Source organism: Cricetulus griseus, chromosome 6 (assembly GCF_003668045.3).
Source record: "Cricetulus griseus strain 17A/GY chromosome 6, alternate assembly CriGri-PICRH-1.0, whole genome shotgun sequence".
NCBI lineage: Eukaryota > Metazoa > Chordata > Mammalia > Rodentia > Cricetidae > Cricetulus > Cricetulus griseus.
This window is the reverse complement of record NC_048599.1, coordinates 57,027,742-57,133,403: the sequence shown is the minus strand read 5'-3', so window position 1 is coordinate 57,133,403 and position 105,662 is coordinate 57,027,742. Positions and strand designations below refer to the sequence as shown.

General features: G+C 47.5%; 4 protein-coding genes across 23 annotated transcripts; 2 read left to right on the top strand and 2 right to left on the bottom strand.

Annotated features, from left to right (window-relative positions):
* The first annotated feature begins 2,256 nt into the window (after positions 1–2,256).
* On the top strand, positions 2,257–22,370 carry Map1a (microtubule associated protein 1A). Its single transcript, XM_027422059.2, has 7 exons — positions 2,257–2,522; positions 3,381–3,482; positions 11,485–11,567; positions 11,777–11,917; positions 12,114–20,220; positions 20,509–20,729; positions 20,924–22,370. The coding sequence occupies exons 1-7, from the start codon at positions 2,285–2,287 to the stop codon at positions 21,077–21,079; spliced, it is 9,048 nt and encodes a 3,015-aa protein (XP_027277860.1). The 5' UTR covers positions 2,257–2,284; the 3' UTR covers positions 21,080–22,370.
* A 1,054-nt stretch (positions 22,371–23,424) lies between these two features.
* Ppip5k1 (diphosphoinositol pentakisphosphate kinase 1) lies at positions 23,425–64,997 on the bottom strand. 19 transcript variants are annotated; one of them, XM_035446896.1, is made up of 33 exons: positions 64,592–64,651; positions 60,999–61,060; positions 60,794–60,890; positions 60,360–60,534; positions 59,784–59,979; positions 59,295–59,385; positions 59,005–59,090; positions 58,526–58,680; positions 58,291–58,392; positions 57,208–57,369; positions 56,990–57,111; positions 52,970–53,071; positions 52,650–52,736; positions 52,467–52,542; positions 52,229–52,338; positions 52,071–52,153; positions 51,455–51,586; positions 51,164–51,285; positions 50,744–50,926; positions 47,909–48,050; positions 47,534–47,757; positions 47,164–47,291; positions 46,846–46,960; positions 46,572–46,679; positions 45,309–45,422; positions 44,985–45,149; positions 42,938–43,087; positions 42,215–42,305; positions 39,138–39,263; positions 38,351–38,413; positions 33,075–33,212; positions 27,085–27,198; positions 23,425–25,431 (listed from the first exon to the last, which is right to left on the bottom strand). In XM_035446896.1, the coding sequence occupies exons 4-33, from the start codon at positions 60,504–60,506 to the stop codon at positions 24,533–24,535; spliced, it is 4,533 nt and encodes a 1,510-aa protein (XP_035302787.1). In that variant the 5' UTR covers positions 60,507–60,534; positions 60,794–60,890; positions 60,999–61,060; positions 64,592–64,651; the 3' UTR covers positions 23,425–24,532. The 19 variants fall into 19 exon arrangements, with proteins under 19 accessions (XP_035302787.1, XP_035302786.1, XP_035302788.1 ...); XM_035446895.1 differs by lacking the exon at positions 64,592–64,651 and adding an exon at positions 62,821–64,441; XM_035446897.1 differs by lacking the exons at positions 60,999–61,060; positions 64,592–64,651 and adding an exon at positions 64,869–64,997.
* A 2,706-nt stretch (positions 64,998–67,703) lies between these two features.
* Positions 67,704–73,874, top strand: Ckmt1b (creatine kinase, mitochondrial 1B). 2 transcript variants are annotated; one of them, XM_027422037.2, is made up of 10 exons: positions 67,704–67,846; positions 68,799–69,000; positions 69,588–69,786; positions 69,999–70,094; positions 70,598–70,819; positions 70,967–71,052; positions 71,204–71,327; positions 72,839–72,973; positions 73,142–73,267; positions 73,633–73,874. In XM_027422037.2, the coding sequence occupies exons 2-10, from the start codon at positions 68,852–68,854 to the stop codon at positions 73,747–73,749; spliced, it is 1,254 nt and encodes a 417-aa protein (XP_027277838.1). In that variant the 5' UTR covers positions 67,704–67,846; positions 68,799–68,851; the 3' UTR covers positions 73,750–73,874. The 2 variants fall into 2 exon arrangements, with proteins under 2 accessions (XP_027277838.1, XP_027277837.1); XM_027422036.2 differs by lacking the exon at positions 67,704–67,846 and having other exon boundaries at positions 68,624–69,000.
* On the bottom strand, positions 72,629–91,037 carry Strc (stereocilin). The gene is given in 30 exon segments (XM_027422035.2): positions 72,629–74,178; positions 74,379–74,526; positions 74,622–74,719; positions 74,820–74,968; positions 75,137–75,279; positions 75,794–75,949; positions 76,509–76,678; positions 77,501–77,657; positions 77,982–78,072; positions 78,242–78,438; positions 78,840–78,975; positions 80,628–80,746; positions 80,848–80,971; positions 81,744–81,802; positions 82,071–82,196; positions 82,787–82,852; positions 83,069–83,236; positions 83,423–83,461; positions 83,725–83,907; positions 84,247–84,379; positions 84,609–84,724; positions 84,849–85,035; positions 85,172–85,338; positions 85,508–85,618; positions 85,720–85,782; positions 86,683–87,709; positions 87,711–88,046; positions 88,896–88,920; positions 89,003–89,788; positions 90,490–91,037. Coding segments are annotated over 30 exon segments (5,421 nt in total). The 5' UTR covers positions 90,542–91,037; the 3' UTR covers positions 72,629–74,089.
* Between the last annotated feature and the right edge of the window lie 14,625 nt (positions 91,038–105,662).

The window sequence follows — 105,662 nt, the reverse complement described above, 5'->3', positions numbered from 1 at the left end:
CTCAGAGGTTAAGAGCACTGACCGCTCTTCCAGAGGTCCTGAGTTCAATTCCCAGCAACCACATGGTGGCTCACAACCATCTGTTATGAGATCTGGAGCCCTCTTCTAGTGTGCAGATATACATGGAAGCAGAATGTTGTATACATAATAAATAAATAAAATATTTTTAAAAAGATATCTTTTTGTTGATGGAGTTTTGCTTGTTTGCGACAGGGCCTCACTATGCAGCCCAGTCTGGCCCTGACTTTAGCAATCCTTTTGCTTTGTCTTCCTGCATTTCGATCAGCAGATATGGGCCACCACTACACCCAGCTTTTAAAACATCTTCTGGTACTGTAATGATGATAATGGAAACATCACCCAGATGTGGATGACGAAGAGGTACCTGGAGCCAATCTTTCTGAGGTATTGTCTGCCTTTGGCAAAGGGACTCACTCAGTACTTACCTCGAACATGTGCTTTTAGCACCATCACAGTTTGCCTTTGCAGGCATAATTACTAAGACTTGATTCTAGCAGGGTCTGAAATCAGAGTCCGAAGTGTCATCCCCTAATATCTAATCTGATTGAAATCCCTCCTGTACCATTTGCGTCTATTGTCTAACCTCTGTTAGACTTAATGGAAGCCGACTCTGTACTTAACTGCTGCTGGCCCTTATATAGAGACCCTCTGCTAGCTAAAAGCCTCATCTCTACAGTTGCTATGGAAACTGTCCCCTTCCTCTCCCCACAATCCCCCATTCTGGCTCCCTGCTCCATGTGCTACTCTTTATGATTGTAGTAGAAAAAGACTGCACATTTTTCTACGCTGTTTTCCAGATTCAGGTCTGCAACTGGCTGTGTGTGTGAAGAGCCACCCTACCATCTGATATCCTGACAGTACTGTTTTCATGTCTCTGCTACATAAAAGGATTTTCACAGCTATGTCTAAAGATTTGCAGTATGGACTGGCTGGTTAGCTATAATGTTTCCTGATAGGGCCAGGATTTTCTGTGAGGTACTTCACAATCAGAGCATGGCTCGCTGGCAGCCTTGTTGTATCAGGTATTTTCACTCTTTTCTATCTTTGTGGGGAGTGGGATTTCATGTGTGTACGTGGACAGCTTGGAGTCAGGCACCCTCTACTTCATTAAGACAGCAGGATCTCTCATTGGCCTGCAACTTCACCAAGTAGGCTAGACCAGGGGGGCCAGCAAGCTCCCAGGGACCCATCTGTCTCTCCCTCCCACTTCACCATCTCTGGCATTATACGCACACACCACTGTGCTTGGCCCTTTAGAGTCCTGTGAATCTGAACTCGGGTCCTCATGCTTGCAAGGGGAGGACTTTACCAACTGAACCATCTCACCAGCCCTCTTTTCTTTTACCATCTCCAAAGTGCAAGGTAAATGGAAGAAAAAAAAAAAAGTATTGAGGGAGCCTAGAGACAGGCCTTCTGTCTGATTCAACAAAATGAATCAGGAAAAGAGATGCTGTAGTGGTGGAGACATTTTGAAGAATGGGGGTGGGAAGGAAGGGAGAGGGAGAGATGGAGAGGGAAAGAGAGAGAATATTAATTCATTTCTGTACAGGAACTGCACCGCCTCCTAAGGTTATCCACTGTGTCACATCACTAGCAGTTGGGAAGATCTTTCCTGGGTTTTACTCAAATCTCCTTACTGCAGTCTGAGCTCATTGCACTCAGCAGAGATGGAGACTAGCCAACTACTATCCTTGGAATAACAACTCACTAGGGACTCAGGGCAGGAAGGTCATTCTGTCCCCTTCGCTACTGCGCAGCCTGCCTGACCACGCCCAGAACTCGGGGCAAGGACAGGAAACCCAGGTTGGCGACCTGGCAGGCAGCGAAGTGGGGAGTGGGGAGGTGGAATCCAGACAACGGTAATACCCACATAGAGACCACTATAGAAACTGCGAGACAGCAAGGGGCAAGATGGCTCCCCGCGGTTGGGGACGAGGCTGCGGAACTGCCACACAGTGCTCATTGCAGACACAGCCTAACTAGATTGTGTTCTGGCGCGGAGGCCGTGGACTCCGCCCTCTGCTGGGCCCCGCAGAGCCGGTACCCCAGCTCAAGTCGGAGGGAGAAACTTGGTCTGGAAAACTGCAGGTGGATGACTGCGGCCGCCACCCAGAGACTGTGTCCCGGCCCCGCCCCTGCGGCGCTTTGGCTCCGCCCCCAGACAGACAGTGGCCAATGAGCTGCTCCTGCCGCCGGCCTTTAAGAACCACGCGCACTCTCCCTGCAGCGGATGCAGCTAGCCTAGCACTCCGCGGGAGTTTCCATGGCGACCGAGGCCCGGACCGCGCGGCCTGGCAGTGTTGCCATGGAGACAACTCGGGAGCTGGGGCTTCCGAGCTCCGGCGCATCTCCGGCTCAGAACCCCGCGGAGCCACTGTGCGAAGCCGGTGCCGCGGTAGCGGCGGCGCGCTGGGATCTGCGGAAATACTCCTTGCTCATCGTTATCGGCGACATTGGTACAGAAAGTCAGCTGAGGGCCGTGAGGGCCCACCTTGAACAAGGTGAGCCGCTATCCTGGCTGTCCTGCAGCACTCCATCCGTACCTTTCCGCCACCTGCATTCATCTCCCAGTGCACGCTTCTGTAGTTTCCATTTCTATGTGCACTTCCCGAGACCTGTGCCCCTGTCACCTGCATGATTTCCACGCGCCTGTGTCCTCTCAAGCTGCCAACATCTTGTTTGCCCATCCTTCCCGCATACCCCATGCTGTTCTGCAATCTCCCCAAGCAGGAGCTCAGGGCAGACCCTGGAGTCTCTCTGGTCACACCCCTTTCCCTGCAGTGTCTCAACCAGACCCTGAAAAGTCCAAATCCCTACCTTACAGTTTCTTCTTAAGGGGAGCTTTCAGAACGCAGGGTACACATCACAAATCTCTGAATGCTGGCAGTCAAGTTGAGAGAGTGAGTGACCTTCGTGGCTCCTCGGTTCATCTCCTTCAGCTGTGCCTGTGGTGCAGTGCTGCGGAGCCACCTGCGGGTGAAAGCAAGCCTCTTAGGAGCGGTGGAGGTGGGGCGGGGGCGGGGGAGAGAAAGAGAAAATAGAATCTAATTTAGCTGGAGGAATCATTATGAAAACTAACTGTATGTGAGAATAGACCCTTGGCTGTCACTTCTACCACAACTGGACAGCCTTGCAAAACAAAACAAAAACTCCAAGCTCATTTATTACTAAGTTCAGTCTAAACCCTGCTCTTTGCCCTCTGGCTCCCACAAAGGAGAAAGAGCAGTTGAGAGATACGCACAGGTACTAGCCATCCTCCTCAGAGGGTAGCTCCTCCTCTTCCAGGAGCTCGACAGTGCTCTCTGCAGTCCCACCAGATGACTTTGCCTAGAACCCTCTCTCTCTTTTTTCTTCCACAGGGATTCTCTCCTGGAACATTGACTTGTCATCCTTTGACTTGAACCAACAGTTGAGACTCTTCATTACCCGGCACCTAGCTCACTTCTCCTCAGAGGTTAAAGGTTAGGACTAGGGTCATTTGTCTCAGTCCTTTGGGTGTGGGCTGGAAGAGGAGAAGTCCAGGATCCAGGGCAGACCTGGCTTTGTGGGAGGTTTGGGCAGCAGAGAAGGGAGGGACTTTTTATGGCTCCACAGCTATCCCTACCTGTGCTCTTCAAACACACAGTATATGTCAGAACATAATTTTTCCAAAAAGAGCATTGTTTGTACACAGGAGATGACAAGTGCTGCTAAGAAAGTGATCAGATCACTTGCAGGCAAAATCCCAGGCTTCTCTTTTGTGTTTCCCTTTCTTCATACCTCAGCCTCCATGTTCCCCCTTATAAACATCCCAGAATGCCTCACTTACCTTCCTAGTCCCTTGTTTCTCACAGCCCACCCTTCAGGATTGTTTGTGTTTCCTCTTTGCTTAGTCAGCAGATCTGCAGAGCAGAATGATGCTACCAAAGGCTGAGCAGGTCAGCACCATCAGATCAAGGCTGAGACAAAAGTTTCCTGGATTTCTTGGGGCTTGGTTCTGAGATTAGTTCTGCTCGGTGGGAGGAATAGTCTAGAAATGTGAGATAAGATTTTAGGAATTAACATTCTATGACAGATGCCTACTGCGTACAGGAAGTCCTACATCCCTTGATAAAGGTGTTGGACATCTGGTCATATTATTGTAAATGTTGATATGCCAATCCATGCAACTTTCTTTTTTTAAAAACAGGGTCTCACTATATAGTCCTAGATGACCTTGAGCTTGATATATAGTCTAGGATGGCATCAAACTTGTGCTGTCTCTACCTCCTGAGTGCTAGGATTATAGGCAAGCACCACCAGACCTGCTTCCTGCTTCCATGTATAGTATGTGAATTCCATTTAGCTCAGTCATCATTGTCATCAAGTAACAGAATTCGTACATCAATAATTCTCATCTGTCTAGTACAGCAGATAGTTGCCTCTTGCTGCTACTCCAGCCTGGCAGATTCTTGTTCATTTCCTCATTGATAATTTTTCATGAGCTGTTGAGAAATTGGAGGAAACTAGGTTAACATAACTAAAAACAAACAGACAAAAAAACCCATGAAGCTGAATCTTCCTGATGGGACTGGCTTCCTGTCAAACTAGCCACTCGTTCTTTTGAGAATGCCTTCCATTGAGAATTGCCCACGCCATGACATCCTCCACTATTCCCAGTGACCAAAGACAATTTTACCACGTAACACTCCTAGAAGCAAGACTGAATAAAGGGATGGCAGAGGATTAAACAATACTGATGTTTGGGGTTATTTTCCTATTAGGAATTCACACCAAATTCTCTAGCCTTGTCCTTTTGGCCATGGAGACTTTGAGTAATGTAAGAAATGAATGGAATGTAAGACAAGATCCTTAGATGTTCTTAAGATTAAGGTGCAGGGAATGCTTGGGAAGTGGTTTGCAGGGAGATGCATCCTCAGGCACTTCTTCGAAACACCTACTGAACTCTTCATTCAGAGTTTTGCTATGGTGCCCTCCAGAGGCTTGGACCCATCCACCCAAGAACAGGGCTTACTTTAGCATACAGATTTTGTTTTAGATTTAGACATTTTCATGGTGGTTTCTATCCCTGGAGAACAGTAGAGAATTTCCTGGAAAAAAAACAAAAACCCGCAGAACTTAAGACAGCCACAGCCCCACCCCTGCTGGCTTCTCTTTCAGCTGTCCCTGCACAGTCTGCCCAAAGCAGCTGCAGACACTGCCTTCTTCAGCCTCCCTTGGTTGACTAGGCTAAGATAACCAGGAGCTGGGGTAAACTCAAGGAGATACACTAAATACCTCATGGCTTGACCTTTTTGGCCTACTCCATAGGGGAGACAACCATTTCTTCACACTCTAGGCCAAAATCATGAAGGAACAAAGTATATCTTAGAGTGACAGGAAGAGTGCAAATTATTACCAGGGTTCACCCTCTCTACATTTACAATCCCAGCCCCCTCCCAACCACCACCACCACACATACAGAAAAAATGAGACCCTCAGATAGTCAGTGGCCCAGCTCCTTCTAGTGGTCAAGTCTGGTAAAACGCTTTAAAGGGTAGTTTTCATATCATGTAATCTTCAGCAGAGATTTTGGGGGCCTTCCTTTACAGTTTCTACTCCTTCCCCTAAAAATCCTTGAAGATTCTAAGCATTGTTTTTTTTGCATGCTGTAAATTTATTTTCAAACATCAGGAAGCATTTCCCTTTCCGAGGTAGATTGGTAGACCTCTATAAATGAAAGCATTTTTAACGCTTAGAAAAAATTAGGATAACTGAACACTTAGCTTAAGGCTTGGGGTGCTTGTTGGTGGTAGAGTACCTACCTAGCATGTACCTTGGCAGCAGAGTGCCCACCTAATGTAGTTCGACAGTAGAGTGCCCACTTAATATGTACCTTGGCAGCAGAGTGCCCACATAGCATACAGAAGGTCTGGACCCACAGAGGATAGGGATAGGGAAAGAGATAAGGCACGATGGACCAACACACTGACACATCACTATTGAGTTTCAACAAAACTCTGATCTGTCTGCTGCTGAGCTCCTATAAGAAAGGGAGGATTGATAATCTAAGACTTGAAGACTACAGGCTAGCCTGGTGTGGTGGTGCAGTCCTATAATCCCAACACTGGGGACGTGGAGGCAGAGGATCATCCTTGGCTACATGGCAAGTCCACGTCCAGTCTAGGCTACTCAAGATTCCGGAGAGCTGGAAAGAGGTGAACGGGTAGAGAGGGGAAGGCTGAGGAACCCCTTTGAGTCCTTCTGTCTGATTCAGTTTCCATTCGTGTGCTCCGAGGACCCTGAAGTAGAGGTTTTCATTGTTAGCTGAAATCGGAAAGCAGAGAGAGATGAATAGAAGCCAAGCCTCATTCTGTAAGCATCTCCAGTTTGGGCTCTGCCTGAGACTTACCCCAGTTTACCTAGTTTACCCCAGTACCAGTCTGGTCTGGGATTCCGGTTTAGGGTCTGAAATCTTCTACAAAGAGAGAAATATCCAGTCATATTTGTGCATCTCAATGTTAGGGGGGAAAAGGAACTTCCTCAGGCGACGTAGTCCTCACAGCATGGCTGAAGGAGGTGCTAATCTACTCATTTGCTAGTCCAGAAAGCAAACTCCAAGACTGTTTAACTGACTCCATTAGTGGCGTGGTTCAGAGAGTGGCATCAGGTGTGAAATCAGGGGCTGCTCAAGCCTCCCTCTCACCGTTTCGCTGCCGGAGAGAGGGTTAAGGGTTAAGGGTTCACTGTGGCTGCTTAGAGATGGGGAGAGAAGGAAAACCAACTGTGACTTGGACCCCCCCCACACACACACACCAAGGTTCGGTGTAGGGGTATGTGGCTTAGAACAGAGGTAGACTCTGCTTTCAGTTGGGAAATGTTAATTTGTTCTCAAGTCGAATGTCTACTAAAGTGCCCCCCCAACACTGAGAGAGCCCTAAAAAGCAGAGAGGAGACAGGAGGTTGGAGTCAGGATGAAATAAGAGCAGTGAAGTTGCAGAAGGGGTGTGGGCACTACTCCATGGTGCTCAGGACTGAGCCTGGTTTATACAGAGTGTGTGTCTGTCTATACAGATGGCCTCTCCTATCCAAATGGGGATATGGCCATGTTGCTGCTTTGCATTCCGGATCTGAGCAAGGGTTCTTCTCCTTCTGTTCCCCTGTTCCCCAGAGTACCGGTGACTCAGCTACTCCTCTCCTCTGGCTGTAGCTAAAGGGAGGTGGGGGGTGCTGAGAGCAGAGACTATTTTGGCTTTTCTGACCTTCAAAAGCAGTCCTTGGCAGCCTGGAGCAAGGGTGGGGCTGGGGCTGGCCAGTGAGTGGGCGGAAGGAGCTGACCACACCCAGGGATGGTTAATGAAGAGAGGGCAGGGATGTAACAGTAAGAACATCGAGTGATGGGCAAAACAAGTGTTTGCTCCGGCCCTCTGGATCTTTCCTTTGAATCCAGAGCACTTAGCTGAGTCTGAGGCAGAGGCTGAGACTAAGGGTACAAGGTCAACATACGAAGGTTCAAGATCAAGTAAGATAGACACAGTGAAGTGACAGAGAGAGGAACAGAGACAAGGAGGAATCCAGACCAAACACACGACAAAGAGTAGCTTATATTAGCCTGGCCTATAGCAAGAAAGCTTTGATTGAGCCTGGGCTCTGGGTGATGCTCCTTGGTCCTTCACTGAAAGGCAGAAGCCTCCGTTACCCTTCAGAGACTGCCTCCCTGACAGCCAGGACTCAGAAACCTGCTTGTGTGGGTGCTCGAAGCCATGCTGCATTAGCAGGGACCTGTAGGCAGCTCCCAGGGTCCTTGTGCCCCACCCCAGTGGGTTGGGGACTGTGTCTGCTCCAGAATCTCACACTAGCCTCATTTTTGTCCTCCCCAGTTTTCTACTGATGTGGTCAGAAGAGCGTCCAGCTTACCCAGGGTCCAGCTTACCACACCACTCACCACCCCCACACTGCTCGCATCCACTTATGCCGCCCCCCCCCCCCCCGAGCCTCTGTCTCCTGCTCTTGCAGTGACTGAAGGTCACTCTCTGGGTCCTTCTGAGGGGAGAGGCAGCAGATGGTTTCTAAGAGGAAGGGGGAGGGCCCATGCGGCCCTTGCCTCCTATAGCTGGCTCTGTTTCCCAGTGAGGCTCTGGTCCTTTGGTTGATGCTGAGAGAGTATTTCTTAACTAAACAGGATTTGGGGAGAAGGTACTCAGAGCTGCAGGAGAGATCCATCTGGCTCTTTGAACTGCTAGACAACATCTTAGATCTCTCCCCTTCCCTGTAGCCAAGCAGAAGCACCAGGACGCTGACACTGTGAAGGCTAAGAAACAGTTAAGTCTCCAGTGCCTCGTCACAGACCAGCCCCTCTTCCCCGCCCTGGCACCGCCCTCCCCGGCAAGCAGCCCCCCCTCACTCCCACCCCAAGTGCCGCAGACTCTTCTCTGAAGCCACCCGGCTAAGGCCGGAGCTGATGCCTCCATGAGGGGCTCCCTCCCACACCCCAGGGTAAGAGCCTAAGACATGGCAGAGGGATGGGGGTGCTGTGATAGGGACTTAGGATGGGGAGCAGCTGATACCTTGTAAATATGATGCATCTGGACCTAGGGGAGCCTGGTGCGAAGGCTGCCTGAGATGGAGAGAGGAGGTGACCATTACTGAATGGGTTTCAGCCTGGATCCTGAGCCGGTGGAACCAAGAGAGGCTATGACAGTTCACCTCTGTACTAGGTGGGGGTGGGGACCGTCAGCTGAGAGGCAGCAACAGAGGGTGGTGCCACAGGCTTTTCCTGGCAGCCAGGGCACAGGAGGAATTTGGGGGCTATGTCTTTGAGGAAAAACAGAATCTGAAAAGAAGGGGGCTATTATGGAATGTACCTACTGGGAGGGTTCTTGGGTTATCAGCTAGATTGGTCCTATTCTGGGGTGAGTGGGGCAGCTGAGTTTTTGCCAAGTAAGGGAAGGTGGGTAACACGCTGGAAGACAGGGAGGAATGGTTCACTAAGATGTGGCATGTGCCTCCTCACAGGCTAACTGGTTTGTTTTAAACTGGCTTGTTTTTTGGCTTCCCTCACCCCATTCCCTGTGGCCAGTTTGAGTGAGCCCCAGGCTTTAAGCCCCCCTTTGTGGCCTCTCTGAGGCCACTCAGGAGCTTGAGAGCATTGGCAGCTGCCTTACATTCCGGGTCCTGTCAACCCCATGGGCTCCCTGTCTCGGCCCCACCCGCACCTCATCTATGCTTTTCTTCCCAAGATGGGGGCTCTCCAACAGAGAAGCCAGTCTCTTCTCTGTATGCACCCCGTCCCCACCCCACCCCCCATGCAGAGGCAGCCAAGAAAATGACTTGTCATGCTGGGGTGGGGGGTGGGGGCGGAGCTGGAGGCTGAGCTCAGCGCGCACACTCACACACTGCGGCAAACTGCAGCTGCCTGAGCACCCCCCTTCTGCCTCACTGCAGAGACACCTGCCCTCCTGCCCACTCAGCTTCACACCCAAAGCCCATCCCCGACCCTAGAACTGGTCATGGGAAGCATGCCACCTCTTAAGATGGTCCTCTGCAAAGATAAAGGGAAAACAAGGTGGCCCCCTTCATCGGCAGAGCTGGGGGAGAAGAAAAGGGAAACAGGGCTGTCCCCTAGGCCGGAGGGGATTCGAGACATAATGGACTTACTCCCCAGGGCTAGGGCTGGGGTCTTGTGTCAGGTCAGGGAGAGGGATCAGAGGTCTTGTGAGGATACACTAGGGACCATTAAGCTATTGGAGTGGAGATGTCGCTGGAGAGGAAATCGCTTTCTGTTCCATCTAGATTGAATGCGTGACCTTGTTTGTGTTGGGGGAGTTCTGGCTTTCCTAAATCTGAACTACTTAAGACTGGCAAAGGATGTTGACACCCCTAGCTGCTTAAGCCCTGCCCCTGCCTGCCTCTCAGGTGGTGCTCATCCTTGGAAGTGACCTCAACTGCATTCTCCAACTCCCAAGTTCATAGAAAAGGACCCTTGAACTCCTCGGCCCAATATGCTTGGTATAAGATTTGAGTCTCCAACACCCTCGTCCGTCCCCTGCCCCTGCCCACCCCCCACCATGCATTGCAGCCCTCTGCTGCCTAAGTCTGCCTGATCCTTGGCACCAGGCTCTTCCTCTTAACAAAAGCCCTGGCCCCAGTCACCCTGTCCCCACCTCAGAAAAGGGCTCAAGGAACAGACTATGAGCCTCCCCTCCCCTTCCCAGTGTCCTCCAGCTGTTTGAGTCTCAGCCTCTAAGATTAACCCTACCATGGCTGCAACTGAGATGGAGTTGGAGGAGGGCAGGGGCCTGGAAGGTTACACCCTCATTTAATCTGTCTCACCCACCACTTTCTTACTTTACTGCTTACTGTTTTGTGTGAGTCTGGAGAAATAGTACTGGAGGAAGATCTGGGGTGTCATCCTTTTCCTATCCTGAGCAATACCTTGACTCTCTCTTTGTTTCTTGGTTGTTGTTGGTGGTGGTGTTTTTTGTTTGCCTTGGTTTTTTGGAACAGAATTCTTTATATAGCTCTGGCTGTCCTGGAACTTAGTGGGTCTTTAATTCACAGAAATTCACCTGCCTTTGCCTTCTGATTAAAGGTATATACCACCATGGTCATTTGCTGTTTTTATTTTGGGGGTATATGTGAACATGCATGCATGTATAGGTGGATCAAAGAACAGCTTGCAGGAGTCGGTTCTCTCCCCACCTCTAGTCTTGGGAAAGCATCACTGGCCCTGTGTCTTGTTTTTGAACCAACCCAAGCACTTTCTTCCAGTATCCACAGGATGAGACAAACAAGGGATAATCTGGTAGTGAGCTGGGCGGCTCTGACACCTGGGCACAGGAAGGTGCAGTGGGAAAGGGTGCTGTGAAACTCTCGGGAATGGTTTGCATGGGTCTGACTGAAGGTTTGGCAGAGTCAGAAAACAGAATGGCAAGTTAGAATTCTCTGTCCACTCCTTAAATTATAAAATTCTAAGAACCAAGTTGACACATGTCTCCCGAATCTTCTGCAACAGGAATTTTGTCCTTGGATAGGGCAGAGGGTGTGTGGAAAGGATGGGGAAATCTGCAGAGACGGAAGCTACTGTCTCCTCACTAGTAGTCAAGGGCAACAGCAGAGAGAGAGCTCTGTGAAGATGGCATCTCAAGAGCCCTCCCTCCAGCCCCCCCCCCCATTCCCCAGGCAGCACCAGGAACTTAGTGCTCCAGAGGGGACAAAAGCTTCTTGTCAACAGGGCAGTCTGGGGCTGAAGTTCTAGGCAAAGAGGCAGGGCCTGGGCAGCAGAGGGTGTGGTTAGTGTGGAGGACAGAAAGGCTGGAGGAAGCAGTTCCCATCCTTACTTAGTGGTATCTTATAGATGGCCAGGTCTAAGGCTAGCCAAGATTCATTTCCCAGATACCCTACTTTCTGATCATTTGTTTTTTTCCTCTCCTGCCCCTCACAGTACTTCTCACTTTAAGTTAATGCCTACTAATTTTAGTACAAATGCCTACATCTCTCCCTCAGGCCAGAGGACCCTCTGCCACCAGAGTGAGATCCTAGAGACCATCATCCTAGTCAACCCCAGTGCAGACAGCATCAACTCAGAGGTAAGGCCAGGGCAGATGCCTTGCTCCAACTTACCCTTGCGGTGCCACTGCATCTTGTGTGCTATCCCAGCTGGCATGATCCTCAGCCCCACTCTGGGGCACACCAGTAAGGAACGCGTCCATATATTACTGAAGTAGGGACCAGGGATTTCAGTGCCGTCCCCTGGGTCCCCCATATCTGTGACCACCCTGCCCTCCTTCCATTTCAGGTTCACCATCTTCTTAGTACCCCATCAGCTCACAAACTACTCATCTTGAGTGGACAAACTTTAGAGCCTGAGGGAGACCTTATCCTACAGAGTGGTACTTACTCCTACCAGAACTTTGTTCGGGTCCTTCATAGTCCTGAGGTAAGCCTCCTGCTGGGTGTCTGGGAAGAAGGGGACAAGGGGCAGGAGTTAAACTGTGGTGAGAAAGGCAAGGAAGGGGAACCCTGACAGGAGCTAGGCATTTACCTCAGAAACAGGCAAAGATTAGGGGGCTGAATCCGAGTCAGACTAAGATAACCTCAGTGACCTGATTGGCTTCTATCTCCCATTCCTCTAGATTGCCCAATTGCTCAGCAATAGAGACCCTGGGATCCAGGCCTCCCTCACTGTTTCCTGCTTAGGGGAGGGTGACTGGAGCCACCTGGGACTGTCCAGTTCCAAAGAGACCTTGCACCTCCAGCTAAATCCTGAGCCTGTGTTACCCACCATGGATGGTGTAGCTGAGTTCTCCGAGTATGTCTCTGAGACCGTGGATGTGCCATCCCCCTTTGACCTGCTTGAACCCCCCACCTCAGGAGGCTTCCTCAAGCTCTCCAAGCCTTGCTGCTACATCTTTCCTGGTGGCCGTGGGGACTCTGCCCTCTTTGCTGTCAATGGTTTTAACATCCTGGTGGATGGTGGTTCTGATCGCAAGTCCTGCTTCTGGAAGCTGGTGCGGCATTTGGACCGCATCGACTCAGTGCTGCTCACACACATTGGGGCTGACAATCTGCCAGGCATCAATGGACTCCTGCAGCGCAAAGTGGCAGAGCTGGAGGAGGAGCAGTCCCAGGGCTCCAGCAGCTATAGCGACTGGGTGAAGAACCTCATCTCCCCTGAGCTTGGAGTTGTGTTCTTCAATGTGCCCGATAAGCTTCGGCTGCCAGATGCCTCCCGGAAGGCCAAGCGCAGCATTGAGGAGGCCTGTCTCACTCTTCAGCACCTAAACCGCCTAGGCATCCAGGCTGAGCCTCTGTATCGTGTGGTCAGCAACACCATTGAGCCGCTGACCCTCTTCCACAAAATGGGTGTGGGTCGATTGGACATGTATGTCCTCAACCCTGTCAAGGACAGTAAGGAGATGCAGTTCCTCATGCAGAAGTGGGCAGGTAATAGTAAGGCCAAGACGGGCATTGTGCTGGCCAATGGGAAGGAGGCGGAGATCTCTGTCCCCTACCTGACCTCTATCACCGCTCTGGTGGTCTGGCTCCCAGCCAACCCTACAGAGAAGATTGTGCGTGTGCTTTTCCCAGGAAATGCTCCCCAGAATAAGATCTTGGAGGGCTTGGAAAAGCTCCGGCACCTGGACTTCCTGCGCTACCCTGTGGCAACACAGAGGGACCTGGCTGCTGGGGCTGTGCCTGCCAACTTGAAACCCAGCAAAATCAAACATCGGGCCGACAGCAAGGAGAGCCTCAAAGCTGCTCCCAAGACAGCAGTGAGCAAGCTGGCTAAACGTGAGGAAGTGTTAGAGGAGGGAGCCAAGGAGGCCCGCTCAGAGCTGGCCAAGGAGTTAGCCAAGACAGAAAAGAAAGCAAAAGAATCATCTGAGAAGCCCCCAGAAAAGCCCTCCAAGCCCGAGAGGGTGAGGATGGAGTCAAGTGAGGCGCTGAAGGCTGAGAAGCGAAAGCTGATCAAAGACAAAGTGGGGAAGAAGCACCTGAAAGAAAAGATATCAAAGCTGGAGGAGAAAAAGGACAAGGAGAAAAAGGAGATCAAGAAGGAAAGGAAGGAATTCAAGAAGGAGGAGGGAAGGAAGGAAGAGAAAAAGGATGCCAAGAAGGATGAGAAGAGGAAAGATAACAAAACGGAAGTAAAGAAATTTTCCAAACCAGACCTGAAGCCTTTCACCCCCGAGGTCCGCAAGACCCTCTATAAAGCCAAGGCCCCTGGGAGAATCAAGACCGACAAAGGCCGAGTTGCCCGTGGGGAAAAAGAGTCTTCTGGTGAGCCCCGGACACCCCCAGCCCAGAGGGGGCCCATGCCACTCCCAACTGTCAGTGGACACAGAGAGTTGGCCTTGTCCTCACCAGAGGACCTCACACAGGACTTTGAGGAGTTGAAGCGTGAGGAGAGAGAACAAAGGGACACAGGACTAGGCGAGAAACCACTCCATGTAGATACTACAGAACAGGGACATCCAAGCACAGCTATCCAGGAAGGACATCCCTCTGTCCCAGGGCTGGACCAAGGACATGTGATAATGGAGAAGGAGGTTGTCCCGGACTTTCTTGAGGACAAAGGGAGCAAGAACAGAGGCCTGGACTCAGAGGCTGAGACAGAGACAGAGAAAGAAACTTGGGAGGAGAAGAAACAGAGGGAAGTCGAGAAGATGCCAGAGAATGCTGAGACCAGGGAGGAAAGTGAACCTGAGGTAAAGGAGGATGTGATAGAGAAGGCTGAGTTAGAAGAAATGGAGGAGGCCCACCCTTCAGATGAGGATGAGGAGGAAACAAAAGCTGAGAGTTTTTATCAAAAACATATGCAGGAAGCCCTAAAGGTAATCCCAAAGAACAGAGAGGCTCTGGGGGGCCGGGAGCTGGGATTCCAGGGCAAGGCACCTGAGAAGGAGACCTCATCGCTCCTCAGCAGCTTGGCCACACCTGCAGGAGCCATTGAGCACGTCTCTTACATCCAGGATGAGACGATCCCTGGCTACTCAGAGACAGAGCAGACTATCTCAGATGAGGAGATCCACGATGAGCCAGAGGAACGCCCAGCCCCACCCAGATTTCCTACAAGTACCTATGACCTCTCTGGGCCTGAAGGTCCTGGCCCCTTTGAAGCCAGCCAGCCTACAGATAGCACTGTTCCTGCCACCTCGAGCAAAACTTATGGGGCATCTGAGCCTGAACTCACCTACCCTCCCAACATGGTGGCCGCCCCTTTGGCTGAAGAGGAACATGTATCTTCGGCTACATCAATCACCGAATGTGACAAACTCTCTTCCTTTGCCACCTCGGTGGCTGAGGACCAATCTGTGGCTTCACTCACAGCTCCCCAGACAGAGGAGACAGGCAAGAGCTCTTTGTTACTTGACACGGTCACAAGTATCCCCTCCTCCCGCACCGAAGCCACTCAGGGCTTGGACTATGTGCCATCAGCTGGTACCATCTCACCCACCTCTTCATTGGAAGAAGATAAGGGCTTCAAGTCCCCACCCTGTGAGGATTTCTCGGTGACTGGAGAGTTGGAGAAGAAAGGAGAGGCTGTGGGGAGGGGCTTGACTGGGGAGAAAGCTGTGGAAAAGAAACAGGAGACAGATGTAAGAGCATCTGAGAAACTTCCCAGTCAGTATGCTGCTGTGTTTGGTGCCCCTGGCCATGTCCTACATCCAGGGGAACCAGCCCTCGGAGAAGTGGAGGAACGGTGCCTCAGCCCAGATGACAGCACAGTGAAGATGGCATCTCCTCCACCATCTGGCCCACCCAGTGCCACCCACACACCCTTTCACCAGTCCCCAGTGGAAGAAAAGTCTGAGCCTCAAGACTTTCAAGAAGATTCCTGGGGAGACAAGCATACTCCAGGTGCGGACAAGGCAGATGCAGAAAAGCAGACAGTCAAGCCGGGGCCTGAAAAGGGCATACTAGGAGAGGGGACAGTACCTCTTCCCAGGAGCCCCCAAGCCCAGGAAGCTCCTGTCAGCATTGTCGGGGGTCAGACTGGCTGCACCATTCAACTGTTGCCAGAACAAGACAAAGCAATAGTGTTTGAGACAGGAGAGGCAGGTTCAATTCTAGGAGCAGAAGCCCTTCCTAGAGAGGTGAAGGAACTGCGTGAAGAACACCAGGAACTGCAGAGAGATGAGGTGCTTCGGCTTACTGACCAAAGCCTTTCCCCTGAAGATGCAGAGTCCCTGTCTGTCCTCAGCGTGGTCTCCCCAGACATTGCCAAACAAGAGGCCACCCCCAGGTCTCCCTGTAGCCCGAAAGAGCAGCACCTACACAAAGACCTTTGGCCAATGGTGTCTCCAGAGGACACCCAGTCACTGTCTTTCTCAGAAGAGAGTCCTAGCAAGGAGACTTCTCTGGATATCTCTTCTAAGCAGCTCTCTCCTGAAAGCCTTGGCACCCTCCAGTTTGGAGAACTAAGCCTAGGAAAGGAAGAAAGGGGGCCTCTGATAAAGGCTGAAGACCCTTCCTGCCACCTAGCTCCTGTGTCTATTCCAGATTCCCACATAGCCACAGTGTCACCAACCACAGATGAAACTGCTGGAGAGGCAAGTGTCACAGATGAGAGCCCTGCTGGAAAATTACCCAGCAGTTCTTTCTCTCACTCTGCACTGTCAGGTGACAGGAAACACTCACCGGGGGAGGTCACTGGCCCTGGTGAACACATGACATCTGACAGCTCCCTCACCAAGAGTCCTGAGTCTTTGTCAAGCCCGGCTATGGAGGACCTTGGCATGCAGTGGGAAGGTAAAGCTCCAGGGTTGAAAGATAGAGCTGCGGAGCAGAGGGAAGAGGAAGTCGTGCTCAAGGATGAAAACCTACAGCAGAACAGAATTCTGCACGAGAAGGTTGCTGTTGTCCAGCAGGGTACAGCCATGCATCAGATAGACAAGGCTCTAGATGAGAAGAACAAGCTTGGAGAACAGCTGGATAAGACTTCAGAAAAGAAGGGCAGAGACTTGGATCAAAAGGATGCAGCCATAGGGCTGGCTAAGACTCCAGAACCCAAAGACAAAGACTTGGAACAGAAGGACCAGGTCCCAGCAGAGAAGGACAAGGCCTCAGAACAAAAGGGCACAGCCCTGCAACAGTCCCAGGCCCCTGAACCAAAAGACAGAGAACAAAAGCACAGAGATTTAGAACAAAAAGACAAGGTCTTAGAGCCGAAAGACAAGACCCCAGAAGAGAAAGACAGAACCTTAGGACAGAAAGACAGGGCTCCAGAGCACAGTGTCCCTGAACCAAGACAGACAGATAGTACCCCTGAACAGAAAAGCAAGGCTAATAAAGAACAGAAGGATGAGGCCTCAGAAGAGAAAGACCTGACCTTAGAACTGAAAGACTGGGCCCTGGGAAAGAAGAGTGGTACCCTGGACCAAGACATCAGGGCTGCTGAACAGAAAGACAGGACCCTAAAAGAGGAGGACAAAGCTCAGGAGCAAAAGAGCTCTTTCCTGGAAGATAAAACCACAACACTAACAGAGACAATCCTTGACCAAAAATCTCCAGAAGAGGCCAAGGCTGTGGAACAGAAGGATGATGCTGTTGTAGAGAAGACCAGAGCCCCAGGGGTGGAAGAGAGCACAGCACAGGAGGGCAAGGCCCAAGAGCAAGATAAGAAATACTGGAAGGAGCAGGATGTGGTCCAGGGATGGCGAGAAACATCTCCAACCAGAGGAGAGCCTGTTGGAGAACAGAAAGAGCCTGTCCCAGCCTGGGAGGGCAAGTCCCCTGAACAAGAAGTTAGGGCTTGGAGAGACAGAGACACGACCCTGCAGCAGGACGCATACTGGAGGGAGCTAAGCTGTGATAGGAAGGTCTGGTTCCCTCATGAGCTAGATGGCCAAGGAGCCCATTCAAGGTACTGTGAGGAACGTGAAAGCACTTTTCTCGATGAGGGGACAGACGAACAAGCGATGACCCCACTGCAGCACACTCCCCGGAATCCCTGGGCCTCAGATTTCAAGGATTTCCAGGAGCCCCTGCCACAGAAGGGGCTGGAGGTGGAGCGCTGGCTTGCAGAGTCACCAGTTGGCCTGCCACCAGAGGAAGAGGACAAGCTGACTCGTTCTCCTTTTGAGATCATCTCTCCTCCATCCTCCCCACCTGAGATGACTGGACAGAGGGTTCCTCCAGCCCCAGGGCAAGAAAGCCCTGTCCCAGACACTAAGCCAGCACCACCCTCAAGGAATGAACCTACCACCCCTTCATGGCTAGCTGAGATCCCACCATGGGTACCTAAGGATAGACCCCTGCCCCCTGCACCTCTCTCTCCAGCTCCGGCTCCTCCCACACCGGCCCCAGAACCACAGACTCCTGTACCCTTCTCCTGGGGAATAGCTGAGTATGACAGTGTGGTGGCCGCAGTGCAGGAGGGGGCAGCTGAGTTGGAAGGTGGACCGTACTCCCCTCTGGGGAAGGACTATCGAAAAGCTGAAGGGGAACGGGAAGGAGAGGGTGGGGCCCCTGACCGCAGCCCCTGCAGTTCAAAGGTCCCAGAAGCGGGCCAGAGCCACACCCCCAGGGATACTGAGCAGACTGAGCCAGAGCAAAGAGAGCCCACACCCTATCCTGACGAGAGGAGCTTTCAGTATGCAGACATCTATGAGCAGATGATGCTTACTGGGCTGGGCCCGTCTTGCCCCACTCGGGAGCCTCCGCTGGGGGCATCCGGGGATTGGCCCCCAAGCCTCTCAAGCAAGGAGGAGGCTGCTGGCCGCAATACGTCTGCAGAGAAGGAGTCTTTCTCTCCTGTCTCACCCTCAAACCTCCAATCAGACACTTCAACTTTCAGCTATGCATCTCTGGCAGGACCCGCTGTACCCCCCAGGCAAGAGCCTGAGCCAGGACCCAAGGTGGAGCCCAGCCTCACCCCGCCGGCAGTGCCGCCCCGTGCTCCTATCTCCCTGAGCAAAGGCCCAAGCCCCGCTCTTAATGGAAGCACAGTGAGCTGTAGCCCAGACAGGAGGACCCCATCCCCAAAAGAATTGGGCCGAGGTCACTGGGATGACAGCACTAGCGACTCAGACCTGGAGAAGGGGGCTCGAGAACAGCCGGAGAAAGAGGCCCAGTCCCCAAGTCCCCATCACCCCATGCCTGTGGGCCACCCCTCAATGTGGCCTGAAACTGAGGCACATACCAGCCTTTCCTCAGACTCACATCTAGGACCTGCCCGACCAAGTCTGGACTTCCCTGCTTCAGCCTTCGGCTTCTCCTCCTTGCAGCCTGCTCCCCCTCAGCTGCCCTCTCCAGCTGAACCCCGATCTGCACCCTGTGGCTCTCTTGCCTTCTCTGGGGACCGAGCACTGGCCCTGGTTCCAGGAACTCCAACCAGACCCCGACATGATGAGTACCTGGAAGTGACCAAGGCGCCCAGCCTGGACTCCTCACTACCCCAACTTCCATCACCCAGCTCTCCTGGGGCCCCTCTCCTCTCCAATCTGCCACGACCTGCCTCACCAGCCCTGTCTGAAGGGTCCTCTTCTGAGGCTACCACACCTGTAATTTCAAGTGTGGCCGAACGCTTCCCTCCTGGCTTAGCAGCTGCTGAACAGAGCGCTGGAGAATTGGGCCCAGGAATGGAGCCAGCTCCCCACAGCCTCTGGGACCTCGCTCCCCTGAGCCCAGCACCCTTACCCTCACTGGACTTGGCTCCAGCTCCAGCTCCTAGCCTGCTTGGAGATATGGATGATGGTACACTGCCCTGCCGCCTGGAGTGCTCCGGGGAACTCACCAAGAAGCCAAGCCCCTTCCAGAGCCCCTCTGGAGATCAGGCAGCCAATGGCCTAGCAGAAACCAGTCCCAATCCGCCAGGGCTTGCCACAGCCAAGGCAGAAAAAGAAGAGGCCGAGGCCTGTACTGCTTGGGAACGAGGGTCCTGGCCCGAGGGAGCTGAGAGGAGCTCCCAGCCGGACACACTTCTCTCCTCTGAGCAGCTGCACGCTGGGAAGAGTCCCGGGGGCCCACCCTGCAGCCTTTCTCCTGAAGTTGAAGCTGGACCTCAGGGATGTGCTACAGAACCCCGCCCCCACTGTGGGGAGCTTTCTCCCTCATTCCTGAACCCACCTCTGCCCCCATTCACAGATGACTGTGACCTTTCAACTGAAGAAGCTCAGCTGGTAGGAAAAGGGGGGCGGCGCCGCACAGGGAAGCCAGGGGCCACAGGGGGCCCCTGCCCTATGGCTGATGAGACACCCCCCACATCAGCCAGTGACTCGGGCTCCTCACAGTCAGATTCTGATGTCCCACCAGAAACTGAGGAGTGTCCCTCCATCACAGCCGAGGCAGTCCTCGACTCAGATGAAGATGGGGACTTCTTGCCTGTGGACAAAGCTGGGGGAGTTAGTGGAACTCACCACCCCAGGCCTGGCCATGACCCACCCCCAGCACCCCAGCCAGACCCCCGCCCATCCCCTCCCCGACCGGATGTTTGCATGGCCGACCCTGAGGGTCTCAGCTCAGAGTCTGGGAGAGTTGAGAGACTACGTGAAAAGGAGAAGGTGCAGGGGCGACTAGGGCGAAGGACCCCAAGCCGGGCCAAGCCAGCATCTCCTGCACGGCGTCTGGATATTCGGGGAAAACGGTCACCTACCCCTGGAAAAGGGCCTGCAGACCGAACATCTCGGACCCTACCCCGACCACGCAGCACTCCAAGCCAGGTCACCCCAGCAGAAGAGAAGGATGGACACAGCCCCATGTCCAAAGGCTTGGTCAACGGACTCAAGGCGGGACCCAGTGAGTCTATCAGGAGAGTGGGAATAGGAACACTGGGTTGGAGAAAGTGTGGGCTAGCTAAAGACTCCAGTGTTCAAGCAGTGGGGAGGGGGCCAGATAGTCTTTTTGTTTTGTGTTTGTTTGATTTTTGAGACAGGGTTTGTGTTGTCCTGGAACTTACTTTGTAGACCAGCTGGCCTTGAACTCACAGAGATCCACTGCCTCTGCCTCCTGAGTGTTGGGATTAAAAAGGTGTGCAGCACTGTTGCTGAGCTCTTTTTAACCAATGCATTCTGCTTGTCTCTACAGCGGCCTTGGGCTCCAAGGGCGGTTCTGGCCCTCCTGTGTATGTGGATCTTGCCTATATCCCAAACCATTGCAGCGGCAAGACTGCTGATCTGGACTTCTTCCGCCGAGTGCGTGCATCCTACTATGTGGTCAGTGGGAATGACCCTGCCAATGGCGAGCCAAGCCGGGCTGTGCTGGACGCCCTGCTGGAAGGCAAGGCCCAGTGGGGGGAGAACCTTCAGGTAAGTACCAAGAGACACGAAGGAAGGAGTCTGGTCAAAGCTCTGTCAGAGGTAACCGTAGGACAACCCCTATTCACAAAAGGACAAGGCCCTTCCTGTGGCAGCAGGTTCATGTATGAGACCATCAGGTGTCCCTTCCCCTTCATTTGTCTTTCCTTCACAGTCTCACCTCGGGCCTGTTTTCTTCCACTCAGGTGACTCTGATCCCCACTCATGACACGGAGGTTACTCGTGAGTGGTACCAGCAGACGCATGAGCAACAGCAGCAGCTGAATGTCCTGGTCCTGGCTAGCAGCAGCACCGTGGTGATGCAGGACGAGTCCTTTCCAGCCTGCAAGATCGAGTTCTGAATAGACCCGCCCTCCCTTCCCCAAGGATCCACTCCTCCAACTCATTTAGAGAATGTCTATTGCTGAGTCCTTTGGGGTTGAGGGAAATGGAGCTGGGTAGGGGGCAAGGTCATGTGTGTGGACCTGGGCTAAGTGGGAGGTGCTGTCCTTCCCCTCATCTGTTCCTGGGCTCTCAAAACCAAAGGTAATGGGGGGATACAAAATTATGAAAATTCACCGATGCCTGAAACCCTCTCCTAGCACTGCCGAATGTTGGTCTCGGATGAGGAGGATGGGTTTCAGAGAGCACACTGCTCCCTCCTAGAGGGAGATTAACACCCCGCCCCCAACCTCGTTATTTATTTGGCATGCCAGAAAGGATTGCCAATAATTTATGTGATGTAGGGAAGGCCACTGTTAGTGAGGTAGCCAGAGCTGCGCCCTTTCCTCCATCTCCATGCCCTAGCCACCAGGGTCTGGGTTCCAGCAGGGACCTGGGGGCGGGTGGCTGCTATACTGTCTTATTGCTTCCCGCAATATCTGAATGTCTCAATCCAAAACTTGAAGCTCTTTAGACCGAGAACTAGGGAGAGGAAAAAGGATCTCATCTCCCAGCCCCAGCTTCATACCATTTACGACCTAGGGCTGTGCCCAGACCTGGCCACCTGGGCAGCACAAAGGGCAAGAAGAGCCCCAACTCCAATTCCTCCAAGCTCCCTGATCATTTAGTCTTCACCTAACCCATTCCAACAGTCCAGATGGATCCCTTCTCGTCCCCTGCTTGGCTTCTCTGCATGTGGTCATCTGCTATGGCCTGGTGTGTTATGGGTTAAAAATAAGCCACTGCCTGACACCCTTACATCTGACATTTTAGCCGTGTGACTCCCCCAACATTCCAATCCTCTACCACCCTGCAGCTGAAATGGGAATGCTGGCTGCCTCTCTAAACCCAAACTCTTGGACAGAGGTTCCGGGAGATGGAGGCTGGTCTACAGAACTTGGGGAAAATAGGAGAGGAGGGGAAAGAAGTGAAGACAGGCTGAGCGTTCCACAACAGGACAAGACCTCGCCCCAAGCAAACCAGTGAGCAGCCCTGCGAGACCCTGCTGGACTGAGAAACCCAGAGGCTGGTAGTCCCCAAGGCTTGCTTTCTTTGCCAAGCCAATGGGAAGTCAAAAGGAGCCTGCCCCATGTTCTTCCTAGCTCCCTTCTCCCGCGGCTGTGCTCTGCTCCCCCCACACTTCCCTGCTACAGTTCCCAGCTGCTGTAACAGAGCCACCTTCAAGTCTAACAATAAATCAAGTTCATTGCAGATGGTGTAGTACTGCTTAGGCTTTTCCAGATTCCACACATAACCTAGTTGTCCTGGTTTTCATCTCCGCTTCAGTCAACATTTTCATTTATCTTGGAAGGCTCTTGATTAGCCACACCCACTTCAGGACTCAGGGGAGCCAGAGAACACATGGGTGAAAGGAGGAAGGGATGTGGGAACCAGCACCATTTCTGCAAAGCAGAGTGTGATGGAATGTGCCTGTGATTTTAACATTCAGGGTAGAGGTAGGAGAATCAGGAGTTTGAGGGCAGCCTGAGCTACATAGCTAATTCTGGGCTAGCCTGAGCTATATAGTGAGTCAGGCCTTGTCTTAAAAACAAAAACAACAACAACAACAACAACAAAAACAAACCAAGGGGCTGGAGAGGTTGCTCAGTGGCTAGAACACTGGCTCTTCTTCCAGAGGACTAAAGCATATCCTAACACCCACATAGCAGCTCACAACTTTCAAAAACTCCAGTTCCAGTTACTCCAATGCCCTTTCTGGCCTCTGTGGGCACCAGGCATGCATACAAGCAAAACACCCATATACATAAAGCAAAAATAAAAATTTAAAAACCAAAAAAAACAAGCACGCAAAATAATCTGAAAATGGTTTTAAAATATGGGTATATACATTTGTTTAGGGAACGAGATCTGCATTCTATGGGGTGGAAAGTAGCCACTATATTCCCCAGAAAACTCTGGGCCTTTTCATTTACCATCCAATGGGTAAAAGCTAGATTTACCCACTACCCCAGTAAAACCCTCTATAGTTTTGCATATGTCCTGAGTGATCAGGTTATAAATGTATATATGGAAAAGAAACATTCTAGTCTTCCCAGTGTCCTGAGTTTTCCTAATGTAAAGATGTCAGTGGAGCAGAGGCCAGGCATCACCCCTTCATGTCAGTCCCCCTCCAAGACATTAGGGTGTGTTTCTTGGAAGCTAGTGAGAAGGCAGATGGTACCTGCTGCTTCACAGAGCCCAGATCTCTAATCACACTGCCCAACACTCTTCTCATTAAAGACATTTGAGACAACAGACTGACCACTACAGGGAGAAGCCAGACTTATATATTTTTAAAGCCAATCCCTGCTCAACTACAATAGTTTTTTACAGATTCAGTCACAGACACGATTGACTTACATATTCACTATTGGGTTCACAAAGGCAACACCTGTCAGCGTTCTCATTATTTTGTATTTATTGAGCACTCGTCATGTTCCGGCCCCTGACTCCCAATGACTGCATTACCCACGCCCACTCCCATCCCTGGATCTTTGGGAAAAGCTTCATAATCACATACGGTCCTAAAGACACATGATATAAGGACACACCTCTTGGGGACCCTGGAGTGTTTGATCTTTGGCCAGTCTGTCCCTGGCAAACTACAGAAATATATATGTTTATATATATATATATATATATTAAATCTTTGCTCATGTCTGTACAACATTGATCTCTGCTAATTGCTTAAAATAGAACTTGATTCTCTCTACTACAGCATTTTCTGAGCCCAACAGCCTCACAACAACCGGAGGCCTAGCTTCATAGACTGATCCAAATCTCCAAAGCGTTCTAAGTAGTCACTCTGAGGTTGCATGGCAATCTAATATCTACTTTTCTCTGGAGTCACTGTCCAGAGGGGCAGGACTAGGGCAGAGGGAACACTTGGCAATTACAAGGAAACACCCACAAGCCCAGTCTAAACCATGAGCGGCCACAACAGCTGTTTATGAGAAGGGAACACTATTTTGCAGACACCTGAGGTAGCTATCCTGGGCCTGCCTGTGATAGTGAAGACTAGAGCTTCCTTGAATGCACATATGGTCTGGGGATACCTTCAACAAGTAGAGACCTGCTGCCTTCCATTTTATATTTGCTGTTCCCTCAATAGTATCTACAACAGTTCAGTGACATTTCATTGAACAATCTACAATTTCCCACCCCACGGCTAAGTGAAGAGCTAATAGCTGCTTTGAACATAAATTAGCTCTTCCTTAGGCATAAGCTCTGGCAGAAGCATGTTTCCTGCCAGAAGGCCTACTTCCTCAGATACCCCTAGTGCGAGCCTAGGCCTTGCTCGGGCTAGTGTATTAGCCAACAGAAGGGCTACTGGTTCAAATGGCTGGTAGAATGTGACACCAATGAGAAAGCAACTAATTAAACATTGCTGGTGGAAGGGAAGAGTGCTGGTCATGGGCCAGAGACTGGCTTTCAGTGTTTACATCACTAGACAGACACTGGCCTTGGGGGACATCCTCACTGGGAAGCTCATCAACCACCTCAGGGACCACCTTGGAGTCCTGATCAATCTCCTCAGAGATCTCCTGAGCCTGAAGACCAGCCTCCACAGCAGTGAGCTCTTGGGATGGACTGTCAGCCTCAAGGATGTCTTGAGACAACTCGATGTTGGCAGGGACCTCCTGAGCCAGCATGCCAACCTCCACAGGGAACTCTTGGAATGGTGGGCCCATCTCTTCAGAGATCTCTTGAGTTGGTCTGCCAGTTTCTATAAAGGTTTCCTGGACCATGCTATCAATGTTTACTGAGAATCCATGGGCCATCCTGCCCAGCTCCACAGGAACTTCCTGGCACACCTGATTACTCTCCTCAGGGTTATCTTGACAAAGTTGGAAAACTTCCTGAGACAGTTGGCTAGCCTTCTGGCATGGCTGACAAGTGTTGGTAGCAGTGTCATGGTTCTTCAGGAACAGCTGGCTGATGTCAGGAACTTCCTGGTTAGGCTGGCTAACCTTCTCAAGGATGTCATGGCATGTCTGGCTGACCTCAGCGACATCCTGACCTAGAGCGCTGATTTCCACAGGTGGTTCTTGAGGGGACTGATTTGGCTCAATAAGCTCTTGTTGCCTTTCTATAGGGAACTCTTGTATTCCATCTCCAGGAACCTCCTGGAGCAACCCAAGGCCTTGGTTTTCTTCAGTCACATGTGTATTTACAGAGGACTGATCACTGAAGCCAAAATGTGAGTTTCCATCCACTGCAGTAGGAGAGGAAGGGCCAGCACTGGACACGGTGCTGGAAGGGCCACTGCTGTCTATAAAGCAAAGTTAGGAGGTCAGGTCAAAACGAGCTGGAGGAGGAGGCTCTGCCCGTATGTGTACATCAAATGCTAGAACACATCTGCTTTGCTGCTCATGGTTAGGAGAAAGAAGGTCTAAATTCTTCCTAAGTATGGCAGACATACGAGCTTGTTCGGCTCAGGAACTGTCACACTAGCCTAATGGAGACTATAAGAATGCTGCTAAGGCTCATCAAAGGCCTACTTCATCTAGTTTCTCGCAGGCACTCTCTGATCCCAACTCCAAATTTCTATGGCTGCTCCTTCACACTTTGGATGCATGTGAACATTTTGTCCCAATGGTTCACAATTACTGTTACACATCAAAAGTGTGGGGCTAATTACATACTGATTATCAGGTTCCGTCTCCAGAGTTTCTAATTCTATAGGTGTAGTGTAAAGATATTGATAGGAAGAAGGGGAGCAAATGAGGAGAATATTATTCTGTTGAAATGGTCCCAGTTGAGGGGACTCTGGGTGTGTGGCTCAGTGGTAGTGTCAACCTGTTATGCACAAAGCCCTGGCTTCAGTATGCAGCGCTGCACATATTGGTGCAGATACCTATAACCTTAGCACCTGGTAGGGAGGAGGGTCAGAAGCTCGAGGTCATCCTCAGCTATACATAGCTAGGCAAAGTGCAGAAGAGTTCTGTAACTGCTGAGCCCAGAACAGAAACGCAAAGCTCCACTTCATTCTATCCATGAAGGGCTTGTGTGGGCTCAGTCACTCCTGCAGGCAGGGTGATAATGGGAGGGTCTGCTCCTCACTGGTGTCTGCCTACCACGGGTGTCTCCCTCCTAAGAACTCCTTGTAGTCCACTGCTCATATTGTTCCCAAGAACAGTGACAGGCTAAAGACAACAGAGACAGAGGAGAAGCAGCCCCTCCCATGAGGGGATGGGTGAGAGCAGACACCCAGGAGGTCACTGGAGCAGCAGGCTCTAGTTGCTTTCTTCTATTTGTTGGTGCTGTTTGGTTTTGTGCTTTGAGACTGGGTCTTGCTCCATGTAGCCCCTTTCTGGCCTCAAACCTTCAGTGACCTTCAGCCTCTGCCCCCATGTACTGGAGTTACAGCATGTGTCAAGCCTGCTTGCCACTTGGGTTTCTTGCTCTCAGCTTTTCTATGTATGACTATATATTTAGGCTGTTGTCTAGTTGACATCAGCAAGAAGCTTAATATATAACTCAAGCTGGCCTAAAATTCACAATCCTATCTCTGCCTTCTCAATGAACCACAGTTCCCAACCACTCATGGTCTTTTTTTCTTTAAGATCTATTTTTATTATGGGTAATCGTGCGCGCACTCATGCACACACAAACGCACAGGTGTCTATAGAAGGCAGAGGTCTCAGGTTCCCTTGGAGCTGAAGTTACAGGCACTTGTGAGCCACATGATGTGGGTGCTAGGAATCAAACCTGTGTGCTTATATTGTTCTTGTGCTCAATATGAGCACAAGAAAACAAGAACATTGTTTGCTTGTAACTGCTAAAACTACTGAGCCACCTCTCCAGTCCCATTCCTAGTCCTTTAACCCTCAGCTTCCTAGCTCTCATGGGATAGGTCTCTTATCTACCAACCCCTCCATCCCATTCAGTTTTTGATTAGGCAACTAAAAAAAGGTTTACTTACACCAAGGTGGCTTTTCAGAGCGATGCCGAAGTTGCAAGGGTGGTGAATGAAGAGCACGGGGTGGGGAAAATGGGCTATCTGAGGCCTGGTTGCTGTGCATAGAGTCAAAGAGGGCTGTGTGGTGGAGGGGAGAAACTCATGAACAAGAAGCACAAGACAAAGAGTCTAGGCGGCAAAGGCTGTCAACCTAAGTCAAGGTCACTTTACCCTCCCCCAGCTGAGAAGAAACATACCCTAGGAGCCTTGACCCAAACCCTTGTCATGTTTTTGATTATTTCCAAACATACAATTATTAATTTGTTTTTATACAAAATAATGGGTTTCATTATGACATTTGCCTATGCATTCCTAAACTTTGTTCACATCTATCTGCTCCCCCCTGTTCCTCTCCCTCAGAATCCCACTCTCCAACAAAAAGTCACCCTTCTGTATTCCTGCCACAAACACATTCACATTTTTCTATTCCACATGAAAGAAAATATGATTATCAAATCTGTTTTCTAAGAAGTAGATGATGGCTCAGAGGGTTAAGGCACCTGCTGCCTGGACTGATGACCAGAGTTTGATCCCCAGGACCCACACAGTGGAAGGAAGGAAAGAACTAATTCCTACAAGCTGTCCTCTGCCTTCTACAGGTGCATCATTGTGCCTCATGCCACAAATAGATACATGTAAAAACAAATTTTTGAAGTTGCTTTGAAAATGAAAACTTGATTCTCTCTTGCTGCTTTCAAATTTTTCTGTCTTCTGCCAGCTGCAGTGGCAAATGCCTTTATGGGAAGCAGAAACAGGAGGGTCTCTGTGAGTTCCAGGATAGCCAGGACTACACAGAGTTTCTATCTCCAAACAAACAAACAAACAAAACATTTTCTGTCTGTCTTCTGACAATCTGAATATTATCGCCTCAGTATGGATCACTTGCATATATCCTGTAGAAACTGGTTAAACTATTTGGAAATAAAAATTCAAGTCTTTTATTAAATTGAAAAGGTTTTGTCTAATACTTTTCTAAGTTTGTTTTATTCCTCTTTGTCTTTTCCTTTGAGACTAAGAGCTGCTTGCTGTGCTTCTCTGGAATCAGAAACTATGGTCCCACAGCATGGGTTGTCATCTTTAAAATTACCACCAGGGGCTGAAGAGATGGCTCAGCAATTAAGAGCTCTTGCTGCTCTTCCAGATGACTCAAGGTCTATTCCTAGCTCACAACCACTGTACCTCCAGCTCCAGGGGATCTGATGCATATAACACCCCCAACCCACATATAATTGAAACAACAACAAAACTACAACAAACTAGGGAGTGGAGGGTGAGCAAGAACAACAAAAGAGCTGCAACCCTTTTCATCCATTTCAGGTTACTATTCAATTTTTTTTTAATTAATAATTAATCAGTTCTGTATGTGCTACAAGGGGCCCACATGTTAAACACAGGCTTTACTACTTAGCTGCAGCCCAGTCTCCAGGTCACCTCTTTCTTAATGTAGCACTTCCCTGCTGCCCATGAGCCTTTGACTATTTTCTAGAGTATTGAGAAAAGTTAATTGTAACAGTTTTTGCTGTGTGTGCATATGCAAATAAGTATGTATGTTTGTGTGTATGCACTCATGTGAAGGTCAGAGGTTGAGGTCAAGTGTGCTGTTAGATTGCTCTCCAACTTTTAAATTTAATTTTGTGTGTTTTGGTGTTTTGTCTGCATGTATCTCTGTGCACCACACACATGCCTAGTGCCCCAAGAGACTTTTAAAGGGCTCCAGATTTCCTGGAACTGGAGTTACAGACAGTTGTACTGCCATGTGGGTGCTGGAAATCAAACTTAGGTCCTCTGAAAGAACAGCCAGTGTTCTTAACTGCTGAAGTATTTGTGTGTGTGTGTGTGTGTGTGTGTGTGTGTGTGTGTGTGTGTGTGTGTGCGCACACGTGTGCATACATAACCCAGAGCAAGTGGGTGAAGGCCAGGAAACAACTTAGGGGAGCTGGTTTTCTCATATCATGTAGGTCCTAGGGATCAAATTCACATCATCAGGCATGACAGCAAGTACCTTTACCTATTAAGCCATCTCATCAGCCTCAATTGTTGTTAAGAGTCATTTCTATGTCTCTGAGGTTACCTAACTATGGTTTTTATCTTTTTTTCTCACAAACTATTATTTACTTTCCTATACTTAAGTATCATGGAAAAATAACAGCGAAGAAGTTCTGCCCCCTCCCATCAATATCAACTATGTGGCTGATGCACAGTAGGAAGAGTGGCATATTAGGGCCAAGACCCATGCTATGGTCCATCTCCAAGAATATGACATACAAGCCAGCACCAGCCTTCAGTCATGGAGCCTTTAAACCTGGGCAGGTTCAGACTTCTCCCGAAGCTAGAAAACTAAGGAAATTAGCGGCTGGGTGGATTTTTTGGGTTTTGTTTGTTTGTATTTTAAGGGTTCAAAATGAAGCCTGGATGATTTTGAAAACCATCCTCTTAACCCATACTCCATCAAAAAGTTATATAGAACACATTCTTCCACTGCAATGGCTGCAACTATTTCCTCATAAAGCTCACTGTGTAGCTGCAAGAGGCTCTTCTGCCTCAAGATGTAAACAAAGGGGAGACATTAGTGCCATCTGCAAAATAATATTGTGTCTATAAACTGCTGCTGGATGGAAACACAGATTTCCAAGAATGAAGGAGGAGGGAAAGAGGGATAATTCAACTCTCACACTAAGCTTTATAAGCTGTTTTTGCTGTTGTTGTTGTTGTTTTCAGTGAAGAGCTGGGAAAAGATGAATTTACTGTTTTATTTCAAGAAGTCGCAAGTGGGGGTGGGAAAGAAGGTTCAGTGGGTAAAGAACTTGCTGCCAAGCCTGACAATCAAAGAATTTGATCTCTACAACCCACATGGTGGAACAAAAGAACCAAGCAAGGTCAAGTTATCCTTTAACCTTGACATGAGTACCATAGCACACATAAACCTTCCTCCAACTCATAAAATAAATAATAAAACTATCAGATGGTATGTGCTCTCAAAGCTCTCTCTCTCCAGGATCACATGGTCTCTTAAAATGCAGGCTGTTTTCAATGGCAAATTCAATGATTCAAATTGAACCACGTGGCAGCCATGAGTCCAACTGTATCATGAATTTCAATACACTGCAAGTTAACTGCTTGTTAAAGAGAAATGCTTCACGAGCGGCACCAATGAACTGAGGAGAGATGAGTCAGGATCTGTTGCTTAGTTTCCTGTCAACTTGAAAGAGCTATGGTCATCTGGGAAGAGGGAACCTTAACTGAGAAAATGTCTCCGTCTGATGGCCTGTAGGAAAGTCTGTGGGGCCTTTTCTTGATTAATGACTGGTGTGGGAGGGCTCAGCTCACATGGGCAGCACCACCTCAGGGCAGGAGTCCTAGGAGGTATATGGGTATCTAAGGGATGGAGAGATAGAGGGTTCAGTGCTTAAGAGCACTTGTGGCTCTTGCAGAGGACGTGGGTTCTGTTCTCAGCATCCATATGGTGACTCACACCCATCTGTGACTCCAGTTCCAGAGGTCTGACCCCCTCTTCTGGCCTCTACAGGCACACATAAGGTGCACCTACATACATGCAGGCAAGCACTCATAATATAAAAAAATATAAATAAATAAAAGAAAGGTAGCGGATTGTGAACCCAGAGAACAAGCCAATAATCAGTATCCTCTGATTTGTTCCTGCTTCCAGGTTCCAGCCTTGACTTCCTGCCCTGATCCCCTTCATGATACAAGATAAACTCTTTCTCTTCAGGTTCCTTTTCATGGTGTTTACTGAAACAGAAAGCAATCTAGGGTAAGATCATGTTACACCTTACATAGGAAAACAGATGGAGGCCTCCAAAATGATCAAGAAAATTCTGCCTATTTTGCTAGCTGAAGTTTTTTGTTGTTGTTAAGATTTTATTTAATTTTATTTTATGTGCATTGGTGTTTTGTCTGCATTCAAGTCTGTGTGAGGGTGTTGGGTCCCCTGGAATTATAGTTACTGACAGTTATGAGCTGTCATGTGGGTGCTGGGAATTGAACCTAGGTCCTCTGGAAGAACAGTCAGTGCTCTTACTGCCCACCCTCCCTCCAGCCATCATCCTAGCCCCAATACCTGAAGTTCTAAAAGCCAAGTGGCCATGCGATTTCTACTGCTGACAGCTTGGGTCAATGTCCCTTGGCTTCCTAGCTATCCATATGTGTGAGTGTGCGTGTGTATACATACATGTTTTTATGTATGTATGTGTTCATGTTGAGACCAGAAGACAACCTTGGGTGTCCTTCTGTAAGTACCATTAGCATCTCTACTTTTTTTTTCTTTTTTAAGACAGTTTTTTCACTGGTTTGGAACTAGCTAAGTAGGCTGGCTGGCTGGCTGGCTTAATGACCCCAGGACATGTGTGTATCTGCCTACCTTGTGCTGGGTCTGTAGGTATGCCACCAGCACCTAGCATATTCTTAATATTATTATTTTTTTAATTAAAAATGTGTCACTAGGCAGTAGTGGAGCATACCTTTAATCTCAGCACTCAGGAGGCAGTGGCGGTGGATCTCTGAGTTTGAGGCCACCCTGGTCTACAGAGTGAGTTCAGGACAGTCAGATCTACACAGAGAAACCTTGTCTTGGAAAAAAAAATTATGTGTATGTGTACCTGCTAATCTATATGTTCACCATGTGCATGAAACAGTCTGGGAGGCCACAAGGGGAGCCCATGGAACAGGAGTTATAGGAAGCCATGAGATACTTGATGTGGGTGCTGGGAATTGAACCTGGGTCTTGTACAAAAGCAGCAACTGCTCTTAACCACTAAGCCATTTCTTCAGCCCCTTATTTTGTTTTGTTTTTTTTTTGTTGTTGTTGTTGTTTTTGTTTGAGCCAGGGTTTCTCTGTGTAGTTTTGGAGCCTGTCCTGGAACTTGTTTTGTGCTTCTGCCTCCTGAGTGCTGGGATTAAAGGCATGCACCACCACTGACTGGCCCCTTATTTTATCTTTAAATTGTGTGTGTGTGTGTGTGTGTGTGTGTGTGTGTGTGTGTGTGTGTGTGTGTGTGTACTGGTTATGCAGGAGTGCTGGTGCCCACTGAGGCCAAAGAAGGATGTCAGATTCCAAGGAGCTGGAGTAACAGGCAGTTATGAGCCATCGTACATGAACGCTGGCAAGTGACTTTGGCTCCTCTGCAAAAGCCATTGGTTTTTTGAGACAGGGTTTCTCTGTGTATCTCTGGCTGTCCTTGAACTTGCTCTGTAGATCAGGCTGGCCTTGAACTCAGAGAGATCTGTCTGCTTCTTACTCCCAAGTGCTGGGATTAAAGGTGTGGGCCATCAGGCTGGCTCAGTGTTTTAAACTATGGGTCCTTGTCCTTACTATACAAGCGCTTTACTCACTGACATATCTTCCCAAGTCTCTCTTTCTCTATCTCTCATTTCTGGTGCTAAGGAAAGATCATAGGGCATTGTGTTTGCTAAGCAAGTGCTCTATCACTTGAGTTAAATTCCCAACTTCCTAACTTTTAAGTTTATTTTACTTAGTCTTTATGTATGTGTATGTGTGTATGTTCATCTGTGGTTTTTTTTGTTTTTTTGGTTTTTCGAGACAGGGTTTCTCTGAGGCTTTGGAGGCTGTCCTGGAAATAGCTCTTGTAGACCAGGCTGGTCTCGCACTCACAGAGATCCCTGCCTGCCTCTGCCTCCCGAGTGCTGGGATTAAAGGTGTGCACCAACCATGCCAGACACATCTCAGTTTATATGTGCAGATGCATTTCAGTGCCCATGGAGGCTGGAGTGCATGTCAGATTCCCTGGAGCTGGAGCTACAGGTGACTGTGAATCACCTGATGTGGTTGCTGCAAAGAGAGCTCTGGTCCTCTGTCAGAGCAGCAAGTGCTCTTACCTGCTAAACCACCACCATCCCATTTTAAATTCACTATTCCTCATATTCTACAATTATGGGTATGGAGGTCAGGATAGAGACACAAACAGTACTTCCCATACCTGCAGATGCCTGTGCGTGGGCATCAGTGTGGCGCTGGCAGACTTTAGTCAAGAATTCACTCACTTGACGCAAGGAAAGGGCATTATGTAGTGTTTCCAGGGGGTAGATGGTAGGTACCATGGAGCACCCTTCAAATCCTGTTGGGAAAAGAAATGAACAAAATCAGTGTTATTCCCACCAGATGTACTCCAATTGGTCAAAGAAGGTTGGAGAGTCCCTGAGAGCCATCAGGAGAGTCTATGGCTTTTTGAGTATGGGATATCCAAGGTTTCCAGGAGAAGGAACTCTTTAGAGCCCTTCAGGAAGTCTATTTATCTCATCTCCAATTTTCCTAAAATGTCCACCTGCTAAGCCTCCAGGTAGTCAAATCACCTTCACCTATGGAGAGTACACAGTGTCCGTGGACAAACAAGAGCACTAACACTGCTCTTGTACTTTCTGGGGCAAATAAAACAGGGATCAAGAGGCAAGGGGTTAAAATTGTAGATCTAACATGATGCAGCGGGTCATGAAGCTTGGAAGGAACAGCAGATTTCAGGTATCATGAAGAAAAGAAAAAAAAAAAAAAACAGATTAAGGAGAAGGGCATGGAATCCGAGGAGAGAGGTTCATGCAAATTTGGGGTGTGGGTAGAAGGGCTAGAGTACTTGGATGCAGACTGGAGAGCATGCGATACATGAGCTCAGCTGAGGAAAACCACATGCATGAACAGGGTGGGGGAGGGAAGTTCTTTCTTGGTCATTTCCATCACATCAAAGCTTTTTCCTTATGCTCTACCTGTGACATCCTGAGCTTGCTAGGTTTTCTCTATTCCACCAAGAAAATGAGACAACCCCCCCCCAAAAAAAATTTACCATATAATACAGCTTTACAAGTCTTGGTAGCACCAAAGGTAAACATCAGTGAATAACCCTACTCCTAGGATTATTAATGGGAAAAAATGTTCCCACTGAAGGATCAAGAACACATCCTAAGCACTGTCTCAGTCCCCAAGCGTTCCAATGCTTCTTCTCCTCAAAGGAACCAAGAACAGGGAAGGCAGCACCATCTACAAAAGACTGGGCCTCTTCCTCATCAATGAATAAGAGTGCTCGCTCAAAATTACCATACCTGATCAGCCTCTAACTTCCAGCTTTGTCTGTCTTCATGTTTAGTTGATGCCCCGTGCCTTGCTTTCCCCTTATAATCTAGTGGCAGGAGGGCAGAGGAGTCTCTAGCTCATCAGAGTGGTTAGAAAAACGTGTTTTGGATTTGAAGATGATGGTAGTATAAGATTAGAGATATAAGAACACATTAAAAAAATAAGTAAAACAAAACATCAGATTCCAGGGCAAGAGATTAAGCCTATGCTGAACAGAATGGGGGACATTAGAGGGAAGTAAGAAAGGAGACTAGAAGGGGGATGAGCAGCCAACGCTACAGCTATCAGGCAGCCTGGCCCCAATCCCCATCAAGCAACTAATGCAAGTCACATAACCTCAGGGGCTGGATAGGCTCTCCAGCCAGAAACGCAATAAGCAAAGCAGTCAGTCCCAGCCAGGGTAGTGGCAGCGGCCAGCCTGTGGCAGGGGGTACCGTAGAGGCACTCGGGGTCATCCTGGCCTGAGCGCAGCCAGTTCCGGAAGAGGCGCAGGTGGTACGAGCACTGGTGCAGGTGGTGCGCCAGCGTGGCATCCAAGGAGACTGGCCAGCCCCTCGGGCAGTCAGAGGAAAAAGCGCGCAGCAGCCGGACCACAGGGTGCTGGTCATCCAGCAGCTCTGCAGGGGACAGAGGGACCACGATAGGAAGCACAGAGATAGAGAAAGACAAGAGGGAGAGACAATGAGGGGGGCACTGACTGACAACGTTACTGGGAATGGGGGCCACTTAGACCCAAGGTAAGCTAAGGAAGAAAGAAAGACGGTCAGAGTGACTGGTCATCCCTTACTTGAAAGAAGAGCATTGGCACCACACAGTGAGACTCAAAGAAGCCATTAATGAGACCCCAGGCCCTACCCTTCCTCAAGCACAATTTAGTTGGTGCTTGAGGAACATTCTGGATAAAGGTGAGCTGCAAATTCTACAGCCAGAGCCTTGACTAGAGCCCCCGTCTCTGATCTATCTTAGATAAACCCTAGGGTCTGCTTCTTAGACAAATGGATTTATGACACTGGGACCGAGATGAAGAGATTCAAAGTCACTCAGAGAAGAAGGTCAAAATGATATTAGATGTTTAGATAACTCCAAACTGAAAACATTCCAGAAGGCTAAGGCCCGCTGCGACGCAGATTCTAGGATAGCCACAGATGGGACTGGTGCCAGGTGGCTGGCACAAAATGTTGGCGGGAAACCAGGAGTAGGACTCCTTTGAAACAGTGCAGGTAAAAAAAAAAAAAAAATCAGACTTGCTCTTTATAATACAAATATGACTAACTGCCCTTTACCTTACTCTTGTACAAATAAACACTTTAGTTTCAGGATATGGGTGGTGGTGGTGGTGATATGTCCCTCACTCAGGCCAAGAGTTATATCTCTTTATGTTCTCTTTCCACGGGTGAACAGTCTAACTGCTCTTTGTCCAGCTGGTGTGTGGAAGAGCTTTAATTCAGAATCCCTCATTGCTTTAGCCACTTGGGACATTCTGTGGATGTCTGGGATTCAGCAGCAAGACAGTTGAAGGCATCCAAAGGCATCGACGAGGGATACAAGAGGAACAGCAGTGTCAGGCCTTGGAGGGAATATATGGGGACGAGGACTGACGTGAGGACGAGCCAGGGCTTGATACAGCAAAGGCAGGAGAATCAAAGTGGGTGAAGATGACTGCTCAGAACTCCCAGATCAGAACCGTTTCACCTGCTGGTCCCATGAGACCACAGCTTCCAAAAAGAGCTTGGTTTTTAGTTCCTCTTGGACTAGTAGTGAGGCCTGACTGTGGCAACAGTCACACAGCTGTGTGGGGTGACACAACATAAAGAGGCTGATAAATCCACTGGGCACTCTGACATTCTGGATGACCACTGTCTTTTTCCCACTAGATTAATTTGCTTTTGTGACTTCAGCATATATAGAGATGTACCACACCCGTATCATGGTTGTAGTAACAGGATATAAGAGCTCATCAGGAACAGGAGCCGGATGTACAAGGGGCTGTTCTTCCATCAAAGTATGAACACAGCATTGCCTTGTCTCTTTTCCAAAGCCAGGTCCAGTTTTAGGGGGCTTTGTTTGTTTGTTTTTCAGCTGCCGTGTCAAAGCCAGACATCATGCAAGGAGATGGGGATATTAGATAGTAGGCTCACTCGGCACACCGTTACAAAGAATCTGCCATAGACAACTGCAGACAGAGCAACTGCTCTGAATTGCTGAGTCAGTAAAGCAGGACCTTGGCCATGGGGTAGAGCTCTCATGTCCTAAGTGCTAAATGCCATCAAGATGATCTTCTCTGTCAAATACAATAGTTCCAAATTTCTTGTTACAAACGGTAGATCCCAGGTCCTGGCTTTGCAAGAATATTAAGCTCCTGGCTCAAACACAAGAGAAGTGAGGAGGCTAGAAGAACCCAGGGCAAGTGTGCAAGATGTCAGAGACCTGGGTTGTTCTCCTACACTATACTTGAATTGCCAGGTCTTTCTTCCTTTCCTCCTTACAGCAAAATTAATTCTTGTTTCTTCAGCTGCTGAGTCTGTCAACCAAGGCTTCTGAGAGCTAGAGATAAAGGTTTGAGGATTTGTTTGTATGAACCTGGGTTTTTCTCTAATGGCACCCAAGAAACTGGGAGATACATGATTTGTCTCTTATTTCAGGGACCCAAGCTCCTGTTTCTATATTATAGACTAAGTCCAAGTCCCAGGCTTGGGGTTTGGGCATCAAGTTCTCCTCTACGACAACCATGGTATGTGAGACTATATGAGTTAGCACAGACAAATCACTACAGCTGGGGACTTTGGCCACAGGCAGAAAAGAGAGCCTGGAGGTGGAGATGAACTGAACGAATACAGGGTCAACCTAGAGAGAGACTCCAGCAGTGTCTAGAGGATATGCATGACCTGACCAGGCTAAAATCTAACACCTGCCACTGGTGAGGCAACTGATGGGGGGTGGGGTAGGAAATCAGAATAATTTAACTTCCTCTGAGAGTCTCAGCTCTTGAATAGAAGAAAACCATTATCTAATAAAGGTGGCTTTACTTAGGGGACAAGATACAACACAGAGAGAAAAAAAAAAAAGTTCAATAGGGAATAGGTCTTAGATTCTCTTGTCATAACCCACAAAGAGACCATAACTTTTCAGGGTGCAATGTATACAGACTTAGTTCTTCTATATTCTTAAAATATTGCTTATTCCTGAGTTCTCCCAGGGCTCCTATCTCATCCCGTCACTCCCAGCTCCTCTGACTCAGTGTTTCCATAGGTATACCTGGCCTCACGGAAAGTCAAGACTCAAGATGAAGAGGCTGGAGCCTAGCTCAATGTCAGAGCACATGGCTAGTACACACAAATACCAGGGTTCACTTTCGAGCACTGACCACTCAGCCAATGAGGAAAAAGGAAAAAGAGAAAGAAAGAAAGAAACCTGAAGGCACAGTCCTTTCTCCTTACCTAACACCTCCCATTCCTTTCTATTGTTTTCCTTTTATCCCAAAGCAATCTGGGCTCCTGTTCTCTAGGCCCAGGCACTAGGTTAGTAAAACATAAAGCAGATGTCAGGAACACAAGAGCCACACAAAGTACATGAAATGGCGGGAGACCGGACTATGGAGATGGGAGGTCACATGTCCAAACCAAAGCCCTAATAAGTAACTGTCGAGCTGTTCCAGAAGAGAACACACTCTGCATCCACCCCATCAAGAGCTGGAGAGTGAAACAGAAGATCAAAATCACGTAAGCTGAGACAGCAGGGAGAGAGTGAGCCCTATCTAGGCGATGCTATTCTCAGCTGAGAAGGAAACCCTGGTATGTCTGCACACAGCCCAGCAGTTATGTGATAGGAAAGGGACAGTTGTGACTGATGTTTTGGTGGTGATGCTGACAAAAGTTATGGAATGGTGATGATGGTGATTATGGAAATCAGACCCTGAGTTGCAACAGGAATAGGTCAGCCTATCCAGGCTACAGCCATGACTATGGCTATCACCAGGAAAATGTCCCAGGAAGGACACTTAGTGAGGGGCTCATTCAGAGAAAGCAGGGTGTCAAAATAGTGGAAGGAGAGGCAAAGTCAGTGTCAGAACTCAGGGTTAAGTGTCTGGAGGTGACATGAGGAGGAGGAATGACGCTGAGTCAGAAGCAAACGTACCGTTAGTCGGATGCTTTGCAAACGACACAGAAAATCGTTTTACGGCCGGGACAAACAAGAGCTCTGGGGAGAAAAGACATCACGGGGATTATACCCACCCCTGTGCCCACCCTTGGCTTTGGAACCTGCCCACTATGTACTTGCTTCTTTACCTTGTTATATAACCTGGTCCCATTCCCGACCCTTGGACCTTAGCTACAACACTTCATGTATTTCCTCTGCTGTAATCTCTAAGTAGTTGGTGTCACCTTTACCACAACATGGTCCCACAAAAACAACCCTGATTTCACCACCACGTTCTCTTCCTAGCCATTTGGAAAACAAAGTCTGTATAGAAACTTCCTTCCCTTCCCCCAGTATCTTTTCATTTCATCTTGTCATCTAGCAACCTCCACGTCCCTAACACTGATTCCCTGGAACCTAACCAAGACTCCACTGCATTCCTCCTGACCATGGGTCATCCTCTCGGTCCTCACCCTACAGGCCAGAATCCAGGAAAGAGTACAAATTGATGCAGCCAGGCTGTGTGTGGGAGATTATGAAGGGATAAGCATAAATAGGTAGTATTTGTATGGTGAGAGGGAATGCAAATGGAGGAGTGGGGGGGGCCCTGGCTCCTTCTCCCATCTACTGTCCATGAAGAAAGCTTGGTGTAAGGCCACCACCAGGGCCATCTTAAGCATGAACAGTTCTGGAGCTGTATGCTTGCTGGGAGACAAGTTTTTTTGTTTTGTTTTGTTTTTTAAAAAGAGAGAGAGAGTTGCCCCCCCAAGACCCACCCACATACCATCTCGGTGCTTTAAACTGGCAGGCGGGAGCTTTTTGCCATGGCTGCGGGCGTAGTCCTGAAGATTCGGAGCGCTGGAGGAGCCGCCCAGCACTGTGGTGCTGAACAGCCCTGTGCACTGTGAGCCTGCAAGGCCGGGAGCTCGTTAGTAGCCACACACAGCTGCATACAGAACACAGAACTTCACAGTACAACATTAAGACACACACAGCCATTCAGTGCCACCACAATGCAGCTACTCCAAGTAACCACAAAGAGTGTCCACTACTGTCTATAGCCACACCAGGCAAGCAAAGTAGCAACTCTCCAGAAGATCTACACGGCAGAGACAAAAGGCCACTACAAAAATGCTATTAGTCTTATTAGGTATTCAATAGACTGAGGTGGGTGGGCTTTCCAAGGTAACTGTCAGCAGCACTACAAGACTAGGTAAGTCTCCCTAAACTTTTAAAACCTGTATTACTTTGTGTAGGAGGGGAGAATGCAGCCATGACATGCACGTGGAGTACTCAGTCCTCTCCTTCCATCATGACGGTTCCAGGGGTTAAACTCAAGTCATCAAGTTTGGCAGCAAGTGAGTATCTTTACTGCTGAACCACCTCACCGGAGCGCGCTCCCCTAACTCTGGATGGAGGAGTTGAGAAGCCTAGAAATCTAGCCCCTGAGAGTTTTGAAAGGGAAAAGCTTCCCCTGAAACTAGAGACTGGGTTTGGGTACTTGGTCGGCACACAGTTACTTCCATGCCCTTCATCCAACATCCTATCCTGCAGATCTTTCACTTACAAGTATGAGCCGTGTGCCTTTAAAGCTGAAGGGGACTCAGAGACCATCTAGCTTAACCTTTTCATTTTACGTAACAGGTGAAGAAACAAATCCAAAAGGGGTCTCCTTTGCTTAAGGTCACATTACAGGAGCCAAGGAGGACCAGAATCTAGGTCTCCTTCCTCCAGGGACTAACTGCATTTGGTTAGAAGAGAAGGGTTTTTGTCACAGTGCAACAGCACAGATCCTGAAGTCAAGATAAACACAAACCAGAAGACATCTGAAAAGCCAGTCGCTTATAAAGTAGGACATGCCAATTATGTGCTAGGCACCCTACTAAGACAGAAAGCAGGAAACAACAACAACAAAAACTTTCTTTTCCTGTTCTGAAAAGTTTATTGTCTTGCAAGCCCTGTGATCAAAACCAGCTGCTCATATGTATAAGTTCAGAGAAAGCAAAAAGAAGTCCCAGTTTGAGGAGTAAATGAAACTTGAAGAACCTCTGGAAAGGGTAAGTCGGGTCAGAAACGTCCCCAGGCGGTCTAGAGTAGGGTTGGACTCCCCAGTCCTCCTATAGCCCCGATGACACAGTAACTGGGAAGTCATAAGACTGGCATTCCTGAGTTAAGTGTGGTGGTGCACATCTTTAATCCCAGCACTTGGGAGGCAGAGGCAAGAGGATCTCTGTGAGTTTAAAGCCAGCCTGGTCTATATAGTGAGTTTCAGGACAGCCAGGGCTACATAGAGAGACCCTGTCTCAAAAACAAAAAAACAAAACAAAAAACCAAAAAAACAAAACAAAAAAACCAAAAAAACAAAACAAACAAACAAACAAAAAAAAAAAACAAGACTGAGATTCGGATTCTTGGGATTTGCCCTTCTACTACTTCCAAATCCATCATAACCATGACCCTGGGTTTGGCTGGGGAGGTCATACTCATATTCAGACTAGAGAAGAGGACAGTTCCCCTTGAAACTACAGAGAAGACCAGGGTCTCAGTATTTCAGGGATACCACAAAAATCAGAAAGCTCAGGTGGGCAATGGAATTCGGGACCCCTCTATGCAGCCAACTTCCATGTTCAGTCAGGCTTTAGACTGAAGTTCCACAGAGTGACACACGGTAAAAGATGTCTGCTCTTCTTCAAAGAAAAGAGAAGGGAGCTGGCTCTATCCTGGACCACATCAAGCTCTGTCCTACATTAACTTCCTCTATGAGTACTTTCCTGGTACAATCATGCCAGCCCTCAGATATCTCAGAGGGAGTCTCTATCTTACCATCTGTCACTAGTTCTGTGTATCCCAGGTTCTGCCTTACTCCGCTTGTTGTTTCTGACATAGGAGTCTCCCTATGTTGTCCATGCTAGCTAGCCTCCAACCCCTGAGTTTTAGGGAACTTCCCAGTTCATCCCCCGAAGTGCTTTGGTCTACAGGCACATTCCACTACACTATATACCCAGCTCCTATACCTTATTCTCTTTTCTCTTTTCTTTCTTCTTCTTTTGTTTTGTTTTGGTTTTGGTTTTCAAGACAAGGTTCATCTGTGTAGCCTGAGTGCTAGCATTAAAAGTGTACTACCATGTCTAGCTCCTATGTCTTATTCTTTTTCTTTTCTTTTTTCGTTTTTTGAGACAGGGTCCATCTCAAGGACTGCCCCAAAGAATCCCATACCCTCTGAGGCTTGGTGCTTCCTCAAGGCTGTGTCCTTAGAAAAAGGCTGAAGGATGTTCTCCATCCCTTTCCAGGGCTCAAAAACATCAAGAGATATCCCCTCAATGTCCTGAGGGGGGCCTCTGCCACCTCACCCGTCTCAGATTTGTGTCCCTCAAGCTTCCGGGAAGAAAGGAAAAAGTTAGAGGATTAGGAAAGCAGGGCGTGAAAACCAAATTTCAGAAGAAGACGTGGCCCAAGGTCTCACATGGAAATATGTCGACTGCAGTTCACAAGGGCCTCTCGTTTTACCTGTCACTGATAACTCTGAAGGGTCAAAGCCTCCACGGCCCCTTACAGTCTGGGCTAGACTGGAGCGACAGATAAGGAATGAGAAGGAAAGCCAGAAAAATACCCTTCAGCTAGGGAAATGGGGGTTGGTGGGGAAAATCAAAAGGCAAACAATCTTCTGGGATGAAAACAATCACCTAGATCCATCCACACATAACTCCAGCCTCCTCCATTTTATTTTCCCTTCCCACATCTGACAGTGCCACTGACTGGATGGTCTCAGTTTCTGAGATAAAGATTTCCCACAATAAAACTCTGGATAACAGACAGACAACCCGTTCCAACAACAAAGGTGAGAGATGCTGGAAAACTTACCTAGGCCGCTCTGCTTCATCTCTGTTGGTTGCCGTGAAGATGAAAACAGCCGGTAGCCACCAGGTCTTGAAGATGAAGTTTCAGACAGCACCTGAAGAAAAAGGACTCTATATTAATCCCCTTGTCATCTCAAAGTATAAGACCCAGGTTCTGAATTCCTGCCCCTACAAAGCCAAGCAGTATCAAAAAGATTAGATGAGCCTGAAGATTTTTATGGTGAAAGAAGAATAAGAAGGGAACAGAGTGCACGCTGCAGAGGTGAGGTGTCCTGGGAGTCCATCTATGTTAGAAGGCATTTCTACTGCCAAAACACTGGTCCTCGCAGCCTCCCACCCCCACCCCATATCCGATGAACCATGGTCCAAATTATTGGTCATCCCCAACAGAGTAGGCACTTCAGTCTTACCTGTTTCTTCCTAGGAATCAGAAAGCCAATCACTGTGACTCAGCCACAAATAAAGTATGGCCTGCCCTCTCTTTTTTCCAGGGACAGCTGAGGTGAATACAGCCATCCTCAGTTTCTTATTTAAGCCAAGAAGCCCCCTCTCCAATTATAGTATTCCTGGAATCATGATACTGATTTATTTTCCCTCAAAATACCCATGAGGGCCAATCACACAATCCCCAACATACAATACATCCCACCTAGACAATGAGCAGTTTCCCTAGAACCCAAAAGCAAAGACAGAAGGCAAGAAAGGAAGTCAAGGCAGGAAGAGACACCTGTGTGCAGGAAGCCAGGTGAGTGGTGGACACAGCCCGGGGCTGTAGGCCGATGGCTGGGGAGAGCCGGGGGAGGTCTCCTGACCTCCTTCGGCGCCGTCCCCTCAAGGGGATCAGGTCCAGGTTCCCTGTGCACTGCATGTTCATGACCTGCAATCAGACCGGGTAGAAAGCCGGTCAAGGCTCCTTTAGCCTCCAAGCTCCCAAAGCCCCAGTATCCCTAGGGCAGAGCCAATAAGAGAGCCGGAGAGGATGGCCAGCTATGACATAGCTGCTATTAGGGTCATATGTTTTTATAATCTAAAACAGTTCAAAAATATGAGATGACAAGAGAAGAAGCAGGGATGAGATGTCATTGATGATAATAGGACGTCCAATCCTGACCTACAGAGCAAGGAGAGAAAGCATTAATAATAAAAGGCTGTGTGACCAAGGAGCTTGCTAAGGAACACATGCTGGGTAGTCATCACACTGAACAAGCCAGGATCTACGCAACACCCATAACTCAAAGGAAGAAATGCAATTGCAACAGGAATTGTAGACAGGTCTAGTGGCTCAGGCCTGTGATCCCAGCTACTCGGGAGGAGAAGGCAAGAAGATCACCAGTTCAAAGTCTGTGTGTGCTACAGAGTGAGTTCAGAACCAGCCTTGGTAACTGAGCAAAGCTCAGTCTCGAAATGAAAAATAACAGAAAGGGATGGGGATGTCACTCAGTGGTAGAACACTTGCCGGGCACGTGTGAGGCTCTGGGTTCAAGTCCCAATACCACAAAGAAAAAAACGTGATCGTATTCAAGGAAGCTTCCAGAAAGAAGACAATCTTAGTAAGCCTGAAAGGGGATGTCACAGAATTCTCCTTTGTTTATGCTCTTCGTGCTGACATAAAGGGACAAAGGGACAGCCAAGGACAGACGATTACACACCATCCTGTCCATGGGATCTACTGCACAAGGGTGAGAGTGTGTGCAGAGTGCTGGCACCACGTTCTACCTGCACCTCAAGAGAAACTAAGGCACATCTCATCTCTCCTAAAGGAACCGCATGTTCAACACAGCATTTCCCCCCTAAAATAATCAGGAAGCAAGGGATAAGTCTGGATAGAGACTGTAGTTTATTTTCTTGGCCTTCTCCAAAATCTGAAATGTAAATCTCTGTATTAACCTATGAAAGCTTATTGTAGATTCTTCTGAGATATCTCTAAAACAGAAAAACCAAATCCCACAAGACAGAGACTTGTAAAAAGCCAGTTGAATAGATCCAGGAGTCCAGAGCAGTATCCAGAGCAGGCAGTCTCTGAGACAGGGATAAGTCATGGCATTGAAAGGAGTGTCGTGGAGGAAATGAAAGTATTACTGGGCCAAAGAAGAAAACTGGGTTACCAAGAAAGACAAAGCAAAACCTGGAGGACAGTAAGGAGATGCAGTGACAAGTCTAGATTGGAAAACCAGAAGTGAGATTTGGGACAAAAATCTAAAAATAGCAAAACACAGACCCAGGCAGATAAACCATCTCAACAGGAGAGACACACACAACTCTAGATGGTCAACATCCTTCCGGCGTGACAGTATAGATAATCCTAATGGCACTCAAGTGCCAGGAATCTGCTCAAGTCTGAACAAACAGAAGAGGGCCTAGCCTCTAACATCAACCGCACTGTTCCTGTAGCTACGTTTAATGCATCTATAAGGTAAGGTAGATATTACTCATATCGCACAGATGGAAAAAGAAGTGAGGCTTGAGAAGCTACCTGGACAAGGTCACACAGCTTCTGGGAATCAAACGGTGATGTCAGCCCAGAGTTCATGCTGCCTCTACTTTATCTTAAAATCCTTTTCTCTTAGGTACCGCTCACTGGCAAGTCTTTACCATCACAAGTAGTAACCAGCTTAAAGAAGTTCTACTGGGGACCAGCTGTGAAAGGAATATTAGGTAAACATAAAACTGTTGCAAGGGGACTCTGCTTCAGGTCTCAAGAAGATTCAGAGGAAACATGGATATTTTCTTATGAGTACTTGTACCCCATCATCCTCTTGTATCCATCTCATTACCTCCATGGAGCCAGCTTTGCGATTCCGAATGAGGGGTGATCTCCTTGGGAGGCCAGTGCCCTCAATAGGTTGGGGTGAGGTCTGTAATGCTCGGTCTGGTTCATCTGATGCCTTCCCTGGGCAAAGGTTCTCTATGCTGCCTTGATCTGGTTTCATCTCCTCGTTCTGTAATAACAGACAAATGGAGAGGCATTAATGATTTCCATCTTCTTAATACCAAACTCCTCAACCTTCTGAATCACCCTGGATTACTTCCCAGTTTCCCACCACCTGGTCCCCTGATGCCTAAGTCCTAGAGTCCCAAATCCCAGTCCTCTGACCCACCTCCGACGAGGCTGGACGGAATCCACAGCCAGCCGGGGCACTGCCTTCTTCAATACCTTTCACTCCAGGGCTGAAATGTAGCTCCACATGGAACCGCTCCTCTGACAATGGGTCCTATAGGGTGTCACCATATGAAGGGTAACTGGGAGAATCTGGACGTGGTGACAAATATGAGGGCACAGCAGAGAGGAACTCAAAAGGGTACAACCACTCAGGAAAGCCACGACTGAGGTTTCTGGGTCTTGCCCTCAGTCTGGGGCTCACCTATTATAGGAGCTCACACCTCACCTCCAGTTCTACAATCCTTCCCTGCCACCTCTCCCAGGAACAGCTTGCCTGTGATATACACAGCAGAACTTTAGAGATGTCTTTGCTAAGCCTGATGCAGAAGGCATGCGTATGTACACACACACACACACACACACACACACACAGACAGAGAGACAGAGAGAGGTCTACAGATATTAGCAAAAATAAGAATCATAAAACACTGTCCCAAATTCTACAGTTGTGTTCTAAGTTATCTCTCTGGCTCAACATCACCCCAGAACATGGGATCTGTTTCAGTAGGACTCTTGTAGGTGCTCTGTGCCATGCTGTACCTACACACTGCATCTAGCTGGATTCTATAAATTCTTTTTTTTTTCAAAGATGAAACCCAAACTTATCGAGTACAATTCAAAGACAGCAACAGATATGGCAGTTGAAGAAAAACCACTGCCCAAAGTCTATACAAATCTAAGAATAAGAAAGTTTTTGTGCCAGGCAATAGAGGCACACGCCTTGAATCTAAGCACTTGGGAGGCACAGGCAGGTGGATCTCTGTGACTTCAAGCCAGCCTGGTACTGTTACACAGAGAAACTCTGTCTCAAAAAAACAAACAAAAAAAAAAAACAAAAAAAAAGAAAGAAAGAAAGAAAGAAAGAAAGAAAGAAAGAAAGAAAGAAAGAAAAAAAGAAGAGAAAAGAAAAGAATCTTTTGTGGGCCAGTGGGACAGACAGCTCAGCAGGTAGAGGTGTCTGTCTGCCACTAACCCCAGTGATCTGAGTTTGATCTCCAGGAACCATGAAGTGAAGAAGACAGTCAACTCCTACAAGTTGTTCTATGATCTCTACACATGTACAGTGCATGCATGCACACACACACACACACACACACACACACACACACACACACACACACACACACACTTAAAAATAAAAGGGAAGCTGGAAGAAGGGCCCTTCCCTCATCCCGCCTTGCTGGCCCTGCTGGCTCCTCACCCGAGTGTTGTCCTCATAAAGCATGATAACAATCTGGGTCATGTAGTTGAGCTCTGAGATGGCACTAAGATAAGCCAAAGCTCGCTGCCATTGTGCATCCTGCGTCTCCTACCAAACACAAACAAAGGTAAGCCAGCGCCCAAGGACAAGTAAGAGGAGTTGGCAGGGGACAGAGGAGAATGGCAAATGTTCACAGGAAAAACAAATACGGGAAGGACAAGTGATGACTGCTAGAAAATAAATGCTCAGAGGTCCAAAGGAGGAGGAAGCTTACGTCCAGAAGTCCCCCGTAACGGAAGACACTGAGTAGGGAGTGAACGTGACTCTCACTGGTGAAATAGAGGCGTGTTCGAACATGGCGGCCTGGAGAGAGCACTCCACGGGAGTACCTGACATAAAAGGTAAATCAGACACCAGTCAGATGACCCTTTTCTGAGCCTCTGAAAACTCCTCCTCCCACCCACAGACTTCTCTCTTCCCGGTCCCAGATCCTTTCTCTTCTTGGCTCCCCACCTGTCTCAGCCTTGACTCCCCCAGGGTTCCCAATGTCCCTCCCTCCCTCCATCCGGTTCCCCTCCCAGCCCTCCCTCACAGGGGATGCAGCTTGTTGACAGACTCATCCTCGTGGGTTCTCTGCAGGTCAAGTAGGATCTTCCGCAGTAGTGGAAGACAGAAGCCCACAGCAATTTCCATTTTCTCCTCTCGACTGATCCCATACTCCTGGTCACAGGCCAGGAAGAAGAGGCTCAGTTAGTCTTGTCCCACATCTGTTTCCCTCAGGTCTGGAGTTTCTTTCCTGTCCATCACATCCCCTCCAAAAGTCTCCTCAGTCTGTCTTGATGCACAGACTAGTCCTGGGAACTGTAAAAACTGAATTCCTTCTCCAAGCTTCCTTTCTAGTTTCCTTTCCTTCCTTCCTTCTCAGTATTCCCACCCTACTGGATCCATTATATGAGACACACCTGGGGAATGACCACATCGGCCAGAGCTTTTGAGAGATGTAGCAACTCAGCTGTGCCTTGAAGTCCCAGACTCCCATTGTGTTGTACATCATACTTGACACAGTCATAGATATCAGGGATCTTACTGATGTCATAGCGCCCACTCTTTTGTCGAAAGTCTCGCTCTAGTTTGCTCCAGCGCTGCAGCATTAGCTCTAGTGTCTCACTGTGATAGAGCTGCAGGTCTGAGAAGAAGTCAGACAGTCAAAAGGGGCCAGATTTTACTTCCGACAGAAGACCCTGACAACTCTGGAGTAGACCCAGAAGGATCAGGAGTTCCTGAGGAATGCATCCGTGCCTGGGCTTTAGCGGGCAGACAGTAGTATTCACACCCACCTACAGAGCTGGGGTCCTGCATCCGTTCCCGAATCTGGCGGGTAAGGTTTTCAATCAGGGAAAACACCTGATCGCAGACTTTCACAGGATTCTGGATTACAGACATGGAATTGAGCAGAGAAGTGCTTCCAGTTGGAGCCAGCTGTGAGGAACATAGTGCAGAAAAGCAGGCTGGGCTCAGACTACTTCCCCAGACTCTGGCTTACTACAAAGAAACGGGCTGCAATCCAGATCTGCCTGCTTTTTCACTTCCGAAGGTTCTTAAGTTCCTGGGCATCCTGGCAGTTCTGGCCCTTCAGATGAGGACACTGCTCCAATAAATGATCATCCATGAGGGACCCATCTTAAAAATCTCAGAGTCCAGAAAAATTCAAGTATACTTACACTTTATTTGGCGGCTGTAAAATACACATAGAAAATGCTGGAGAATAAAGAATAAATTCCTTACAGTCTCTGTGGAATGTTCTGATGAGAAATAGAGAGGCCTGTCTCATACTGACTTACATTACAGTACCAGTGTCACTTCTAACTAGGTTTCAGCTCAAGGTTTTTGGGTTTTTCATTTGTTTGGTTTGTTTTTGAGATAAGGTCTTACTATGTAGCCTTGGCTGGCCTGGAACTTGCCCTGTAGACCAGCCTGGCCTCAAGTGCTGGGATTAGTGTGCACCATTACACCTGGCTTCCAATTCAAGCCTTTAAGACAGTTACCATCAATACAAAATGAGGAGAGCTGGAGAGATGGTTCAATAGGTAAGAGCACTTACTGCTTTTGCAGAGGACCAGAGTCTGGTTCCCAGAACCCACATTGGGTGGTTCACAGCTACTTATACCTCCAGTTCCAGGAGCCCTAACACCCTCTTCTGGGCTCCATAGGCACCTAGACTCAAGTGCACAAGCCACACACAGGTATACATGCACATATACACTCAAAAATAAAATACTAAAAGGAAAAAGAAATGGGGAGAGATAAATATAGGTGGAATAGAGTTCCAGTGAAGGCCTCATAAGTTTCATTCTTACTAGCAGAAGGAGGCATGAACAAAGGGAGAGTACCCTGGATTTTCTGTTTGGCAGTGAACACTAGGTAGGAAAATAAGAGAAGTGTTCCCCTTAGTAAGTCATTCAAGAACCTATCAGAGGGGCCAGAGAAGTGGCACTACTGTTAAGAGTGAGTCTGCTCTTCCAGGGGACCTGAGTTTGTTTTCCAGCACCCACATGACAGCTCACAATTGTCTGTAACTCCAGTTTCAAGGTATCTGATGCCCTCTTTTGACCTCAGGGGCATTGCATAAATGTGGTGTTCATACATACATGAAGGCAAAACAATCATTCACATAAATTTTTTAAAAAAATTTAAAAATACATACTTAAACAAACAAACAAAAAGAACCTGAGTTGGAGAGATGGCTCAGTAGTTAAGAGCACTGACTGCTCTTCCAGAGGACCTGAGTTCAATTCCTAGCACCCAAATGGTGGTTCACAGCTGTCTATAACTCCAGTACTCCAGTTCCAGGGGACTTGACACCCTCACCTAAATATACATGAAATGAAGGCAAAACACCAATGCACATAAAATAAAAAATATTTAAAAAGAAAAAAAAAGAACCTATCAAAATGAGGTGTGGAACAGTTAAAAACAAACTACTGCCTGGCTAGCTGTGGCCTAGATAGCCAGGAAAAAAGAAGACTACACTGGCAATGGCTACAGCTGTAATCAACACAACAAGCACTTAGCAGCCAGGGGTCCAGACCTACATCATCTTGAAAGGGATGCTTGAGTCCCTCAGAACCTGGCTTCCTCCTCTGTAAGATGGAAGAGGGTAGGCAGTTCTAACAGTTTCTCAGGTGGGTTAAAGGAGACCATTAACTCTGTGTCTCTCCCTGTCCGTGAATCAGGGCTGGCTTTGTGACTGCTTCACCAATATAAAATAACAAACATGTGTTGTGTTAATTGTGGGCTCCTGCTTTAAGACAGCTAAGAAGCTTCACAGCCAGGAGGCAGAGCAGGGGAGGGGGGTGGTCATGGCAAATTCAAGACCAACCTGGGCTCTATAGCAATAGCCTGCCTCAAAAAAAAAAAAAAAAAAAAAAAAAAGGAAGAAGAAAACTTGGGAAGTTTCTGCTTTGGGTGAGTCCTAAGCTTCACCTGAGATATTAGACCAATCACATGACAAGTTCTTGTGAAGGGAATAGGTCCTGCAGCTGCAGGGAGAGGATAAAGTAAAGAGCCAGCCACCCCAGAATTCTAGTTAAATCTCTAGATTCAACTAGATTCCAGCCCCAGTCAACACTGCACTACGACTTTAGGAGAACACAACTAAGGCCAGCTGAGCCCAAGACGGAGACAATGAACTGATGCCCTAAGTTATAATCCTGGAGGCAGTTCTTACATAGATCACTGAAACAGTCCTCCAACCTTAAGACCCCAAGTCAGCTGAAACTGACAACTAAGGTTTTTGTTTGTTTGTTTGTTTTAGATTACAGGATTTAAAACAATGCATAAACCACATGGTATATGATACCTCTAGCAGGGCCTAAGGCACAGCCAAACACATTAATATTAATGAAGCAAAATATATAACATTTACACTGAATGAGATATACAAGGATTCTAAATAGTCTTGTGATGGGTCTGCCAAGTGAACCCTGATGCCAGACTTAGAAAAATATTTTTAATCTTTGAATTTGTGGATAATGAAAACTGTGGACACCAGTTTTGCTGTAAGGATTAAACAAAATACTGTAGCTAAATATCCTAACACAGTGCCTGGCATATAGTGGGTACTATTATTTAGAGTTTTAGGAATTAGGTTCAGGAGAGGGGGAGCATGGTACCTGATCATAGTCCTCTGGGCCAAAGGGTGCATCCTGCTGCAAAATGTGGTGCAGCCGTGCCTTCACACGGTGCTGGCAGCTGCTCAACGAGTCACTGTCACTGTCCAGCAGCCCGTTCATGTTAGCACTCTTCACCATTTGCACCAAAATGGGTGTAAGCTCTCCTTCTAGAGCCAGGAGGCCCTGGAAGGAAAGTACAAGGTCTATTAGCTTCTCTTCCTGGTAGACATCCCAGATACGGGATGGAGAGATGGCCTCAGGAGGCCGACTCCGCCCATTCCCAGCTCCTTTTCAGCAGTACAGAATGGAGATGGACACAAACTTCTCTGAATTAGTATACCAGCACTTTCCATCTGGTCCTCCGAACTCTTCATCTCTACCTAAGGGAAGCTGGGGCAGTGGAAGAACCAGAGGGTTTACCTTTGCAAAGGCAGCAGCAGTCATCTGGACTCGGCCCTCATCAGAGGCATAGATCTTGAGGTCATGACGGAAAGTGCTATGGAGACGTAGCAGCCCACAGCCAGGGAAGCCAGCGTAGTCACCTGGAGCAAAAGGAAATTCCAAGCATAGACTGTTACAAAGCTGTGTGGGGAACAAATACTAATTGTCTCTTTATTATCCTCATAGCATCTGCTCCTTCAATCCCCTCTCCCCACCTAAGACTAATGATCTTATCCCAGTCTTGCTAGGTGTTTACTCTCCAACACTCACCCTGGCCTCCAGGGTACATGCAACGAAAAGCTCGACCCAGCTCCTCGGCCTGAACTCGGCCATCAGGAGTCAGCTCTCCACCCCATTTCAGCACTAGCAAGAGAGACGGTGCCAGGGCTTCTCTCTGCGGATCTGAAGGAAGAAGGTGCAGTGGACAGGCCTTATCCAGGGGTTATGATGGGAACACATAAACATCAGGATTTCTGACGAGAGCATAGGTAATTACAGGTAGAGACCATGCACAAGGTTGAGAGATCTGAAAGCTAGGTATGGTGTCACATGCCTATAATACTAGCTCTTGGAAAACTGAGGCAGAAGGATTGCTGGGAACTTGGCGTCAGCTTGGGTTACATAGCAAGACTCTATCTTAAAAAATAATAATAAAAAAAATGCCGGTGAGATGGCTCAGCTGGTAAAGGCATTTGCCACCAAGCCTAAATACCCAAGTTCCATCCCCAGGACCAACAGGGTAGAAAGAAGGAACTGACCCCCACAGTTGTCCTCTGAGCTCCACAACTGCTCTGTGGCATGTGTGTCCCACCACCACTAAATAAATATAGTTTTTAGAATGTTAAAGAAGAAGAGGAGGATGAGGAGGAAGAAGAGAGCTGCTCACCTTGGCCCTCATTTGAAGCTTTCACTCCGTGGGGATAGTAAGTCAGCTGCACCTTCCGGTTGATACCTGAGAAGTGACCATACCTGCAGGGAACAGGCACAGGTTACTTCCTGCCCCACACCTCAGTTAGTAGCTCCCTGCCGCTGTCCCTCTCTCACATCTCCAACACGGATTTCAGCTGCTCCAGTTTCCCCGTCTTCTCCTCAATCTCAATGCCTGGTTCTTTCTCCAGTTCAGCCAACAGCAGCCGCGTAATGTCCAGCACCTCCTAGAGACCACAGGGAACCGTGTAGTCCTTCCTTCTCTCCATTTCACCCTTCCATCCACCCCTTCTCAGTCCCACTGGGGCTCTCTTTCTTCTTAGACCAGGGCTCCCATCCAGATCCACCACCTTACCTGGAGCTGCTCAGGTCGCTTAAGTTTTAATTTTCCCGTCTTATATCCACCATGTTTTTCAAATAGAGCAAAAAACCTGAAGAAGTAAAATGTAAGAAAAAAAAAATCAGACCTCCTGGGAAGTGTGCTCTATCCATATCCCTCGAGAAGAACTATCCATCTAAATTAGGACATTCTTCCTACCTCGAGTGTGTCACCTCCATCTTCATCTTCTGCTTTGGGGTTCGATCTCCATGACGGATAATGGCAATGACACAGCGGAGTTCCATCCTAAGATTGGGAGTGTCCTCAGAGCCATTCTCCCACCCCAGACCTCAACTTATCTCCTACTATCACATTCTATTTGAGATATCAAAGAACAAAGGGGTCTGAGAGTAGACACAGTGTGGACTCACAGAGACTGTAACTAGTAAAGGTCAGGCACTACTAGTTAGATAGCATGGAGTCGGGAAAGCAATCCTAGATTTTATGCAGGTCACCACAGACTTTTAACTTCTGCTTACATGGTGCCAGAAGTGGTAGGGACAATGGGAATGTCCTCGGCTTCTGTGGGGATGGACCATGGTATCTGGAACTGTGGGGCAAGCTCCCGCATAATGGTGTTCCTAGGAGGCAAAACATAACAAAGCTGAATGAAAATAAATGAACAATTGTATGACAGAAGGTCATAACATATATGCAATCATGTAGCAAAGAAAGCATTAATATAAGGCCTGAAATAACTCCTTTAAAAAAAAAGAGAGAGAGAGAGAGAGAGGGCAGTGAGATGACTCAGCTGCTAAAGGCAACAGATGCATGGAACAAATGCATGGCAGTGAAAAACCAGGGAAGGCTAGTAGTCAGGGAAGGCTAGTAGTCCCTTTGGGTGTGGGGAGAGGATTTAACCTCAGCACTATATAGGGATTTCAACTACACTCCTTTATTTTTGTTTTCAGACAAGATCTCATGTAGCCCAAGCTAGCCTCCAGACCACTAGGCTAGCCTTGAACTAATCTCCTAACCCTACTAGTCTCCTAAACCTACTTCCCACAATCCCAATGGGATTACAGCATACATAACCAGGCTTAACTCATTTATTCTTTTCCTTTTTTGTTTACTTTATGAGTGTTTATTCTGCATGTATGAGCACACGTGTGTACTTGGTGACCACCAAGATCTGAAGGCGGCAATGATCCCCTAAAACTGGAATTACAGATGGTTGTGAGCTACCATGTTGGTACTAGGAACCAGGTTCTTTGCAAAAACAGCAGTGCTCTTGACCCCTGAGTCTTCTCTCTAGCTCTTCTTTCATTTTTCTTATACATGTGTCAAAAAATATTTTTTTCAATACAGAGTCTTGCCGGGCGTTGGTGGCACACGTCTTTAATCCCAGCACTCGGGAGGCAGAGGCAGGCAGATCTCTGTGAGTTCGAGACCAGCCTGGTCTACAAGAGCTAGTTCCCGGACATCCTCCAAAGCCACAGAGAAACCCTGTCTCGAAAAACCAAAAAAAAAAAAAAAAAAAACAAAAAACAAAAAACCCAAAACAAGACAGAGTCTCACTATGTATCCCTAGCTGGGCTGGAACTAATTATATAGAGTAGGCTGGTCTTGAATGCCAAGAAATCCTCCTGCCTCTGCCTCTCAAGTGCTGGGATTGCAGGTGTGTGCTACCATATCCATCTTGAAATTTTTTTTATTAATTGATTGTTTGTGTGATGTGTATGTGTAGGCACGGGTGTATGTGTAAATTGTATATAATGTATATGTGTGGGCATGGTATATATGTAAGATGTATGTGTGTGTGTGATGTATATGTGTGAGCATGAGTGTATGTGATATATATGTGTGAGCATGGGTATGGGTGTGTGTGTGTGTGTGTGAGAGAGAGAGAGAGAGAGAGAGAGAGAGAGAGAGAGAGAGGTATATGTGTGGACATGGGGTATATATATGAGATGTATATGTGTGATCATGTGTGTGTATGGTGTGTGTGTGTGTGTGTGTGTGGGCACGGGAATGTGGCAGTCAAAGGACAACTTTCAGTAGTCAGGTCTTTCCAACTTTTACATGGGTTCCAGGGTCATCAAGTTTGCAGAGCAAGCTCTTTTACCATCTAAACCATATCTCAAGCCCTCAAATACTCTGTTTTAGAAAGAGTCTCACACTGTAACCCTGGCTTGTCTCGAACTCACAGAAATCTCTTACCTCTGCCTCCCAAGCACCAAAATTAAAGGATGGGCCCTCACACCCAGCCTTCACATATTCTTAATAGTATATTTCTTCTCATGTATCCCAGGCTGGCCTCATGTAGTAGATGACCTTAAAGTTCTATTTTGTATTTGTGTAGGTGGGTGGGTGGGATTATATTATATTCATGTGTACAGATGTATATATCAGTCTATGTGAGCCTGTGGAGATTAGAGGTCAAAGTCAGGTGTCTTCCTTGACCACTCTCCACTTTGTGTTTTAAGACGGGCTCTCTCGTTGGTTGACCTGGAGTTCACCAATCATCTACACTGGCTGGCCAGTGAGCCCTTAGGATCATCTTGTTTCTGTCTCCTTACGTTGGGATTACAGGCTACTCCTGACTTTTGACATGGGTGCTAGGATCTAAACTTCAGTCTTCACTATTGCAGTTGCTGTGGAATAATCCCTCTGTACACTGAAAATGTGTTGTTCTCATTGTTAATACAAAGTTGATTGGCTGATAGCTAGGCAGGATTTTAGAGACAGAGAGAATGCTGGGAAGAGGAAGGGCAGTCTCTCAGGAGCCACTATGAGACAAAGAACGAGCAGGATGGGAAGTATGTCCATGAGGTAAATGAGCCTCGGGGTAGCACATAGATTAATAGAAATGGGTTACTAGGCCCGGCGTTGGTGGCCCACGCCTTTAATCCCAGCACTTGGGAGGCAGAGGCAGGTGGATCTCTGTGAGTTTGAGACCAGCCTGGTCTAAAAGAGCTAGTTCCAGGATAGCATCCAAAGCCACAGAGAAACCTTGTCTCAAAAAAACCAAAAAAAAAAAGAAAGAAAGAAAGAAAGAAAGAAATGGGTTAGTTATAAGAGCAATCAGCTGAGCATATTAAGTTTCTGTGTGGTTATCTGGGAGTGGCTGTAGGGACAGAGAAAAACTCCACCTACATACAGTAAACACTTTATTGACTGAGCCATCTTCTCAACCTTGAAGTTAAATTTCTGATTCTTCCCCTGTCTCCACACTGCCTTCACCTCCCAAATGCTGGTATGTACGTACCACCATGGCTTTTATGAGGGGCTGGGGATTGAACCCGGGGCTTCAGGCAGCCATTCTACTACATCTCCAGCTTCTTCCAGACAGGGTCTTGCTATGTAGCATAGGCTTGCCTCAGACTTGAAATTCTCAGTCTCTTGAACGTGAAATTGTATGTGTGTACCATCATATCTGGCCCTAATAATATTTATTTATCTATTTGTTTTTGAGACAGGGTTTCTCTGTGTAGCTATGGCTGTCCTGGAACTCACTATGCAGACCAGGATGGCATGGAACTCACAGACATACACCTACCTCTGCCTCCTGAGTGTTGATTTTAGGAATGTGCCATGACACCCAGACCAACTCTTAATAGTGTGGGGTTTTTTTCATTAATTATCGTGTGCATAAATGTGTATGATATGTTTGTATGTATGTATGCTATGGCATGTGTGTGGAGGTCAGAAGACAAATTTGTAGAATTAGTTCTCTCTTCCCACCTTTACATAGGTTCTAGGGATCAAATTCATATAGCTTGGTTTATGCAGTACACACACACACACACACACACACACACACACACACACACACACACACACACACACACGAACGCGCACACACACACACACACACACACACACACATTTTATCCTCTGAGCCATCTTGCTGGCTCTCAACAATGTTTTTGTTTGTTTTGGGATAGGCCTCTCACTATGTAGCTCTGACTGGCCTGGAATTCACAGAGATCCGTTTGCCTCTGGCTCCCGAATGCTGGGATGAAGGTATGTACCACCACATCTGGCCTAATGGTGTATTTCTTAAGGTAGATAGTGTTTGGCTAGAACTACCATAGTCATGGATACTCACTATATTCATCATTCCTTATGCTTTTTGAATGGTTTAAGTATTACATGCTATTTTAAAAGCAAAATCATGGTATTATCACATCCAGTGAACTAAATATAGTTATGTACACATGGGAGAGAAAGACAATCCGTTTTAGCTAAGACTGTTAATAGCAATCTTCTCTGAGGAACGCAGTGCTGGGGCAGCAGAGGGCTGAGAAGTCCCTTCTCCTTTTTTGTTTTTGACTTTTGAATCATTTTTAAAATGGCTAAAATAAAGCAAAAGCTTTATTTATTTATTTATCTGTTTGTTTGTTTTATTTATTGGTACAGCCTCAAGTATCCCAGGATAGTTTCAAACTGCTTCTACCTCCCAGCTGCTGGGGTAACAGGCACAGACCATCACACCCAGCTTAGGAAGAGAACTCTCCTGGTCCCACCTCCCCAAACCCCAGCCCGAGGTCTCTTACCCAAGAATCTTGGCACAGTCATCATAATATTTCATTGAGTTCTTGACAAAGCTGAAGCCATTGACGTCACACACAAAGGAGTGACCATTGGCACGAAGAAGGTCAAATCCACAAACTGTTTGCTGCAAAAACAAAAAGGCAAGATGAATCACAGACAAGTTCCCAGACCCCGCCCCAGTTTCTTTCCTTCATCCCACAGCCCCATGAGCACACTCTACCTTAAAAGCTACGCAGACCTTCCTGGCCACCAGTTTTTCCATGGCAGTCAACATGACTGGATATCGAACCTCTTTGCCCTCACTGTCTCGTTCAACCTTCCCATCCAAAGCTGGAGATTTTCTAGCTTCAGCATGGGCATAATCTGGCCCCACTGTATACACCTGCAGGTACATAGCATCACTGAGTATGCCCACAGCTCACCCTGTATGTGAGAAGACAATATGAGCACTAGGTCTGTAGACTATTCTAGAATAAAAAAAAAAACAAAAAAACTCTGCACAGCCAAGGGTGGTGGCACCCGCCTTTAATCCCAGCACTCAGGAGTCAGAGGCAGGACTTCATGAGTTCAATGACAACCTGGTCTAAAACAGTAAGTCCCAGGTCAGCCAGAGCTACATAGTGAGACCCTGTCTTAAAACAAAAACAAGACAAACAAAAACCCCTCCAAATGTTAAGAATACAAAGACTGGGGTCATGAGATGACTCAGCAGGTAAAGATGTTGGCTGACAAGTCTGATCTCCAGGATTCATATGGATGAAGGAGAGAAGTGACTGCCCCAGGTTGTCCCCTGACTCCACATGCATGCTATGGTGCACACGCGTGCACACACACACACACACACACACACACACACACACACACACACACGCACACGCACACGCACATACACCATACACACCTACACACACACACACACACACACACACACACACACACACACACACACAAATGTAGTAAGATAATTTTTAAAAAAGAATACAGAGACTGATATTTTTGGTAATGAGCCTTATTCCTGTGATATTACACAGGTTTCTCCTTAGGAGTTTGGCACTATTGTCTAGTCCTTATCAAATAATAATTTACCAATGTTTTAAAATGTACTATGACACCTTGTTCTTGCTCTGATCGAGGAAATGAGAACATTTATATCTCATTTGTTATCTTCACTTGAATGTGAAAGCCAGTTGACATCGTGTTTCATTTTCTAAGATCCTATCCACATACACTACCACTTGCTTCCCAAGCACCTCATTCCCACCCAGATGTTTATAACATTTTAAATCTCTGTATCCACCATAACCTTAACATCTGTGCCATCTGTTGGCATAAACTCCTCATAGATGTATGATCCTGTCTTCCGGACGCTGCTCTCGGGAGAGTAAACACTACTCCGGCTGCCAATCTTTAGGAGGAAAGGAAAGGGAAACAACATTGCTTCAATCTCCAGGCTTTGTCCTCAAATCACCTCTCCATTACCAATAACCTCACTGCCCTTCTACTCTCTGACCTCCCAGATGCTCAGCTATCTCCTGTACCTTACGGAAGAGGCGCTGGCTTCCTCCTCCAGCAGAGCTGGGGTAGTAGATGTAAACGTTGTGGTCCTCTGCACTCACTGGCTTCTCCACAAAGGGCTTGGGAAAGACGGCTCCGTTGACCTCCACCTGGTCTTCACCTTCTATCAAGTTGCACTCTGAAAAATGGGTGTGTGATCGTTCTTATGGCCTAAGGTTGGAGAGTATTTCCAACTCCTATTTCCCTGGGGTTTTAATCTATACAACTTTCCAAATTTTATGACCATGTCCTATAACAGATATGGCAATTCTCATATACGGCATTTAGATATGATAATATCTATATAAAAGTTCAAAGGCTGTCTAAAGACCCATAACTCTACCTATAATCCAACAGTCAAAGGCACACACAGATATGTACAGAGGAGGTGTTTAAGGGACAAATATTGGGCTAAATCATGGAAATCAAGGCAGGGAATGACCAGACACAGCCGGTTACTCACCCTCGGGACAGGCAGGGTCACGGTTGAGCACAGCGTATCTCGGCAGATCAATACCCTCCTCCTGCAGGATGCGGTACACCTCCCTCCTGTCACCCCCAAACAAATTAGCCAGGTAGGAAAGGTAGGGATAACAAAGGGGTATAGGAATTTTATTTGCACTGGGAAGCATAACTCAATACAAGATAGTACAAAAAATGAAGCATGTTTGTTTGACTCAGCCCATCCCAGAATAGGCTTCCTAAACGGGCATTTCAGGGTCACCCTCCCCTCTGGTCCATAGGAAGCTATACCTATCTTGGATGTAATACTGCATGGCCAGATCATTGATAAGGAAGGGGTTTCGAAGTTTGGAGTAGGCAACAGCTTTATCCAGAGGAAAGCCTGTGATGGAGAAAGAAATGGGGAGACCAAAAAAGTAAAAGAGACAGAGTGAGAAATAGCAGGACAGACCGTGATCCCCTAGAGCTAGCACCTGCCACTGAGTTCCTCCAAACATCTAACCCGGCTGCCCAGAACCCCAAGTCCAGGATATTCATTGCAATAATAAACACAATCACATGTAGGATCCTCCCAGAGACCCACTTTAAGTGCCTTGGAGTTGTCTTGTGTGGCTGGGATACGGGCTTAAACCTTCACCCAGCAAACCTGAAACAGAAGGCAAACCCCCTTCACTATTGCCTTGTGTGTTGAGAAGCTGGCATTCTCTTATTAATGGGATAATAAGAATTCTATTCTCAAACCAGCATCCCCACCACCATCCTTCCTTCCCAGCCCCTAACCTTTGGAGTGGAAAGAAATGAGGCAGTGGCAGGATGGCCAGTTCTCCACAGGTTCATTGAGGATCACGTCTTCTCCCAGGATGACAACAGTCAGGTAGTCAAACCTGCAGAGTCGCTCAAGGATTTGGGTCATTGGCTTGGACTTGGATTTCTTGGTCATGGCACAGATGCCAACAATAATTTGAGGTTCTGGAGGCTAGAGAAAAGAAGTGCTATAAGGAACTCCAGGTTCCCACATATATCACCTTCAACATGGTCACGATTTTCCAAGGCAGTTTCTTGCCAGGACTTTGGAGCTAAGGGATAAAGGATGCCTACTACAGAAGAAAGCCTATAGGAAAAGTGCGTCTTCAAAAGAAGAAGCAGTGACCATAAGACAACAGGAGGAGAACCTTTGAGCAGGAGTTTCGGAGACAGGTAACTGACCAATCTCTATTTGCCCCTCCCCTAGTCAAGATAGAGCCTGTTTACAACAGTCTGTGCTTGCAAAGAACAGAGGTGTCTCCATCCAACAGAATATCAATTCTCTAGGGCAGGGGCCCCAACACCGAGCTATATCCCTTTCCCTAGACTTACCACTTCATCCTCCTCGTCCTCAAGGAGTTCACTGTCACTCTCTTCCATCCTCATGCCTATTTCACAGGTGCCCAACCCCTCATCTCCAGCTCCGAGGAAGAAGTGGGCTGTAGTGTTCTCGTCCTCATTGGCCGTCAATGACCACATCCCCGCCGGAGCACCCACTCATCCCGCTCTGCAGAAGTGGGTACTTCAGCTTAGAATCCAGTACCCTCACAGTGGGTAGGGATAGGGTACAGGGAACTAGACAATGAGAGGGAACTACAAGGGTACAAGAGGAAACAGAAACAAAGCTATGGAAAGGACCAATGAGGAAGGAAACTGCACTACAAGCTGACATGACTACAAAGAAGAGCAAAGCAAGGACTCTGTTTCCTCCCCACATAATCCACCCCAGCCAGGAACTGTAAGAAGATCCGAAGATGAAGCCTTACAGTGCTGGCATCTCCCTGATTCTGCCAGCAGGAAACAATGTTAACTCCAGGCAGCAAATAGAAGAGGCAGTTCTTCAAGGAAGGCTACTGTTGACTCCTACCAAGAGAAGGTTAGGGTGACATTTATTTCAAACTCTGGATTCATTCCACAATGTTCCCAGCTCTCTCCACCTCCCCACAGCACTGCTAGAGTCAAGGTACTGACCCGAGGGCAGAGGGATGCTGCAACTCCAAAGTTCTGCCTTTAAACTCCATCCTTGCTACTACCTGCAATCAGCTCAAGAAACCTTTATTGAGGACACTTCCACTCTAAGCATTGTCTCAGGACAGTAACATCTGTGCTCTCCCTTTTTCCTTCACCCACACCACCTTAAAAAATCAGGTCAAGGAAAGAAGTCTGGTGCTAGTTGGAGGTTGAAACTGTAAACATTCACACAGCAGTTTTCAATCCATTCTCAAACTGCAGTCTCAGTGGTCCATCCACTGTCCTCTAGCACTGCAAGACAGACAAGGTCCTTTGTAGCAGCAGCTACACTGGGAAAGTCCTAAGGCCATATTGGTAAAAATGAATTTGGATCAGAGAAAGCTGGCAGTTCCACTTCTGCGAACATAAGCCTAGAGTTTAGGTGGAAAACTCTATTGTGATTTTGCCGTACCAGAGAGAGATCTGTCAGGGGCATTCCTGGTTACCAGAACCGGAAGGGTGTGATAGTGGTTTCTAGTAAGCAGACGAAGGGAATGCCATGAGAAATTCTAAAATGTATATGCTATCTCAAGATCTACCCAGCCCAAACTGTTAGCAGCACCAAGATGGATAGACAGCTGTGGCAAGACTCTCCTACACATGTGGGCACACACAAGGACATTCTTGCCTTCTCTATGTCATTGTTGCCTAAGGGGAAAACTAAGAACAATCCAGATGCCATAAGGAGAATGGTAAATTGTGATGCAGTATATATAGAAAAAATACCAGATTTTAAAAATGAATGAAGGTCAGGAAGATGGATCAGATGGAGGCACCTGCTGCCAAGTCTAACAATTTTAGTTTGAACCCTAGGCCCTATTTGGCGGAGGGAGAGGACTGACTTCCACAGGTTGTCCTTTAACCTCCACATGTGTGCGTTCTGTGGGTCCACAAACATACACACTAAATATGTAAGTTATATGCAACAGTTTTCAACTACAAACTGCCAAGGTAAACACACCCATTTGCATAAATAAACATCATGCACTGTTTATGACTGCATAGGCAATTACAAGTTTGTTGTTGTCGTTGTTAAGCATTTCTTTTATATGCATGGGTGTTCTGCCTGCAGGAACCTCCGTACACATTGGTGCTGGGAACAGAACCCAGGTCCTCTGAAAGAACAGCCAGGGATCACTAAGCCATCTTTCCAGCCCCCAGTTAGTACCCCTTTAAAAGCAGACTAAATCTGGGTGTAATGGTGCCTGCCTCCAGTACCTGAACTAGGGAGGAAGAAGCAGGCAGATCCCTGTGAGTTCAGGGCTGTCCTGGTCTACATTGTGAGTTCCAGGCCAGCCAGGGCTACACAATGAGATGGATCCCTCAAAACAAAATAAAATTACATAATTTTCAAGAAACGGACTGAAAAGACAACAAATCTGTAAGAGAAGTTACATTTGAAGAAAAAAAGAGAATGGCGCTAAGAGTTTCCAATGATATCTATACAACCTTGCCTATAAATATGTCTATTTTCAAAACTCAAAAAGATCAGAAGGCTAATATCTGCTAATCGTAAGTTGTAAGGGTATGAACAACTATAATTATTTTCCAAAAATAAAATGGAGTCACTCAATAGAAATTTTCCATGTTCCATAGAAGTTCTCAGAAACACTGCCAACCCTAATGAAGCCAAGAACTCCTTGAGTAAATTAGTTAACTTACTCTTACAGAGTTTTAAAGTCTTCAATAATTCCTCTCTCTATTTTAGTTTAAAATTCTTCCATTACAACTAGGGTTGCCGCTTTGACTAGAAAATTATAGATGACCTTTATATAGACCTTACCCGTCTCAGTCTTCCTCATCTGATGCCTCTATTGCTCAACCACAAGACAGAACATTCTTCTACTTGACGTCTCCAGTTATGCACTGCAGTTTGCACACACAAACTCCTCCTGACTGACAGACCTTCCTTTGAATTCCCTTTTAGTGACCTAACTGTGGCATTCCCAAAGATATCTCACAATTTCCCCAATTAGAATTTCATCACACTCTTTGTGCCTTTTCTGAAATAGATTTCCCTGTGTCTAAGATTCCTTCACCAATTGCCCTTTCCTTAGGTATTCCCTGTTTTTTTTGTTTTTTTTTTTTTGTTGTTGTTGTTTTTAAACACTATCCAGCCATGTTCTTGGAATTCTACTGCAACCCTGTGATGGGAGATCATAGGATGGAGAAGTCTGTTCACAAGCAAGGACTGAAAGGAGATGAAGGTCCAAATTCATAGTTAACAAAGCAAAAATAGAAGCCTGGCAGGAATAGCTACGACAAAGCCAGGGTTTATTTGGATGTGCTTCTGGGAGAGGCTGGGGTTTTAATGTGGTATTCCCAAAACCACTTTGCAGTTTTTTGTGCTCTTTCCCCTTCATCTTCTCCCCAAACTTTGTTGCACAAGAAAATGGCAGATTCTACTCTGGGCTAAAGGGCAGTCTTACTATGGAAGGAAGAGAGGGAAGGGGGTGGGGGAAACAAGGAGGCAATCTAGGGAGCACCTATGCTAAATTAAATCTGGGGAAGGGCTACGGCAACAGGGAACTGTAACTTCTTTAGCTCCTAGAGTTGAGGGTAGTTTCATGGACCTCTAATTTCTTGACATCACCTTGCATTTGATAGAGGCTCCAACAGCAGTAAAGGAAGTCATCAAGGAAACTCTTCATACCACCACCAATATTGGATTTTTCCCACCTTCAAAAGTGAGCCCCTCCCCGCTTCTTTTGAGACAATGTCTCCTGTAGCTCAAGCTGGCCTTAAACTCACAGAACCCTCCTCCCTCAGTCTCCCAAATGTTGGGATTACAGGCGTGGGCCACTCTGCCTGCTTCCCACTTCCTTCCTAAGGCAAGTTTAATGTTTCCGACATATCCCTTATTCTGACACCAGTCAACCATCTGCTGCCTGTTGTCAGTGTTAGCTAACTCATCCTCCCCGATAAAGGCTCTTCACTGATTTCCCTAGCCTTTCTCCCACAGACTGCTGCATCCCAACCACAGGTCAATTAACGCAACCAATCCAGCCAATTTTCCCACTTGGTGACTCCCAGAAGTAAACAACACTTCAAACCTGCACATGAGTCATCACACTTGCTAACACTTTTTTTTTTTTTTTTTTTTTTTGAGACAGACTCTATGTAGCCCAGGATAGTGTTGAACTCAGGATCTGCCTGCCTCAGTCTCCAGGGTACACTAATTAGCAAGCATCTTTCCGTTAACGATGAGCACTTAATGATCCCCCCTACAACTAGGAACCCCTATAACAAGAGCGTCCTTGCTCACACCTGGCCTTTCTGGAGGTTCACCTCTCCACAGAACGCATTCCTCAGCAGACCCTGTCCCCTGGCCAGCGAGTCCCTTCCCTCACTCCGCCAGCATCCAGCGCCGGCTGGTCCTCCCTTCTTCCCTCGGCTTCTCGCGCACGACCCTCTACCTCGGTCCCCTCCCCTGCAAACCCAGCCCCGCCCCTCCTCCCAGAGTCCCCAGCTCTGTCCCTGAAAGCCCTCCATCCCCCGGGGGTCCCCTAATTCCTCCCGCAGACCCCTCCACACCAGTCTCTTCTCCCACTGACCCGCTCGGCCGTCCTCTCTCTCTCTCTCTCTCGGCGTCAGGTCACGAATCCCGCCCTCCCATCCTGACTGCACTCGCCTCTGCCCGCCCCCGCCGTCCCCGCCTCGCTCTCCCTACGCTGACATTGAGGCCTCCCGGCCGCGCCTCCCTCCTAAACTGTCCCCACCCGGGACTACCCACGGCCCCGGGCGCAGGCTGAGCCCCTCGCCGAGCCCACCCTCCCCGATACCGCCCCCAGCCCCAGCCACTCTCCCCACCGCCCCCGCCCGCACTCACACCCGCCTCCCTCCGCTCGCGCAGCCGAACCTGCCGGCAGCGACACCTGACAGCGGCCCAATCAGAGCGCGACTTCTTTGCGGTCCCGCCAATCCGCAGAGGGCGCGCACCGGCAACAGTCAGGCTGCGTTGGCCGGAGCTTCAGGGTGGAGGAGGGTGGCTCCTAGTGGCTGTCCAGGGAAATGCAACCTGATGCCCCTCTGCCTCTTGATTTCCTACTGCGTCGCCAGTCCCCATCCTAGACGCAGAGGCTAACCAGTGAGACCATTGGAAGAGAGGAGATAAACGAAGAAGAGGCAAAGTTTGTGACATTGCAGTTCCCTGAGGGCAAAACCGAGACTTTTTTTGTTTTTGTGTTTTGGGGTTTTTTTTCTCTGTAAAGCAAATCCAGATGTGATATAGTTAGACATTGAGCCAGAAGGTGGAAAGAGAAGAGGTAGGCACGCTGGAGACAGACAGAAGCAGATGGGGAAAGTTAATTGGAAGAACAAAGAGACTGATTTATAGAAGAAAACGGTGGACATGGAAAACTGAGCAAACTGATGTCTGTCTCCACACTCTACTTATCTGTTCTCCAGCCTTGGAATCTGAAAAGCCGGTCATGAATCCTCTTAACTTTGGGGAAGTTACTTTACTTCCTGGAGCTTCCACCGTGTTTATTTGTAAGGATGGAACCAAACACCTAATCTGCATAGTGCTGCTACTTGTGACAAAATACTTGAGAAAAGCAATCTATGGGGAAAAGATTTATTTGGCTCAGGGTTTCAGAAGTTTTGATCCTTAGCTCCATTGTTTTGGCTATGAGGAGAGGCTGGGTAAAGGTATTTGCTTGTTGGCTAATAGAAAACAGAGAGGCAGGAAGGGGCAGAGGACAAGATGCCTCCTCCCAGGCGTCCACAGACACATACGCTCTCCAACTAGGCCCCAACCCTCCCTTTCACTGTGTTCCAATAATGTCATCACAGTATGAATCCATCAAGGGATACATCCATTGATTAGATCAGAGCCTTCAGAATCCAATTACTTTACAGAAGTCCCTCAGCTGGTAACCAAGCTCCAATACATAAGCCTATAAAGGGCATTTCTTATCTAAACAGAACACATATGCTCATATGAAAGCTTTTTCTTGTATGTATATTATTGTTATCCTTGAATCTTTCATTTAGGCTTCCCTGGTCAAGAGTTTGAAATTCTCCATTTGTTCTCTGTAACTTTGGGGACCTCACAATTTTCTAGTTAGGTGTCTTGGCTTACTGATGAGGTGGGCCCCGCTCCTGCTCGCAAGCCTCCTGAATGGATAAAGATGATTCTAAGGACAGGGTCTACAAATAAACAGTGATAGTTAATGCTCAGACTCATACCTCCTCTACAGCTCCAGCCATTACAGCAAGTATTTACAGCATTTCCCAAGTGTAAAACTTCTCCAATGATTCCACAGAAAAAAGAATGTGAAATAATACACATATAAAGGTTCCTTGTAATTGTAGGAGTTTTTTTTGTTTGTTTTTGTTTTGAGACAGGTTTCACTATATAGCCCTGGCTAACCTGGAACTCACTCTGTAGACCATGCTGTCCTTGAAATCCACCTGCCTCTGATGTTTGAGTGCTGGTATTAAAGGCATGTACCACCAATGCCCAGCAGGTTCCTTGTAACTGTAAAGTGCTTTAAAGCATTAAATATTAGCAACAATAAGTATTAACAAATAAACATATATATATATATATATATGCTTCCCATATGCAAGAGAATAATTTTTTACTTGTGTGTGGGTGTTTTACCTGCATGTTTGTGCACCATGTGTGTACCTGGTGCCTGAAGAACAGAAGAGAGCATCAGATCCCCTGGAACTGGAGTTACAGACAGTTGTCAGTCACAATGTGGGTGCTAGGAGTTGAACCCAAGTTCTCTGAGACATCTCTCCAGTCCCATAAGGTAATTTTTTAAATGACTAACAACACATGGCATGCCTGTCAGGGGCTTGCAAAGAATAAGAAAAGTACACAAATGTGTGATTCTTCTCAGCATAGCTATTATTTCATGAAGGAAGGCATTTTCCAAACTTGAATAACTGCACCACTCTAGCTGTCTTTATTCTCCTTCTGTTACTTTCCCTTCCCACTCCTGTCTCCTGAACACCTTCTCAGCCAAATAACAGCCCCGTTGCTCTGGAAGATTATCTCCTTCTTTTATCTGGGTAAATATACACCATCCCAGGTAATTACATTTACTTACTCATACCTACCCCTTCACCTAGATAATGAACACCCACAGCTAGGTAACATTTTTTTTTTTGTCTCTCTGAAAGTGAGCAAGCTCCAACAGTGGATTTCAACCTATTCTCTGAGAATTGCGTTTTATCAAGAGAAGGGGTTTAAAGAGAAATGTGTAGCTCCTAAGATTACTCACAAATAAGGATGGTCAAAAAGTAGACATGGGGGGCACTTGAGGGTAATTCTTTTTTTCCAAGTACTCTTAAGATTTCCAAATAGCTTACTGTGCTCTGGAACATCAGGAAGCTTGAGGAAGATACATTAATGCCAGTATGTCTGCTCTGCTCTGACTGGCCCGCCACACCAAAGCCCGGGGCCTATCTCAACTCCAGCTTTCTTTCCCTGCCTGCTATAATGAAAGTCAAGTTGCACCTAGTCCCACCTGTAGCTGTGTCTGAATGTGCATTTCACAAAAGAGAGAGGGGACCAGGAAGAAGGCAGGGATTCCTTGATGACCTTCTGCCCTTGGACACCAGCAGCCTCTACACTCCAGATTAAACTGCGCTAGAGAGCCGAGAGAGGAAACCCATGTGGTTCTGGAGACCTGTGCCTGCCTGTTCCAATCCACACCCAGTCATCTCACCACACCCTCCTCCCCTTTATATTCCCCTCCAGTCCAGGAACTGCCAGCTGCAGAGAAGGGAGAGAAGGAAGAAGAAACTCACCATTCCCTGCCCAACCCCAGCCCCACGCCCAGAGCAATCAACAGGTAGGCAAGCTTCAGACACTACTTAGAAGCCCTGTGAACAGCGGACAGGTTTGAGCCTGGAATGGAGGAAGAGAAATAAAAGATTAAAGGTGAAGTAGGGGATAGAGTAGAGGAAAAAAAAAAAAAAAAGAGGAGGTAGGGCCCCATGAGAAATGGAGGCAGGAAATAAGCCAAGCTGAAGACTTAGGGGCAGTGTGTGTGGGAGACGACAGCACAGAAGGAATCAAAGCTAATAGTTCCCTGATCCTTCCCAAGTAATCCTTTCTCAACCGTGTTAGGGAGGTATAGAGGAATAGGTGTAGCAGGGAGTTCCCTGATCCTCTTCCTGGTTCTTAGGGAAAGGTGACCTTGAGGCAGGCAGCGGGTGTCTGTTCCCCTGTGCTCTCTCAGCCTTCCTCCGTATCTGTTTATTCTGTGGTTTTCCTGTGGCTGCCTCTCCTGGGGAAAATGGAGAGATTGCGTGCAGATCGAATTCAGAGAAGAGGCTGAGCAATGTCACACACCCCCCCATTACCCACAAAATAGAGGGATTGGGTTTCAGATTAAACAGAGGGGGCATGGAAGAAGGGGGTTTCAGGTTCGGGAATCCCCGTGGTGCTGTCCTTTACTTGGTGCTGAAATCTGACTACCCTCATTCTTGGTGGGCTTATGTCCCCCTTAGCGAGTGAGTCTCTGGCCTTCCTAATTACCTGGCTGGTGCTACCCAACCCTACCCCCGCACACCTAGCGCGGTGGCAGGCGGGAAGGCGGAGCCTGAGTGAGCCCCACCCCTGGAGACTGCGGCTGGGGCCTCCCTCTGCTCTAGCTGGCCGCTAGCTCGCTGCGCCTCCCCTGCAGCCTGGTTGGCACCGACTGCCACTTCAGCTTCAGCCTTCATCGTGACCCCTATTTTGGCTTCAGCCTCGGACCCAGCTCCGGCCCTCTCTCTACCCGATTGCATCCTCCCTCCTAGTTCCTGACTTGCTCCAAATCCTGCTTCGAATCCAGTAGCCGCATCCCCAAGCCATGGCTGGTCCCTTCTCCCGTCTGCTGTCTGCCCGCCCGGGACTCAGGCTCCTGGCTTTGGCTGGAGCTGGGTCTCTAGCCGCTGGGATTCTGCTGCGTCCAGATTCTGTACGAGCCGCCAGTGAACGGAGGAGACTGTATCCCCCGAGGTATCAGTGCCTGAGACCCACGAGGTGGGGGCTGGGGGTGGTGATGATGGGAACTGAAGGGGTAGGAAGGATGACTTGAGCAATAGACAGGGCCCCCGAGGATGGATTTCTGTACAGTCTGGAGAACCCAGCCGTAAAGGAGGAGTAGGGCCAAATCCCTAAGGCAAGAACATGTCACCCGATGTCCCTGCCTTCAAGCCAGCTTTGGCCTGCGAAGTCTAGGTTCACCCACTACCCAAATCTCTTACTGGATGACTAAAACTACCTTTTCCCCATCCCGACCTATTCTGCTTGTTCTCCTTAATTCTCCTGAGCCTTTCCCCTCCCCCACCTCTAATGTGCTCACTAGAGAAAAGGAACTGTGTAAGTCTGGGGGAATTGAGACAGCCACAGACAGCTAGAACTATTAGGGAAGAAAAAAAGACCCTGGAAATCCCTAAAGAGGTTATCAAGATTTAGCCTACCTCTAACTCCCCCTCCTTTAAGGAGCAAAGCCAGACGTGGCTCACTGGACAGCTCCCAGCTGACATCAGTAGGTCTAGTCTCCTGTGCCCTCCCTCCATGGTTACTGGGTACCCCCTTCCCAGCGCTGAGTACCCAGACCTCCGAAAGCACAACAACTGCATGGCCAGTCACCTGACCCCAGCAGTCTATGCTCGGCTCTGCGACAAGACCACACCCACTGGTTGGACACTAGATCAGTGCATCCAGACTGGAGTGGACAACCCTGGCCACCCCTTCATCAAGACTGTGGGCATGGTGGCTGGAGATGAGGAGACCTATGAGGTAGGGGGCCCCTCAGAGTCTCCCTGGTGACCCAAGTCACCCTCCCAGAAACCCCGGTTCCTTCTTCCCCCTAAAGATCCCTCATGTCTGTTCCCTCAAGACTCTGGATTATCTATACTCAAAATTTTTGACCCAGTGAAATCGATCTATAGTTGAAGTGTAGGAGGGAGTTTCTTCTTTATAACCTTCTCTCCCTCTTGACTCCCTTTCAGATATTTGCTGAACTGTTTGACCCTGTGATCCAAGAGCGACATAATGGCTATGACCCCCGAACAATGAAGCACACCACTGACCTTGATGCCAGTAAAGTGAGCCAACTATGACACCTGAGATTTGTGCGGCCTTGTGCACAGTGTTCCCTATCTCCAATCATTACACCTGTTTCCTGACTCATGGTTATACTGCTGAGCTTTTGATATTGATAAGAGCAAGAATTGTATATCTTGAAGAATAGCAGATACAAAGACACAGTGGATAAGAGTGACTATATCAGGATAATGGGGTTGGAGAGAAAATGACCAAAGTACACTACGTGTATGAAATTGTGTAAGAATTTTTTTAAAAAGTGACTTTGTCCTGGCTGGGTGTGGTTGCTCACACCTGTAGTCTCAGCTGACCACCCCCATCCTCCAACCCCCCCCAAAAAAAAGGCTGCACCCAAAGTGGGAAATTTAGAGAAATGACCACACCACGATGTCCTCTCCAGTTAGCGTGCCTGCCCAATGTGTCCTTCCTTCCAGTGCATGCTTTATAATCCTTAAGAGCTCCCACCTGCTGTGTCGGTGACTTATGCATTTCTCTTACTCCTCAGATCCGTTCTGGCTACTTTGACGAAAGGTATGTATTGTCCTCAAGAGTCAGAACTGGCCGAAGCATCAGGGGACTCAGTCTGCCTCCAGCCTGCACTCGGGCAGAGCGGCGAGAGGTAGAACGCGTGGTGGTGGACGCACTGAGCGGCCTGAAGGGTGACCTGGCTGGACGATACTATAGGCTCAGTGAGATGACGGAGGCGGAACAGCAACAACTTATTGACGTGAGGGGCCTTGAGAGGGAACTGGGGAGCAGGAGCAGTTGATGGAAAAGGGTCAGGGGGAGGCTGGGTCAGATAAGACAGATGGACTTTGAGCGGCCCAGATGATACTGTGAGAATTCTTATGTGCAATCCCTTTATTCTCCTCAGGACCATTTTCTGTTTGATAAGCCTGTGTCTCCATTGCTGACTGCAGCAGGAATGGCTCGGGACTGGCCAGATGCTCGAGGAATCTGGTATGAGGCTGATCTGCCTTTTTTGTTTCCCTTGTATGTGTCACACACACACACACACACACACACACACACACACACACACACTCCTCTTTTCCCTCCATCTTCCTCAGTTCTTATCTTGCCTCTTGACCCCTTTACCTCCTGCCCTCAGGCACAACAATGAGAAGAGTTTCTTGATCTGGGTGAATGAGGAGGACCACACACGGGTCATCTCTATGGAGAAAGGCGGCAACATGAAGAGAGTGTTTGAAAGATTCTGCCGGGGCCTCAAAGAGGTTGGAGAAGGGTGTGCAAGGGAGCTAGGTGGGAGGAAGTGAGAAAAACCAAAGAACAGCATAGGTAGACTGACTATATCATTTGCCAACCAACCCAGGGTGATAGTAGAAAGGGGCATTATTAATCATGTGAGGACAATAGTTACAAACCAGGGTCATCCTTGGAAAACCAGGGAATCCAGTTATGCTTAAAATAGGAAGAATGTCAGTAACTTAAGGAAGGAAATAAAGCATAATCTTTGCCAAGTAATGCAAAGAAGGAACCAATGAGATGGCAAGCCAGCAATGGGGTGGGTGGTGTGAGGGAGGATGTGCTGCTAAGGAGAACGGTTGAGCCTGGATTGATGTCGGGGGTGAGAGATTGGTATGTTTCTGATACATCACCCAGTTCTGAGCCAAGGTGGCCCTTGGCTCAGGGTTCTGTCTAGCATTGTATCTAGGCTTTAAGCTGAGAATAGGAGCGACGAGGGAAGGTGGGGGCTGAGATGGCTTAAGTTCTAGAACGTATGGTTCTAGACAAGAGGTGAATTTGTGGTCTTGTATGGACTCGGGCTCTATATTTAATTCTGTGTTAGAAACTGCCATAGATCTAATCCTTATTGTATATTCTTGCATCTACAGTTTTATTTCTGGACTTGTAAAGAAAGAGAGTTTCCCTTTTAGATTCTAGCTGGGAAGCTTATACTATTTTTGGCAAGGAATGGATAATGTTTTATGAGTAGGTAGAGAAAAACTCTTTAATTGTATACTCAACTTCCTCATCTATAAAGTTGAGATAATAAGATTGCTTATATTTTAGTGAGAATTAAATGAAATAATGCAGGCCAAGTATCCTACAATAAGTGTTAGCTTCAGTATGATTAGCCTCAGGCTTATGATTCCTTCTGAGCTACAGAGTGTCATCTTTACTTATTCTGGGCAGTGACCTTTGTGTCTATTGCTCTGGAAGGCCCCAGTCTCTTCAGTTCTAATAGTGGTTAGGTTAAGGAAAATGGGGACACCTCTGTTCTCCCCTTTTCTCACACATACGCCTCTGGATCTGGCTTCTCTGCTCTACTTTCTCATTTCTCTCTATTACATGTACTCCTCCAACTAAGAGTAGGCTCTTCTTCCTCTTCCTGTGGTAAATCTTATTGCCCCATTTCTGTACGAAAGGACCCTCTGCTCTTCGTTAAGGAGATAATGGATGCATGAAGACCTCGTTGAACAATCAATCATTTCTCTGTTCTGCTTGCCATATCTGTTCATTTCATAGGTCACCCTTAATGTATTGTTCCTTCAAGTTTCTTCCACGAACAGTCTATTTGTCCACAATATTATCAGTATAAATATAATGCGATTTCAAAGATACCTTTCATGTGTGATGACAATAATTTTTAACAACAAAGAACATGCCATTCATCCATCCCCAAGTTTCTTGTTGTAGACATATTTCTAGAGTGTTTGTAGGGCTAACTAAGAGGGATATTTCCATCCCTGGTTTTCTCACAACAGAACCTCTGTTGACACAGGTGGAGAAGCTGATCCAGGAACGAGGCTGGGAGTTCATGTGGAATGAACGTTTGGGATACATCTTGACCTGTCCATCTAACCTGGGCACTGGACTTCGGGCAGGAGTGCACATCAAACTGCCCCTGCTAAGCAAAGTAAAGGAAATGCGGGGTTAGAGGGGTGTAAGTGAGAAGGGGGATTTGGACGGGGAGGGAGAAGGCACTCTGAAAGGAGCCAGTCATATCATGGCTTAAGGGCCTAGGGCAGGGTAGGAACAGCCCCTGCCTCTACTGACCTGCTCCTGATTTCTATCTTGCCTATAGGATAGCCGGTTCCCAAAGATCCTGGAGAACTTACGGCTCCAAAAGCGTGGAACTGGAGGAGTGGACACTGCTGCCACAGGCAGTGTCTTTGACATCTCTAATTTGGACCGACTTGGCAAGTCAGAGGTGAGGTCTTACGAGGAGTTGGGTTGAGGAACTGAGATAAGACAGTGAGTGAGCCTCAGGAATGTAATAGAATCTGAAGTAAAGTTCAGGTTGAGTGGGGGAGGGGAGAGGAAACGTGTTTTCAGAGATGGAAGATCAGTGCTGACAGGAAAGAAGCTCAGGCTGGGCAAGGTGGCTCGTGCTTTTAAGACCAGCAGAGGCAGGTGGATCTCTGTGAGTCCCAGGCCAGCCAGGTCTCCACAGCAAGTACCAGGCCTGCCAGGGCTACACAGTGCAATCCTGTCTCTAAACAAATAAACAAAGAAAAAGAAGAAGCATCTCAGTTAGACGGTGGGAAGCAGAGATCAAGGATCAGTGTCCTTCAGGTGGAGCTGGTGCAGCTGGTCATCGATGGAGTAAATTATTTGATTGAGTGTGAACGGCGTCTGGAGAGAGGACAGGATATTCGAATCCCTGCACCTCTCGTGCATGGCAAACATTAACTCCCCATCCCCAGCAAATGCATCAAGATCCCCAGGACTTCTGCATATTTAACGGTGGCCCATTGTACTTGCCCTGGACCTGCCCCTCGCTCCCTGTCCTAGTAAAGACTCCACATTATATTCCAGCTGTCTGTGTTATTTCTATTGGTGTGGTGAGGAGGAAGTAGGAGACGAAAAGAAACAGTGGGGTTATTCATGATGGCAAGAGACACAGATGCCAGGAGCACTGATTCTCAGGTGGGTGGTGGAATACATTACCCATATTCCTCATCCGCTTACTGAGAATAATTAGAATGTACTCCCATTTACAATGTGTTCAGTATGAACTGAAGGAGCAGGATCATAAGAGGTGGTCAACAAAGCTGATGGTCAGTGCCAGAGCCCAGGAGGACTGGAACCAGTCATAGAGGCCCCAGGCTGCGCTTCGACCTGTAATAAGACAAGGAGTGGGAAGACTATCACAGTCTGTCCCCCGGGAGCCTTCAGTGCTTCGAAACTAGCTTTCTGTGTATAGACCCCTCTACACCAGCGACTCCCCTGTGTGGGTTCTAAGGGCCAGATAGCATCAAGTTAGGACGAGAACTCTGGGTCAGATGACAGCTTATCACACTGTGTAATTGGTTACTTACCCCATTGTTCTGGGATCTCCTTCCCTTCGTGCTGGGCCCATGCAACTGCTTGTCGCTGCTCAGGACTCAGATAGGCCATTTGCTCAGGTGTGATCGCTACAGCCTGAACACTGGTGAAACTAGATAATTGGATGGGGTTGAATACCACCTAGAGGTAAGGACAGCAATCAGTACATCCCTGTAACCTCACTGGGACCCTGCTCTCCCTGTGGTAACTCTAGGTCCCAGTCTACCAAAACTTACTGCAAACTTGGGAGCAGGGATGACAGAAATGGCAAGAGGAGTCAGGCCCTGGATCTGTTCCGGCAGTAATGCTGAAAGAGCCAGGTCTGCGATGCCAGCTGTTGAAGGAAGCAGAACACATCTAACTATCATAATCCACCCATGATGTGGTAACAAAACCCTGGCAACTAGTGACAAACAGTTGCCCAGCTTCCCTACCTGCTATTGTGCCAATTTCAGTGAAGATCTCAGGCCCCCAGTTACTGACTGGGCCAAAGCCACCAGGCAGCACCAGGAGATAAGCCAGAACTTCGAGCTGTTCCTCAGAGCACGGGAGATGCAGGTTGCCCAGGAATAGAGCTGCTTGGCTGTGGAGCAGTAGGAGGGAAGGGGAGAAGAATTCAGCTCCAATGACACAGACTGTGATCATAAGGTAGAGGAAGAGATGGCTTCAAAGGGACTCCCTTCCTTCGTGGGACAACCCCTTGGTCAGCCCATCTCCACCACAGCGCCACCCCAAGCCTTCCATAGGTAACCTAAACTCCCAACTGCTGATATGCTGCAACTCCTCTGGCCGCAGTCCACAGAGTGTGTGACCCAGAGCTGTCAGATAAATGAAATCCAGGTGGCTCACATGCCGACCACTCTGCCGCAGGAAACTGGAGACCACAGCTCGGAGCTGGTGGAGCACAGGATAAAAAGATAAATCATGGGGAATTAATGGATGGGAAAATGACAGGGAAGTGGAAGGTGCTACTGAACTATATTGCCTTGTTCTAAACATCAGAAAACCCTATAGCCACGAGAAAAATCAAGGATACACCTTTGCCATCACAGAGACAGGAGGAAGACAAAGGGGGCTAGAGGATACTTTGTATCCAGGACTTCAGAGAATAAATCACAGAGCTCCTAAGGTCACTTGTATAGAGTATTAAGAAAAGACAAGCTGAGTGTGGTGACACACTTTCAATCCCAGAATTTGGGAGACAGGGGCAGAGAATCAGAAGCTCCAAGCTGTCTATCCTCATCTCAGTAAGAGGGTCAACACCAGGGTGGGCTGCATAACAAAACACCCCAAATCAAAAAAATAGAAAAAAATGGCCTGATAGGATCACAAGAGGAAATCCCTTGGGCTTGAATAATTTAGAGGACTAGGTCTATAGGGTGGATGTCTGGGGCAAGAAAGATGTTACCTGGACAGCACTCCAGCCGTCTATTTGCCCCAGGCTGCTGAGCACACCCCAGTCCACCAGGGTAAGCTCTTGCAGTTCCCGTTCTCCTAGACCTCTCAGGAGCCGGCCTAGCTGCAAGATCTGCTCAGGACGGAATCCCCGGGGGGCACCCCACAACTAGGAGGAAGACAGGAACGGATGTGAGTGGGAAAAGCACCAGACTGGGAGTCAAACACGGGGTCTTGGACTTCAGCTGTGGGACACCTGTCAGATCTCACCTTGTTTTCAGTTTCCAAGACAGTAAAATGGGAGCTTCTCTGATTTAGGGGTTACTGAAAGGCTGGAGTCTCCGTAGGAAAGGAGAGCAAACTCTAGTCCATGAACTCTAAACTCTATAAGCACCAGACCCCCCCCCCCCAGCAAGGTACTTAAGGTACAGATGCCAGACCCAAACTCCAGAGACTCAGTCAATCTGGCATGGGGCCCAGCAATTGCCTTTTAAGAACCTGCTCCCTGGGCATTTTTGATAGATGTTCAAGTAGCTCCTCTGTCTGTCTTATTACTCTTTCTTCAATACTGATCCCCTCTGACCTTCTGCTTATTATCCAAACATCTCACTTTCATTTTCTGCTTCCCCACCTCTTACCCAAGTCTCCATTCCCTTATGTCCCATATCACACCAACTCAACCTCCTCATGGTTTTACACTCTGGCTTGTCAGCTTCTCCATCCCTAACCTGCTTGGCCTTGCCCATGGCTGCCCGCAGTTCCTCAGGACCAAGTCCTGGGTCTCCAGCAAATAGTGACAGGCAGTCCTCAAAATCTGAGAGTTCCATCTCTGTGATCTGTGTGGCAGACCAGGCTGCTGGGAAGGTCCCTCTTATGTCCGCACAGTTTGGTATAGGCTCTGAAGACAAAAGGCAGAGACAGGATCGGTGTAATTCTAAATCTATTATGTCTCCAGTGGTATTTGCAGACTATTTAGCTTCTGGAGGACAGAGCAGTATGGGCAGCATGGGTTAAGGAATGATGATAGTGAGAATTATAGAGCTCAAAGGGTACTTAACAAAAGTGACTGAATGTGACAAGGCCATCCTTTGTTAAATGGAGGACAGAGGAGATTGCTCAGGTATTTAATGAAATAGCCGAATTAGAACCCAGGTCTCTAGCATCATGATGCTCCTTCTGCCTAGGGATTTCCCCAACAGAGAGCACCACACTTTGCTAGGCCAGAGAGAACAAGAAAATGGGATTCTTGGCTAAATTGTTGTTTTGTTTTGTTTTGTTTCATTTTGAGACAGGGTCTCATGTAGCACAGGTTGGCCTTAAATCTGCTACGTAGCTAAGGCTGGCCTTGAATTCCTGATCATCCTTCTTCCACTACTAAGTCTTTGTATGCCACCACACCTGACTTTAAACATTTAATGGGCTATAAACTCCCAGGATTATAGACCCTTACAACGAGAAGAAACCTGGAATACCATCTTCTAACCTTTGTGCTTTACTGATGACCAAAGCCCAGGGAGCAGGAAATCTGCTCAGAGGGCCCGGCACACCTACATACAGCCCAGCCACCCACCCCACTGTGGTGCCAGGGATGGAACCCAAGGCCTTGTAAATGGCAGCCAAAGCTCAGTCACCCGCGGTCACCCACCCAGGCTTCCAATTGCATTGTTTGCCTTGACGCCTTCTCCCCCACACCCTGCTGGAGTATTTGGGGGAGCTTCACCTTGGAGCCCCTCAGCAGCTGGTTGCACAATCCCAGCTACTAGAGCTGCTTTCTTGTGGGCAAGCTGTGGCCCCCCACACAGATGCCCCACTCTGCTCTGCTCCCAGCTCTGCTGCTTTTCTAGAAGCCGCTCCAGGGTCTCTGGGCCCAAAGCTTCCTGCAGGGAGAGTACAGGGAAGGAAAGGCAATCTGGCAGTCAGGGCCGGGAACTCTGTTTTCAAGACCTATCTATTATCAGGGCTGAGGGCTCTTGCCTGGAAGCCCAGCACTTGAGATGCTGAGGCAGGATTGCCATGAATTTTAAACCCACCTGGGCTACAGAATGAATTCAGGCCAACCTGGCTGTCTCAAACAAACAAAATTGAAAACAAAAGCCCTGGCTTTGTGTAGCAGTCCCCCCAGACACAGACTGTGCTTCCTTTGCCCTCCTTCACCTAGCTCCTAAGAGCCACCCCTCAGTCTCCTTGTTCCTTCACCTCACCCTTGGGATCAAGGAAATAGCCTCAGTAGACAGAGTGAACACCAGGCGTCCAGCTTGCTCTACTTCGTCCTGGCTCCACGACTCTGGTCTCCTGTGGGGACAGATGGGACAGCATGGAGTTGAGTGAACTGTGAGGAAAATAAGACATTCTGAGCCTGGGGACTCAAAGATAGGGACTCCACCTTTAAACATGTGGAATGGGATGCCACTCTGGCTGATGGTCAAGGACCTGGGTATAGGATGTTACCAAATGGCCATACCCAAGAACAGGCTCCTGCAACAGCAGCCGTCCCAGCTCTGTGGCAAATGTTTCTCCTAGGCAGAAGCCCTGCAGCTGACTGAGACGGGACAGTAGGATTGGTAAAGGGATCCGTCGTGTGCTCTCTCTTCCCAGGAATCCAACCAAGGGGCCCAGTGCGTCCAGCACTTCTTCAGAGATTGGTGTCTCCTTTGGAGCCTGGAGAAAGGCATCAAGCCTTGGACAATGCACCTGACCCAGAGTACCAGACTCTTTGATCAAGACACCAAATCCCTTGACCCTCCCTCTCATCCTACTTCCAGCTAGCTCAGTCCCCAGGAAGCCCATTGCTCTTGGTCACTGCTTTAAATAGTGAGTGAGCTCAGCCAGAAGCCGATAGAAAGACTGAGAGGCACAATCCAAAGGATTCCTTAGACTCCAAGGGACATGAACATGAAGCATGAAGCAGGTTGATCAAAAAATGGAGAGGCAGATCTAGAAGCCAAGGCGGGTGGGTAGGCTAGCAGTCTAGGGCTTGGGCCTAGCAGTGAAAGAACGCCATTTGAGGAGCAAGGATTACCAAGGACAGCAGCTCTGAGTCTGATGGGATGGACTCTTACCAGGTTTTTTAGCGCCCGCTCTGCCAAGGCTGCCTGGTGGGGTGGGGTCAGTGTCAGCAGCTGCTCTGGGGCGCCTTGGACCAACTCTACCACCAACATAATGGAATCACTGGACAATCTGTCCATCAGCTGGATCCTGTGATTGAAATTTGACAGTGGTGACACTCAAGTGGAATTGAGCTAAGCCAGGAAGGGATCATCAAGCCTCACATTCCTAATATCAGACCTACACCTGTGACTCTACACAGAACTAATATTCAACAGCCCTGAGCCAGTTCCCACAATGTACTTTAAGGGTGAGAACAAAGATAGTGGCTATCCTTTGAAACAACCATAATGATATGATGAACTCAAAAGCCCCAGATATTAAACACTGTTCAAAACTCTTAGTATTCATTTACAAGTGAGGAACTCCAGTTTTCTGACTCAAGGTCCAAGGTCTTTTACCTCGGCTGGGTTCTGGGAGTTCTACATTATCTTAGAGAACCAACATAAAGAGATTTAAATGTCCTTTAAAAGAAACAAAACAGGAATCAGAAGTGGTACCTGTACTCTATTATATAGAAAAGGGCCAAGTGTATGAGAATCAAAATCTACAGGAAATCTTGCAAACATGTAGGTACGGGCATTAGCTGCTTTCACCATCCGCACATCTCCAGGAAGTCTTTAACTCCAGCCTTTCCCTACTCTCACTTGCAGCTCAGATGGCAAGGGACTGGGAAAATGAGACAAGAAGCACATGGATAAGGTACTCATAAACTAGAGGCTGGAGAGATGGTTCAGTGGTTAAGAGCACTGACAGCTCTTCCAGAGCACCAGGGTTTGATTCCCAGGACCCACGTGGCAGCTCACAGCCATTTATAACTCCTGTTCCAGGGGTCCAACACCATCTTCTAGCCTATGTGAATACCAAGGATGTACTTGTTATATAGAAATGCATGCAACAGAATAACCATACACATAAAATAAAATAATAAATTGTTAAAAATCTTTAAAAAAAAAATTGAATGTGGTGACACATGCCTTTAATCCTGGCACTTTGGAGCCAGAGGCAAGTGGATCTCTCAGAGTTCCAGGCTAGCCTGGTCTACACAGTGAGTTCCAGGCCAGTGAGAGCTACACAGTGAGACCCTTTTAAAAAGATACTGATAAACTAGAATCTCTGGGATGGGGGAAACCTCTTACCTGGCCTTCTCTCCCCCAATTCACTGTTGAGCCTTATCTCTAACCTTCCTTCCATGGAGCCATCTTGCTTAGGTTTGGTGACACCAATGATCTATTTCAGTTTCATTACATTATACAAAAAAAAAAATCTGATTTTTATCTTGTTAATCCTAGTCTTGCTCCATGGAATCACTCACAAGTAGACCTCTACACTTCCTATTTGATAGCTTCTCAGGGCCTTGGGGGCTTTTTAACTCACTTCATCCCCAGCCCCCATCCACCCCTCCGAACATACTGAAAACATAAGGTGCCAATCAGATTACAATTCTCCAGGACATGATAGACCATTTCCTGCTTCATTACAGTTACTATACACCCATTAATGTAGACTACATTCACCAGATGGCCACAACACAGTATTGCCGGCCTTAGCTATCCTGCGCCAGGGCCATTCTTGGGAGCTGATGGATATGAGAAACCACTTTTAAAGAGTCCTGTTTGGGACTATAGATGCTGTCAGGAAAACACTAAACAAAGAGCTACCTCTTCGGGATATTTCCCCAGAGGGAGCTTCTTCTCAAAGGTGAGCACCCTGAGCCCCCATACCTCCAGCCATGCACTTACGGTAAGTCCAGGAGTAGCTTTGTGTCGAGCTCACTCAGTTCTGGCCCCAGGGTAGTTAGCTCTGGCTCTGGCTCTGGCATGGTCACCCTCCGCTGTAGCTCTGCCCAGATACAGGCCCGCTGGGAGGTATTGGGTAGGAAAGGCAGGATCAAGACAGAGCTGAGCATGGAGGCTGGGATTCTGAACCCACCTCCCACTAATGCCTAAGCCTCCCTCTCACCAGGCTCCCTCGAACACCAGTGGGCAGTTGGTAGAGCATGTGTACCACAGCAACGAAGTCGACCATTGAGCTGATCTGCTGCAGAAACTCACAGGACATTCCTCCTGCGAGGTTGCCCAGAGCCCTGTGGGCATCGAGTGGGAAGATACTCTTTAGCACATGTAATAGCCTGCCTGATCCTTAATATCAGCACTCTCAACACAAAGACAGATGTTCATTGATAGTCATCTACAGTTTGTGAAATGTTTGCACACAGATAACATCATTGGCTTCCCATAACATCATCACTGTTTAGCAGTGGGAAAATAATGATCTACAAAGGTCAAGGGATATTCTTAACATCAGTCTACTAGAAGTAAGTTGAGACTAGAGCCATGTCTTCAGATTCCAAAGCCCCTGGTTCTTTTACTGTAGGTGTAAGTAAAGTGATACCTACTTCTTTCTCTAGTGGCTCTAAAGTCACCTTGAATTAAATTAAGAACAGCAAATGTCTATTAGGAGTTTCTACTGGGCCAGGTACTGTGATAAAGTATTATATGCCTTAATCTCATTCAAGCTTCACAATAACTTTTAAATTTCTCATTATATAAAAGAAAAAAATCTGAAGCTTAGAGTGACTTAGAGACTTGACTCTCGGTAAGAAGGATGTGACATGAGCCCAAGTTTTCTGAGTCCCACAGCAATAGCTGGGAGAGCTGTAGCACTGTGGAGGGAAAGGAGGAAAGCAAGGTAAGGGAAGAGAACCAGAATGCTGGCGAGGCTGGAATAATAGCCCATCCCTGTATCCCTGTGTGTCCCCATCACACAGTGCCAGACATATAGTGAGCACGTCATAATAACAACAACAATAAAAATGCCAACTGAATTGAGACAAATGTCCAACACCAGCTACTCACTGCAGATTCCTGAGGGTCAGGTTGGTAGGCACTTGCATCTTCTTCCAGAGAAACTGTGCCTATAGACAGACAAAGAGGGAACGGCTTCCCAGCAGAGGTACTGTCCTGAGGACCTCAGAGGGAAGCATGAGGCCGGATTTCTTCACTTTGTGATTCCTACCAGCCCCCTTCCCCAAAGACCTACTCCAAGAGAGAGAGAGACAGAGAAAGACAGAGACAGAGACAGAAACAGAAACAGAGGCCAGTGATAAGGGATAAGGTATCAGAGCAAGGGCAGAGTAAAGGAAGTGTAGAAGACAGAGGTTGTACTCAGGGCAGAAGAGTTACCTGCTGCTCAGACCAAGGCAGCTGCCGATAACGCCTTCTATTTGCCAGAAGAACCGCAGTATCCAGTTGTAACAGCTTTAATGGGAGCAGGGGAAGCAGGCAGTCTGGCCAAGTGGTGGGGATGGGCTGCTGGCAGGGATGGGTACAGCAGTGCAGTGATAGGTGAGAGAGTCTGCACTAGCCCTCAGGGAAGAGCAGAAAGTGGTCAAAGCCAGGATGGGGTGGAATGGCATTTGCCATCGCAGTAATGAATGCTTAGATACCCTCATGCTACAGGCTACTGCAGCTGTGTTGCGCTAGTTAGACACCTGATGAACAGAGGTCCCCTTGCTTCTCTCAGCCTTAGTCAGTTCATCTGAAAGCAGGAGGTTGGTCTGGAAGATGCCAGGCCTTCTGGCTTTGACAGTGTAGGATAATGGGAGTGGTAGTGTTCTGCATTAGTTAAGTGGGATGCTAAAATCTACGTGGAGGGGTGGGGGAAGAGGGATGGGGTGAGGAGAAGGAGAGGGAGAAGGGACTTACATGTGAAACAAGCTTGTTCCCTAACTTGAATTAATAAAAAAAAAAAAGAAGAAAAAAATAAAAAAATATCTAGGTGGGTACAGAGCTAAACTGAACTTTCAGGGCCACTGTAGGGGGAGTGTTTGAGGTAACACCAACCAGATGAAACCACCCAGAACACTGAGATGTGCTCAGTCTGGACAGCCCACACATACCTGACCAGGAATGCACACAGTTGTGCCAGCACCTGTTGCACCCACATTTTTAAAGCCATCTTTTGCCTGCATAAGAATTAGTAGTATTTGTGTGGGGGGAGGGTATGTGCATGTGCATCCCCCTCTCTCTCTCTCTCTCTCTCTCTCTGTGTGTGTGTGTGTGTGTGTGTGTGTGTGTGTGTGTGTGTGTGTGTGTGTTTGTGTGGTCTCTGGCCACAAGGAAGATGCCCACCCCCTATGTACCACTCATCTTCTACTTATCTCATTCTCCTTTCCTCATACCCGGAAGGTCTGCAGCAGTGCAGCAGTCTGGCAAGCAGAAAGTCTTGACAGTTCAGGGCCCAGGCAGGAACAAGCCCCAACCAGAACTCGCTTAGGGATGGCCTGGAGTGTCTGGGGGCTGAGACCTGGCAGCAGAGGGTGCAAGGAGCAGAGTTCCTCCAGGGATAGCTAAGGAACAAGAGACAAGAGGTCTGAAGGTGGGGGGGAGGGTGGAGAATGTTAGGGAGACAATAACCCTGTACATCAGGGCAATAGGTATGAGGGGAGCTGAGAGTGGGGACAGAGCCAATGCCAGAGCCATGGGAACAGGGCACAGAGCCCTCTAGGAGATACCGAGAACTTGATGCTACTCACATCCTGCCTAGGGAGGAGCCTTCCAAACAACAAAACAGCCTGTAATGGGATGGAACAGGAATCAATAGCTCTCAGTTCCTATCAACCCAGTTCCAAACAGGTTCCTGGAGCTGCCTCTAAGGCTTCCAGGTCCCTCTCAGCCACCCCGGGGACCAATCTCTCTGAGGGCCCTTCCTGAGTTGAGAAAGGGGAAGGAGGCATATTTTGTTCACCTTCAGCATTTACCCTGGGAAAGGAAGGGCTGATGATATCTCTACATATGACTCTCATGACTGGGGCTTCGGGGAGTAAGACAAGCCCACCTGGGCAGGTGTGACACTGGCTCCCTGTAGGGCAGGAAGCATGGCTCTAAGCTGGGGCTCTGACAGCTCCTGCAGGAAGCGGAGGCCCAGCTGGGGAAAGAGAGGTGCCCAGACCCGCAGCTCTCGGGGGCTTAAGACAGTTCCTCCAGAAGAACGCAATACTCCCAGAAGTTCATATGCCACCTGTAACAAAGGAAGGCTTGGGATGGTGGAGGAGACACAGCTGTATGCAGGACTGCCTTTCCAAACTCACATCTGGATTTACCAGAGCTTGGGCTAGTACTTGGAACCAGGAATGAGACCAGAGTAGAACTGGTTCAAGATCACAAAAGGAGTCATTGGGTAAGGCTAGGAAGAGATGCAGAGAGGCAAGAATGAGTAGGCACTAGGGAACAGAGATGGCGAGCGGTGGGATTGGGAACCCACACCACTGTGCTTGAGTTTGGTTGGTGCAACTGGGCAAGTCACTCATACGGTCTCTGGGAAGTCTGGAGTCTTTCAGGTTTGCACCAAGGGGCTCACCCGTCCTTCTGGCCGGAGTGTCCCATTGGCCGCACATTCTAGCAGGCCCTGTTCTACGGGCCCCATTGGATCACTCAAGGGCACCAGACTCTGTAGCTCCTCAGGACTCAGGAAACATGCGAGGGACCCAAGCCTGAAGGGGGCACAAAGTTGGCCTCGATGTGGTCACGGATACTAGCACCTGGGCACGAACTATTTGGTACCTAGAGTAGGCCAGTAAACTAAACTAGGAAATGTGAACACCATCTCAGAGTCCCTAGACTGCCAGGAACATGTCCTCTTTGCCCCTTCCTTCCTAGGATACCGTCCCTGCTTCTTTGCCACCTCCATGCATGGTCACTGATTCCACCACCACCACTTGCCTGCGCACTTGCTCCTCGCCATCCTCCATGCTCTGGTTTACCAGGCTACGAAGCACATGTCGGGCATGGCCTGGCCCAAGACCTGCCACTGGCCAGCTGTCCTCCAGGGCCTGGATCTGAGATGGAGAAGGAGAGGTGAGGTAGCGGTGAGACAGAGACCCCACTGGGCAACATGCTCCTGACTCCCTTCCCATCTTGAGGAGGATGGGGCGATCACATACATAACGATGATCCTCATACCTGGTGAGGGCTGAGCTGTAGAAAGTTCTCCAGGGGGAGGTGGGGAAGCAGAGGGAGCACTGCCCACAGCAGCTCCTGGGGCCAGTCGGGCACTTCTCCAAACAGCTCGGGGGCCAGTAGACGCTTAGCCAGGGCCTCCTTCTGCTCGGGCTTCATTCCTGAGCTGTGATCCCGGATGGCAGCCAGGCTAAGGAGAGTAACGGGTCTTAACGTTTTTCTTATATCCTCTCTGCTGTGGACAGGAAAGAGACGCCTCCTGGTTTAATGGAGAGGAGCTCTGAAAGGGACCTCTCTAGGTGGACAGAAGCAGGAGTGATGCTTACACGCTGTCATTGGCCAAAAGGGATGGTGGGAAACGCATCAGGTCAGGGACAGCCAAGAAAGGGATGAGTGGTGACAAGTCAATGAAGAGCTGGGAGGTGAGGTGTGGGTACCGCTGAAGCAGCAAGGCTGTCAGGCGACCCATGGCCTGCTCCTCAGACGGCGGAACCTGTAAGAACATAGAGATGGGTGCTGCCTCTGAGGGCATTCAGAATCTTCTGCCACCTCCTCTTTGGGGTTCCTCATGTCACTTAAGAAATCCCCCCGGAATACTAGGGTCTGGGTGCCTTTGACCTCTTTATTCCATCTATTCTTGTTCCCCTACCCTCTCTGCCCACCTTCAGCTGAGCCCAGGAGCGATGCATGAGCGTCAGGAATCCCTGTGCAGCCTCCATCTCGGCTGAAAGCACCAGCTGCTGAAGGTCTTCCGGAGGCATGTGCAGGTAGGCCTGGCAACAGCAAGCAATGGTGGGTAAGACCTCGATGGCCGGGGATCTCAAGCTACAGCTGTCACTCAGCCACCCATATCCCCCTCCCCCCCACCTACTACCTGTACTAGTATCTTCAGGGCCCAGACACTCCTCTCCCTCTGGAGTAGGTCCCACAGTACAGGCTGGTGGGAAGAAAATACAGGAAGAGAGCTGTCTCTTTGATCCTCCTAAAGCTTCCCCCAGGGACTTTAGCTCTACTTGTGAGGATGCTTGCATGCTCTCCCTCTGAAGTTAGCATGTGCATCTCTTCAGATGGTAGACCCCATTCAGTCTGGGACCACATCTTAACTTCTCTTGTACAGTCTCCTATGCCAGGCTCATAGTTGGCTCCATAAATATCTGTAGGCCTGAACCAAACTACAATCACTTTATCTAATTCCATTTCACTCAGTCTAGGGCTTGAAATAGTGGCCCTAACATGAACTAACAATATCTCACAAAGTGCCTTTACATAACAGATATTCATTCGACGATTTGATGGTGAAATTTAACACACTGTAACCTCCTTTGTCATACAGAGAAGACTCTACAACAGGAAAACATCACTTGCCTACGACCACAACCATTTATGTGATATGTGAACCTGAACAAAGTCCTCTGATCTGTTGTCCCTCAAAACTTTCCTTTTCATTCTGACTTTGCAACCCACAATTCTTTCTCACTTCTTAGGGAGAATATTAAAATCCTTTCCTTCCTGCAGCAGAACACAGGAGGGTCACAGTTTGACAGAATAATGAGATGAAGTTTATTGCATGTTTATATGAATCATGCACTAGGTTAATCCCACAGCATGTAGCATTCCATGGAGTCTTTGCAACTACCCCAAAAGTTAATAACTTGTTACGCTCAGTTTATAGATGAGAAGACAGAATAACCTGCCTGAGGTTGACAGCCCAAACCTGTCCGGCTCTACAGCTGTGTGCTAAAATCCCTCTGGGCACTACCCCTCTTCTCTATATTACAGGAACTTCCTGGAGTCCCTTTCTTTGCTCCAGGGGCTTTTACAGAGGCAATTCACTCACACTGAAGCAGGATAGAAGCTCCATCTTGCTCATACTAGAGCTGAGACTGACAGTGGACTCCAAGCCTTGTGGGGCTGGCTTTTCTCGCTCCAGGTACTCCCCGACTGTCCTCAGAACGCTTCTCCGACCCTCTGGGCGGAAGGTATCCCAGAAGGAACAGTTGTCTGGGAGACTAGAGAGCAGCAGAGCTTGACCCAACATCCCCTGAGTCTCAGCACCCCCAGCCCCAGGACCCAAAAGGAAGGTCAGCAGGCGCAGGAGATAATGCAGGCGTGTGGGGTGGGCGAGGGCTGGCACAGAGGACTGACATCGTGGCAACTGGGATAACATGCCAAGCAGAAAGGGACCAGGAGCCAGACAGAGTGGGGATGGTCCTAGAGGTGGCAGAGAAGGCAGCAAAGGGCCCAGCATGCCTTCTAGAAAGCAGGTGTCATTGCCACCACGACTTATTCTGCACTGGCCTGCTAGCCAAGCCCAGAAGGGAACCAAGGCCTCATACATGGTGTCATTGGCACAGACCATGAGCAGGAAGCTTCCCCCGTCTGGGCAGCGTTCTCCACAGGGTCCAACGTGGCAAGGTGGGAAGTCAGTGGGATCCAAAGTGGGGCCCTGACATACATGCTGAACCCAAGCCTGGTTTCGGGGGGGCACAGCCTGCAGACTCTCCTCCACACACAACCGTTCAGCCCACAGTGTGTCATTCTCCAGGAAGCAACCCCAGAATATGTCTGGGGTAAGGGGCACAGGGACCAAGCCTTTGGGGCAGCTGGTGGGGGGTGGGAGCAGACCAGCACAGAGTTGCTTTACCAAGCGACGATTAGGGCCAGACAGGGCAGAAAATGAGAGGTTGCCACAGATCATATCTAGAAATTGATCAGGAAACTGATCATGGCAGGCTTGGAGCCAACCTTTGGCACGTGGTGCCCATGAGACTGCATACCATACAGCTGTCTGGCAGATGACAGCAGTGCTAGGAGGGGGCTGTGGAGTAGCAGGAGGAGGCTGTGGGGTGGCAGGAGGGGGCTGTGGGGTGTGGGGTGGCAGGAGGGGGTTGTGAGGTGGCAGAAGGGGGCTGTGGGGTGACAGGAGGGGGCTGTGGGGTGGCAGGCTTGATGTGCTGGCAGAGCAAGTAGATAGAGAAGTTAGAAATGCTGTAGGGTGGTTCTGGGCCTGAGTGGTTCTCGCAGAGGGCCTCCACAGAGATGGCACGCCGCTGTCGAGGGCTGATGTGAGCTGCAGGCTGGGAAGCCCTGGGCAGAGGCACACCTGTGCTCAGGCAGTGCAGGAGGGCAGGGGGTGGAGGTGGTGATCCAGATAGAAAGCCCAGCGCTTGGGCATCCCAGGAAAGGTTGTTTCGCATGCCCCTGGGTGCATAGGGAGGAGCAAGCAGGATGTGATGAGCCCACATTTCCTCCAGTTGAGCTCTGCAAGGGGTGTGGCAAGCATAGGCTTTTCCTAAAGTAAGCTCCCTGAGAATATAGGCATTACTGGCGTGGATACTAGGACGGAGGAAAGGACACAAATCTATGCTGCCAAGGCACTCTCCTGTCCTGTTGCATCCTTTTTCCTTTCTCCATCTGGTTTTAGGTAGCTTACATACAACCCTTGTTTGACTTCATATCAGGAAATTATCCTGACAACTGAATATGTCTAACTTGCATTGTTGTCCTGAAATAGTGGAGTCCAGTGGTCTGTGACCCCTCCCAGCCCCATCTTTACTAGCTAACACGTATAGGCACTATATGCCACACTATTCTAAGTGGTTTATACTTCATCAACTCTCTCTCTTCCTCCCTCCCTGTCTCTCATTCTCTCTTTGATTTTGGTTTTGGTTTTCTGAGGCAGGGTTTCTCTGTATAGGCCTGACTGTCCTGGAACTCACTCTGTATACCAGGCTGGCCTCAAACTCAGAGATCTGTCTGCCTCTGCCACCCGAGTACTGGGATTTAAAGTGTGTGCCACCATGCCCAGCTTTTTTATTCCTCACAACAACTCTGCAGTAGTGATTACTTTGCTTTACAAATGGGGAGAGTGAGCATAGGTCATATGACAACTAGGAAGGGTTGAAAACCAACCCAGGCACTCACACCCCAAATCACTAATCCACATTTCTGTTGGTTTCTGTCTGAGTTCTGGGGACTAATGCCTTCAGTGTTTCACCTACAGGTTGCTCAGCCCCAACTTCCCAGAACAGGAGGTCTCCTGTTACTTACCATAAGAGCAGCTGTTGAAGATTCCCTAGGAGGGAAAGAGCAAGGAAGAAAACAGCCATAATCGCAGCTTCTTTCCCTGCTACAGCCCTCACCTTGGCAATACTCACCTCCCTGGCACTTCCCATTGGCATCAGGCTCTGGCTGTCCCATGATAGAAAAGACCTCATCCTGCAGAGAGTGAGTGACACGGAGTAGCCCCTCCTGGAAGGCAGCATAGAGGGGGGCCCCCACTGTGCGTAGCAGACCACCCCAAAGAGCCTCCTCAGAGCCCAGATCTCCTGTTGGAGTAAGCAAGCCCAACAGACCCTGTAAAAAGTGAGGCGCTGGCTCTCTCCCATCAAGACCTGTGGCATTGGTTGGCTCCACACTAGGCTGCAATTGCACCAGGGCCTGCCAGCGTGTACCCTCTAATAACAACATCAGAGAAGGCAGCCAGTCAGCAGCTAGGACACAGTCAGAGGGCCCATCACGGGTGCAGGGGGGCCTCGTGGGAGCAGGGGGGCCTCCAGGAACCAAAGCTCCCAACAGCACCTCTACAAGTCCACCCAGTACACCTGCCTGGTGCACCAAAAAGTCCCGAGGAGTCTGCTCCTGTCCCAGGAGTGCCAGCACGTCTCCCAGAAGCCCTAGCATTGGCTCCCAGTCTGGGCTACCTCTCAGTGTCACGAGGAAATCATGGAGTCGAAGCGCAGGTGGCGGGAGAGGTGGGGGCTCTCCCACTGGTCCCTCCCCCATCCTCCCAAGCTCAAAAGAAGATGAAATGTTGGCCAGGAATGCAGAGAACCGTGACTGGCTGAGGGAACGCTGAGGAGCTTGGTCCAGCGTGGAGATGAATGACTTCAGAAGGGAGAGACCAGAATCCGAAGACTGAGGCCCAGTAGGGGCCAACTTCACTATAAGAAAAGAGATGAGAAGTCACTAAAGGAGAAAAGCCTAAAGCCCAAAGTGGCTTTTCCCCCTGCACTTCTGAAGATAAAGGGAAATGAGCCCTGGCATGTGACTACCACAGTGTTTCTCAACCTGTGGGTCACAACCCCTTTGGGGTAGAATGACCTTTTCACAGGGGTCACCTAAGACCATCAGAAAACACAGATATTTACATTATGATTCATAACAGTAGCAAGATTACACAATGAAAATAATTTAATGGTTGGGGTCACCACAACATGAGGAACTGTATTAAAGGGTGGCCGGGTTAAGAAGGTTGAGAACCAGTGCTCTACAGTAAGTCTTGGCCTGCTCTCTGAACACTTAGTGTCACCTGCAACACCAATCTCTGCCTTCTTCCTTGTCCCTTTAGCTTTTATCTAACTGGCTAACCTTCACACTATTACTTATAGATTTTTTGAGACAAGGATTCTCTATGTAATCCAGGCTGGAATCAGTTCTCAATCCTTTGCCTCAAAGTGCTGGGCTAACAGGGACAAGCTACCATATTCAGCTAACCTGAACACTCTTTTCTTATTAAAGGGGAAGGTGGGGCCAGTGAGACACACACACACACACACACACACACACACACACACACACACACAGTCCTTAAAAGATGGGAAAGGTTATTCTCCTTCCTCCCCAGCCTACTCCACATTCTCACCTTTGTGTGAGAGCAGCAGCAGCAGCAGCAGGGGCCAGCGGCTCAGAGCCATGTTTCCAGACACACACTAGTCCTAGAGGTGAGTGCTTTTATTGTCACCTTGAAGGAATAGCCAGGTGAGGACAGGGCACTGTAGGCAGCCTGGGGCTCCTCTGACACTGTAGTATGGTCTCTGGGGAAACAATATCTGTAACCTGACATCAGGTTTGTCACCGGAGCCACTGAATACCTGATCCCTTGGCTTTGGGAGAAGGGTGTATTTCTGTAAGATGGACCAATGACCGGGGATTGCAGGGCCCTTGGGGCCAAGAGACAGCATGAGTTAAGAACCAGAGAGAAGCAGGGATACATGAGAACAGAAGAATAGAAATGTTATCTGGGGGGGTCTACAGAAAATGGTAAAAATCCAGAAAAGTGCTAACAAAGAGAATACAAAAGGAGCTTGACTCTCTCAGCCTAGACACACTGGGGAGGGTCTAGGCCCTGCTCTAAATGATATGACAGACTTTGAAGATCCCTCACAGAAGGCCTCACCCTTCCTGGGGAGCAGAAAGGGATTGGGATAGGGGGTTGGTGGGGATGGCAGGGGAGGAGGGGAGGGAGAGGGAGAGGGAACTAAGATTGACATGTAAAAGAAGTTTGTTTCTAATTTAAATAAAAAAGGAAAAACAAAACAAAACAATAAAAACAAAAGGAGCTTGAAAGGCAAAGGAGATTTGAGGAATTTGAGAAAGGAACTGGGCAGCCAGTGATGCACCGAGAAAATATATTAATTAAGATAGATCCATTTTAAGGGTGGAACATTCAGGAAGAAGAGAGCTATTACTTTAAATTCACTATCTAGAATCCCATAATATTGGTGCTGATGAGATGGCTCAGCAATTAAGGGTGTATACTGCTTTTGCAGAGGACCTAAGTTTGATTCCCAGCACCCATATTAGGTGGCTCACAACTGCTTATAACTCCAGCTCCAGGGGAATCTGATGTCTCTGGCCTTGGGGGGACAGCTATACTCATGTGCCCATACACGGAGACAACACACACATACACTTAAAAATAAACCCTTAGGATCCTGCAATATTAAGAGGTAGGTAGGGCTTCACAAAGCACATATGTAATTAACAGGTAAGGAAATAGACCCAGAGACCTTGCTGATCAGACCATCCAAGTATTGGGGTTTCTCTTTCTCTCTTAAATTAAATTCCCTACACATGGAATCCTGTTCATGGATTAGAAAGACTTGATTTGAAATAAACTGATCTGGCCAGGGTCTGGTCACTTTTTCTGATATAAAACTCCTGTGTTGCAGGGCTAGAGAGATGACTCAGCAGTTAAGAGCATTGACTACTCTTCCAGAGCACCCAAGTTTGATTCCCAGCACTCATACAGCAGCTCACACCATCTCTGATTCTAGTTTCAGGGGATCTGACCTCTTCTGGCCTCTGACAGCACCAGATATACACATGGTGCATAGACAAAAATGCAGGCAAAACACCCATACACACTATTGTTGTTATTTTATTTTTTGAGACAGGGTTTTTCTGTGTAAAATTCATGGTTGTCCTGAAACTCACTCTGTAGACCAGGCTGGCCTCAGACTCAGAGATCTGACTGTTTCTGCCTCCTGAGTGCTGGGATTAGAGGGGCTTACCACTATACTTGGCCATACACTTTTTTAAATTAAAATAAAACAAAATTAGGCCAAGCTGTTGTGATGCACATCCTTATTCCCAGCACTTGAAAGGCAGAGGCAGTCAGATCTCTGAGTTGGAGGCCAGCCTGGTCTACAGAGTGAGTTCCAGGACAGCCAGGACTACTCATAGAAACCCTGTCTCAGAAAACAACCCCCCTCCAAAAGAATATGTTGGTCTGGCATGGTAGTTTAAATGTAATTGATTCTCATAATCTCATAGTGAGTGGCATTATTAGGAGGCATGACTTTGTTGGAGTAAGTATGGCCGTTTTGGAGGAAGTGGGTCACTGTATAGGCAGGCTTTGAGGTTTCCTATGCTCAGGATACTACCCAGTATCTCAGTTGACTTCCTATTGCCTGCAAGATGTAGGACTCTCAGCTACCACATGCCACCATGCTCCCCATCATGATGACAATGGACTGAACCGCTGAAACTGCAAGCCAGCCCCAATGAAATGTTTTTCATTTATAAGAGTTGCTGTGGAACAGTCCTGAAGGGTTCCTGCTTCACTGAGAAGTCTGCCAGACACACTGTGGCCTATAGGCTGAAGATGGATGCCCCAACGTTACAGAGGAATTTTGGGTGACTGTCCAGGTAGTGAGATGTCTCTGTCAATTCTAGAGTTTATATATTATCCTTCTGTGGTCTTTGATGGAGTTGAAGACAGTTATGGTTATAGTTTTCTTTAGTTATTATAAATCGTAAGTTACATGTAAGCCTTTAGACTCACAAAGATAGGATAGATGATAGAATATTTTCTTTAAATCTTGCTAAATGTTAATGAACTAAATATCATAACTATAGCTCTTACTTGATAACTGCTTTGCTATACATTTTACTATGTTAATGTTAAAATCCTTTTTATTTAGACAGAAAAGAGGAGATGATGGGGGAAGTCCTTCTGTGTATATGTTTGTCTTATTGGTTGATAAAGTACTGTTGACTAATAGGGAAGCAAGTTAGGTGGAACTAGGAATCTAGGAGGATTCTGGGAAATGTAGTAAAGAGAAGTCTTGTGATCCAGGCAGGAAGTGACATAGCAGGCAGACTCAGAAGATAAGCAGGGACAAGCAGGAAAGCGCTCTCTTCGTCTTCCTCTCTTCTCTGAGCTGTTGACATGTGAACCGACAAGAGAGGACACATGCCGCCAGAGTCCTAGATCAGATAAGTCTTTATAAATATATAGATTAATGGCTATGGTTGATACTTAAGACAGAATAAGCATATAAGAAATCCTAATCATTGGCCAGCAGCATTGTAATTAAAAAAAAAAAGTTGCTGTGGTTGGCTGGAAAGATGGCTCACAGGTTAAGAGCACTGGCTGCTCTTGGAGAGATCCTGAGTTCAATTCCCAGCAACGACATGGTGGCTCACAACCCTCTTCTGGCCTACAGGCATATATGCAGGCAAAATACTATATACATAATAAATAAATAAATCTTAAAAAAAAGAGTTGCTGTGGTCATGGTGTCTCTTCACAGCAATAAAAACCCTAAGATAGTTGGGAATGGTGGCACATTCCTTTAATCCCAGCACTCAGGAGGCAGAGGCAGGATGATCTCTGTAAGTTTGAGTCCAGCCTGGTCTACAAAGCAAGTTCCAGGACAGCTAGGGTTATACAATGAGACCATCTCAAATATATAAATATATCCTATATTGTCCTTTATTTAAAATTTTTAGTAATTCATTTAATCATTTAACTTTATTTCATGTGCATTGGTGTAAAGGTACCAGATCCCCTGGAACTAAAGTTACAGACAATTGTGAGCTGCCATGTGGGTGTTGGGAATTAAACTCGGGTCCTCTGGAAAATCAGTGTTCTTAACCACTGAGCCATCTCTCCAGTCCCCACATGCCATGTATTGTAACCACAGCTGGGTTCTCTGCCTTGGAACTTTGGTATAGGTTCTTACAAGATGATTGGTAAGTTCCTAATATGGAAAGTCGGTGAACACAATTTATTTCCAGAAGTTGAGGATCAAGTGGCTATAGGTCTTGGCAATAGCATAGAGGGGACTTGAAATTTCCCAGGGTGGCAGTGCAGACCCTGGTCAAACATTACAGTAGATAATACTTACCAACATCAGTTTTGTAGCCATGGGAGCTGAGATACCATTGTCTCTGGGGGCAAGGTTGCCCTAGCTACGTTTCTGGGTTGCTGCCTAAACCTCAGCAAGAACCAGCTGTGCTAGTTTTCTAATTTGACACAAATGTAAACATACATGGGAGGAAGGAATCTCAAATGAGGACTTGCCTCCATTACATTGTCCAGTGGGCACATCTGTGGGGCATCTTATTAATGATTTATATGGGAGGACCCAGCCCATAGTGGGTGGTGGTTCTGGTTGGTTTCTTATAAGCAATCAGAACAAGCCATGGGGAACCCCTGGCATTCCCCTCTGATTCTGCTTCAGTTCCTTCCACCAGGTCCTGCATTGAGTTCCTGCCCTGACTTCCCCTCAGTAAGGACTGTAAGATGAAATAAACCCTTTTCTCCTCAAGTAGATTTTTTGTCAGTGTTTTATGAGCCATTAGAAAATCAAATTAGGGCACTAGCATTGATCAGTAGCACCCTGTAACCTTGGTAAGAAGGGATTGCTGATCTTGTTCCCTTAGTAGCCTTTTCACACAGAGAAAAATGGAGAGTTTGGTCAAGGAGAAGGCCCTTTAGATGGCAGAGACTATTTCTCTGAAACATAAAACGCCCAGTTTTGTATAACTGTGTTAGAACCCAACAGCCACAAATGTCTTGAACCAGGTTTGCCGGCCGATATCAGTAGGCTTCTGCACCAGCAGGCCAGTGTCAGTCAGCTTTTATAACCATCATGATCTTCAACGCTTCACCTTTGAGGAATCCCAAAGGGAAAGTCAAGCCATCTCAGACACCTAGGTGGAAGGAAAAAGACAAACTTTCTCCAGGAACTTGGAGCTGATTCTTCATGTAATTGACAGTTTAGAGAATTGCTCCTTGTCTTCTACTCTGCCTCTGTGAGCTCCAGAGCACTGGAGCCAGCCCTGACCTTGATACCTGACCGTTCCTAGGCTACTAAACCTCAGCAGATGCCTGGCATCCATGACTGAACCCCTGGGGCCACTGGGCCTTTCTGCTGCCTAGTGTAATCTGTCCTTTGGTGTTTCACCAGAGAAGCAACTCCATCTTTCTTTTATATGCCCCTGTGGGTCTTCACTTGACTCTAGTTCTCAAAAGCAATTTATAGTGAAGATCTCAAACTTTCCCCCTGTTCTTTCCTTAAAATCTTTCCCATTTTCTTCCCCAAACCCATGGGCTGGAAAGATGGTTCAGTGGGTAAAATGTCTGCTGCCAAGACTGATGACCTGAGTTCAATCCCCAGAATCTACATGACAGGAAGAGAGAACTAACTTCCACAAGTGTCCTCTACCTCCACATGCACACACACACACACACACACACACACACACACACACACACACACACACACCAAAATAGAAAAGGGTTTTTGTTTTAAGTTCCACAATTACTGCACAAGATTGAACCTCTCAACACTCTGTCATGGAAAAGGGAGGATTCTACCCCTCCCTGAAGATTTATACACAGTTAATGGTTAATGAAGGAGGAAGAGATATTTTCTACCACGCATAAGGTCCTATAAACATACCTTCACCTATGATCTGATAAATGACACTGATGAAACTCAGCAACCACAAAATTTAACAACAGCCAGGTGGTGGTGGCACACGCCTTTAACCCCAGCACTAGGGAGGCAGAGGCAGGCAGATCTCTGTGAGTTCAAGCCCAGCCTGGTATACAAAGCAAGTTCCAGGACAGCCTCCAAAGATACACAGAGAAACCCTGTCTCAAAAATCAAAACCAAAACAACAACAACAAAAAATGTAACAACAACCACAAAATACATGAAGCGGGGGCACTATTTGGAAGAAGAATGAGATTAATAGGAGTGTGTGTGTGTGTGTGTGTGTGTGTGTGTGTGTGTGTGTGTGTGTATTGGTGATGGTACAGAAGGTATCACTGAAATACATTATGTATATGTATGAAAATGTCATAATGAAACCCATTATCACATGTAATTAATATTCTAATAAAAACAATTTGTATAAAACTTATAGACAAGGAAATTGAGGCCCTAGGAAATGAAATGAGCTAGCTCATGTCACTGAGGAGTTGGGCACCTCTGCCCACCAAGTCTGAAGAGCAAAAGACAATCAGAAGATGATTTGTGCTGCCCAATGAAGCTACTAGGTTCAGCCAATCCTGCAATGCTCTTGGATTTCTACCTTTGACTCTGTAACCAATTATAATAAATTCTCCTCTTTTCTGTGTACATGATAGCAAAAACTATGATGGCTTAGGTTTAAACCCTGGTTGCACATTTACTAGCTCTGTGTCCTGGGAAGTTTCTAAACTGTGTCTGCAACTATTCATAGATGAGCACTCTGCTAGGCACAGCTGTGCATGTCTGTAATCCCAGATTCAGAGGCTGAAGCAGTGCCTTGATTGAAAGACCTTTAGAACAAATAGTCACCTCATGATATTCCAGAATCCCCAAGGATTTCCAAAATTTGTCTGTGCCAAAACCCCTCATATAATGTGTAGAAGTGTTTACTTTTTATACATATCCTCCTGTACACTTTAAATCATGTCTAGATTATCCATAATACCCAAAACAAAGTAAATACTATGCAAATAGTTCTTATATTGTCTGTTGTAGAGTTATTACCCCCCCAAAAAAAGTCTTTGTGTTCAGTACAGATGCAATTAAAAGATTTTTGGAGGGGCTGGAAAGATAGCTCAGTGTTTAATACTTTTTTGTCCTTCCAGAAGCCCCAAGTTTCCTCTGGGGAACCTGACACAGCCATCCTCTGGCCTCTGAATGCATCCAGATATATATGTATAAACACACATAAATACACACATACATAATTTTAAAACGTTTTCAACTCATGGTTGGTTGAATATACAGATATGAAATTCATGGATACAATGAGCTGGCTGTATAGGGTGTGCAGCCAAAGATGGGAATGAGGCCTCATCTACTGTGTGACAAAACTTTTCCTAGGGAGATGCAATACACACATCTACTTACCCCAGACCGGCAACCCACAAAAGACCAAAGAATAGACACTGTAGGGTAAAAGGTCAAAAAACTTACCAAAACTCACAAATCCTTGAGCACAAAATCCCACCAATCCCTGAGCACAAAATCCTACAATCCCTAGGCTCAGGACTTGAAATCTCACCAATCCTCACCCTAGAAATCTCCACCCTGGAAAGTTTTCCCACCCCCAAATCCTATATATGCTTTTCTCCTGCTCAGTTCCCTCCTGCTTCTCACCTGAGTAGAGGCAGTGACCCTCTTGTGTTTCTCCCCAAATAATCTTGTGTGAGGTTCGTTGTTCAGTGTGACTTTTTGGTATTCCTTGGCTCCCAGCTGTCAGGATACCTCTCCCTTCAGAGCCGTAACACCTCATCAGGAAAGCTTCCCCCTCAGAGCTGTAATCACTTCCATTGGAGAAATCGTCCCTTCGGAGCTATGACACCTCCATTGGGGAGGCCTTTCCCCTCAGAGTTGTAACACTTACAGATACCACCAAACTCCAACTTGGTGAACCAATGAGTTTTATTAGGGTTATTTACAGGAGTATGGATGAGGGTTTACTTACAGTAATGACTCAAAGAGAGTTGCATCACCACAGACTACCCCAGCATGGGTGACAGCTCTCAAAGACAGGAATCTGAGGCTTACTGCACAGCCTGCAGGCTTCTCAACAGGCTGGGGAGTATCCTTTCCAGGTGCCTAGGTTGGTTTAATCATATTCCAGGCAGCTGGTCTGGTCTGAGGGTCTTCTTCACAGCTCAACTTTCTGAATCTGAAAGGTACTCTCATCTTTTATTGCTTACTCTGGGAAGGAGGGGCCTGGTGAATCTGGTCAGTTTAAGGGACTTCCTGAAGCTATGCTGAGTTGTTTGCCCTACTGCTCAAGGAGCTTCCTACAGGATGGAATGTTTGAGACCATGGAGGAAATGGCTATACAACATCACCTAACTAATCAGATATCAAAACAATCAGATAGTCAGAATGAGACACTGCTTGGCAGCCCACATGATGCAATAAACAGTTGGTGGGCAATCCTTTTGCTAAGGATTCAGGCTGAGCTAAGGATTGGAGAAGTGTTTGAGGCTGGGTGTGTTGATTATCACCAACAGGTTAGCAAGATCCACCACCACCAAGACAAATCTCAACCCATAAGTAATCAAAAAAAAAAAAAAAAACTGAACAAAAGAACTAAAATTAAGGTCAAGTCAAAACCAGGATCACGTGTCCTGATGAAATGAATGAGCATGGGGGAGGGTTGGAATATTGTGATGTGGTGGTTGGGATGGATAGTCAAAGGAGCTGAGAAATCTGAAACCTCACTGGACAACCCCCCCTCCATACAAAGTGACCCCTGCCTGACAAGACCGAATGCCAACCTTTGTCAGCTGCAATTGTTTCTCTCCCTCTTGCTTTCTTTTGTAACAGTTTATTGCTCACTGGATAACCAAGCATTCCTCACATTTTCCAGATCCTTTGTAGTCAAATGAGTTCAGGTGATTCATTCTGTCCAGTGGTTTGTGCCTACCCAATTAGTGTAAGAGCTAGTCAATGCCTTAACAATCTTTACCCTGCTGAGGCAAACAGAAACTGTCAGGAGACCAGAGCAACCTGAGGCTCAAAATTACCCCACAGCCTTTATGGTTGATCCCCATTAAGTTTAAGTCCTGTATTATTGAAGCATTCACTTAGTCCTCTATTTTTTAACTTAAAAAATTACATTTTCATTCATTTTGTGGGAATAGGGCACTTGGTGTACATGTGGAGACTAGAACTTGACTTTTGGGAGTCAGTCTTCTTCTACCCTGTGGATCTCTGGGATCAAACTCAGGTAATTGGATTTAGCAGCAGGTATGTTTACCCACTGAGCCATCTCGCTGGCCCCATTACATTTATTTGAACCCTGTGATGGTTAATTTGGTTGTTAACTTGATAGGATCACTGAAGACACAAGTCTGGGCACGTTCTGATGTGTGGGCCATCTAGGTAAGACCCTGAGTAGGGAGAGTCAGTGCAGACGGGGGTGGCACTCTTCCATGGACTAGGTTCCTGGATGCATAAGGAGACAGCAAGCTGAGCCTCAGTACAGGTTACTCACTTGGCCTTCCCTCTTGCAGCTAAGCTGACTTACCCTGTCTCTGCTGTCACCCATTCCTTTGCTCATATCAGAAGCACTTCAAGCTTCCATTGTTGGCTGAGGACATCCCAGGTTTTCAGCACCAGACTGGGAGTGCTTAGGTACCTAGCCTTGTGGACTGAGTTACTCCTGGTTCTGGGCCTCTCCAGTGAGTGAGACACTCACTTTGGGACTACTGCAACTGCTGGCCATCAAGCCTCAAGGACCAAGCAACTGCTGAATGCTCAGCCTCTCAGGTGTGATACAGTGTTTTATTTCAACATAAGCTGATTTAATATATATATATATATATATATATATATATATTTACAATATTTAATATATATATAATATATCCATCCTTGTATTTTGATAGTATACCTCTGAATTCTATGTCCCTTCCTTTTTAGCTTCATTGACCATAAATGTCTATAACTGGCTTGTCTATAAAGTATCTATAAAGCAGAGATAAGCCAGGCAGAGTGGTATAGACATGTAATCCCAGTACTTTTGAGGTGAAGGCAGAGGGATCTAGAGTTCAAAGGTGCCAGGCAGTGGTGGCATACACCTTTGATCCCAACACTTGGGAGGCAGAGAATCGGATGCCATCTTCTGACCCCAAAGGACACAAGGCACATACATGGAAAAACACTCATAAACATAAGTAAATACAATTTTTTAAAATTCTGTTATGGTTTTGAACTTGCTATTTCCACCTGGAAGAAGTCTTAAAATGTTTGCCTTAGCTGGGTATGGTGGTGTACACCTTTAATCCCAGCATTCCACAGGCAAAGGCAGGCAGATCTCTGTAAATTCCAGGCCAGCCAGGACTAAATGGTAATACTCTGCCCACCCCCACAAACAAACAAACAACCCCTACTTATCTAAGAGCCATTTCTTAAAAATTATTATTTTTTCTTTCCTTTAGACAGGTTCTCATGTATTTCAGGCCAGCGTTGAACTTGACTTGTAGCCGAAGATAGAACTGACTTTCTGATTATTTTGCTCCAACTTCTGAGTGCTAGGATTATAGGGGTGTTCTACCATAACCAGATTTGTTAAAGGATATGGGTTTTAAACTCACAAATGAATACTCAGAAACATCTCAAGATATCATGAAATGAATGGGATACGCCCCAGGTCGAGGCCTCGGAAAACATCTGTAGGGTCGAACCAGTCCTATTATTCCACAACCAAGACCAAAGAATCTAGGTCTGGGTTTTTCCTAGGGGCCACTGAGGGAGGTATTCCTATTACCTGGAAAACAGAGGAGCCGGTATGGGTTCCTCAGTGGCCACTTTCCTCTGAAAAACTGGAGGCTGCTAGGACTCTAGTGCAGGAGCAGCTGGATCTGGGGCATATAAAAGCCTCTGTAGCTCCATGGAATACTCCTATTTTTGTCATTAAGAAAAAATCTGGTAAATGGAGATTGCTTCATGATCTTAGAGCTATTAATCAGCAGATGCAAATTATGGGCCCTGTACAATGTGGTCTTCCACTTTTAACTTCCTTACCTGCATCATGGCCTATCATCTCTATAGATATTAAAGATTGTTTCTTTTCCATACCTTTGTGTGCCAAGGATTCAGGGCGTTTTGCATTTACGCTGCCCTCATGTAATCATGAACAACCTGATCTAAGATATGAATGGATAGTGTTGCCACAGGGGATGGCCAATAGTCCTACTATGTGTCAGTTGTTAGTGGCAGAAGCCATTGCTCCTTTGAGAGTGGACTTTCCAAAGATTAGATGTGTTCATTATATGGATGATATTTTATTGGCTGCCAAAGATGATAAAACGCTCAATAAGGCATATACAAAATTGGTAAAATTGCTTGAGATGCATAATTTAGTCATAGCCTCAGAAAAGGTACAAAAGGACACTGTTATTAACTATCTAGGGGCTAAGATTCTCCCTCATACAATTATTCCACAAAAGATAGGATTAGAAAAGATAATTTAAAAACCCTTAATGATTTTCAGAAGTTGTTTGGAGATATAAATTGGATAAGGTGTTATTTAAAATTACCTAATTATGAATTGAAACCATTGTATAATATTCTCAATGGTGATTCAGCGTTAGATTCACCTAGGCAGTTGACCGCTGAAGCCAGAGAAGCTTTAAAGAAAGTGGAGACAGAATTACAAAATGCCAGCCTTAAACGACTAATAGAAAATATGGATATTCTTTTGTGTGTGCTCCCAACATTCTCCCAGCCTACAGCTTTGCTGTGGCAAGATGGTCCATTACTATGGATTTATTCTAAATCCTCCCCAGGAAAAACTATTGAATACTATCCTGCAGCGGTTGCTGACTTGGTTCAAAATTGGATACAGCAATGCATTCAATATTTTGGGAGACTACCAAATAAGATCATAATCCCATATACTGCTCAACAAGTTAAGATTCTTTGTGGAACTGTGGATGATTGGGCCATTCTGTGCTGCGGATTCTCAGGAGAAATAGATAATCATTATCCAAAACACCCTCTAATGTCATTTTTTAAAGAACATCTGGTCATTTTTCCTAAAATGACTGCAGCAGCTCCTATTGCTGGAGCCACAAATGTTTTTACTGATGGATCCAAGATGGGCTGTGGAGCCTATATGATAGAACATCAGGATCCAGTGCAATTTCAATATCAGCCTGGCTCCCCCCAGATTATTGAATGTAAAATTGTCCTTGAAGTGTTTAGAAATTGCCCGTTCTCCTTTAATCTAATTTCTGATTCAGCATATGTTGTGAATGCTGTTAAGGCCCTGGAGGTTGCAGGACCTATCAAACCTAATAGTACAGTTTGCAAACTCTTACAGGAGTTGCAAAAGTTGATCTGACATCGCGATCAGAAATTTTTTATACAACATATAGGGCTCATACCAACTTGCCCGGACCTATATCAAAAGGCAATGAGCTCGTAGATCACTGTACTAGAGGGGAATATATATTTTTCCACTTCCCCTGTGGAGCGAGCGCAGCAATTTCACAAACAATTCCATGTATCTGCAAAAACTTTACAGCAAAGGTTTCAGCTATCTCGAGCAGAGGCTAGACAGATAGTATTGAATTGTCAACAGTGTATAACTTTTTTGCATCCCCCTAGCCTGGGGGTCAATCCCAGAGGGTTATTGCCCTTGAAGATCTGGCAAATGGACGTAACTCATTTTTCAGGATTTGGAACTCTTAAATATATCCATGTGTCTGTGGATACCTGTTCAGGCATCATCCATGCCACTCCTATGAGTGGGGAAAAGGCTCCCAATGTCATTGGACATTGCCTTGAGGCGTGGGCTGCCTGGGGAAAACCTCAGCAATTAAAGACTGACAATGGTCCTGCTTACACAGCTCAATCTTTTACCTCCTTCTGTAAACAGATGGAAGTCCAATTAAACCTACCTTATAATCCCCAAGGACAAGGAATAGTTGAAAGAGCTCATCGCACATTGAAAGAATGTTTATTAAAACAAAAAGGGGGAATAGGCCATGGTAGAACACCAAAGGAACAACTATCCTTGGCTCTCTTTACTCTGAATTTTTAAAATTTGGATTCTCAAGGCCTTTCTGCTGCCGATAGGCACCAGACTCAGGCACCTGCTCAGAAGGGCTACGTAAGATGGAAAGATATCCTTACGGGTCTATGGCATGGACTGGACCCGGTGTTAGCATGGGTGAGAGGTTCTGTTTGTGTTTTCCCCCAGGATCAGCAAGACCCGGTATGGATTCCAGAGAGACTAACAGGGCAGTGCAACAAACAAGATGAAGCCTCCAATATTGATCCTGCTGCTGACCTTGACAACACCGTGGCTGATCCAGGCCAGAGAACAAATCCTGTGGGCCATAGCGAAAGCGTGGCCAATTCCCTTGACTGTTCATAGCACATCTAAAGTTTTGCCTGTTTTCTTTTCTACTAACTGTGAATTGGGCTTGCCTTGTGTAAATTTAGACCCTGACACTGCCCAGTATTCAGCCACTAATATTTCTCTCCATGGAGCATTATGCTTCTCCCTTATTAATAATTATAACCCATGCATTTGGTTGAAGAATGGTTCTGTTGGCAATTGGCTTGATCCCCTTACCAGATCTCGAGTGCTATGCTCACTGAAGTCCTGACTCAGATTAGTACAGGCGCTAGTTCTGGCTCTGGCACTGGTACAAATGGGACCAAGGATGTAAACATTTCTGATGCTGATGGAGGGGCTCCGACCCTCAAATTCACGCTTTAGTCAAGAGAACTCCACTGCTCGACAAGTCTTGCCTTATTGTGCACCCAATCGAGGCTATCCTCCTCACTGTCAAAGTCCGGACCACAAACTTAAACAGATAGCTCCAGGTTTTGAATTTACTCCCCCTCTTGGCAAGTACCAGTATAACCTAACTCAGGGAGGTTCCCAAAGAACAGGCAATAAAAATACCTGGCCATGGTTTCAATGGGTACTCTCCAACGAGCATGGAGCATTTACTTCCCTTGAACCTTTTGCGGTTCTCCAGAATCTCTGCATAAGACTTCTTAATGTTTCTGGTACAAGGGATGAGAAGGGACCTTCTCTTAAGAACCTATCAATACATAAAACTTTGAATATCTCACTGTTCCAGCTAGCCCAGTATGTTTAAAAGCTCCCTTTTTCTTTCTGCTCTCTAATGCTACTGATGCTACCAAAGAAGTGATCTCGTGCAATTCGACTGACGTCTCCTGCATTGCTATTCAATGTTGGAATGGTTCTGCTAATACAGCAGTAGTGATGAGGATTCCTATGTATGTTCCTATTCCGGTTAAAGTGGATACAGGAACATTTCCCATTACGGAAATCATCAGAACCAAATGGGATTTTGGCATAACTGCAGCATTGGTTACTGCCATAACCCTTTCTGCAGCAGCGGCTACGACTGCTGCCGTTGCCATGGCTGCTCAGGTCCAATCAGCTGAGACAGTCAATGACATTGTGGAAAAAACAGCCACAACATTAACTACCTTAAGATCTATTGATGGCCACTTAAAAGCTGGCATTCTAACTGTGAACCAAAGAGTGGACCTGTTGCAGGAACAGGTGGATGATTTAGTAACCTTAACTTCCATAGGATGCATTCATTCCTTTTCTTCTTTGTGTATCACCTCCAGGATAGCCAACAATTTCACGGAGAACAGCAACCTGAGTTGGCAGCTGAGTGCCTACCTTCAGGGAAATTGGAGTTAACAGTTCGAGAACCTGACAGACACCCTAACACAACAGATTGTTGCCGTGAATGCTACACGCCTGAGCCTGCCCACTGTTAATACCCTCTTAACTACCCTTAAACAAGCCTTTAGTTTAGTTAAGGAATGGACTGGGGTAGGAGTTATGCTTTCCATGATGTTGTTAGCCATTTTTGTTTGCCTGTGGTGCCTATGCAGGATCAGGAAGTCACAAAAATCCCAAGCTGCCATGTTGGTACAGGCCTTTGCTGCTGTGGAAGCAGGACAATCCCCTCAAGCATGGTTATCCATGTTGACAGACAAATAGGTGTCTGTCTCGCCCTTACTGAGTGAGTGATGCGTATCTGAATCAGTCATGCTTAAAGACGGGCACCTACCCTCTTGCTGAGCGAATAAGCATACATGTGTTCCCTTCGACCTAAGACATGAGCCTGTGAGGGCGACACAGTGACTCTTTGACTGGTAAGATAGGGACACTGGGGTTGAACCTAAGACAGAGATGACTGAAATCTGACAACAGATAGATACTGCTACTCCTATAATATTAAAACAAAAAGGGGGAACTGTTGGGAGCTGCAAAGTACCGCGCCCAAAAGATGGCGCCAGTTTCCGCCTTCCACCAGCCCGACGGCGAGTGCTCTCTGTGGTAAACAACTCCTAATTTGGTAAAGGTCATGTATCCTCTTATTTCTGCTTGGAGACAACCTATCCTGGCGCACCACGTAGGGTTAGGTGATTGGTAGATGTAGACTATATCAGGCCCCATCTTCCTCTACCCGGGGCCACCATTCACTGTAAATCAAGGTTCCTGATTAAACTGTGTGAAGAAGATTCCTCAATGTTGCGTCATTCTTGCTGGTCAAGGGTGGACGTGACAGAACCTGGACCTAGTTTTGGCTGGAGTGGCTGGCAGTGAGCCTTGGGATTTACCTGTCTTTGCTTCCCAGAACTAGGGTAATAGACATGCTGCCATGCCTGGCTTCTGTGTGGGTGCCAGGACCTGAACTTACATCCTTCAGCTTCCCCAACAAGCACTTTATCAACCAAGCCATCTCCCCAGCCTGCTTGTTTCTGAGACAAG

Excerpts from the sequence above, each read along its gene's own strand:
- Map1a (XM_027422059.2), top strand. The coding sequence starts at position 2,285 with ATGGCGACCGAGGCCCGGACCGCGCGGCCTGGCAGTGTTGCCATGGAG. Across the intron at positions 2,523-3,380 it reads GAGGGCCCACCTTGAACAAG|GGATTCTCTCCTGGAACATT; the intron begins GTGAGCCGCTAT and ends TTTCTTCCACAG. Across the intron at positions 11,918-12,113 it reads GGGTCCTTCATAGTCCTGAG|ATTGCCCAATTGCTCAGCAA; the intron begins GTAAGCCTCCTG and ends CCATTCCTCTAG.
- Ppip5k1 (XM_035446897.1), bottom strand. The coding sequence starts at position 60,506 with ATGTGGTCATTGACGGCCAATGAGGACGAGAACACTACAGCCCACTTC. Across the intron at positions 59,091-59,294 it reads CAGTATTACATCCAAGATAG|GAGGGAGGTGTACCGCATCC; the intron begins GTATAGCTTCCT and ends TGGGGGTGACAG. Across the intron at positions 50,927-51,163 it reads CTGCTGCTGCCTTTGCAAAG|GGCCTCCTGGCTCTAGAAGG; the intron begins GTAAACCCTCTG and ends CTTTCCTTCCAG.
- Ckmt1b (XM_027422037.2), top strand. The coding sequence starts at position 68,852 with ATGGCTGGTCCCTTCTCCCGTCTGCTGTCTGCCCGCCCGGGACTCAGG. Across the intron at positions 70,820-70,966 it reads AACAGCAACAACTTATTGAC|GACCATTTTCTGTTTGATAA; the intron begins GTGAGGGGCCTT and ends TATTCTCCTCAG. Across the intron at positions 72,974-73,141 it reads AACTGCCCCTGCTAAGCAAA|GATAGCCGGTTCCCAAAGAT; the intron begins GTAAAGGAAATG and ends TCTTGCCTATAG.